Source organism: Pinus tabuliformis, chromosome 5_2 (assembly GCF_031772625.1).
Source record: "Pinus tabuliformis cultivar Carrire ecotype Pingquan chromosome 5_2, CPIR1, whole genome shotgun sequence".
Classification (NCBI taxonomy): domain Eukaryota; kingdom Viridiplantae; phylum Streptophyta; class Pinopsida; order Pinales; family Pinaceae; genus Pinus; species Pinus tabuliformis.
This window is the reverse complement of record NC_142306.1, coordinates 165,367,908-165,512,086: the sequence shown is the minus strand read 5'-3', so window position 1 is coordinate 165,512,086 and position 144,179 is coordinate 165,367,908.

Below are 144,179 nucleotides of genomic sequence, written 5' to 3'. Positions count from 1 at the left end.
TTAGGCAAGTCTTATGCCTCTGCTCTCCATGTCAAACTCCAAAAAGAGAGAAAGTCTTTATAAATGTATTTATCTCTGGGTACGCATGTTCTCTCAACCTTACCTGCGGGTACGCACCCAATGTTCACAAAAGCTGCGTACTTGTACGCTCTGTATGTAAAGGGGCAGGTGCGTCCCCCTGTAAAGGTCAAAATGCGCAAGTTTCATCTTTAAAAAGTTACTTGTGGTCATTTCTAGAGCATTCTAGAAGGTTGTTCGACGTGTATTGAGCGCCTCCAGATGGTTCATGTACCCCTACCAAAGAGGAACTTATCCCATCAATGAGGGAGCTATCCCATCCAAAGAGGGGATTATCCCATTGATGGTGGACCTGAATAACTTCCTCTTGAGCACTATAAATACAGGCATTGGGCCAGAAGGAGGAGAGGTTAAAAGCTAAACATTTCTAAGGGTAGATGCTGCTGGAATTAGGACTCCCATTTAGAAGCTTGTGAGGAGAGATTGCCATCTTTGCTTGTTCTATTTGGAAGTGGGTGAGCTTTGTCAAAGTAAAGGAGAACTCTTGATGGACCCTAGGAGGGACTTGCACAACACCAAGGCTCAGGTTGTAATTGTTCCTTTTGTTTCCTATTAATGCAAATGAGTCCATTCTTCTCAATAACTTGTTATTTATGAGTTGTTTCATGTACTCCTTGGTCTATGTGTTAAATATGTTTTATTCTATGAGATTATCAAGTGCTATTTAATCGTTTGATTGTTAGTGGATGCAGGTTTCAAAGTGAAGGAGGAGCTCATCTGGATCAGCGGAGCTGGACTGCTACAACAACGTTGGACTACAGGTAGGATCTAAACACTTGATTTCTTATATAATAAATGCATGTTTAGAGAAGGATTGCTCTTGTTTGTCTTGTTTGTCACTAGAGAGTCTTAGGCTCCTAGGGAGGTTGGTTGTGTCCGCACTATCGACTCTTTCCGCCTGACACATGGCCCGTGGATTTGATAGGAAAATCTTTATCTAAGACAAGACCCGAGTCATTGTCGACAAGTGAATGAAATCCAAGAACAGACCTAGGCATATGTTTAACAGGCTTGAGTTGGGTTTCATAATCAGGGACAGAAGTTGCATCAACATAATTTTCAGATTCAAATTCAAAAGGGTGTATGAGAGCTTCAGAGGCAAGACAATTTTATTCATTTCCTTGAAATAAATTTTCATCATCTGAACCATTTACGACCAAAATTTCATTATGTAACAAATCAGGAGGAGGATGAGAACTCTCACAAGCAGTAATTTCCTCCTTAGAGGCTTTAGGTTGTTCTTGAATCAGAGAAGTAAGCAAGACGATATTAGGGATAAGATCTGGGTACCTTGTAACTAGTTGATTATCATGATACTCATAAGAATCGGGTTTTGTTTCAGATTGAAGGTGTTGCAGAGAAATGAGAACCAACCATTGAAAAATTTCACTCATATACACCCAATCGACATCTCTTTCAAGAAATTCAAAACAAAGATGAACAAATATAGCAATGAAATCCTCTAAAGATTCTCCATGTTTCATTCCTAAGCTTATTTATCCTTCTAAACACATCTTAAAAATCGTAAATGTCAAATGCTTGTCGGACCTTACCAATGAGTTGCTCAAACGAATGGATGGAAGCTACTGGCAATGTGTGGCACCATCGCTTGACGCGACCTTCAAGGGTGAGGGAGAAGAGCACACAAGAAAACTCTTCATCGTTGATCTCGTAAGATTCGCAAAACTTAAGGAAATAAAAAATGTGTTTGGTTATGGATGTTCCATCCTCACCATCAAAATTTAACTAAGACAAGTGATAGAGATGCTCATTGGGGATTGAACATTGACAAATGGATAAGTTAGAGAAGCACCCCAGGAGCGAGATTCAGGACAAAGCCATTTACAGATATGAGACTAAACTGCAGGCTCCAAGAGCTCAACTTGTCATTTGGCCCTCCTTCTAGTGCCAATTTGTTGACAGGTTAAAATTTACCACCAAGAATAAGGGGGTTTCCCCATTGTGAAGTCCCAATTATACCTCACACCATTTGGGATAGGAGCCCCATTTGGTATGTGGGCTCGACTTCCACCATGAATGTTTCCACTCTTGGTTATCAAATGGAAAGGTGTCAGAGTGGGGACAAGAATGAAATGCCCAGACAATGAAACAAAATCAGCCCAAGATTGAAAAAGTTGTAGAAAGAGGTACAAGCAAGTCTCAACAACAATAAGAAGAGGTATGCCATGAGAGGGATCAGTAAGCCAAAACCCAATCAGACATACATAAACAATAACATGCCAGAATTTAATTGGTAAGTAGTTCACAATAGATCACCCACATGGAAAGAAATAAGTAAACATAGATTCAAAAGCAAAACATACATGCAACAATTATGAACGAGTCCATTAACATATTGCGTATATGAAAGCGCACATACAAATATAGTGAAAATACCAGACAACTAATAAATGAGTAAGCATAGGAATCAGTGCGAAACATGAAGAACATCTTATTAATGCCACTACAACTTCAAGTACATATATTGCAATTGGTCAAAACCCAACAATGGAACATGCGCTGCTCATACCATTTGCTAATGCAAAACTCTAGCCTCACTGCAACTCCACTCTACTAGCTGCCAAGAGCTGAGTGCCTCTAGCTCTTAAGCATAAATCAACTATCTGATCCTAGCATCAACTCAAGTGTTAAAATTCCTCATACAACGAGGCATGAGGGCACATTTATAGAGATGATGTGACTGTTCACCTACCGTGACCCTTGACCTCCCCTCACGACTCTTGAACTTCCTCACTTCTCTCTCATGCCTATTTTTTGGTACATGTTGAATTGTTCCCAACATAACCGTTGACATCATGATGAGAATATTTTCACACTGATAGAAGAGAGAATGGGAGGACAAAAAAGAAGTCTTGAGAAACCCTAGGTTGGTTCTTGTTGCCAACATTGTTGTGAAACCATGAAAACTTGAATGAATGGTCGAAATTCTTGCCATCATTCCTCGCTTGCATCCATTCATCTTATGTTCTTGTGTTCGTAACATTTCCACCAGGTTTTAGGAGTCTGAAGGGTTCCAGTTTCAATCTCATTGAAACATTGATTATGTAGCCTTTGCGGAAACCCTAGCTCCCTTTTCCAGATCAACATTCTTTCTTTTCTCTGTGATCTTCCATTGAGATTGACATAATGTATAAGAAGTCACACAGATACAGTGAGAAGTATTGGCTTCTTTGCATAGACCATCATTCTTGTCCCTTCTCTCTACTTGGATTTTCTTTCCATCACTTTTGGTCGAGCATCCACATGCATAAAGATCATCTTCTCCCATCTTTCAATCCTGCAAACACACACACATATATATTAGCCAGGAACTAGGATGAATACATCTTAATAAAATGCAAATCCATTACCACAAATAAACATTAAAAGAGTGAGGGTTTATAGCCCTGAGGTGTTGTCCCCATATTGTTATTAGTGTGCCCCATAGAAGCCCACTATTCTTATTGTTGTGCCCTCACATTATTATTGTTACGTCGACTCTAATTATATTGTGACCCCTTAGACTCCGATATATAGAAAGGAGGTCTTGTCATTTGTATCATCCAAGAATTTTTCATTTGTGTTATGTAAAGGAGGTTTCCCCCTTGAAGAGGCTACTTTTGAAGTCATCGATCTATCTCATTCTTCTATTTTGTGAGCTGGTTTCATAACAATTGGTATCAGAGCTTTAGATTCTAGGGTTTCGCTGCTTCAAACAGGTCATCGTGGAATTTTCGCTATAACTTTTTTTCCTACTAAGGTTCAGATGCTGAAATTAAAAACATTTTATCCTAAATCTGATGCACCTCATGACTAAATTTCAAATCTTTTCACGCTATATTTTTAGAGATATGAACTGAGGAAGTTAGGGTTTTTGGAGGCTCCCGAATTCGATCTCAAACATGTCATATTGGGAAAATCATTATAACTTTATCTCAGATCATAGGATTGAAATTTCTTAAATATTTACAGAAAGAGGATGAAATTTAGTTTTATGTGTATCAGTTGCAGGTCCGAAGGTCAAAACAATGACATGTGGCACTTCGTACAAGTTCGCTCTACTGAACGAGTTTATATTTAGGTCATTGTGGGAGATTTGAAATAAATCTTTCTTGGAGAATCCAATATGGATCAGACTTGTGGGGTTGGAAAGAGGACACGAAGGGATATGACAGGACATAATTTCAAACCTTGGAGATCTGAAATTACAGATATACAATAAATTAAATATCAAGCTCCTACAAAGAGAAAAAATGTGTGTAGTCTTTTTAATTTTTTTACATAAGTTTGGTTTGAAAAATTTGTTTGAAGTGATTCAAAGGGCACAATGAAGCATATTTATCATTAATTGATGCCCCGAAGAAAGAAAATGGAAACACCTAGTAAGCAACCTGAAAGCTCTAGCATGACTCATGAAGAAGAGGAAGAAATGCAACATGATATATCAAAATTACGAGACCAAGTGCAACAAATTTCACTCTCACAAAAAGTAACATAAGCTAAGATGGATGGTTTAAAGAAAGGCGTGGAAGCTAAGATGAATGGAATGGAAGTTAAGATGGATGGCATGGAATCTAAGATGGATGGTTTAGAAGTAAACATTGAAGATTTGAAGAAAGACATGGAAGGTTTGAAAGGAGGTTTGACAAAGTTGCTACAAGAAATGCTTCCTAATGGCGAAAAGGTAGTAGAGGAAACTCATGATGAGAAAAAAAGAAATTTTAGTCATGATTTCATAGACTTTAACATTGGATTGAAGGACCACCATATTCCAAAGATCGATATGAAGAAGTTTGATGGCGAGGATCCCGTAAGATAGATATTATAGATAGAGCAATCATAATGTGCAAAACACACAAAAGGTACACATTGCGACTTTATATTTGGAACCCAATTAGTTTGTATGGTATTGTTGGCTTTGCTCTCATAAGAAATTGTCACTTGGGAAATTTTTACGAAAGAAATGATAGAACATTATGAGGATACAAAAAGCAACAACTTTTTTAGCCAATTGATAAATCTCAAACAAAAGGGTTCACTGGTGGAGCACATTGAGGATTTTCAAAAATTGAATATAAGGGTAAAATATATTCTAGAGGAGCATATGATTGATGTGTTCATAGGGACTTTAAAGGATAACATCCAACATGAGGTTCACCTTTGGGAACCTGATTCATTGGAGAAGGCATTCAGGTTGGCAAGAAAAATTGAAAGAAAAATTATGGCAACAAAGAAGCCTACCAATCACAATTATAAAGATGGAAGTGTTGTTGCCCCTATCCTTCCACAACTTACAAGGTTGACATCACAACAATTGGAAGAGAAAGGAGAAAAAGGGCTTTGTTATAGTTGTGATAGTAAATACACTAAATGTCATAAGTGTGGTGAGAAGAAATTATTTTACATAGATTGTGAAGAGGAAGAAGAAATGGATCAAGAAACATCAAAATAAGAGGATACACACAAGAAACAAACCCTAGAGAAAGAAGAAATGAATCCGACCATATCCTGTAAAGCTTTGGCCAGAATTACCACTCTCAAACTATCAAGATAGAAGGACATATCAAGAAGAAAAAGGTAATAGTGTTGATTGATTCGGGCAGTACCCATAATTTTATTCATTGTAAGATAGCGAAGGAATTGAATTGCTTCCTATATCTAGCACCAGAGTGTCAAGTGATGGTTGCAAATGGAGGAACCAAAAATTGCTCTGGAAAGTGTCATAATATCAAGCTATCCATTGGAGAATATGTGTTGAATATTCCAATGCTTTCCATTCTAATGGGTGGTGCTGATGTTGCATTGGGAGTCCAATGGATACAATCTTTGGGTACGATAATTTTTAATTTTCAAGGATTTTTTTTTTTTTTTTTACAATCTTTGGGTACGGTAACTTTTAATTTTCAAATCTTTGGGTACGATAACTTTTAATTTTCAAGAAATTTTTTATTTTTTACTTTATTTTTATTTTTATTTTTTATTTTTTTAATTTTAATTTAATTTAATTTATTATTATTATTATTATTATTTTTATTTTTATTTTTTTTCAGAAGGAAAGGAAGTTGAATTAAGGGGTATCGAAGGTAAACTAGAAAATATAATTAGCTCTAATGGCATGACAAAGCTTCTAAAGAAAGAACAACATGGCGTAATTTCACAATTATGTTCGCTAGAGGTTCCCACATCGAAATCATCGATTTCTCCAGATCTCCAAAAAGTCTTGGAAAATCATTCCAAAGTATTTGAGACTCCCAAATGCATCCCACATATTTGTGATCATTATCATGCTATTCATTTGATTCCAGGAAGTGTTCATCCAAACATCAGCCCTTACAGATATCCCTATGCCCAAAAGAGTGAAATTGAATGTATGGTTGCAGAAATGCTAGAGGCTGGTATAATTCATTCTAGTCAAAGTTCTTTCTCTACTCCAGTAGTACTGGTGCGCAAGAAGGGTGGATCATGGTGCATGTGTTTGGATTATAAGGAGCTCAACAAGCTCACTATTAAAGATAAATTTCCCATTCTTGTCATTAATGAATTATTGGATGAATTGCATGGAGAAATTTACTTCTCCAAGTTGGACCTTCGTTCAAGATATCGCCAAATCAGAATGAAGATTGAAGACATTCTAAAAACAACACTTAGAACTCATGAGGGTCATTATGAATTTTTGGTCATGCCTTTTGGCCTTACTAATGCACCTTCTACATTTCAAGGTTTGATGAATTCAATTTTCAAACCCTTCCTTGGAAGATTTGTGTTAGTATTTTTTGATGATATACTAATCTACAACAAGTCTTGGAAGGATCATGTTCAACATGTTGATAGAGTGCTCAAACTAATGGAGGAGAAATAATTATATGCAAAAACCTCAAAATTTTTCTTTGGAGTACAAGAGGTGGAATATTTGGGTCATATTGTATCTCATGAAGGTGTTAAGGTAGACCCTAGAAAAATTAAAGCCATTAAGGAATGGAAAATTCCCACATCCATAAAGCATCTGCGAGGATTTCTTGGGTTGGCAGGGTATTATCGCAAGTTTGTTGAGAATTATGGGAGAATAGTGTTAGCCTCCTATTGCAATAGGTTTTCATATTTCATGATTGACTATTTAGATGCCAAATATGTCATTCTTTCCATGCTGCAAAGGTTCCATATTTCCTAGAAAACTCAGAAAATTTAAAAAATGTAAAGAGGGTATGCCTTAAAAGAATAATCAAAGGGCAAAAAGAATAAATTGGCCAAAGAGAAAAATAAATGAAATAAACCCCAAACAAAAGGCCAGGAAAGTGTGCTAGCTCAAATGCCACTACTATATTCCATTTTTGAAGAGTTTCATAGTTAAGGGAAGGCCAAACAGCTTAATCTTGGCTTCCCTAGGTTTAAATTGCTTGTTGTAGAGATAGAGAATAAATATCTGTCCAAACTGTTTAATCTTGGCAGATCATTAGATAGGTAGAGAAACAAGGGTGCTCAACTGTTTAATCTGAGCCCCTGGCAGAAATAAGGATAGAGTTAGATAGGAGGATAGCAAAAAGAAAAGTTGAAAAGCTGGGTTTGCTAGTTCAAGTGCACCCAAACCAAAAAGAAGAAAAAATGTTAGGTAAGTAGGCTGGGTAGGCAGTTTTGAGGTTGCAGAATCAAGGATCATGATCATTTTTGTGTTTCAAAGTGCTAATCTACTTCAGATCACAAGTGCAAGGAAATTTTCCCTTGGAGCAGCTCAAGCGAGGCATGACTAACTTCCCCTTCTTCCTTTTTCCCGAGATCTTTCACTAATTTCCCCTAAAAGATGTTAAGATCTGCTTGATATCTTTAAAAATCACCATATTCCATAAACATTTGCCTAAGTAAAGATCTGCTTTACTTAGGAGTGCTCATATTTCTTCTATAAAGTCCTATTTCCCCTTTGTAGCCTAAGATTTCTATCCTTAGCGCTTTCTGATCAAAATTCATATTAACTTCTAACTTATTATGTAAATCCCTCTTCATTTTCCCTCCCCTTATTAAAAATATAGTAAAAATCCCCTTTATATATACATATCCCCTCCTTTGGTTGAAATATAGCCATAAATATTGCCTTGGGAATTACTAAGTTTGCCTAAAACTTAGTAAGAACCCTCTTTTTTCTCATTTAACCATCTTCCAATGCATTTGGACCCCTTCCGATGCATAAAAACCATTATTACTTCATAAAAACCCTCTTTCCATGCATTGGACCCCTTCCGATGCATTAACAACCCTCTTCCGATCATATTAAAACCCTTTCGATGCTTTAAACCCCTTTTAAAGCATAAGAACCCTCCTTCGATTGCATTCCCCCCCCCTCGATGCGATATCGCTAGTGGAGGTGGCAGTCACAAGTATTGGCCCCTTTATATATTCCTTCGATCCATTTCCCCCGATGCGATTATCGCAATCGACGTATCGCAACATTATATGCCCCCATATATATGCCCCTGTTCATTCCTCATGCTCCGATGCGATATCGCTATCGCATCCGAAGCGATATCGCAATCGGGAGGCCTTTCCATCGCATATTCCATATGTTTCCATATATCTCCGCTTTACCGCATATTTCACTTTTACCGCAATTCATTGCCTTTACCGCAAATCCATGCTTTTCCACCATTTTCCCCTTTATCGCAAATCCATCGCAAAATATGCATATATCGCTTATCGCTGTCGCAATTATATAAAGGCCCGCACCCCATGCCCTTCGCCGACGCGATATTGCGATCGCGCGACCACCGTCCAATCACCCCGCCCATCCAACGGCCCATATCTTGTCGCATCGCTCCCATATCACCCATCGCTTATATATAAAGTCTCCACCCCCGATATGCGATCGCCGATGCGATATCGGCGATCGCTATATCACAAGCCATATGCATATATAAGTCCCCGCCCCCAGGTCCCCGCCGATTACGATATTGCGACTTATCCTCAGCTGTCCGATCCGCTCTCCCCAATCCGACGGTAGACGGAAACAACAAAGTGGCGAGGTGTTAGAATCCGATAGAGGGTGGTTTTTTTCGCCGTACGCAGGGACGCGTGCCCTGTTTTCAATGCATCGGGCCTCCTCTGACACTTACCACCCCCGTACAAAAGGCGGTCCGATAAAACCATTTACCACCGTCTGCCTCCACCCCCATGACCCCGCCAATTGCGATATTGCGATTTGATCGCAACCATTGGATCTGCCCCTGCTAGATCCAACGACCCTAATATTTTCTCCGCTACAGTGTCACTCCCGCCTTTGTATTCATCAATTTTCTCGTGTAATATGGTTTATTGCCTTTTATAAGGGAAAGAGGCATTTCTTTATGATTTCCATTCGGCACCTGTGCGCGCTCCTTCTTCAAGGAAAACTGGTCATTCCTCGGCCATTTTTTTATCGCTTCAGCCCAGATTTGCTCTGGACAACGAGCACGGCCTTAGTACAATCATGTTTTCACAAATCCTCCGCCATTTTTGCAGAAATTCTTCCTTTTGGACAGTATTTTAATCGGCTAGCGCCGATAGCCTTCCAAAGCTCGCAGAAAGCGTAGCAGCAGTCAAATCTCGCCATAAAGTGGCAGGCAAGAGCGATTTTACAGTTAAAGTGTATCAGCAGTGGAAAAAAGGCCTCGATTCAGCGAAAAGTGTATCAGAGTAGCGGCAAAGAGTATCAGATAAAGAATATCAGTGGAGGACTTAAAGCCAAAGCAAATGAACATGAAAGAGCCCCCATCAAAGTCAAAGAAGCAGTAAAAGCCCATTAAGGCTCACCAGATTAGAGTTAATGCGCATAAGGCCACCTATGGGCAGCGCTGCAGAAACCAAAGCACAATTATTGCAGAATGAACAACATAGAGCTCAAAGGACACCTCAAAGCCTCATTTTTGATGCAGCTGCCTCCAGCGTAGCTTAGATAGATATTTTTTGCATTTATTTCAGTAGAAGTTAGGTTAATCGCAGTTATTTCTCCAGATCTTTTATCGGATCTGCTTTGTAGATATTTTTCTTATATATACCACCCTGAGCTATGTAATAAGTGTTGGTTGGTTGGTTGGTTGGTTTGGTTGAAAAACTCTTTCTAGACTTGCGTTGTATATTTTGAGAACTTTTATGAACAAAGATTGCTGGAATGCATTGCCTATGAACTGTCTGGTGTGGATTTGATGGCTGAAGAGTAGATTACAGAATTCTAGTGCTTCTACATGGATCAATAAGTCTTTCTTACCTGTTTTCAGTTTCTATGTTTGTAATATCATCTATGTGTCATGATCTAAGTTGCAGGAAGAAAGAATAGTTCAGAGGTTACTTAGTTGTACTCTGTTCTCAATTTCTGTGATTTATCTATGTTTTCCTCTGAATTAGTCCTGAATATGAATACTTATTTGCTCATATTTGCACTAGTTCCTTCATATATGAATGTTGTTTAGGAATCCTTGATTGCTCCTATATAATGTTCACTCACCTTCCCTCTGTTAGGATAATGAGAGCTACTTAGTTGCCTTTCATTCCCTGACCACCATTTCACCCTTATTCCAGCTTGAAATTGTTCCTTGTTTAGCTATCATGCTTTGTAGTCCCTCTTTGCCAAAGAAGACACACCCAGCAGCCCTTAATCCTTGACTCCATGCCCAATGGTCTGAACTTCTCACACTTTACATGCCAACTCTATCTGAAACGTCATCCATCCATCCCACCAAACTCAAACAAAACCCATGTACACCATAACTAGCCTAAAATCATATCAAAACAAAGCTAAATTACAAAGAGAGATCCCTCTCTGATTGCAGGTAGGCTAGGACCTACAATCCAAAGATTGGTTTGTGGTTACCTCGGCCGTATCCCTTAAGGAGCCAAGGGACAACCTGAGTGATAACATCATTGGCGACTCCACTGGGGAATTATTCAGAAAATTCCAAAAAAAAAGTTAGAAGCTGGCTCCCAAGAAGAAATCCTGCTATACAAGGTCAAATCCAGACCCAACCCAGTTGCTGTTGAAAATCCTGACTTAATCTCAAGGAACCTCAGGAAGGTAGAGCGAGGAGAAGATTTTGTTGATTATAGTCCTGAAACAGTTCAGCCAAGCTGTGTTCCAACCCCTATCAAAGTTTTATTTCGTTCAGCCCCCACTTCCCCTAGTTCATCATCCACCTCTCAAAGCACCTTTTCCACTCCTCCATTCACTGCAAATACTACTCCCATTACCACTGTTATTACTGTTGTTCCAGTCGTTCCATTTATCCCTACTGTTCCACTTATACCAGTAAATATGGCTAATAGATATGCACCCTTACAGTTGCCTGCAAATCCAGGGGCTATGCCTCAGGATTATCAAACCAAAATCACATATTTTGATGGTACTGGTTCTAACACTTCCCTTCAACATACCAAGAAAATGCAGGATTATTTTGAGAATTATGAAATAGATGATGATCATGTAAGAATGAAGATTTTTGTCCAAAGTCTCACAGGTGATGTAAGGCCCTGGATTCCATAGCTGACCCAGAGGCCCTTTACCAAACATTTCTTAACAGATGGGAGAAAAAGAAAGATCCACTGCACATATTATCTGAGTATGACACTATCAAAAGAGGCCCTCAAGAAACTGTCTTAGACTATTGTGCTAGGTTCAACAATGTTTACAATGCTATTCCACAAAACCTTAGACCTCCACCTGATCTAGCTTTATACAAATTCCCTGATGGATTTGATTCCGACATGGCATATCAATTGAGGGAAAGAGCCCCTCAAAGCTTAGCAGACATGCAGAATGTAGCTGTTAGTGTGGAGGCAAATCTGATTGCCAAGCGAAATAGAGCAAGAGCCGAGAGAAGAACTACTTTTAAAGAAGAGCCTTCAGCTATTGAACAAAAATTGGATGCAATCAGCAATACCGTGCACAGTATTGGAGATAGAATGGGAACTATTGAAAGAAAAACATCATGGGAAGGACAACAAGGTAATACTATCAGAAACCCAAACTTTAGAAAAAATCAAAACCCAAATGTTGGAAGGGCTAGTCCTGACCATGATATAAGACCTCCTTTTCATGAAAACTATGCTGAAGCATCTACTTCTAGTGAACCAACCGAGGACACTCACATAAACTTGATGGGTTTGAAGAGTGAACAACAAGTTTTCCTAACCCAAGAAGACCAAGATGATCATGATATCAATCAATTTCAAACTAAATCCGGAGAGTCATTTGACTTCAGAGAAGGCTATGATGCAGTAGTATATGAGGATCACAAGCAGTACAAATTGATAACAAGAACCATAGATGTACCTGAACCTATCAAACCAAAGGATGCTAAATAGCCCAAGAATATAAAGGAAAAAGCTGTTTTCACAGAACCCTCTGAAAAAACAGTCCCAAATTCAAAAGAAGTGACCATAGAGGATATATCAGATGTGCAGACCTTTAAAAACCAGCCTTTTGTATCCTCTTCCTCAAAAGAAAATGGAAACAACACTCCTCAAAGCCTTTCCAAAATAGAAATACCTCAAAACAACAGTCAAAGTCAAGAGCAGATCATTGAAGATCCAATTGAAAAGGGAAAATCGGCCAGTCACAATACTAAAACCCAATCAGAAAAACCATTTGATTTAGAGGCAAAAATTGGTAAACTAAAGATATCTATTCCTCTCTCTGAGCTTGCTAAACATGATGTATATAGACAACAAATCAAAAGATCGCTGCAAATGCCAGAGAATAGGGATGATGTTAATGTCTTAGATGATCAGCCTGAGCTGCTTTTCGGTCCTGAAGTCGATGGAAAATCAGCAAATGGAGCTGTTCTACCCTTCTATGTCAGTTTACACATCCATGATAAAGTGTTGCACAATGCAATGTTTGATTCAGGTGCTTCACACAACCTAATGCCCAAAGCTGTAATGGAGAAGCTAAACCTAGATGTCACTAGACCATACAAAGATTTGTTTTCATTCGATTCTAGTCAAGTCAAGTGTTCAGGCTTAATCAAAGATTTATGTGTATCCTTGGTCCAATACCCGAATAAAACAATCCTAATGGACATGGTGGTGGCGGACATTCCACCCAAATATGGCATGCTATTATCAAGATCTTGGGGAGCCAAACTCCAAGGATCTTTGCAATTAGACCTCTCCTATAACACTATTTCAGTCTTTGGGCAACCAAAGAGACTGTATAGAGAAACATTGATGAAATATGTGGTAAGTAGTGAGGAAAAGCCCCAAAACTTTCCTATCTATTCAATCCATTCTAATATGGATTCATTTATCTTGTTTAATGATGATATGTCTCCTCCCACTGATGATAAGCCTTTGGCTTTAGAACAAGAGACATGCATAAGTGAGGAATCGGTTGCCCATACCCAAGAAACTGTCAAAACAATCAATGCAACCAGCACACAAGAAGAACTCGATGAAACAAAAAATTCAAATCTGCCCACTCCGACAATGATTGAAACTTTCAATACTAGTCAAGAGCAAGAAATCCTATGGTATTTGAAGTTTGATGGTTCAGTTAACAAACTAGGAGCAGGGGCAGGAGTATGGATTCACAACAAGCAAAACAACCATGTAGAGGGTCATGCTTATAGATTAAATTTCAGATGTACCAACAATATGGCAGAGTATGAAGCCCTCCTTTTAGGCCTCAAGCTAATCAAATCTCTAGGAGCAACAAAAGTTTCAATTCTAGGAGACTCTGACCTGATTATACAACAAATGAAAGGAAATTTTGTCACTAATGATAATAGGCTGAGAGCTTATAGGAAGGAAGCCACTGAAATACTCAATACCTTCACAGAATCCCAACTTACTAAAATTTCAAGAAGCCATAACTTACATGCGCACAACCTAGCAACTTTTGCTAGCACTTGCAAGTTGCCATTCGAGCCCAATCACCACTTCACTGCCGAAATAAAGCACATGCCTGAAGTCCCAAACAATGTCAAAGATTGGCAAGTCTTTGAAAATGATGCACAGATCAATAATTTCCTCACTTTACAGTAAGAATTTTCAAGCCTAAAGATTGATACAGATGCCACAGATGACCTACAACAGCAAATGAGCCAAAATGAGCAGACTATAACAACTGAAGCAACAAATCAAATGCCGCACCCAACCATTTTTGATGACAAGAAAATAGAAGAGCCGAAACAAATGAATTTGGATGAAATAGCTGAAGCAGAGGCTGAAGTTATTCAACTGAAAGACAATTTCCTGCCCACAGGCCTGACTCCCTTAGAAGACATATTTGATGCAAATGATATCCCCAAAAAGCCAAAAATGCAACCCTTAAATGCTGCTATTGAAGACTGCAATATTGGGACAGCTGAGAAGCCCAAAATGATAAAACTATCCAAGTCTTTGCCTGCTGATCAAAAGCCAAAGTATGTTGACCTGTTTAAAGAGTTCCAAGATGTATTTGCATGGAGTTATGAGGACCTCAAGTCCTATGACACTTCAGTCATTCAACATACTATCCCTTTGAAACCAAATCAAAAGCCTTTAAAACAGAAACTAAGGAGAATCAATCCTGTGCTTCTCCCCTTGATTGAGAAAGAAGTAAAGAGAATGTTTGAAGCTGGAATTATAGCACCAATCAGATTTTCAGAATGGGTATCCAACTTAGTGCCCATAAGAAAGAAAACAGGTGAGATTAGGCTATGTGTTGACTTAAGAAATCTGAACCAAGTCTCCCTTAAAGACCACTACCCATTGCCAAAAATGGACCACATTCTACATAGAGTTGTGGGGTCTTCAAGAATTTCTTTGCTTGATGGCTTCTCAGGATTCAATCAAATATTAGTTCACCCGGATGATCAGGACAAGACAGCCTTTACAACACCATGGGGAACCTTTAAATATGTGAAAATGCCTTTTGGGCTAAAGAATGCAGGTGCTACCTTTCAAAGGGTCATGGACATTGCATTTGCCAAGGAAATCCATGATTTCTTGGTGGTTTACCTTGATGAATTAACCCCTTTCTCAAAATCTGATCAAGAGCACCTTAAACACCTAAGGCAAGTGTTCCTAACTTGTAGGAAATATGGCATTTCCTTAAACCCCAAGAAGTCTCTCTTCGGCCTAGAAGAAGGCAAATTGCTGGGCCATATTATCTCAAAAGATGGAATTAGAATCGATCCGGAAAGGATTCAAGCCATTCTTCAAGTCCCTTATCCGAGAAACATCAAATAACTGCAAGCTTTTTTAGGGAAGATCAATTTCTTGAGAAGATTCATTCCCAATTTGGCCGAGCTGATAAGATTGTTAAACAACATGCTCAAGAAAGATTCCAAAGTAAAATGGTCTTTAGAAGCAAAACGAGCCTTTGAGGGCATCAAGATAGCCTTAATAGAAGCACCAGTCCTCACAAGCCCGAGATTTGATAGAGATTTTATCATTTTTTCCTTTGCTTCTCAACACACCATTGCTGCTGTCCTTTTGCAAAAAGATGACCAAGGAAATGAAAAGCCCATTGCTTTCTTCAATAGAGCCCTTAGAGATGCGCCCTTGAAATATCAAATCATGGAAAAGCAGGCCTATGCCCTCTTTGTTTGCCGATGTAAAGAAATTTGTTGTTTCATGTCATAAGTGCCAGATCTTTGAAGGCAAAAGAAAGCTGCTGCCCTTACCCCTTAAGCCCATTTCAACTGAAAAACCATTCCAACAGTGGGGTTTAGACTTCATTGGTGAAATCCACCCATCCTCTTCTGGCCAGCACAAGTGGATTTTAACTGCTACAGATTACTTTACCAAGTGGATTGAGGCCATCCCATGTAGGCAAGCCAATGACTCCACCATCATCCAATTCCTTGAAACCAACATTCTGTCCAGATTTGGCTGTCCAGAGAAGATCATTACAGACAACGTTGCTGCCTTTAAATCCAAGAAAATGATCAGTTTTTGCCACAAATACCACATTACCTTAGGTCACTCCACAGCCTATTATCCTCAAGGTAATGGCCTAGCTGAATCATCCAATAAAAGCCTCATCAATATCATCAGGAAAGTCTTGGAGGAAAACAAAAAGAATTGGCACAAAAAACTGGTAAATGCCCTATGGGCAGATAGATTGAAAACCAAGAGATCCATTGGAACAAGCCCATATGAGTTAGTCTATGGCATGGAGGCAAGATTCCCTTCATCTTTGGGAATCCCCGTGATCAAGCTGCTACAAGAGATTCAAGCTGAGCCTAATGATATCCAAAGAAGAATCAATCAAACCATCCATCTACAACAAACAATGGAGCAAGTGTATAATAGAGCTCAGATTTTACAAGAGAAGCTGAAGAAAATGTTTGATAAAAGAGCAAAGGCCAAAGATTTCTACATCGGCAACAAGGTGCTAAGATGGGACTCAAGAAGAGAGGACAAAGGAAAGCATGGCAAGTTTGATTTCCTTTGGAAAGGCCCTTTCAAAAAAAAAGGGGGGGGGGGGGGGGAAGTGAGTCATTTCATAATCACCTGATATGGTATGGTTAGGATCAATCCGAACCAGTTGATTCCGCATACAATACAGCTAGAATGCCCACTGGAATTTGGAGATGGTACAGTAGGCATTGCCCTAAATTTGGGATCGGATAATGTTGGAGTTGTATTAATGGGCGATGGCTTGATGGTCAAGAGATCGAATGCTACCTTCGTGGTTCATATTCTCATGCTGGACTGGGTAATGGGGGCTGCTGACTGAAAGCGGGAATGCTTTTTTCATGTCGTACTAGGGGATGCATATTGGGGAATTTGGGTATGTGGGCGTATTATTCATGCTGTGCAAGGCAATAATACATATTTCCTCAAAAGTTTGGATGGCAGCACAGCTGAAGAAGACCCTGTCAATGGTCGAATGCTAAAGCACTATCATGATCCCTTTTGATGTATATAACTCAGCTTTATATTTGTACATTAATATTTGTATTTTCAGCATGTCTATTTACAACAGTCCGATAAGGGAATAACGCAACAAATTTTGAAGGAAGGATCAAAGGAAATGCAGCATTCAGATCTCTGTTTTTGAATTAATTTCAAAGAAGTGCTCAGGCAGATTTGAATATGTTTACAAGCACCCAAAAGGCAAGAAGCAGAGCTGTAATTTTTCTGCAATTCAGCTGAAAAAGGATACTACATATCAGCTTATAAGAATTCAGTCAAAGGCATTAAGAAGAAGGAAGTTTTCAGATTACAGCAACAGTTGAAGACCAAGGCATTCTGACCTGCTGTTCTTGGCTTTTCATCTGGAAAAGCCATCCCCAAGTGGAGCCACTATTAGCCTCCTATTGCAATAGGTTTTCATATTTCATGATTGACTGTTTACATGCCAAATATGTCATTCTTTCCATGCTGCAAAGGTTCCATATTTCCTAGAAAACTCAGAAAATTTAAAAAATGTAAAGAGGGTATGCCCTAAAAGAATAATCAAAGGGCAAAAGGAATAAATTGGCCAAAGAGAAAAATAAATGAAATAAACCCCAAACAAAAGGCCAGGAAAGTGTGCTAGGTCAAATGCCACTAATATATTCCATTTTTGAAGAGTTTCACAGTTAAGGGAAGGCCAAACAACTTAATCTTGGCTTCCCTAGGTTTAAATTGCTTATTGTAGAGATAGAGAATAAATATCTGTCCAAACTGTTTAATCTTGGCAGATCATTAGATAGGTAGAGAAACAAGGGTGCTCAACTGTTTAATCTGAGCCCCTGGCAGAAATAAGGATAGAGTTAGATAGGAGGATAGCAAAAAGAAAAGTTGAAAAGCTGGGTTTGCTAGTTCAAGTGCACCCAAACCAAAAAGAAGAAAAAATGTTAGGTAAGTAGGCTGGGTAGGCAGTTTTGAGGTTGCAAAATCAAGGATCGTGATCAGTTTTGTGTTTCAAAATGCTAATCTACTTCAGATCACAAGTACAAGGCAATTTTCCCTTGGAGCAGCTCAAGCGAGGCATGACTAGCTTCCCCTTCTTCCTTTTTCCCGAGATCTTTCACTAATTTCCCCTAAAAGATGTTAAGATCTGCTTGATATCTTTAAAAATCACCATATTCCATAAACATTTGCCTAAGTAAAGATCTGCTTTACTTAGGAGTGCTCATATTTCTTCTATAAAGTCCTATTTCCCCTTTGTAGCCTAAGATTTCTATCCTTAGCGCTTTCTGATCAAAATTCATATTAACTTCTAACTTATTATGTAAATCACTCTTCATTTCCCCTCCCCTTATTAAAAATATAGTAAAAATCCCCTTTATATATACATATCCCCTCCTTTGGTTGAAATATAACCATAAATATTGCCTTGGGAATTACTAAGTTTGCCTGAAACTTAGTAAGAACCCTCTTTTTTCTCATTAAACCATCTTCCAATGCATTTGGACCCCTTCCGATGCATAAAACCCATTATTACCTCATAAAAACCCTCTTTTCATGCATTGGACCCCCTCCGATGCATTAACAACCCTCTTCCGATCATATTAAAACCCTTCCAATGCTTTAAACCCCTTTTAAAGCATAAGAACCCTCCTTCGATTGCATTCCCCCCCCGACGCGATATCATTAGCGGAGGTGGCAGTCACAAGTATTGGCCCCTTTATATATTCCTTCGATCCATTTCCCCCGATGCGATTATCGCAATCGGCGTATCGCAACATTATATGCCCCCATATATATGCCCCTGTTCATTCCTCATGCTCTGATGCGATATCGCTATCGCATCCGAAGCGATATCACAATCGGGAGGCCTTTCCATCGCATATTCCATATGTTTCCATATATCTCCGCTTTACCGCATATTTCACTTTTACCACAATTCATTGCCTTTACCGCAAATCAATGCTTTTCCACCATTTTCCCCTTTATCGCTAATCCATCGCAAAATATGCATATATTGCTTTTCGCTGTCGCAATTATATAAAGGCCCGCACCCCATGCCCTCTGCCGACGCGATATTGCGATCGCACGACCACCGTCCGATCATCCCGCCCATCCAATTGCTTAGATCTTATCGCATCGCTCCCATATCGCCCATCGCTTATATATAAAGTCTCCACCCCCGATATGCGTTCGCCGATGTGATATCGGCGGTCGCTATATCGCAAGCCATATGCATATATAAGTCCCCGCCCCCAGGTCCCCGCCGATTGCGATATTGCAACTTATCCTCAGCTGTCCGATCCGCTCTCCCCGATCTGACGGTGGACGGAAACAGCAAAGTGGCGAGGTGTTAGTGTCCGATAGAGGGTGGTTTTTTTCGCCGTACACAGGGACGCATGCCCTGTTTTCATTGCATCGGGCCTCCTCTGACACTTACCACCCCCGTACAAAAGGCGGTCCGATAAAACCATTTACCGCCGTCTGCCTCCGCCCCCATGACCCCACCGATTGCGATATTGCGATTTGATCGCAACCGTTGGATCTGCCCCTGCTAGATCCAACGGCCCTAATATTTTCTCTGCTACAGTGTCGCTCCCGCCTGTGTATTCATCAATTTTCCCGTGTAATATGGTTTATTGCCTTTTATAAGGGAAAGATGTATTTCTTTATGATTTCCATTCGACACCTGTGCGCGCTCCTTCTTCAAGGAAAGCTGGTCATTCCTCGGCCATTTTTTGATCGCTTCAGCCCAGATTTGCTCCGGATAATGACCACGGCCTCAGTATAGTCATGTTTTCACAAATCCTCCGCCATTTTTGCAGAAATTCTTCCTTTTGGACAATATTTTAATCGGCCAGCGCCGATAGCCTTCCAAAGCTCGCAGAAAGCGCAACAGCAGTCAAATCTCGCCATAAAGTGGCAGGCAAGAGCGATTTTACAGTTAAAGTGTATCAGCAGTGGAAAAAAGGCCCCGATTCAGCGAAAAGTGTATCAGAGTAGTGGCAAAGAGTATCAGATAAAGAATATCAGTGGAGGACTTAAAGCCAAAGCAAATGAACATTAAAGAGCCCCCAACAAAGTCAAAGAAGCAGTAAAAGCCCATTAAGGCTCACCAGATCAGAGTTAATGCGCATAAGGCCACCTAGGGGTAGCGCTGCAGAAACCAAAGCACAGTTATTGCAGAATGAACAACACAGAGCTCAAAGGACACCTCAAAGCCTCATTTTTGATGCAGCTGCCTCCAGCGCAGCTTAGATAGAATTTTTTGCATTTATTTTAGTAGAAGTTAGGTTAATCACAGTTATTTCTCCAGATCTTTTATCAGATCTGCTTTGTAGATATTTTGCTTATATATACCACCCTGAGCTATGTAATAAGTGTTGGTTGGTTTGGTTGAAAAATCACTCTAGACTTGCGCTGTATATTTTGAGAACTTTTATGAACAAAGATTGCTGAAATGCATTGCCTATGAACTGTTTGGTGTGGATTTGATGGCTGAAGAGTAGATTACAGAATTCTAGTGCTTCTACATGGATCAATAAGTCTTTCTTACCTGTTTTCAGTTTCTATGTTTGTAATATCATCTATGTGTCATGTTCTAAGTTGCAGGAAGAAAGAATAGTTCAGAGGTTACTTAGTTGTACTCTGTTCTCAATTTCTGTGATTTATCTATGTTTTCCTCTGAATTAGTCCTGAATATGAATACTTATTTGCTCATATTTGCACTAGTTCCTTCATATATGAATGTTGTTTAGGAATCCTTGATTGCTCCTATATAATGTTCACTCACCTTCCCTCTGTTAGCATAATGAGAGCTACTTAGTTGCCTTTCATTCCCTGACCACCATTTCACCCTTATTCCAGCTTGAAATTGTTCCTTGTTTAGCTATCATGCTCTGTAGTCCCTCTTTGCCAAGGAAGACACACCCAACAGCCCTTAATCCTTGACTCCATGCCTAATGGTCTGAACTTCTCACACTTTACATGCCAACTCTGTCTGAAACGTCATCCATCCATCCCACCAAACTCAAACAAAACCCATGTACACCATAACTAGCCTAAAAATCATATCAAAACAAAGCTAAATTACAAAGAGAGATCCCTCTCTGATTGCAGGTAGGCTAGGACCTGCAATCCAAAGATTGGTTTGTGGTTACCTCGACCGTATCCCTTAAGGAGCCAAGGGACAACCTGAGTGATAACAAATAGCAACACCTCTAACAACATTATTGAAGAAAGATGCATTTTCTTGGACTCCAGAAGCAACGAAATCCTTTGAACATCTTAAAGAGGCAATGTGCCAAGCACTGGTCTTAGCTATGTCAGACTTCACAAAAACCTTTATTGTGGAATGTGATGCCTCAAGAAATGGAATTGGTGTTATTTTAATGCAAGAAGAAAGACCCATTGCTTTTGAAAGTCGTTCAATCAAAGGAAAGTATTTGCACAAAGCTATTTATGAGAATGAAATGTTGGCAATACTACATGCACTGAAGAAATGGAAACCTTACCTAATGGGAAGACACTTCAAGGTAAAAACATATCATGTTAGTCTTAAATACTTTTTAGAACAAAGATTATCTTCATAAGAGCAGCAAAAATGGGTCACAAAGATGTTGGGTTATGACTTTGAAATCATCTACAAAAAAGGGAAGCAAAATGTTGTTGTAGATGCACTCTCAAGAAAGGATGAGGATGTGGAAGCATTGCTTTGTGCCATTTCTATTATCCAGCTAGATTGGATAAATGAAGCAAGGGATGAATGGAATAATGAAAAAGAAGTGTGGGAACTCATTCAAAAGTTGCAGCAAGATTCCAGTACATATAGTACATTTAGCTGGAAAAATGATTCATTATGGTACAAATATTGCTTATACATCTGTAAGAATTCCCAACTCAAACAAAATATTCTTTTGGAATTGCACACCTGTCCCTTAGGACGATATTAAGGATTTTTAAAAACTTACCACAGGGTTAAGAAGGAATTTTTTTTGGGATGGCCTTAAATATGATATTCAAAAGTTTGTGGCGGAATGTTTGGTTTGCCAACAAAGCAAAGTTGAGACAATTAAGATGCCAGGTCTATTACAACATTTATCCATTCCAAGTCAACGTTGGGAGGAGGTTTCAATGGATTTTATCACAGGTTTACCCAAGTCCGAAGGAAATAGTATCATCATGGTGGTAGTTGATAGACTTACCAAGTATACACACTTTTGTGCATTATCTCATCCATTTAAAGCCAATACAATTGCTACTACATTTTTGGAAACAATTCAAAAGCTAAATCAAAACCCAAAGATTATTGTAAGTGATAGAGATCCCATTTTCACTGGAAATTTTTGGACAAAATTATTTTCTTGTCTAGATACTCAGTTAGCTCATAGCTCATCTTATCATCCTCAATCTGATGGGCAAACTGAGATAGTGGAAAAATGTTTTGAAGGATATCTTCATTGCTTTGTATATGATAAACGGACATAATGGGTCAAATGGTTGCCTCTAGCTGAATGGTGGTATAACACTTCCTTCCATACTACAGCAAAAATGACCCCATTTATCGCACTTTATGGATATAATCCAAATTCCATCAAATAATATTTAAGAGAAAATTCTAAGGTTCAAGCAGTGGAAGATCACATCGAGCATGAACAAAAATTTCTCCAACTCTTAAAGGATAACCTTACTTTGGCGCAGAATAGAATGAAACAACAGGCAGATCAACATCGCAACGAAATAATTTTTGATGTAGGTGATTGGGTATTTCTATGTCTATAACCATGCAAAAAAATGTCCCTCAAGCAAGCTAATAAGGATAATAAATTATCACTAAAGTATTATGGTTCGTACAAGGTGTTGCAAAAGATTGGTACTATGGCATACAAATTGAAACTTCCTGCATCTTCCTGAGTGCACCCAGTTTTCCATGTTTCATGCTTAAAGAAGGTTATAAGTGACAAGCTCCTAGTTCAAACAATATTGTCATAACTTGACGAGGAAGGAAAAATAATATTGGAACTTGAAGCAATCATTGAAACAAGAACTCGATAGCTACAAAATCAATCAATTATATAGTATCTCAATCAAGTGGAAAAATTTACCCACTGAAGATTCCACATGGGAGGATGAGAATTTTATACAAAAGCATCCAAAACTACTCAAGCTTTGAGTACAACACTTTTTTGAAGTAGAGGGGCATGTTAGGTCCCTATAATACTAGTGTATTCCCTTATTGTTATTGTCATTGTAGCCCCTTATCGTTATTCTTGTGCCCATTTTGTCCCCATATTGTTATTAGTGTGCCCCGTAGAAGCCCACTATTGTTATTGTTGTGCTCTTACATTATTATTGTTATGTCGGATCTAATTATATTGTGACCCCTTAGACTCCTATATATAGAAAGGAGGTCTTGTCATGTGTATCATCCAAGAATTGTTCATTTGTGTAATGTAAAGGAGGTTGCCCCCTCGAAGAGGCTAGTTTTGAAGTTGTTGATCTATCTCACTCTTCTATTTTGTGAGCTGGTTGCATAACAATATAATTCAGATTGCTTCTTTTGATGGTGCCAAAACTTGGAGGGGGCTTATGACTTTGCTTGGAGGTCTTATTATGACTTTAATACACATTATTACATAGTGCAACAAGCCCATAAGGGTGTTTAATAAATACATTAACTCTTTGACTTTCTAGAAGCACTTAAATATGTGCTTGACCTAATACATGAGCAAGAAACTCATTGTTATAAATAAAAATAAAAATATTTCTTTTTCTTTACAAGTAAAAATATCAAAATTACATTTATGAAGATCGAACCTAGTTACACTTTCTTCAACATTTATGTATATGAAGATCTCCTTTGAAACATCACAGAGAAGTTGTGGAAAGCACTGGAACGCCTTCTAAAGCATCAAGGAGAAGCTAACTGTGGGAGGCACTGAAAGGAATTCAACAACAACTTCGTTAAACCGGTAAGTGATCCCTTGCATATTACTTGTTTCAATCAATCATAAGCTAAGGAAAGGTAGCAATTATTTTCTTTTTTGTTACTAGATTTTGTTTTATATCTAGGGATATCCACCTTGTCTGCAATAAGGATTAGCTTTCCTAACACATATGATGAAAGCCTCTTGGAAGCCATGATTAATATAACTAGAGGTTCCGGAAGCATTGTTACTTTTCTTGTATCAAGCTCCTTTAAAAATGAAACAAGGTTTCGAAGCAAAGTTCCTTTTCTTGCGTCAAGCTCCTTAAAAAATGAAACAAGATTCCTAAAGAAAAGTTCCTTTTCTTGTGTCAAGCTTATTAAAAAATGGAACAATGTCCCTTAAGCATAGTTCTTTTCCTCTGTCTAGCTCATTAAAAATGAAACATATCGCCTTACAATTCGAATGTTTGATTAGATCTCGTAAATTCACAGTTGAGTCTTTTAATTTATCTAGTAAATGAACCTTCATTCCATCCACATATTAACAACCAATAGTCTACTTAGGTGAATGAAATGAATCTTGGGGGTGTTATCACTTATAAAAAAAACCCAACTGTATAGGTAAAAAACTAAGTTAACCTCTAACCACTTTGGATTGAAAGTTGGCCCTTCAACTCAACTACCTAATGTCACCTTAGTAATTGGTTTATAATCTCATTGGCTAGATTTAATTGAGAAGAACTAAGGTTGGCTGGAATGTAGGAAATTTCACCATTTGGCATGGAGTCTGACCCAATCGGTTTTATGTTGACCACAGATTTAGTGAGTGAATATAAGCAAAATCAATATAGTAACAACTCCTTTAACAAGTTTGGAAATAAGAGAATAGTTGAAAGTACCTAGTGTAATCTTTGGGTGAAAAACAAGTAATACATACTTGAATAAATGAATCTAGAGCACACAAGTATGAATTCCAACTCAACAACCTCGTAGTCAAATATTGAAGAACATATAAACTTAGAAAACAGACAGGGAGTCATAAACAAATGAATTTTTACAAGTGTTCATATAAACTGTTGTATAATAATATCTGATCACACACACAATACACAAGAAGGTTTACTTTCAAAAGATTCCAACCCCTATTACATTATATAGCCTTTCTTATATAATAAAAATAATATCTTAAACTGCTTCTTTCTTTCTGGAAATAATAATAATAATAATAATGAAAAACAAATGATAATTTCAAATAAATCTCCAAGGCTCTCGAATTGTTGGAGTTGTTGGTCTAAATCTAGAACTGGTTCCTTGATATCTAGGGTTTGACTGCCACATATGTTCTCATTCCTTTGGTTGATGGGTATACTTAACTACTACAAGGTATCAACCTGAAGATCTATTGACAATCATGGCAACTGGTTTGCACATGTTGAACTTATTTGCTGATATTGTGCTTGAAATATGGAATGTGATCTTCTGCCTTAAAATACTGAAGGAAATCCCCACTGAATGTCGGAGTTGATCCTTCGCCACAATTGTGCATTTTAATACTAAGGTTCTTCCTAAAGATTTGGATTTATCTACCATCTATTTATTTGATGCCCAAGTCGAATTGATGAGGTGGCTGATCAACAGTTCTCCATGAGTTTTTTTGTTCTTGGCGAATTCCTGAAAAATAAGCTTCAAAGATCCATTCGAATCTCCGAAACTGTTTATGCGAAATATGAGAGAGGTTTTTGTTAATGGTTATGTTCCTAATAAAAATCTCTCTCTTTTGGTTTTCAAAAATTCATTCCCATTTGTTCAGAAACTGTGCCCGAAGTTACTATCTTTTACAGGAAAAAATAGTCTAAAGATCATAGTTTTGTCAAGTGAAAACAAAACATGCTTTGGCACCTTTTCCCTTTGAATTCTGAGTTTGTGTCATTATGTTTTGATTATCCCTGCATGGCTCTTGACCCTGCATAATATAAATTCAACCATCTAGAAATGCTTGAGATTAAACGTGACAGTAAACAAATCATACCTAAAAATGATTAATTACACCATTAGTTTACCATGACAATTACCCTCCGGCGGTGGAAATATTCCAATGTGAAATCTTGAAACGACATGTCACCATTTATTTAGCCAATTCTCGCTTGATCAAGTGCTTGCTCCTTTGTTGATGTGTGAGCTATCAACGCTTTGATTTTGACACACACACACACACACACACAGATACACACACACACACACACACACACACACACACACACACACACACACACACACACACACACACACACACACACACACACACACACACACACACACACACATATATATGTGTGTGTGTGTGTGTGTGTGTGTGTGTGTGTGTGTCAAAATCAAAGCGTTGATAGCTCACACATCAACAAAGGAGCAAGCACTTGATCAAGCGAGCAATTGGTGCTGATAATCCAACTATCAACGCTTTTATTACACAATTTTAAAAATTGGTGTTAATAATACAATTTTCAACACCTTTATTCAATATTTCCAAATCGGTTCTGACAATCTAACTGTCAATGCCATAAAAAATTTTGAATAATAAAAAATTATAATGTTGAACTTAAAACTATCTAGCAAAACTAAGATAACAATTGCCTCTAGTGGGGATGTTGTCCTCCCTGTGAGGTAGAAAAGAACTTGTAGCTTAAGTACCTGATCTATTGGGTTGATCCCAATCTCTGAAACATGCTCATTCTAAGACCTGTGACTATCTCCAACTAAAAGAAAATTGTAACCCAAACCAACTCATTGTGCAACTGAAAACAAACTGCAAACTAAAAATTAAATGTTGAAAACTATCATTCCTGAAATCTGAAAACACACACTTCTAAAAGGGATGCTCAAATAGTTGAGCTTATTGATCACTCCTACTCTAACAGTTGAAAATATTTGTTCAATCAAGTAATGCAAAATTTCTAATGTAACAAATCCTGCAGATGGCTATTTCACTGAAATTGGCTCTCATTCGCTTCAAAAAGAAAGGAAAACTTAAAAATTTACTCAAACTGTAGCTAAAACTGATAAACATAATCCATAAATAATACAAAACTGATATCCATTGATAATTCCAACATGTTTGTCTAAGGATCTTCAAAAACATGAAGGATTTGCTTTTGTTGTTTAATGTCTTCGATCCTTTCACTGGAAACCTCATGGTCATTGTCAGAAATAAAAACAACATTTTTCTTGAAAAAATATTCATTCCTATCAGCTAAAAGACAAGGCTCTGAATGCTCATGAAAAAAATCAAATGGAACAACTATTACTTGTATATTTGGTTCCTGATGTGGTTCAAGCATATCTAAAAATGACCTTTCATGTGCTTTAAGAGGAAGAATATCATTCTGATTTCCAAAAGAATCAAGGAGAATAGTTTCTTGCTCATCATTTCCTTGCAAAAGTAGATGATTATCATCATGAGTTGATTCATTTCCTAAAGTTTCCATGCATTCATTTTTTAAACCTTGATTTTCATAAGCTTCTTCTTGAAGTAAAGATTCAAGGAATGAATGATCTAAAGGAAAAATTGATTGACTTTCTTCATCATTAGGGTCTTGATCTATTTCATTTTCAGCCAAGGAAGAAACTACTATTTGTTGTTGGGATGAACATTCATAAAGAGCCTCCATGATTTCATCATTCATACACTCTTCATCACCAAAATCATTTTCGAGATATTGAATGAAACCTTCACAAAATTCACAACAATCTTCGAACACAGTGAAGGAAGGATCAGATTCTCCATAATACTCAAAAAATTTTGTGTGGAAATCTTTAAGAGAGTATAAGCTACTTGGTTTTAACCCTTCATACAATGATCTTGCTTTCCCTTCTAGGGTAGCCATAAACATCTCATCAAAAAATCCTCATGAATCTTAATCCCAAGAATATGTATATGAAAATGAAATTTTATTAAATGCAAAAAAACATCGTCCCCATTCTGATCTCTGAATTTTAGCAAATATGTCTACCACTATGTGCAAGGAATATAATTTGGAAAACTAGGATTATGGGAGTGATTCATTGGAGCATACCTTCAAGAAACTGAATCCATCTTGAGACGGTGGAGTTGCTAGGAATTTCTTCAGTTTACTAATTCTTTGAATAGTGGAGTCACCATTGAAAACTTTGAACCTCTAGATTCCTTTGAAAATGGAGTCACCATAGCAAAATCTTGTAGCCAAAATTGATGTCCGAATCTCTATTTACCCTCAAAGGTTTGATCTAAACAATAAAATTGTTCGGGGTGAATGTATCTTTCGTTCCCTAGAAACGACGCCAAAATGCTATCAATTAGAAAAAACCCCGATTGTATAGGGAAAAAACTATGGTAACCTATAACCACATTAGATTCAAAGTTGACCCTTCAATCTGGAAAGGGATCTCTCCTTAACTCAAGTACCCAATGTCACCTCAACAGTTGGTTTATAAGCTCATTGGCCATATTTAATGTAGAAGAAATAATGTTGGTTGGACTATAGGATATTTCACCATTGGGCGTGGAGTCTGACCCAATCAGTTTTATGTTAACCACATGTTCAATGAATGAATATACACAAAAGAAAGATAGTACAACTCCTTTGACAAGTTTGGAAATTAGTGAATAAATGAAAGTAACTAGTGTAATCTTTGGGTGAAAAACAAGTAATAAATACTTGAATATGCGAATCTAGAGCACACACACATGAATTCCAACTCAAAAACATCATATTCAAATATTGAAGAACATATAAAAATTAGAAAACATACAGGGATCCATAAACACATGAATTTTTACCATTGGTCACATAAACTGTTGTACAATAATATTTGATCACACATAGTACACAAGAAGTTTTCTTTCAATATATTCCAACCCCTGTTACATTACATATCCTTTCTTAAATAATAAAAATAATATCTCAAATTGTTTCCTTCTTTCTGGAAACAAAAATAATAATAATAATGAAAAACAAATGATAATTTCAAATAAATCTCCAAGGCTGTCAAATTTTTGGAGGTGTTGGTCTAAAGTTGGAACTGGGTTTGACTGCCACATATGTTCTAATTCCTTTTATTGTTGGGCATACTTAACTACTACAAGGTATCAACCTGAAGATTTGTTGAAAATCATGCCAACTAGTTTCCACATGTTGAGCTTGTATGTTGATATTGTGCTTGAAATATGAAATGTGATCTTTTGCCTTAAAATACTGAAGGAAATCCCCATCGAATGTTGGAGTTGATCCTTGACCATAATTTTACATTTGAATACTAAGTTGTTTCCTAAGGATGTGGATCAGATTTCCATATATTATTTGATTCCCAAGTTGAATTGATGAGGTGGCTCATCAACAATTGTCCATGAGCTTCTTTTTTTCCTCGCGAATTCCTGAAAAATAGGCTTCAAAGATCCATTTGATTCTCCAAAACCATGATATTTGTACACTGAGAGAGTTTTTTATTAATGAGTTTGTTCCTGAGAATTTTTTTTCTTCAAAAAAATGTTTCCATTTGTGCGGAAACTGTGCCCCAAGTTACTATCTTTTACAGGAAAAAACAGTATAAAAAACCGAGTTTTGTCAAGTGAAAACAAAACATGCTTTGGAACCTTTTCGCTTTGACTGCTGAGTTTGTGTCATTATGTTTGGATTAACCTTGCACGAATCTTAAACCTACACAATATAACTTCCACCGTCCAGAAACACTTGAGATTAAACATGACATTAAATCAATCATACATAAAAATGATTAATTACACCACTAGTTTACCATGACGATTACCCTCCGGCAATGGAAATATTGCAATGTGAAATCATGAAACGACATGTCACCATTTGTTTAGCTAGCACTCACTTGATCAAGTGCCCGGTCCTTTGCTAATGTGTGATCTGTCAGTGCTTTGATTTTGACATAAAAAAAATAAAATACAATTGGCGCTAATAATCTAGTTGTCAGCGGTTTTATTCCACAATTTTAAAAATCAGTGCTCATAATACAACTGTCATCACCTTTATTCAATATTTCCAAATTGGTGTTGACAATCCAACTGTCAATGCCCTAAAAAATTTTGAATAGTAAAAAATTAAATTTTTGAGCTTAATACTATGAAGCAAAATTGAGATAATAAGGGGCATGTGATTAGAATTGAGTCATTATGTTGAGGGCATGCAACTTATGTCAAGCATAGTTTTCCTTTGTTTCACACTTGTGTAAAAATGAAACCACTCTCAAGCATATTTTTTTCTCTATTTCAAGCTTGTGTACAAATGAAACCATCTTTATTTATTCTCAAGCATAGTTTCCCATGTGTCAAGCTTGTGTAAAAATGAAACCATTCTCATCAATTTTTTTATCAGCATGGTTTTCCTAGACTCAGCCTTGGTTTTCTCATTCCATTGTTACCATCTAATTGGTTGATCATTCGCTTTCACTTGGTTGTTTTACCCCTTCCTGAGGAGCAAATGCGATGAGTGGCCTTATTAGCCAGCCTCTTGACCTTTGCGTGTTTTGAGCATTTCCATCATGATTGGAACTAGTTGCTACCCTTTATACCACTTGTTCCTCCAGGAGGAGTCCTCTTTTAACTCTTTTCAAACTCCCAAAACATAAAATATTATCGAGGACTTTCCTTTTCGAACTCATTGAAATAAATGAAAAGATGTCTACCGAGTATAAGTTTAACACTTTTCTAGACTAGGATAGACTATTTACGAAAAAGGAATAATTTAGTTGAACATGACTAAAAGGTTCTCTAGAGTATTATTTTATGCCTTTTCAGACTAAAGAGACTAAATTTTCGAAAACAAAACTTTGGAGTTTTCTTTTTTACCTTTTTTTCAAACCCTCTAAACATGAAAAAGGAGCTGAGTTACACTTTCGTTGGACTCGTAAAAATGTAAAACAACATTGGACTCATCGAACATGATGGGACCAGGCCACTCCTTCTCAAGGATTTTTAAAAACATTTAGAAGGATTCATCTGAAGGATGAAATTATAGATCAAGCATATATTATCCTCCTCAAGCTTGTCAAAAATAAAGAGGTACTGACCAGAAATTGTTGGGGAAATCGGGAAAACAAGATACTTAACCTATTAATGGCAATGCGTTTCTCTAGATCATGACACTCTTGCACTTAATCTCCATGAATGTTGGGTTGGGTAATCTGCTTGCCTCTTTGGTTAACCATACCATGTTAAAAGCCTCCACATTTGATTTTGGGTCAAGTCGTCAATATGTTCAAGAGAAGTCCTTTAGTTGATATTTGCTACAATACTGAGACTTCATTCATGTCTATCGTTCTTGAACTAGTTCCACATCAACATCATTCTATCTCAAATATTGACACCCGTTTTGTATCATTAATGGGGGATACATCAAGCCCTCCTGTGACAAGTCACTTCCTGTCAACATCAACTCATTATCGAGGAAGTCGAATTAGAAGCTCCCTTTGGTACCTTGGCTCTTGCATGCATCAATGGAAAGTTTCGCTCTCTGCGGTAGGTCCTCATCACTGGCCTTCAACCGAAAGATTATGTGTGGTGTTTGACCACATCTGATGCATTCACATCACATAAATTGTACTATAGTACCTTGAGAGCCATTATAATCATCGATGGTTTCTCTCACGTCTGTTAATGACTTACATCATTGGTTGGTAATCAAGCAGTGTCTACCATGTTCGACTCCAACTCATTTATTGGCATGGTTAGACTTGTATTGTCAAACAATTGAGTGACCGATATAGAAGACCTTGGATCTAGTTCCATCCATTTGTTGGCATTATGATACAAGTGTTGTCCTTGATGGCAACTCACACAGATGACAGATCATAGTGTAGCAGGTTAGTAGCAAAGAATTGATGATCAGACTACAAAGAATGAAGAAAGAAGAGTATATACGCAGGTTCGCTATATACCAAGTAGTGTATACACGCAGGTTCACTATATACAAAGGAGCGTATACATGCGAGATTGCTGATCAAAAGTCGCTTATGCGTATGCACGCAATTTGATGCACGAAAAAGAGCGTACATGTGGGAAAGCTTATTTTTAGGTTCGTGGTATTTAGACCTATGGTTTTGGACCTTGGTATTGCGTCCGAAGTGTTGAACCTAGGTATTGGGTCCCTAGTATTGGTTCTAAATGGTTTTGAACCATGGTATTGAGTAAGGCCTAAGACTATAAAAGGAGAAGAAGATCATTAGGCAAATGCATTCATAAAATCTTGAATATCTGATGATGTATGAGATCTAGTATGCAGGTTATGGGTTCATGATGCTTTGCTTGATCTGAGCTAAGGAGGAATCTTAGCAGTTGATGGAGAACAAGATCTAAGGATAGATCGGGATCAAATGGTTTGCAATGAATCATCTCTGTATGGTTTGATCATGCATGTTCTAGATTTGTATACTGATGCATGCAATGTTCTGATCTGGGTATAACTTAAGATTGAAATAGTTGCAAAACATGAATACACAGGTTGACTTTGATAAAAGCGCGTACATACGCTGGTTAGATACATCTAAGTAGCATATGCAATATGAACTATGATGTTTGAAGTTATAGGTGGTTCTGGTTGTTGATGCAAAGTCTGAGTTCTGGTGACTGTTTACTGGTGTCAGTATTCTGCATATTCAGATTGGTTGATTATGTTTAGCTTCAGTTTTGATGGATGAGATCTATAATGGATCAGGATCATAATGACTTATCTTTATGTGATCTGATGGACTAGATCTGGTTGCTAACATATGTATTATCCTTGTATATGTAATGATCTGGGTATGTCTGAAGTCAGGAAGTGTAGCGAAGTTATCAGTAAGTAATTGTTGACATATACACTGGTTCACTTTGGTGAAGTTGCGTATACACGCTAGTTCGGCTCTTCCAAGTAGCGTATGCATGATTTCTGATGATATAGTTGGTTCTGAATATTGTTGCAGAGTTCTGTGTTCTGCTCTATGTTCTGGTGATTGCAGTTTGTTGACAGGGTTTCAGTGATTCAGTATTGAGTGATTCAGAGATTGATGATGCTAGTGTTGATTGATTTTGTGCTTCAATGATATTGATGGGTCCAGTATGAAAATTGGATGAAACGTGGCCTTTCAGATTATGGTGTTGTGCTTCAGGAGTATCTAGTCTGAAAATTTATGAAACGTGGTACTTGGAGGATGAAAGAGAAGGTTGTAGCCTTCTGTAGGTTGGCACCTACGTACTAGTACATCAGCTAGTACAAGAGCTAAGGGGGTGGTAGCTCCCTTCCAGTAGCAGCTGGAAAACGAGTGAAGGTTGGAGCATTCAGTAGGCTGGCACCTACGTACTAGTACATCGGCTAGTATAAGAGCTAAGGGGGTTGCAGCCCCCTTCCAGGAGAAGCTGGAGAACGAGAGAAGGTTGCAGGTAGAAGCCTGTGTACTGGTATAAGACTGCACCAGTACAGAAATATTGTAAAAAGAAGTTTCTTATTCAAAGAATATAGAGACGACTTGCAACAGGTGGTTTTCACCCACATTGGGTTTCCACCTTACATCATGGTGTTCATGTGTGCTTCTTGTGTGTGATGATTTATTCTATTTTATTGCACCTGTTTACTGTTCATATGGTTAATAAAAGTTCTGATGCACTAACTAAAGATCAACATTTAATGGATTAACTGAATCATAAGTTTACTGGATATACACTAATTTCATTAGACATAGTTGCGTGTACACGCAGGTTCCCTTCACTGAAGTAGCGTATATGAATCTGAGTACTAAAATGACAAAGTGTTTGATTTGATAATACTGATTCACCCCGCCCCCCTCTCAGTATTATTTCCAACAATTGGAATCAGAGAAGGTCATTTGGTTGAAGCTTGATCGCTTGAAGGAAATCCGTAGAACAATGGGAAAGAATCTTAAGAAGAAAGCGCCCAAGAAGAAGAAGACATATCAGAAGAAATATGACAGTGGGAGAATCGATTGGGGAATATGTGGAAGAAGCACTTCAGATTCAGAATCACTTTAGAATGAAGATGAACAAGCAAAAGAACTCTCAGGTATGAATTTGTTATCCTCTGGTGACACATTTATCCATCCATTTGAAGATGATGAAAGTGATAGTGAAACAACTAAATTTTCTCTTATGGGTGAAAATGAAAGATATCTAATAGAGGCAGAATTTAAAAGGCTTATAGACAAAATTAGAGATCAACAAGATCTCTTGCACAAAAGGGAATGTATCTCCAACGAAGAAGTTTCCAAACTAAAAGCTCAATTAGAGGAAGGAAACAAGGTAAGGAATTTATTCAAGGAAAAATGTCAAAAGTTGCAGGATGAAGTGACATCATTAAGAAATGAAGTAAATGAAAGGAGCACAACAATTAAGAAACTCAGAGAAAGATCCAGTTACTATGAAAGTCTTGAAACCACAATCCTCTCGCTAAAAGAAGATCTTGAAGAATCAAATAAGCAGAATAAAGAACTACTCCAAGCTCTTGAAAAACAAGAAAATGAAGTCCTTGAATTAAGACACCAATTGGAAGAAGGAAGAAAAGCTGAAGAAAACATGAAGAAGCAGTATCGTGAAAAGGAAGAGAAACTTCAGGTTGAGGTAAATATTCTAAAAAATAACTTAGAAGAGAAGGATAAGATCTTACGATTTCAATATAGTACTAAGATCTTGGATGATATTCTTAGTAGTCAAAGGTCTCCTGCTATCAAAACTGGTCTTGGTTTTCATGAATCTGTTGAAGGTGAATCTAGTTCACAAAATGCACAATCTGAAATACTCAACAAGGAGATAAGAGGTCAATCCCATCAACAACCAAGGAAAGAAATTCTTCAAAGAAATTGTTTTACTCCTCCGATGAATAATGTTGAATTTTATGTATGTCATAATCTTGGACATGTTGCAACCAGATGCAGAAGTAGAATGGTTCAAGACCATCACACAGAAATATCATCTCGTTCCAAGTACTTTAAGGGATATTGTTTTTCTTGCAATATGTTTGGTCACAAAGCTGTTGATTGCTACAGAAGGAATATGAAAATTATAAGATGTTATGCATGTAACAAGCTGGGACATATAGCAAAGGAATGCAGGAACAAAGTATGGGCACCATACCAAAAGGAGAAAACATCATCACACTTGAAGATATGGAAGAAGAAGGAAGTACAATCAGGAAAATGTGGCACATCATAATGTACAGACATAACAGACTCAGAGGGAACTGAAAGTGTGAAACTTCAGTGTTCTAAATCTCATACGCAAGTTTCATGAAGAAAAGTCGCGTATATACATGAGTTAGACAGAGAACAGTCGCATATATGTCTATTTGAGAAAAGTAGTGGGAAAGGATCAGGAAGAGGGTCTGATATGATTCAGTCCATTATTTGCTATGTTTGATAATGGTTATAATCTGCTGATGATATGTGGAAATTTCTTGATACTTGTAAGATGTTTAGAAGTGTTTTGATCCTAAATTAATGATGATGATGCCTTGATACTTCTTGCTGATATATGCATGATCAGATCTAACAATGAACAGATGGCACAAGTTCAGGGGGAGCATACGCTTTTAATAATGCATTGTTGGCATTATGGTTAGTAGTCCTTGGTAATGATGCTTATATGGCTAAATGATATATCTTGCTATGATATGGTTATGAGCTATCCATGACAAAATCTCATATGATTCTTGGGGTTACATAGTTGATGTTCAGATCAGATTTGTGGTTGATTCTCTGATGATGCATATATGGTGCTTAGATGGTGATCTTCATAAGGATAAGGAGAAGTACAAAGCTTGAATACACATCTTCATTAATTGATGATGAGTCACTCATATGCTGCTGTCGTCATATGCATAAAGATCATACAGTTATGATGCAGGATTCCTATAGTTCTTGGCGCTCATGTGGATGAGGATTGTTGCTGTTGATGATATCAAGAAGTCTTGACAAATGATCTTGAGCTCAAGATACATATTGCTAGATACAAGAATGATTACTCAAAGTTGCATTGTTGGAGACATGATGATGATGAGTTCTTACCTATATGATTATAGGTTGATACTTACATATGTTGATTGATGCAGATGTTCCCAAAGTGATGATACTTGAATCATGCAGATCTTGATGAGACAGATATGGTGTTTTTTCACATATGATATAATGTGAATGATTTTGTATGTCATATGTAGAATTCTATTCAAAAGGATGAGTTGATATCTATATGCAGACATACCTTGTTATAGGTTGATGACTTATACACTAATGGACATATACAGGTTGTTGGTCTAGATGCTGTTGACAGATGCTTATGGAACATATCATACATTGTGTATGATAGTTGCTGATGACTATCATGGTCTTGTTTAGATGTTTGGTCTCTATTATAAATGTCATGTAAAGGTCATATCAGGACTCATGATGTAATAGTTTGTCTCTATCTATTGCAGTCATTTGATGAATCCCTTTTGGTCATATGATGTAATTTGTATCCCCACTATGCATGGGAAAGATGATGTAATATTTCAGTCATGTATAAACAATTGGTATCTGGTATATACCCACTTGGTTGGGTGGATGAGTCAATATTGGTATATCCCCACTTGGTTGGGAGATGGATGTATGTATGAGCCTTTGGTGATAGGAAGGTCATTTATGATAGAGTCATGTTCTTCTTGTAGAACATCTTTTTGCAGACCTTGCTTACAGTCAGGGGGAGCATGAACAACACTCTTTAGCAGAGCAGAGATTTCAGCATGTACTTAGAGGGAGAATGGATAGATTGGTACAAATTGGCATATACAAAGGAGGAGCTCAATCAGAGTTTTCAGCAGGTACTCAGGGGGAGTATGGATAGCAGAATGTATATCAAGGAAGAGAATATCTTGGTCCGCCCTTTGCCCTTGATGTCAAAGGGGGAGAGTGACTTGGTATGGTTGTTTCCATCAAGTCCAAAGGGGGATATTGTTGGCATTATGATGCATGTGTTGTACTTGATGGAAACCCACTTGTAGCAGAACATCTCACTTATACATAACTAGATGAATCTACAGAAGAGAGAACACATGGGATGCAGGGCAACTCAAAGGAATCAGTTCAGATGTAATGTACAATGACAATTCATTAAGTTGACAAGTTAGCTTTGCCATCAAGTCCAAAGGGGGGGATTGTTGGCATTATGATACAAGTGTTGTCCTTGATGGCAACTCACACAGATGACAGATGATAGTGCAGCAGGTTAGTAGCAAAGAATTGATGATCAGACTACAAAGAATGAAGAAAGAAGAGTATATACGCAGGTTCACTATATACCAAGTAGTGTATACACACAGGTTCAATATATACAAAGGAGCGTATACATGCGGGATTGCTGATCAAAAGTTGCGTATGCACGCACTTTCATGCACGGAAAAGCACGTACATGTGGGAAAGCTTATTTTTGGGTCCATGGTATTTAGACCTATGGTTTTGGACCTTGGTATTGCGTTCGAAGTGTTGAACCCAGGTATTGGGTCCCTAGTATTGGTTCTAAATGGTTTTGGACCATGGTATTGAGTAAGGCCTAAGACTATAAAGGGAGAAGAAGATCATTAGGCAAATGCATTCAGAAAATCTTGAATATCTGATGATGTATGAGATCTAGTATGCAGGTTATGGGTTCATGATACTTTGCTTGATCTGAGCTAAGGAGGAATCTTAGCAGTTGATGGAGAACAAGATCTAAGGATAGATCGGGATCAAATGGTTTGCAATGAATCATCTCTATATGGTTTGATCATGCATGTTCTAGATCTGTATATTGATGCATGCAATGTTCTGATCTGGGTATAACTTAAGATTGAAATAGTTGCAAAACATGAATGAATATTTATAGATGTATACACAGGTTGACTTTGATAAAAGCGCGTACATACGCTGGTTAGATACATCTAAGTAGCATATGCAATATGAACTATGATGTTTGAAGTTACAGGTGGTTCTGGTTGTTGATGCAAAGTCTGAGTTCTGGTGACTGTTTACTGGTGTCAGTATTCTGCATATTCAGATTGGTTGATTATGTTTAGCTTCAGTTTTGATGGATGAGATCTATAATGGATCAGGATCATAATGACTTATCTTTATGTGATCTGATGGACTAGATCTGGTTGCTAAAATATGTGTAATCCTTGTATATGTAATGATCTGGGTATGTTTGAAGTCAGGAAGTGCAGCGAAGTTATCAGTAAGTAATTGTTGACATATACGCTAGTTCACTTTGGTGAAGTTGCATATACACGCTAGTTCGGTTCTTCCAAGTAGCGTATGCATGATTTCTGATGATATAGTTGGTTCTGAATATTGCTGCAGAGTACTGTGTTCTGCTTTATGTTCTGGTGATTGCAGTTTGTTGACAGGGTTTCAGTGATTCAGTATTGAGTGTTTCAGAGATTGATGATGCTAGTGTTGATTGATTTTGTGCTTCAATGATATTGATGGGTCCAGTATGAAAATTGGATGAAACGTGGCCTTTCAGATTATGGTGTTGTGCTTCAGGAGTATCCAGTCTGAAAATTTATGAAACGTGGTACCTGGAGGATGAAAGAGAAGGTTGTAGCCTTCTGTAGGTTGGCACCTACGTACTAGTACATCAGCTAGTACAAGAGCTAAGGGGGTGGTAGCTCCCTTCCAGTAGCAACTGGAAAACGAGTGAAGGTTGGAGCATTCAGTAGGCTGGCACCTACGTACTAGTACATCGGCTAGTACAAGAGCTAAGGGGGTTGCAGCTCCCTTCCAGGAGAAGCTGGAGAACGAGAGAAGGTTGCAGGTAGAAGCCTGTGTACTGGTATAAGACTGCACCAGTACAGAAATATTGTAAAAAGAAGTTTCTTATTAAAAGAAGATAGAGACGACTTGCAACAGGTGGTTTTCACCCACATTGGGTTTCCACCTTACATCATGGTGTTCATGTGTGCTTCTTGTGTGTGATGATTTATTCTATTTTATTGCACCTGTTTACTGTTCATATGGTTAATAAAAGTTCTGATGCACTAACTAAAGATCAACATTTAATGGATTAACTGAATCATAAGTTTACTGGATATACGCTAGTTGCATTAGACACAGTTGCGTGTACACGCAAGTTCCCTTCAATGAAGTAGCGTATATGAATCTGAGTACGAAAATGACAAAGTGTTTGATTGATAATATTGATTCACACCCCCCCCCCCCCTCTCCTTATTATTTCCAACACCATTTGGGCTGTGATTTTAGGATTCATACAATATTACAATGTATGATGCCTATGATCATTCATACATTCATCCAAGCATGGGTCCACACTTTTTCATCAGTGGAAAATACTTCTTGATCATTGTACATGTAATATTGGCTTATATGCTGAGCATGGGTATGCCTCCTGTAGCAATGATATCATGACGATAATGTATATTGTAACAAATGATGATCTCGGCCTAATTTGTTCTTGATCCGGACTTGTCACAAGGTAAAGCACTTCAGTATTAGCCATCACTTCTGAATTTTTACTTTAGGGGGCAATCCATTACAGTCCATTTTGTCATGTCAAATGAAAAGGCCTGAAAACTAGATCAATCAACATCCATGAACACTTTTTTATAATCCCTTTGCGAATCCATAAGCATCAATTCTCCAAAGAATATGAGTTTCTGGGACAATCAACTTAAAAAAAATATTTTTAGCCCCAATGCACCTTGGCCTTTATACCATATGTGTTGGTTGCACCTTGCATAATTGAGCATCTACGCCGACCACCACATATTTCTCTACTCTGCAAGTTCGATGATTCTAGAAATTTAGGAAAAATAAAAAATATTTCTGAAACTTCTTCCAAAAGATTGTTTTAACTATTTACCATGGATAGGGATCTCGAATTCCTATCTGATCCTATCTTGGGGACCTTATCTCTTATCCCTTGATATCATCCTTATCTCATATGTGGATCTCAAGCCTAGATTAGTAAATCCTAAACTACCATGTTTACTCTATATATTTATTGCCTCCCATAGAGTCTGGGTTGGATTTTGGAGATTGTTAGTGCCCTCATGTTGCTGCTTTGAGGTTAAAGAATCATCAACCATTTGCATTAGGTTGAGTGTGAAGGTTTTCTTTGTGACAAGGAAGGACAAGTCAAGTGGGGAGACACATCTACAAAGTTGGCTTCTATATGTGGTTGTAAATATCTCCTTTATTTATTAATACAAAAAGTATATTATTTTCCTATACTTGTGTTATTCTTATGCTCTTGTATTTCAATGCCATGTTGACTCATTGAATAGAGATATTGGATTATGCTACGTGGATATTGTAATTCCTTTGCTTGTTTCATTGATTTGTTGCAGGTTCCATTTATGGCGCGCAAAGCTAGGATTGGAGCTTATAAGCAAAGAAGAGAGAAGGACTTGCTACATATTTGAGGTAGGCTCCTTTTCCACATTTCAATCTCTCTAAGGAAAAATTGATTCTTTTTGTCCTCTATTTTTCTAGATCAAACCACTAGATTTATGGAAATCATTTTTATATGCAGAAGTGAAATTCCATATAACTATTTTAGTGGATATAATCAAATTCAACTGGAACCAGAAGATCAATACAAAACAACATTTACATGTCGATGGGGTACATATTCTTACATGGTAATTCCTTTTTGGGTAGTTTTAGGTATCTTTTCTGACTTGATTCATGATTGTGTAGAAGTTTACATGGATGATTTCACTATTTATGGAAACACTTTTGAAGCTGCTCCTGAAAAAATAGAAAAAGTTCTCACTAGATGCAAAGAAGTAAATCTTTTATTGAGTCACAAAAAATGTTTTATGATGTTTAATGATGGAATTGTTTTGGGTCACCATATTTCAAGTGATGGACTCAAGGTGGATGCATCTAAGGTAGAGGTAATCACTAAAATTTCAATTCCTACTTGTCAAAGAAATGTTAGAAATTTTCTTTTTTTTTTATAGGATATTACAGAGGATTCATAGAATACTTCACAAAAATAGCTTCATCACTCTTAAAAATTCTTACAAAATATTGTGATTTTGTTTGGAATTCTGACTACCAGTAGACATTTGAATCATTGAAACATAAAATTATTGAAGCATTAATATTAAGAGGGCTTAACCGGTCTCTCCCTTTTCATACTTTAGTTGATGCTGTAGATATAGCCTTAGGAGTTGTATTGGGACAGAACTACTTGACTCCTTATGCTATTTATTATACAAGAAAAAATTTGACTCTGACAGAGTTAAATTACATAGAAATAGAAAAGGAGTTTTTAACTGTTGTTCATGCTATCAATAAGTTTTGACATTATATTATTGGCTATGAAACTTTCATTCATGTAGATCATTCGCCTATTATATATTTAATGAACAAACAAATTATTAATGGTGATATTACTAGATGGTTGTTATTATTATAGGAATCCAATATTACCATTCTGGATAGGCCAGGAAAGGAAAACTCATTGTAGATTTTTTTCTAGGATGAAAAATGATAATGTTGATACTCGTGAAGGATAATTTTCTTGATGAATATCTCTTTGTAGTGTCTACTAAAACTCTTTAGTTTTCAAATATTACTAACTATTTGGCTACAAGAAAGTTTCCCCCACAATTATCAACAAAAGAAAGATAGAAAGTTATCAAAATCAGTGCACCTTACTCATGGATAGAGAGAGAATCGTATGAACTTGACTTGATCTAATAATTTGGAGATGTTTTTGAGAGGACGAAGTACCAAATATATTAAAATATTTCCATGATGAACCATGTGGAGGACACTTCGCTGATAAAATAACTGCATACAAAGTCCTTCTTTTGGGATATTACTAGCCTTCTCTTTTAAGAGATTCCAAGGAATATGTCAAAAGATGTGATAACTTCCAAAGAATAGGAAATCCCATTCCATCAAATGAGATGCCTTTACAACCTCAGGTACTAATAGAGCCTTTTGAAAAATGGGCTCTAGATTTTTTGGTCCAATCAACCCTCCATCTAAACAAAATAGGTACATTCTTATTTGTACAGATTATGTTACAAAATGGGTAGAAGCTAAGCCACTTCCTTTTGCTACTGAAAATGTTGTAGTTACATTTTTTAAGGATATTTTCACTTGTTTTGGTGTTCCAAGGGAAATTGTGACAAATAAAGGTACTTAATTCATATCCAAGTATGGCAATATTACTAGATGGTTATTATTATTATAGGAATCCAATATTACCATTCTGGATATGCCAAGAAAGGAAAACTCATTGTATATTTCCTTTCTAGGATGCAGAATGATAATGTTGATACTCATGTGAAGGATAATTTTCTTGATGAATATCTCTTTGTTGTGTCTACTAAAACTCCTTAGTTTTCAAATATTACTAACTATTTGGCTACAAGAAAGTTCCCCCACAATTATCAACAAAAAAGATAGAAAGTTATAAAAACTAATGCACCTTACTCATGGATAGAGGGAGAATTGTATTGAACTTGACTTGATCTAATAATTTGGAGATGTGTTTGAGAGGATGAAGTACCAAATATATTAAAATATTTCCACGACGAACCATGTGGAGGACACTTCGCTGATAAAATAATTGCATACAAAGTCCTTCTTTTGGGATATTACTAGCATTCTCTTTTAAGAGATTCCAAGGAATATGTCAAAAGATGTGACAACTTCTAAAGAATAGGAAATCCCATTCCATCCAATGAGATGCCTCTACAACCTCAGGTACTGATAGAGCCTTTTGAAAAATGGGCTCTAGATTTTTTTGGTCCAATCAACCCTCCATCAAAACAAAATAGGTATATTCCTATTTTTACATATTATGTTACAAAATGGGTAGAAGCTAAGCCCCTTCCTTTTGCTACAGAAAATGGTGTAGTTACATTTTTTTAAGGATATTTTCACTTGTTTTGGTGTTCCAAGGGAAATTGTGACAGATCAAGGTACTTAATTCATATCCAAGTTGGTGTAGAATATCATGTAGAAATATCATATCAAACATCAGAATTCTAATCCATATAATCCACAAGCTAATGGGCTAGTGGAATCTACTAACAAGGTACTTGAAGCAATTCTAACCAAAATTGTATAGTTGCATATAAGAGATTGGGAAGAAAGACTTCTGGAGGCACTTTGGGCACACCACATGGAGAAACACTACTGGACATACTCCTTATTAGCTTGTCTATGGGAAGCAAGTCTTGCTTCCCATTGAATTTTGGAGACTTTTAAAACTACAAAAAAGTTGGGGTTTGATCTATCGAAAGCTCAAAAACAAAGATTGGCACAACTAAATGAGCTAGACGAGATCTAGCAAGGTGCCATACAAAGAATAAATATAATCCATAAACAAAGAATCAGGTGGCATGACAAATTCATCAAATTCAAGAAGCTCTAGCCAGGTGACTGGGCTCTTCTTTTTTATTCAAAGTTTAAGGTTTTTCAAGGAAAATTTCAGACACATTGGCTTGGTCCTTATGAAATAGCTACTATTTTTAATAATGGAGAAATTAGAATCAAGACTATTGATGAATAAAATATTACGTTCCTTTTTAATGGGCGTAGGTTAAAATTATGTCATAAACCCTTAACAAGAGAAGAATTTATCAAATATTTGCAAGAGGATTATGATCTGAAGATAGTGAGAAGGGAAGATTCTTATTCCTTATCACTAAAAGAGTTATAATTTATTTCTCTTCTAAAAAAAAGGAGAAAAAAATAATAATAAAATAAATGCATAGGTATGAAAACCAACATTATTGGAATTTCTATGCAGAAAATCTTAGCTGAAAACCAAGTGGTGCTTGGCAGATTATATTTTCATATTTCCCTTTTCTTTCTCTCGTTTTCTTTTATCCTACTTTTTCTTAGAAATATTTTTTTAGGTCTAATAATGTTTTTGAATACCTTGCTTCTCTTTTTAAAGAAAAATCTCCAATAATTCATAACACTCTCAGAAGTCTTCAACATCAATAAAGATCAGCCACATCAGCATCAACAAGGTTTTAAGCAACCAAATAAATAGAGGAAGTAGTTACATAATTTTCAATATTCAGTAGCTCAGTTCAAATTCCATAGCTAGTGATAAACCTACAACATTATTCGACCAGTAAGCATCCAAAAGACATCATGGACCTACAAAAGGAATCAAGTGGTTACATCAAAAGGTATGCACATAGAGTATTAAGTTAATTTTCATTAAAGAGATGATAGATTTATGAGCTTATATAATGGTTTTGATACACCTTTTGAAATGATTACCGCACTTATAACTCTGACCTATTATCCTTGCCATAACTCACTTCATCATTACAAAATCCTTCAATCACATATAAATGATTTAAAAATCTCCTAAATACTAACAGTCCTACAAAAACGGATCAGATTAACTCATGGGAGATTATCAAAAGAATAAAAATTTTATTCAAATTCAATTGCCTATCTATTTCATTCATACCCTACCACCATCAACCCATCTAACCTCTCACCTATTCATCCATTTTCATCCATCTCTTTCTAAAGAGGAAATTCAAGGGCATGAATTCTCTACCACAATGGGTGTTATTGTCAGGTTTGAACCACATGGAATCAATTTCCTCAATGCTTATCTAAGAGTCAGAGACTAGTTGCAGAAGGTAAAATGGCTTCAATTCTTTGAAAAATTTGATGGGTATGAAGTATAGGTCATGAGGGAGTTTTATAGAGCATTTTATGGTGTAGAGGCCAAAATAGGAGATGTAAGGCTTAAAATTTATGTATCATTCATAGCAGAAGTGACGGGACTACCCTGAATTGGTGAAAGTTGGTTTAAGAGTTAGAGACTTAAGGATGAATATTGGAAGGATTTCTTACATAATCCAAGAATAGACACTTCAAATTTTAAGAAAGGGATTCCAGTCACGGTGCTCAAATCCAAATGGAGGAATCTGTTGTTGGTACTCCAAAAGTTTCTCACTTGTGAAGGTAGGTTTGGGACCTTACTCTTTTACCATGCAAGGTTATTAATGCACTTTGTTGAAGGAAAATAATTAAATTTGCCTTATTACTTGATGTGGAGCTTAAAGAAAATGGCCTTTAATATATAGAGGGATTCTAGAAATATTGATAGGGCTTTGTATCACCATGGTTTGGTGAAAATTCTTGTTGAAGCCCACTTGAAGTCTACTAGTGATAATTGGCAAGACTTTCTAGTTAGAAATCACTTCATAGAAATCTCAGAAGAAGAAGAACCACCGAAAACCAAAAAGAGTCGAATAACATCTCATAACCCTAACCCTAAAGCTTCCATAGAATAAAATGAGATTTTGACAGTCAATTAACCAAAACAAATGAAAATTTCACCAGAGGAAACAAAGGATGATACTCCACTTAGTCAATTTTTCGAAAAAGTTAAATAGAAAAATAAGAAGTAAGATGTTAGAAGGAAAAAATTCAGCAAGAAGACACAACAACCAAAGGTAATGGAGAAGACAAAAGAAGAAAATAGGAACTAAGAAGAAATGCAAAGACAAAGTAGAAAAAGGAAGACTACACAGGAGGTAGTAGAGCTAGAGAAAAAGTTAAGGAGAAGCAAGCAAATTTTCAAGCGTTCAAATGAGCCAACACAACAAAACCCTCCAGAGACTATTAATCTTGAGGAAGAAGATGATGTTGACATAGGAGCAATGAAATAGTCCTCATTCTATCAGAGTCCAACAAGAAAAACTCCTGAAATTGATCCAACCCAACAAGAAGTCTATGAATACTTGGAGACTTTGGAACAAAGAGCGCAGAAGAAGGTAAAATCTCCTGAGGAAACTCAATTTCATGAAGAAGTTTCATATGATGATGTTCCTATAGTTAATTATGAGGCCCATACTACTACTTCTCAAGGAGAACAAGATATTTTTCATACTCTCAAATAGTACATTTATCAGTTAGAGGTATTGAACAAACACATGAGAGAAGAAAATGAAATGGTCAAGGCACAAAATGACACTATGTTGTTGAGTATGTGTTACTGGTACATGAAGAAGAAAAAAAGGTTCAAAGCAAACAACAAAGTTATTAGAAATAATATCAAAGGGCTATAAGGAAAACTTCTTATGAGAAAACCCATATGGTCATTTAATGTGTAAAGTAAGGGAGCATAAAACCTGGATGTCTTAATCCAAACTTCAAAATTAGTCCAGTGAAAGTAGATTTATTTAATTTTTAGTTTTTGTGCATGAGGGCATGCAACATCCTCAGTGTTAGCGCTTGAAATTTCACCTCAGGCTGAGAAAGGTAAACTTCAAGGTAACATCAAACCACTTAGCCTCGTAGCTAGCCCTACGGGGCTGGAGAGGGCTCTCTCCGGTCTATCTCGGTGAAATCTTCAATGGATGAGATGAACAATAGGGTAACACTGATTTTAGGCTAGTAAACTGATCAAAAAGGTTGATTTTGGGTTTTTAGGGTTTTTTGGTGGCAAATTGAGGGGATGGCAATTTTGGGTGCAGGGATTGGACACAGTTTCTGCAGGGGGTTCTTTGGGGCGAGGTAGGAGACAATATTGATGCCTTTGATTGAGGTGGATGGTCAGGAATGACAGGTGAGGAGCTAAGGAGAGCAAACAATAACTTTTAATTCTCCTTAAACAGTAGAAAACATTGAAATTAAACAAACTTAAAAGCAGAGCATGATAGTCATGAATTCTCACTTTAACACTTCGTTTGCTTAATGTGCAGAAGGAAAAGAAAGGAAATGATTCACATAACACACTTACAGGTACATAGAGAAACACACCATCAATACATGTAACCACAAGAATCCCAAAAAAGACTGCAAAACCCTGGTCTTCCTTAGCCAAAAATTGCAGAGATACAGTGAATAATACAATGATAGCTTCTCCCTCAAGAGTCCAACCATGAAAATGAGCAAGAAAGTACATAATATAGATCATCTAATCTCTTTCCCTGCCTCCATGGGTCGAGCTCACTATCCTAGGAGCTGTTTCAACCACTTCTAAACTAAGCACTACAAACTAGGCAGTCAAAACAACTTGCCTCTATAAGCTAGGAAACCAATTCATTCATTTAATTTTCACCTTTTTCATGAATGAATCTTCTAGAAGAGGTACATAAGAGTAAAAGTGTCATAAAGTTACATTAATTACATCAAAGAGGATAATAATCCACCCCAAAAAGTCAAACAGGGTCAAACTACGTTTTTCTGAGCTGTACACTGAAATTTGGAGAAATTTGCCTGACGGGTCGCGCGCCTCTGCCTGACGGGTCGCGCACCTTTGGGACCACTTTTGGGGCACTTCCAAGTGTCCAAATTGAGCAAGAGTAGGCTTGTTGGAAAGTTCTGTGCGTCTAATTTACAACCCAACTGGAATTTCTGAATTTGGTGGTCATTTGCCCCCCCAAAATTGCAATCTCCCAAGACTGCTTTCTGTGTCTCAAAATTGTGGCAGAAAGTCATTTTTTGCTCCTTTTTTGACTTTCTGGAGGCCCAAAACTTCATAAAATCTCAAGTCCATTGATGAGCATATGTAACTTCTCATGAAAAAACTGGAAATGCTGAGTTTTTGCAAAAAGGAGTTGCCAGGATGAAGGGTCGTGCGGGGGGTGAGACCCGTTAATGGACAAAACCTGTAAATTGCCTGAAAAAACCAAAATTTACCAAAAATGCTCAAAATTTCTTGGGATTTGTGCTGTGGCTAGGCTATTTAGTGCCTTGATCCTTCAAGGAAACCTCAGCCAAGATATGGAGGGGATCAGACCTTTTCCTTCGTTTTTGTGCTTTGGCCAGCCGTCTTTGGAGCACCTTCATTTTTGCCTTGCATACGTGCATTCGGGCCCAATAGTGGTTTTTCATGTTCTGGAGCAGGCTCAACTTCTGGTGTTAACTCATGGTCATCACTTTGCTCATAGTCGGTTTCGGTTTCTGACATGGTTTCAGGGGCAAAATGGCTGAAATGTACTGCTGTTTTTGCTTTATAAACTGCTGATTAAAATGCTGTTTCAAGAGGACAAGGAGCACAAGGGAAATGTTAGGGAAGGGATGTTTTAAAGGGAAATTGGGAATAATAATGAAATAGGGATTTAGGGGAAAATCATTTCAAAATCATTGCATATACATCATTATACAAATTTATTTACATGGATATTATGAGAGGTAGGGTTAGGGTTTGATTTTTATTTCTTAGGGAAAAGGGGTAGAGTTTAGGTTTCTTTCACAAATTTGGAAAGGAAATTTACATGGAATGACAAGGAATAAGAAATGGGAAATGGGGAGAAAATGATAACAAGGGGATACCTTAAAACAACATATAAACCCAAGCCATTTTTACAACTTTAAACCAAAGCAAAGTGGAGCTTTTCATTTGCAAATGAAGGCCTTTGAGAATGTAATCATGATTTCCTTTAACCATGGCAAGCAAGAATTGTTTAAGATTGAGGGCCTACCTTATGAAGTTTGGCGATTTGTGGCTCCTTGGTGAATTTGCAGGCAGTTTTACAAAGAGGGCGCTGACGGGTTGCGCGCCTCCCCGACGAGTCGCGCCCGTTATAATTTTGCACTGGCGGAGGGCGCTCAACGGGTCGCGCGCCTGTCCAGCTCACAAATTTCGCCCAATCTCTCTTGCAATCACTTGCTCTATGATTTAGATGCATAATGAGGCTCGATGGAGGGAGATTGGGACTTTTATAACCTTATTTGAATTAATTTCATGCCCAAACCCACTTTACAATGTTTTTCCTTGACACTTTATAAACTTGACTTTTTGGTTTCCTTTTGTCCTGAAATTGACTGATTTGATGCTTTTCTTTGATAAATTTGGCAGGGATAGCATCTGAGGGATCTTGACAAGGGAGCCAGGGTTACATGCTGTCCTTTGAATCATTTTGAATTTTTACAATTTTTACAAAATTTTGAGAAATGACCTTGGCTTTAAAAACAGGGTTTTTAAATCCAAGGTGAAAATTAGCTGCACAAGATAGAATCTTTCGAAGAAACACTTTGAAAATCATCCCTCTGGCTTGCTGGGCACTTATTGACCTTCAGAGACATGACCTTGAAGACAAATTTGACCTAAACCCTAGACCTAGAAATTTTGACCTCAAGACAAGACAAGTAACCTTGAAAAAGATTAAGGACTGAAATGACTTTGATCCAGCAATGCCAAGAGGGGGACAAAGACACCAGCTCCTCCATCAGGGTTATGGCATGCCTAACGGGATGCAGAGAATGACACTGATGAAACACCTACTTATGCAAATGCAAAGAGCTTTGATCGCTGATGGAGGGCTACTAGACCGACTCTAACACTCAGCATGGGGGAATGTTGAAGCCTTGAATTGTCCTCAATTTTGATATCTTTTCCCTTATTTTCATCTATTCCATACTTGTTTTTGACGTATTTTACTTGTTATAAGATCATTTGGGTCATCCTCAACTATAACATAAGGTATCAAACATTTGTAGCTCATAATCTAGATTTTCCTTATGAAAATGACTGAAATATTGCTATGGCTACCAAATTGTGCAATTTTTGTAGCTAATGATAATTTTTGCAGCTTAGTCCATGGTTAGATAGGTTCTAGAGAATTTGAAGAAGAAAAAAAGACATGGATAGATGCCAAATGTCAAAGACAAGGACATCCACCTATTAGGCTTACTCAAAATATCATAAAGCTCGAGGATTTGATTGGTCAAAGTACAAGTCAACTCTGGTTTGTTCATGTGCAGGGTTTTGAGGAAAATAGTTTCAACAGTAGGTGAGCATGGATAAGTGTGGTGTCAATTGAATGAGCACCTTATTTCAAATTATTTATGTGTAGAAAAAGATCCTTCTCATGATTTGCTACGTAAAGAGAAAATCATGAGAAATCAATTTCTATTTCAATTCAAACACCTAGTTGTCACTTAGTGAACTCACCTTTCAATGTTTATTTCTTTGGTTGTTAAATATTAGGAACATTATAAATATTGCCTCAATATGGAAGATGAGGACAATCAAGAATTCTAAGTTTGCACTCGTTGAGATTTGAGACTCTGTTTTTAGTTAATGCAATACTTTGTTTCATACTTGAGTTACAAATGCATTGATGACTAGTTTAATTTGAGTTCATACTTATCTTGCGCTCAATAGTAGGCCCCCCTAAAGAACCTTAAGATAACTTAGTTATTTAGTTTCATTCCTTTTCAGATTTTTTTCCATTTGATTTGAAATGTCTCGTGATTTGTTAATGTTTTACTTTTAATTTTAGTTTACTTACTATTGGTTAGTTTGCACAGGTTGAGCACTCACAATCAAAATTAGGTGAACATTAGTAATGTACAAGATTTATAGTCTAGATTTGAATCATTGTTTTCAAGTTCATTTCAATTATGCTTTCTAGTTAGTTTTCTCCATTACATTCCTAGAATAGTTTCATTTCCAGTCAAGAGTAGAATATATTTATCTCAATTCAAGTAGCATATAATTTTGATTTGGTTTACTAGAATTAGTTTTCAATTATGTCAATTAAAATAGTCTTTCAATTCAATTCAGTAGCATAATATTTTCATTCTACAAGATAGAATAGATTTACAATTCTTGTTCTTAGATTAAGTTTTTAGTTCATTGCCTTTTGATTTAAACAAGTCTTATAGAAAGAACATGTGCATATACTTGATGAGGGAAAGTCTTGAGTAGATTAGATTTACAATTTGCATTTGAATTTGATAGATTAGAATTTAATTTCTTGATAAAAAATAAACCTCCTAGCATATATTGTGCACATACAATTCACAAGAACACAAACCCCAAATTTAAAAATTTAATGACAAGTAATTTAACTAACAATTAAATTACCCAACATCGATACTTCATTATTAGCACAAATCTATAGAGACTTCTCATGGTTGTTTGTTTTTGTCATGGGGCATGAACATTATCTTTAACTGGGTAGAAATTATCTCTAATGCAATTTCCTTGCAATTGGCTAATTTCCATAGGACCCAAAGATTTTTCATGATGATGTACTTAGCGATGGCCACTTTTTTCTATAATTCATTCAACAACTTACCCCTTGAGAGCAATATGAACCCAAAAATAAAATTGCTACAATTTTGGTACTCTGTTCTATGGAGACACAAGGCTTCATTTCACTTTTACCTTATCCAGGACAAATTTTTTAGAGTATTCAAACACATGTTAATAGGAAATGAGCCCTAGAGGATATGTTTAGGAGCTCAAGTGTTTCTTAGAGGAGGAGGAATGCATGTGGAAGAGGAAAATCATACGTACATTAGGATTTATGGTTATGAGGAGAGACCATTGTTGCTTCCCATGTTTGTTTTAAACAAGTATTTTGTTGTAGAATTTTGTATTTAGTACAATTCCTAGTCAATTCTAATTAACAGGAAAACGAGGAAGCAATTTATTCATTACCATTTATTGTCGAAGGCATTACAAGAAATAATTCTACACTTCTCACATAATTATCTGAAATGTTAAAGCCTTTCAGTTTAACTGAAATTGAACCCATCCAAGGATTCAATCTTGAGAGCATATTTTAAAAGAAATTTTCAATTGTACGATATGGAACTTTATTCACAAATATTATAGAAGGAGGTGGAGAAAATGAATAAGGACCATCAAAGGAAAAGGAAACCATAGTACTTGATAATGGTGTAATAATTGAATTGAGCACCAACTCTGAAGAAAAGACCAAGAAAAGATGGAGAAACCACCACCTTGTGTCAGCTTGGGAAGGTCCCATAGTGGTAATTCTTCCAAAAGTAAATGTTTGAGTAATAGAGGGTCACAACAAGTAGAAGAAACCACATATATGTATGTGGATAGTGCTACCATCCTAGACAAGGTGGCATCATGTTTTACTAAAACTTAGAAGCTAGTCGAAGAGTCATTTGTTGAAAAGGTAGTGATTTTTGAAGAAAAGGCATTGACCATGCATAACACCCGTTATGTCAAGGCCAGTTGAAAATTACAGTTTGAAAAGGTGCATGCTAAAAACAAGGAAATTACCAAAAAGTGAAATTCAAAAGTTCACGTCTCAAGAGTAGGACTTACTAGGCACCTAAAGCTACACATGACTATAGGGGATGCACTTGCTTACTCTATTACACAACAAGAGGTTGGAAATATGACGTTAAAAAGAAATATAAGTGATATCGAGGAAGCTCTTATTTCCACACCTTTATTTATGTCCCTTTGGTTATTTAAACACTTAAAACTATAGGAGCAATGACACATGGCACACACCAGAAAGTTAAGAAAGAAGAAAAATTGTTAAACAATATCATATCCTATTTCATGGCAACAACTAGTAATAATTGAGGAAGTGCGAGAAATTTATTTACACTTAAGAAAGTTGTCTTAGAGAATTGCTTCATTTTCTAAATATTTGAAGAAATTTTTGGAGCATGATCAACAATTCATTGAAAATTATTTAATGAAATTTATTAAGAAAATCAATACTCTTAGTGATTTCTAGAAGAACCAACAAGGCCTTCGATCAAGGGAGGGAATTAAGCAGCTCAAGGTAGGTTGGAATGCAAGGATTAAAATTCTAGAAGATGTCATTTCTGAATGTTCAAGTATTGACGGCTATAGAAGCAACAATTTCTTCCAGACTATAAAAGTTGTTGATGAATTACAAGGGTGTAAAATGATTTAAGATTCTATGTTAATCCTAAAATACGCTACAAGAAGAGATGAATGTTATCAAAACATTGGGGGTCAATGAATTGGACAACTTGAATAATTTTTTGAAGGATGAAATCAATACATGATTGGTTACATTTGCTAATGGAAATGAAGACAAACTAGCAACTACTATCAGATGCAATGACATAGAGGATAAAATATTTATACTAAGAGTAAAGGAAGACATTACTGTATCACCTATAAAGAAGTATAAGGAATAATGACTTAGAAAATATTTGAACAAAATTGTTAATCCTGAATAACTACCTTGATGATTAAATCAACAGACATTCGAAAGGAAATATATACCTCGACAATAACTACTGCCAAAAAGGGAGAGTATCCATTCCACTTATTTCCCTTCTACAATTTTTTGAGTGTACTTTATCTTTTTTTGAAGAAATTCCTTTTCTTTCTTCCTAGTCTTTGATCATCTTACTTTATGAATTATCTTATATATTTGTAAATATGATCCCTAATTGTAGTTTCTATTTTTCTTCTAGGTAACATCATATTATTTGGTCCATGAGGGACCAATCCCAGTCCCTTAAGGATGCATTCCTTTACTTCTATGTTTAAGTATCAATATTTTGTAAAATACTTTAAGAACTTACTTTATTCAAAACTTAAATTTTGCAAAATTATTCTTTGACCCTCACCTAGTCTACTCACATGTGAACGCGTTGAATGACCATATTTCTATGCTTTGAGTTATTTTAAATATTTGAGTTAATGAAAAGAGGAGTACCTCCCCCATAAAATTGTAGAGGGAACTTGAACAAGGCCCTAAGATGTTGACTCTTTTTCTTGACTGGGAAAGGCATTAACATTTTTAGTGACCTTACTGAGATGTGAATGATTTTGTATCTCATTCTTAGTAAATGACTTGCCTTGATCTAGTTGAGCCTCATCTTCTCAATGGATTGGAAGGTAAAATAAGTGCCTTGAATCAATTATACAACTTGGTCTTGAAGACAACAAAAACTAGAGAAGAATTTGAAAGATCCCAGGAAGATCTTACATAGTAAGAACTTCCATTTCCATGAAAAAAATAAAGGTGAATCCAGTAAAGAAAATACTTGAATTTAGGGGAATCTAAGTTTGAAAAGGGCCCTTTGAGTATAAGAAGTAAAAATATTGTCGAGGAAGTAGGTTGTTTTGCGAGTGAAGGAATATCATTCTTCTTCCCACTTGAAAAGGATAAAACGGAAGACATTGAAGAAATATGAGAAAAAAATTGAGAATAAGGGAATAATGAAAGATAAAGGTAGTGATAATGAAGACATCAGATAAGTCCTTTAGCCCTAGAAGGTGAGCAACATCAACTACCAAATTTACCTCAGGGACTCTCCCCTTTGTTTAATGAGGATGGATTTATGAATCCATAAAAACACATGGACCAATTTATAGCAATATGTGATATGCACAAAATAATACACGAAGATGTCATGGGAAGGGTGTTTCGTTAAACCTTAATTGGACCCACCTATAATTGGTACCATTTCTTACATACAAGATTAATTACTTATTTCGATGATATAGAAACCACTTTCATAGGAATGTATTCCCATCTCATTGCATATTATACTCTTCTGACCTAATTTACCAAGGTTCATTTAGAAAAGAATGAAAAAAATCAAGATTTCAATACCATATTTTTCAAATTCCTACAAAAAATACCTCAAGAATCCCATCCTAATGATTTGATTTTTTGGTGTTTCAATAATTTAATGTCTTCCAATGTCAAATATGCATTAAAATTTGTCCACATTGACACTCTATAGGAAGTTATGAGGAAAATACAAGAGATTAAAGAAGACATGTTTGAAAGCAATGTTGATCCTGAAATTATTTTAGGAAAAGTTCAAAGAGAAATGTCTTCTTTATAAATTTCAAAGCTAAGATGACCATCACTGATTTAGAATGTACAATACACTATATTTGGGAAAGGAGTTTTCAAGGCATACATCCAATTGTACGAAATGTTCCTACATTAGAGAAACCTTCCACCTTAAAAATAGGTTTAGAAGTTACACAACTGAACAGGACCATGAGACAAATGTGTAATGAGATAGTCTGATAAAGAATAGGAGAATAAAAATAACCTCAGAAACAACAAAATGTTCGAGGACCAATATATGGCTTTTTATAAAGACCACAATGAGATCTTAATGTTGACAATACCTTCAAGGGGACCAAGGCCCCCATGATTTCAAAATTTGAGTGTTGTAGCGATAGATGATGGAGTGGATGAAGAAGAACAATTTGTCAAGGTACCAAAAGTAAATAATGAATAAAATATCACCATTATTAAATTATGCAAATGGGAGATGACACAATGTTAGTATATGAAGAAGAATACTAGGGTACAATTGAACAAGATGAAGGGGAAAATATTAATTTCTCAAACAATGACAAGAGCTTAACAGGAAAATTTTATTCAAAAAAATTGCAACAAGAAGGACTGGGTAAACTTTGAATAACGAAAAAAAAAGAGATGACATAGACAAAATGACATATAATGTCATGGATGGTCTAAATAAGTTGCAAATTACATTTCCATTTTCAGAAGTGGTGAATTTTTCTCAACAAAGAAAAAATATCTTCAAAGTGTTAGAAACAATGGAAACCAAAACACTATTGGGGGGTTGGGGGGGGTGAATTAGTAGTGTGACCAAATTTATATACAACTCTTGACAATTTATACTTTTCAATTACTTTAGCAACCACACATGTAATCAACATCATAACTCAATCATGTACAACATAACATCATAACCATTATCATACAAATGTACAACATAACATCATAACCATTATCATACAAATGTACAACATATATATAACACATCATTCTTCTTTTTATTTCTTTGGCAAATACAAGCTTCAACTTGCTATTACAACATTGCCCCCCAAGCTTCCACTTGTATGTTTATCAGTTGCTACTAAAAGAAACTTATATCCCTTCTCGTTTATCAGTTGCCACTGAAAGGGACTATTGCCCCTACTCGTTTATCAGTTTTCAATGAAAGGGACTTCTATTGCTACTCATTTATTAGTTTTCATTGAAATGGGCTGTTGCCCCTAGAATGCAAGCTACCACTTGCTATCCCTGTTGATCCATATTTCATCCATTTTCAAACTTAGATCAATAGGCCACATTCTTTCATAAACAAATAACTTTATTACCTCAACCACTTACCAAAAACACCATAAAACAACTTCAACAATCTCTAATTACCATAAAATATTCTTCAACTATCTCTAATCGCTGATAAAAACCACCAACACACTAGCAACATCAATCCTTAGAAATTTCTGATTTCACCATAAAACATCTTTACTGAGTAGCCAAAACACCATTAAAATAATACCACCAACAACATTCTTCAAATATTAGATATCAAATCAGATCTTTGATTCACCCCTGATACATGTTGGCATTATGCATCTTGTTGCACCAACAACTCTCACACCAACACAACCAACACAATTTCATTATTGCACTTCTTCACCTTGAAAATTCAATTATACTTGTATAGATTTTGGACTGATATTTTTAGAATTCAAACTTTAGTTATCTTATGCTTTGATGCTTTCATGAATCTTTTATTTTTTCCTTTTTCTTGCTTCTGTCAAGTCATTTGAATCTGCTCTCCAAGTCTTCAAATACTCCTCACCTATTTCTGCTTGAAAAACTGAGCTTAACTGCCCAATTTTGCTATTCTAGAATTTTATAAGATTTAACTAGGACTTTATATTTTGGTGAATCCCAAACTTCCACCAAATTTACCTTCAAACATGTCCATGCCACCATTAGAGTTGCCAAATCGTTCATGCATGTTATTTTACATTATTGTAGTGCTCCACTAAATGAAAAAATCAAGTTGTCGACTCATTCATCCATGTGCTCAAATCACTCTAACATAGGCCCAAAACATTTTATTATAACTTTAGAACATTCCTGTCCCAAGCACTTTATTCATAAAAACACTACATAACATTGTCGCTTGGCCCTTTGTGCTTTAGGCTCCTAGGGCTAATGTAACATTGCAAAATGCCTCTACACCCTCTGTCTTCTCACCACAACAAAATTTGGTGTTGGTTCTTTAACCTTTAGCTCTCGGTTTATGTCCTTCTAGGATTACATGCCAATGTGGGTATGCCTCATGAATTTCTCATTGGCCCCTACACTCCTTCATGTATGTTGTCGTGTCCCAATACTCTTTCTTCCTGAAGCCTCTCAACTACACTCATTTAAAGAATTTCGGGGTTCGAGAACCGAGATGAGTTGTCCTAGTGGGTATCACCACTGTGCATTGTGAGCCAATCATTGACCAACCAGGATGAACTATCATTGACAACTACCATGTGTTCCCAATGGTTATTTAGCACACATTATTTTATTTTTTCACTCACTTGAATACTGGGATGATGTCATGCAGATCCCACATGGTGCCATATGAGTGGTGATACATGTCACTCATATTTGGCCCCTTTGACCACCTCAAACCACCAAATTTGCATGCCATGTGTCCAATATATTGATTTCATGTTGACATCATCCTTATCTAGTAAAATACTACCACACAACTCTCAGAGAGGAGAGAGAAAAGGGTTCCCGAGCCTTTATTTTTCAACCAATTTCTTTAATAAAATTTTAAACACAAAACCACCAGATTCAAGATTTTACACTTTTGTGATTGCCATGGTTGCCCAATTTCCTATCTATTGGTCTATGTTGTTGCTTCACTTCGCTACACTAGCCTAACTGCCTTTCCATTGGGCCAATGTTTCCGTTCTGCCATGCTAGTCTGACGCTTAGCCATCTTGGGCCATCACTTTGTTGGAGAATCTAGGAGGGAAGCTATTTAAACAATTATCATTAACCTTGATAAAATCTTGTGAACTTATATTAGCCTCGTATTATTCTTTATTAGATTCTTTTCATCAAACAATTATCAAGAGCATGAATAATAAAACAATAGACACAAAAAGTAGGATTCAAGCTAGGGAAAAACCCCTCCAAGGGGAAAACCCATAAAGAATCTATTCTCTTCTTATAAAATCAATTCAAATGAGAATTCCAAGACCCCAAGACCAAATTCAAGATCTCCTCCACGCACCAATTCAACACTCCAAGAATCACTTCCAAATAGGTCAAATATCAATCAAGTCAATAAGGGCCAATCCTCCTTCAATTTGCTTTGAATATCAGTTTTGGCCCTTAGCTCAGATCTGCAACCATGACTTGCAACTCCCACCCCTACAATAGCTGCAAAAATCATAATTACTTCACACATGTGAGAGAATAAGGCTTAAAAACAAATCTTCTTTCCTTTTCTTGATTTCTTCTTGCTTTCTTCGCTCTTCCTTCCTTCTTGTTCCTTGCTTCAAATCAAACTTGTTTCTTGTGAAGATTGAATGTCTGTTAAATGAGGTCAAAGTTGCTTGTATATATATGTATTTCATGAGGTCGAATAGCCTCTTCTAGGCTGACTTCTCACAGTTAAGGCCAACTTGTGCTTGAAGGCTTATTTTGACTTTCTAGACTCAAAATAATATATTTTACATGTTACAAATTGCCCAATAGGGTCTTATATACATGACAAACACTGTTTTGACTTTTTTTACTCATGACAAATCCTAGAAGCATAAAGAACATGCTTAACCTAGCTAACCAATTAGGGGAAGCATGAAAACCATGCTTGAAAATAATATTTTTCTTTCTTCTTTTGCTTGATACATAAGATATACATAATGGCATGAGTACAATGACAACTATGAAGACCGAAACTAGTTACATTTTCCAACACCCCTTCTTAACTAGGGAGGTATTCATAATTGTATGATTGATACAAGGATTTCCTCAATCTGAATAGTTCACGTAAGAAGAGTCGGATTGGTAAGCCATATTTAAGCATTAACATTGTCAACATAGTAAGGCCTGAACTTGAAAAGCTATATTTATATCAAAGCATAATGTTGGGAGGTTTTATGTTAGACACGACACTACCTCTTAAAGGTACATACCCCATCCGAATGTTCACTAGGTATGTCCGTTTAGGACCATTCTTATCTTGGATTCTGACTCCTCAAATAATATCAGTCCTATTCAACCACTCTTGTCTTGGATACATGTCCAATCCTCAAAGAGTGTTAGACAACAAGAATACTTCCTATCTTGGATTCTATATCCTCAAGGAGTAATAGTCTTAGATGTTTATCCAATCCTCCATTCTCCTTACTAGTGCCTTGATTGGTTATTATGTCCTTGCTTATTCTCAAACATTTAAGGATACTTCTTACTCCCTCTAAATCATAGAGGGGATTCTTTTACTTATTTTCAACTAGGAAGCTTTCTAATGTGTCTTCATCAATACATTAGCTACTAGTCCTTCATGGAGATATTTAAGTAGCTACATGGCTCCTCATTTTCTTGGTATCTTTGAGCTTTCATCTTCATGAATACACTGGAGCCAAATTGTGACAAGATTTGGGCCATCAATCTTTCATTTCACTTTCCTCTATTCATCATCAACAAAATTATTATATTTAGCCAATAAAAGTAGATCTTGATCATAGCTCCCCTTAAACATGAAAGTGATCTCCATCGTTCATATGAACATGGGGTTATCTCTTTGTACTACTACCTGTTAATCCCAAGATGATGTAAACATCTTGACCATACAATCCTTCAAGGATTACCGAAACCATCTTCTCAATCCATGTATTCATTGATTTCAAACCAACAATTGTAGATATACTTGCCTCAACTACCATTTCTCTTTTCTGCAATTTCCTTCCAGGTAGAAAAACATGTATTGTATAGATAATCAAAACCAAGACATCAATATCAAAATTACCTCAATATGTTGGCCTCTTTGGATTATGCTTAATTATGAGATCAACATCCTTTCGCATGGTCTATATTTTACCAAAGACCCTTTTCCATGCTAATCACTTGTAATCAAAGTGCCTAGAAAGCTGGAATTTGTTCTTCCTTAGAGTTGTCATTATTCTCTTTCTTTCTTCTAGAAACCATATTCGATCTTGATCAATATCATCATGTCAAGTCTTAATTTTGTAGAAGAATCTTGATCCAAACTTCAAGAATCAAGTGATCATATGAAATACTTCCAAGCATATTCTTACAACCAACATTTCTTACAAGATTCTTGTAGACATAAATTATACCTTCTAGAGAAGAGTTACTAAGAACATGCATACCTTTTCTTTCATATAACTATCTAGACATCCTTCCTTGAACGAGCTTACTTCTTATATCTATCAAAGATATGTTTATTTTCTTAAGAGGAGAAAGACTTTAATTCTTTCTTTCATGCTACAACTTGACCATTTGCATTCCGTCATCCTTCAAGGGTTTTGTTTGCACACTAGGTGGAGTATACTAGTCATAATGCTTGTTCCAAGAACCTTCCTTGGATGATGGTTCTTGTAGGAGGAATATGGTGATCCTTTTTGCAAGATGACTCCTTCTAATATTATGTTGGAAATTGCTTGGATGATCTATGACATGAAAGATGATCTACATCTACTCATTCTTTGACAATTAGATGACCTTTTCCAAAGCAATTTAATTATGTAGACTCTAGTTCTTCTACCATCATATGCTTCCTTCTATGATGCTATGCTTCACAAAAATCAAGACTTCTTATAAAGAATTCAACTATGCATGCTTACTATAACTTCTACTTTCTAATAAAGGAAAGAAAAATTGCAAATGAACCTTTAATAATAAATATTCTTCCTTCAATAATAAATATCCTTGGGATCTTCTCCTTTTGGCTTCTTCTCAAGTTCTCCCTTTTTTTCCACCTATGAGAGCTTCTCTCCTTTCCTTCCTTTTTTTGTTTTTCTTGTTTGGAAAATTCCTCTTAAAATGTCCATACTCATTGCATCCAAAGCATTGTATCTTGGACATATCTTGTTTTCCTTTGGAACTTCAAAACTTCCCTTTCTTCTTCTTCTTGGACTTTACAACAAAATATTGAGACTCCTCATTTGATTCAGTGTCATCTTTTGCCTTTATCCTAGTTTCTTCCAAGATACATTGAGCCCATATTTCATCAAAAGGAGTAGTATCCTTTCTTTAATAGACACTAGTTGGAAAACTTCTCCAGTCTGGTGGCAAAGCATTTAGTACACAAGCAGTCATCTCTCAATTGGAAATGGCTTATCCAAGCCCTAGCAACTAGTATCTCAACTGTAATATCTTCATCAAGTATGTGTACATATTTTCTTTCTTTGAAATAGTCCTCAAAGATCTGCACTTAGGGCTCCTAAGATCACCTACTTGTTTACTTTCAACAACCTCAAGGTGACCTTCAATTCTATCCAGAATTAAGACCTCTAACCTGCACTCTTCTCCTCTTAAGGACATCCAACTAGGCCTCTTAAATCTTCACATATTAACACACTTATTTGAGATTTTTCAACCCTGACAAGGGAATCTTGCAACACCTTAAGTCTACATCTAAGAATCTGCAAAGTCCCTATTTTCTTGCGCTCTTTCCACTAAAGGATGAAGCCTAGTATAGGAAACCTCCTAAACTATTCGGTTTCCCCAAAATGATGCTTCCTCCCACCTGCAATCACGATATAAGTTCAACATGCATAATAGAGAGAAACTCTTCAAAAAGTACCCACAATTTTTGTTCTAGAACTTGGTCACATGTCCTCCTTAAACTTGTGGAAAACTAAACCATAAATAAAGACCAAATATCGTCCCTTTATTCTACTACTTTTCAACTCGGCTATCTGAGAGTGATTTCAACTATCTTGATGCTTTCAAGGCTTTTCAGGAGTTTTCAAAGATGCCCTAGAATAATGACTTCTAAGATGTCTTCAAACAACTTCAAAGAGTGGATGATGATTCCAAGATTCTTTGATGTTTAATTTTCTTCAAGATGATGGAATGTACTAGACAACCTTCAACAAGATCTTATTCTTCCTTCCTTCAATGAGAGCTTGATCCTTCTTAAGATGAAGAGATATTTAATGAAAGCTTGATGCAGTAATCTTCTTTCTATATAAATAGGTCTTCTTCTTCTTTCCTTGTGTATTTTTTCAAATGATTCTCCTTGCCAATAAATTATTCTTATGTCAACAAGATGATATTCAATATGCCTTCTCTTCTTCACCTTAGCTCTTATACCATGTTGGAGAATCTAGTAGGGTAGTTATTTAAACAATTTTCGTGAACTTTCATAAAATCTTGTGAACTTATATTAGCTTCTTGTTATTCTTTGTTAGATTATTTTCATCAAACAATTATTAAGAGAGTGAACAAGAAAAAAATAGACACAAGAAGCAGGTTCCAAGCCAGGGAAAAACCCTTCCAAGGGGAAAGCCCAAAAAGAATATATTCTCTTCTTATAGAATCAATTCAAATGAGAATTCCAAGACCCCAATACCAAATTCAAGACCTCCTCCAAGCACCAAAGTCATTCCTCCAAGAAGCTCTTCCAAATAGGTCAAAGATCAACCAAGTTAGCAAGAGTCAATCCTACTTCAATTTGCCTCAAATAATAGTTTTGACCCTTAGCTCAGATCTGCAACTCTCAGCCCTGCAATAGCTGTAGAAACCTAATTTCTTCACACGTGTGAGAGAATAAGGCTAAAAAATAGATCTTCCTTCTTTTTCTTTATTTCTTCTTACTTTCTTAACCTTAGCTCTTGCTTCCTTCTTATTCCCTGCTTCAAATCGAACTTACTACTTGTGCAGATCGAATGTGTCTCAAATGAGGTCGAATTTGCTTGTATATATATGTCTTCCATGAGATTGAATAGCCTATTCTAGGATGACTTCTCATGGTTAGGGTTGAATTCTGCTTGGAGGCTTATTTGACTTTCTAGACTCAAAATAATATCTTTTACATGTTACAAATTGCCCAATAGGGTATTATATGCATGACGAAGACTCTCTTGAATTTATTGACTCATGAAAAACCCTATAAGCATGAAGAACATGCTTAACCTAGTTTACCAATCAAGAGAAGCATGAAACCCATGCTTGAAAATAACATTTTTCTTTCTTCTTTTACTTGATACGTAAGATATACATAATGACATGAGTATAATGACAATTATGAAGATCGAAACTAGTTACATTTTCCAAAACACTTTTGCACTTGCCTTTATTCTTCCGATGAAGACCTCCTGGGCTTAATTGTCTCGTAGGGACCTCCTGCAGTTAAACTCTACAAATAAATCCTTTTTCATCATTGTGTGGATTGTCCACCTTCACCTAGGCTTACATCATCTTGGGCATTCCCCCTAGTTCTCACCTTCTGTTCGGGGAATCCCTGTTAGAATGATGTGTTATGGGGGCTCCACTACGGCCAAGAAACATGCTATCCACTAATTTTTTTTCTACCATCCTGTCTCAGGCTTATGTCATCCTAGTTTCTCTTCCTTTGCATGCTTTATGATTCTTCCACAGAAGCCTTCTGTAGCAATGATGTGTTATAAGGGGCTGCACCTCTGTCCAATAAAAACTACTTCCAGTGCTCCTCTATCAAGACATATTTTCCTGGTTCTCGTTTAGAGGTTCTACCAACATCTCCGATATAATGTGCCCAACCACCTATTATGTCAACAACTATGGCCCTTTTTCCAACTTTAACTCTGCACCTTGAATTTTGGGGGTACCTGTCTTTGACTAGCAATAACTTATTATCCAAGAGGCTATTTTGGAACTTCTATCTACTACTAGAAATCTATTCCATAGCTCTATCCAACTGAATGGGTTCCAATTTCATTTGACAAGATCTATTATTATGGAAATGGCTCCAAATTATATGCACCTTAAACAATTATCCCCACCACTATTGTTCACCAATCTGCTTGGAAACATCTGAGCTTTAACTTTGTCATACATGTGTTGATCTTCCTTCTTCTTGCTATCTTCTTTTCTTTTTCCATTTCATTGCCTTTGATTTGGATACAACACCATTGACACCTATGACATCCTCCTTGTGCAAACATCCACCTTATTCCAACAACACCTTTGACAGTGACAACATATTGATACTTGGCATCAATTTCTTGACATCAATGACCACCTCCTTTGACAAAATATGCAACAATATCCCATCATATTATTTCCCTTTGTCATCAATGAAAACATATCCTAACAATCTACCCCTTTGGCATTGATGCCAACACCATGATCAAACAAAACAACATCACCAATAATCAAGCAAATATAACTGTACTTCTCTTCTTTTTCTTATCCTCCTTTGGATGTTTCCCCCCTATGATGCACTTCTCCATTGTGTGCTACTGCTCTGGTTTACTTTTGTTGGTGGAATTCTCCTTTTAATTGATCTCCAATATTTCTCCCTTTTTTGTGTTTGTTTTTGTTTGAGATACATCTCCTCCTTTGACATCAATGGAAAAGATACCAACATGCCTCCTATTAATAATGTCCTCATGTTTTGTTGATCCTGTGGACCTGTCAACTACTTCTTCTTATGCTAAAAACTTCAAGTATCTCTAATTTGATCTAGACAACTTTCTTTCTATCCTGTGGAGAATATTGAGTTGAAAGGATAGGAGTAATTACTCCCAATCTCTACCTCAATTAGTCAAGAGGGATCTCTTTCTAAATCAATACATACTTGTACAAATGAGCCATAATAGAAGTCATGCATGTTGGTCTAAGTCTCAACTAGGCTTACATTCAATCATATTTCCTTTTCCTAGGCACATACACCTGCCCTCTAGTAACAACAACAATCTACCCTATGCATTATTGACACCATCAACTTGTCAACTGATGACCAATAAAGTAAAACACTTAGAAGTTCTTATATGTCAAACATAGACGGACTCTCACCAATGCATGCTTAAACCAACAACTCATACTCTACTTGACATACTTATCATGGAAACAAACTTACTATGTTACATTTTACTCATCATGGACATTAGCATATAAATCAAGATTATTTCACCAAAACTTGGACTGACAATCTCATACTAACAATATGAATACCACACTTTGACAAAAATCTAATGACAATTAATACCAATTGGTAGTACCTTTGAGATCAATGATACCAATTGTTGAGCACTTGAAAATTGAGTGTTCTTCCCCTATGATCATGCTCTTTTCACCAATATTCTTTCTCTCCACAAATCCGATGCTTGATACCAATTACTAATTGGAATTGTCTTAAGTCATCACAATATAGATACAATTAAGCATATTTGCAACTTAAACTTTGATCATTCAGACAACATTACAATACAGAAAACACCATCAACATGTGCCTTTTGTGCTTGTCCTTAAGAAAAAAACAATTGATACCAATTTATGATACCAATTATTAACAGAATAATATGGTACCTAGATATTAACTTGAGTATTCTCCCACATGGCTATTCTCCCTCTTTGGCATTAGGAATCTATAAACATACTTGCATGAGACAAGGACCTTCAGCAGTAAACAGTTCATCATATTTGTTTTGTCATCATTATATATACTCAATCCATCAAGTTGATTTGGCAACAACATCAAATCAACCACAATACTCAGCAACGACAGTCTTATCAACTTTACAAGCTAAAGAAAAAAAATTTCATACTTCCCTTATCCTTCACATGCATTATTTGGCATGTTCCTTTCTGCTCCTTGCATATGTCCTTTCTAGCTTCTCTTGAAGCCAACCTATTCTTTTTAATGAAGACGAACAAGGGATATACTCCCCATGAGTAGACTATCTCCCTTTTTCTTCCACACCTGGGTATACTAAGTTTTTCCTTGATCAACACCATGAGCTGATTGTATGCGTTGATTTCGTATTCTTGCCTAACTAAGTGACTTTCTACCATAGTTTGAGCATACAAACCACTGATCATTCCTCTTGTTAGAACCCACTAAATCCAATCTAAAAATTACTTGTTTCTCTTCTTACTCACTATTTGCGCTTGCTTTCTGCATGTCTTTCATTGGAGAAATTCTTGGGCTATTGTTGCTTCTTTTATTTGATTGAAGTCTTTGTTTGTTGCATCTTATGTAAGAGAGATCAACCATAGGACTTTCAGACTTTTATCTGCTAATACTTTATTGATAATATTTAAAACCAAACATTGGTCCCTATTTCCTCCATGTACCATTCAACTTACCTATATTATTATTATTATAATAACTCTTGCAGAGTTTTTCTTGCTCACTCCCAACATGATCCATACCTCTCTTTGACTTGTTCTAGAAAGTAGGTTTCTTACCAAGTTTGCATGCAACTGCATAGTGCCCAAAATTATTACACCTGTAAGATTGAACATTATTTTGAAAAGGGAATAGGAGTTTCCATCTCACAAAAGCTTCTTCCCATCTAATTTCTTGGATGGATACTCGCTCTCCTGGTGTTTTTGGGCCACTAATAATTTTGAAGTTGAAGGGAAAATGATCTCTATGTATGGCTATTCAAATTGCTATGAGAAACTCATGGTTTTTGTTGAAATAGAATGTTCCACCTATGTTTTTGCACCTTATTCTTCCTCTCTGGACACTTGGTAGAAAGGTGCCTTGCATCACCACAATAAAAGCATATGAGGGGATGCATACCTTTTTCTTTATTTCTTGAAGTTTATTTGTCTCCTTGGTGCTATGTTAACTTCTCTACTACTACATTGTTGTCAGATCTTTATTTAACAAAGGTGGCAGGTCCCTTTAATGCTACTATTGAGTCACTTTCATAAATCGAGCTTGTCTAGTTAAGGGGGGGCTTTGACTACCTCGAATCTTGTCCAAAACATCAAAAATATAAAACCTGGTCAATTGTTCCATTATGTTCTATTATCCACTTCCACCTCTAGATTGATGGATCTAAGATTCTTGATCTCCTCAAGGGCTGATATGATTTTCCTTCTTAAATAAATATTTTCTTGAAGATCTTACAACTCAATAGAGGAGCTACTAGATTCACCACTAGCATCTATTTCACTTACACATTGTTGAAGAATTTGTTTCCTTTCAGAATCTAAGGTTTCTTCTATAGACACATAAGGTGCACCTATTGACTTCTTGAACAATGTCAAGACATGTTATTTCTATCAAGGTAGTTCCTTCTTCACAAATACTAGATGAGCAACTCTCACTTTCACCAATACTTTCAATTGACCAACTTGAAGATAAATGGCTTATTATTATACAATAACAACAAAACAACAACTTACTTGTATATTGCATCTCCTTTGAATCCTTTGATTCTTGATTAATCGGATGGCAATTTTCTGCTCCATTTTCTAGGGAAAGGCTCTTGACATCACATGTATCTTTTATTTCTATCTCATAGGTGGACTTCAACTCATTCTATATCTCTTTGGCAGTCTCACACCATATTAATTATTCAATATATGACTTGGACAACCCTCTCAAGATTTACTCCTTGGCTTATTCATCAAACTCATTATATGTTAATCCGTTCTCCACATATATCCATACATTCAAATCAACAACTTGCAAGTAGATTCTCATTCTTACCTTCCAAGTCATGTAATTTGACCATTTCAAAAATGGAACTCCATCTAAGGTAATCCAATCATGGTTCTCCATGTTCCCTGATCTTCCTTCCATCTGTTAAACTAATCTTAAAGGAACTCAGTTTATTTGATACCAATTGTTAGAAAAATAGAAACCAAGACACTCCTAAGATGGGGGTTGAATCAGTAGCGTGACCAAATTATACAACTCTTGACAATTTATACTTTTCAATCACTTTAGAAACCACTCATGTAATCAACATCATAAATCAATCATGTAAAACATAACATCATAATCATTATCATACACATGTGCAACATATATATAAGACATCAATCTTCTTTTTATTTCTTTGGCAAATATAAGCTTCAACTTGTTATTACAACATTTCCCCACAAGATTCCACTTATAGGTTTATCAGTTTCTTCTGAAAGGAACTTCCATCCTTGCGTGTTTATCAACTACCACTGAAAGGGACTATTACCCCTGATCAGTTATCATTTTTCACTGAAAGGGACTACTACCCCTGCTCATTTATTAGTTTTTACTAAAAGGGACTGGTGCCCCTAGAATGCAAGCTACCACTTGCTAGTCCCGTTGATGCATCTTTCATCCATTTTCAAACTCAGATCAATAAGCCACTTTCATTCATAAAAAAACAACTTTCTCACATCAACCACTTACCACAAACCCCATAAAACATCTTCGACAATCTATGATTACCATAAAATATTCATCAACAAACTCTGATCACTGATAAAAACCACCAACAGACCAGCAACATCAGTCCTTAGAAAATTCCAATTTCATCATAAAACATATTTGTTGAGTAGCCAAAACACCATTCAAATAATGTCACCAAATACATTCTTCACCTCTTAGATATAAAATATATTCTCTTATTCTCTCCTGATACATACTGACATTATGCATCGTGTTGCACGAACAACCTCTCACACCAACACAACCAACATAGTTGCACTGTTTCACTTCTTCACCTTGCAAATTTTATTATGCTTATATACATTTTGCACTGATACTTTTAGGATTCAAACTTTAGTTATCTTGAATTTTGGTGCTTGCATGAATCTTTTATTTTTTCCTTTGTCTTGCTTATGTCAAGTCATATGAATATTCTCTCAAGTCTTAAAATAATCCTCACTTGTTTTTTCTTGAAAAATTGAGCTTAACTGCTCAATTTTGCTATTCTGGAATTTTACAGGATTTAGATAAGACTTTCAATTTTTGAAAATATCAAAACTTAGTGTTTCCACCAAATTTACCTTCAAACATGTCCATGCCACCATCAGAGCTTCCAAACCAATCATGCCTATTGTTTTACATTATTTTAGCTCTCCGCTAAACGACAAAATCAAGATGTCGACTCATTCATCCATGTGCCAAAAGCACTTAAACATAGGCCCAAAACATTTTATTACAACTTCAAAACATTCTCGGCCCAAGTGCTTTATTCATAAAAACATTGCATAACACCTTCGCTTGGCCCTTTGCAGCCCCTAGGGCTAATATAACACTACAAAATGACTTTGTGCCCTCGATTTTCATGTTTCAACAAAACTCGATGTTGGTGCTTTAACCTTTGACTCATGGCTTATTTCCTGTAGATATTTGGTGCTAATGTGGGTCCAATCTACACCTTTCTCATTGGCTCCTTCACTACTTCATGTACATTGACGTGTCTCGATGCATTGTCAACCCAAATTCTCTCAATTTCACTTGTTTAATTACTTCTTGGGTCAAAGAACCGGGATGGGATGCCCCGATGGGTACCAGTGTCATGCACTATAATCCAATCATTGAACAACTAGGGTGAACTATCATTGACAACTTGCATGTGTGTATAATGCTTAGTCAGCTTGGATTATTTTCTTGTTGCGCTTACTTGAAAATATTCTAGGGACTGGGATGATGTCATGCTTACGTCATAGACCCCATGTGGTGCCATCTGAGTGGTGACATGTGTCACTCAGATTTTTCCCCTTCAACCACCTGAAAACACTGAATATGCATGCCACATGCCCCCCTTGCCACGTGTCCAAGGAAGAACTCTTGTGTTTAATTATCCCGTAGGGACCTCCTATAATTAAACTATGCCAATAAAATCCTTTATCGTCATTTTGTGGATTTTCCACCTCTTCCTGGGCTTATGTCATCTTGAGTGCTCCTCTTAGTGTGCACCTTTGAATCCCTCTGAGGAATCCAAATTAGGATGATGTGTTATGGGGGCTCTACAACGACCAATAAAAATGATTTCCACATCTTTTTTGTCTATCATCTTGTCCTAGGCTTACGTCATCCTATATGCTCTTCCTTTGCATGCTTTATGATTCTTCAGGGTAAGCCTTCTGCCAGGATGATGTGTTATAAGGGGCTTCACCTCTAGCCAATAAGAACTACTTTTGTTGCTCCTATATCAGGCCACGTTTTCCCAACACTCCTTTAGAAGTTCCGCCAGTAGCTCTACTATAATGTACTTGACTTCCTATTTTATCAACAACTATGGCCCTTGTTCCAAGTTTAACTCTGCATCTTTGAATTTTGGGGGTACCTGGATTTGACTGGCAATAAATTATGATCCAAAAGACTATTTTGGAACTTATATATACCTATGGAAAGCTATTTTAGAGCTATTTCCAACTGATTAGGCTCCAACTGCATTTGAGGTGATATGTTATTCTAGAAATGGATCCAAAGTCTTTGCAACTTAACCAAATGACTCCACCACTTTTGTTCACCAATATTCTTGGAAACATCTGCGCTTTACCTTTTCCATACATGTGTTGATCGTCCTTATTCTTATAATATTCTCTACTTTTGCCATTTCGTTACCTTTTATCTGGATACAACACCATTGACACCTGTGACATCCTCCTTGTGCCAACATCCTCCTTATTTCAACAACACCTTTGACAGTGACAACATGTTGATACTTAACATCAATGGCTACCTCCTTTGACAACATATGCAAAAATCTACATTCATCTTCTTTTCCTTTTCCATCAATGACTACATATTCTAACACAAATGTCTATATAATAAAGAAAAAATTGACACAAGGGTAGAAGAAACAATCATCAGTAATCAACAACATAACCTACCCCTCCTTTGGAGTCCCGAGGGAAAGTTCCTCCCTTTTACTTATCTTTGGAAACATCAGAGTTTGTATTACATAATTGTTTAGTGAATAGTGGTGCTACAAATAATATTATGCCACTTTACATTATGCGGGCAATTAGCCTCAATTGCACCAACTACTATTAGATAAGAGAAATTATATGTGAAATCGACTCAAGAAAAGTTACAACATACGGTGAGATTAAATATTTTTGTGCATCGATAAGTTCAACACCTCATATCACTATTGTGTTTACGATAATTGTGGTGTACTTTTCCATTGCATAGGGTATTTTTTTGGAAAGAGAATGGATTTTTCCCCTATAGGTCTATGTGATGAATTATGGTAGTTGTATGATGCTCCCAAACAAGGATGGTAGATTAACATGAGTTCCTCGCAAAATGAAGAATCCATTATTCTTCAAGAAGAAGGAGACCGAGACAATAGTCAACTATATTCATGCTGATCATGGGAACTACATTGTACTAATTGATGTAAATACCATAAATATTAGTGATCATTATTCATTTCAAGGCTTTTCGAAAATGTTCTTTGATGATGCTTCTTCAAGTGTTGGATCAGGAGCTAGTGTGTATTTAAAAGTCCTTAAGGAGAATGATTTCCAAATGCCTTTTGTTTACAATTTTATTGTACAAATATTGAAGGTGAATATGAATCATTATTAATGGGTCTATTGGCCGATCAAGGATAATATTGTTGTGGGAGACTTTGAATCAAATTCGTAAAAAGCATAACATTAAGAATAATAAGCTAAGGGCTTATGTTGAACGAGTTTTGGAATCAATTGAAAAATTTAATTCCTTAAACATATTGTTTGTACCAAGTGAGAAAAACCAAAAATTTGATTCCTTGGTAGTGAAGGTCCCTTATTTAGTCTAGGGACAACACACGAATCATTTAATGTCAAAGTCATAATTCATCCATCTATTCTATAAAATGAAGAGTATTAGAAAATATTTGATAATAAGGAACATATTGTTGATTTTATGGTTGAATAAGATAGTGAATATGAATAAACATCAAAAATTTGCAACAAAATATGAGTATGTCTTGAATCCATCTTAAATCAAGATGATCGAATTTAGACTACTTTGTAACAGAAAGGCCATCAGTTTTAAAAAAATGAAGATGCACAGAAACTAAATATTGGAACTTCACAAAAACCAAAGTGGTTAGACATTGGAAGAAATTGTACTTAGCATGGAATTGACCAACATATAAGGTCATTCAAAGATTTCAATGGAGATTTTTGCATGGATGTATCAAGATCTAAAGTAATTTGACATGAGAATCATACAACATGTTATTCCTCTAAAGAAAGGGATCAAGCCAATGAAACAAAAGCCAAGACTAACCAATCCAAAGCCAAAGATACTAGTGAAATTGGAAATTGATAAAATGGACAAACGAGGAACCATTTTTCCAGTAAGACATTATGACTGGGTATTTAATACAATTGTGGTTAGGAAAAAGAACAAAGAGATAAGAATATGTATTGGTTTTTGTGATTGGATGAAATGCAAAATACTTTTTTGGATATAAAGAGACAATTGCCTCAACCCCAATATTGGTTAGTCTGGATTTTGCAATAGATTCAATATTGTACACATTTATGTATGAAGATACTATAACCGCAGTTCTCAGTCAGAGTAAATATTCAAAAGAAGAACATGTGATATCTTTTATGACCATATCATTGCAAGAACATGAACATAAATATTTTTTGATGGAAAAACAAGCCTATGCTTTAATAAAGGCTATTTTATATTTCAATAGTTATATCTTGACATCTCATGTGATAGCTTGTGTACCACACCCATTGGTCAAAATTATGTTATCACAACAACTCTAACAAGGAATATGGGCCAACTGGTTGGTAAAATTACAAGAGTGTGATTTTGAAATAAAATACTCAAAGGTTGTAAAAGGGAAAGGACTATGTGTTAATTTTCCATTGTTTTATGTTGTTACAATCACTTTAGCTCGATTCTTATCTTCAATTAGAAATATTTAAAAAATTATTTAATCTTTCAATGATCAATATAAATTGTATATAGAACAGTGAATGCAATATACAATAGAAGACAATCAAGAGAAATAACAAGAGACACCAAATTTTGTCAAAGACCAGGGAAAAACCCCTTTTCAAATTATTTTTCTTATTAGATTGTCATAAAATGTTCAACAAAGAGAGTACAATGAACCAATTCACCAATCACGAGTCAAGGTCAATCCTTTAACTATCCAACAAAACCAACCAGATAATATCCAAGAGATGAGCACAATAAACAAATATGATCAAAGTCAAAATCTTCAAAATGGATCTAGGTATGTGGTCAACGGTCAATAATATTCTAGGTCACAGTCGCAGGGACCTAGTGTCAATCAGTGTGATTATATCCCTCCAATCGTATGGATCACCCTATCAACCTAGCAGTTGTAGCTGATTTCCTCGATCCAACCTTGCGGCTCCAACTTAATTTCTTCTCCTCGCATGTGTGAGCTTGGACTTTGCAATTTCACACCTGTACAAACCAATCCGAAGAAGAGAGAGATAAAACCTCCAAAAGAAGAAGAAAGAATGTGTGAGTGATGTGTCCAGATGAGGGTGACTTTTCTTATATTTATATGCTTCAAAGGGGTGCCCAATTTCTCTTTAAAGTTGACCTGTAATTTTGTGCACATGTGGGTTTTCACCTTAAAAATACATTTTTCCTTAATCAAATTGAATTCTCCCAAGGGCTAGGAGGGGTCTTTCTTAATGAGGAATTTTTTCCACAGGGAATTTGTCGTTGAGATGCCAAATTAACAATCCCTCTCATTTAGGGAGAAATTACTGACTACAACTTATGTCCCATCTCAAATATCTCGTTATCGATAATTCAAATGTCATCTATGCTCATCTATGTTCATCTTTTCTAAACACTCTCGAATATAAAAGAAGAATAATTTGACATCATAATGGATCTAAAGCTACCACCCTCTATCAATAGGAAATATCTACTTATCACAATGGCAAGGACCACACTCTGTCCTATTAACCTGGGACAATATGAGAGATCTACTCAAGGATCACACTTTATCCTATCGTATAATGACAATAGGAAATATTGACTTGAGGATCACACTCTATCCTATTTTCCACTAATCCTCCATCCATACCATTAAGATTCAATTGGAAGAACACCTACATCTAATAGTTGAGCGAGATCGACTTACCACATAGGTAAGGATACATACCCTTTCTCAAGTCACCTCAACCCATTGACCAGATGGGGAGGTCCAATACCAAAAAGTCAACCTTGTGGGTAGGATTCCAACTAGGTTATACTCTATCAAAGAGACAATAAGCGAGATCAACTTACCACAAGGGTAAGGATATACACCTTATCATATTTTACAGAGGTCCGTCAACCCTAGGATCCCTTACTGATACATTCCTGCCCTAGGATCTCAACAGGGGGGAATAACACACTTAGTGTTCTCGATCAACCAAGACCCTTACTTAGGAGGGTCATATCCATCAGTCCAAGCTTCTCTTTGATGTCTAAGAACTTCCCTTTTAGCAAAGCCTTCATGAGCATATCCACTATTTGCTCATTAGTCAAAATATGTTAGAGCCTCACTGCGCCTCTCTGCACCATGTCTCGTATATAATGATACTTGGTATCAATATTCTTGGAACTATCATGAAATATGGGATTCTCTACCAATCGGATCCCACTCTTGTTGTTGCAGTATATCATGATGGTACCAAGGACCAGCTCAAATAGATCTCCAAAGAGCTTCCTCAACCAAACTGCCTCATAAATAGCCATTCTAGCAGCAATGTACTATGCCTCGTTCATGCTTAAAGCTACATACTTTTGTTTCCTTCTCATCCAAGATATCATGGTGAAACCTAAACTAAAGTAGCACCCTGATGTTATTTTCCTGTCTATATCATTTTTGGCCCAGTCAACATCAGTGTATATGTGAATTTGTATATCTCTGGGAGTGTATATCACAACAAAGTTAATCATACCATGTAAATATCTTAGTACATGTTTGGTAGCAATGCATTGTGCATGAAGGGGCTTAGTGATGAATTGAATCAAAGTTTTCACTGCAAAGCATATATCCGGATGGGCGCTCACAAGGAACATCAACGCTCCAATAAATTTTCGGTACTAAGAATGGTTTTCCAAGTCAGGTCCAACAACATCTTCACATAAATTCTTGAAGTTTATCTCCATCGATGTGTTCAGGGACTTGAATTCTACCATTCCAAATATTTCCAACAACTTCACAACATATTTTCCTTGGGAAAGGAAAATCTCACTAGGTCTTTTCCACACCTCTAATTACATAAAGTAATACAACATACTAAGATCCATCATTTCGAACTTAGATTTTATATCCCTCTTACATTTGAGCATTATATGCTCACTACTTGTCAAGAACAGATTGTCAACATATAAAACCAAAGGCAGAGGAATACCTTGGACCACTTTGAAGTATAGGTTCAGATCAAAACTACTTCTCGTGAATCCAATCTTCACTAGGTAACTATCAATGTGGGCATACTAGGATTTGGGGGCTTGCTTCAAGCCATATAAAGCTTTCTTTAACTTGAAAACATGAGCCTTCATGTCCTTCACTTCAAATCCCTAAGGATGATCATTACATACTTCTTCATGTAGTATGCCACGAAGAAATGAAATCTTCACATCCATCTAGTGAAGGTTCCATCCTTGACTAGAAACAAGGGAAACAATCGATCAAATAGTAGTGTAGTGGGCATTGAGAGAAAATATATCATCATAATATTCTCCCTTTCTGGGAGAAACCTCGAGCTACGAACCTTTCTTTAATATACTTCTCAATGCTTCCATCAACTCCATGCTTGATCTTGAATATCCATTTCAAAGTCACAACATATTTTCCTTTAGGTCTCGAAATGACATCCCACACATCATTCTTTATAATTGATTCATACTCTTTAGGGATGGCATCCTTCCAAACTTGCTCTTTCACAACTTCTTCAAAGGTGGCAGGCTCAACCTAGATGATAGTGATGATAGTGCTCATAGCTACAACAGATCCCTGGTAACGACATGGATTCTTGCTTTCTCTAAATGTCCTTTTAACATAAACATATCTCTCAGCATCTTGAAAAATTCCGGGAGCTCTGAATTGGTTATGGGAGCGAGGGTTTACAGAAAATGGCCGCCGCTACCACAGGTTGCCCTATCATCACTGGAGCTGACAGGTCAAAGATCTTTGTGCAGCGGTTGCAGAACATTCGAATCGGCAAAGAAGGTTATCTGCGATGGGGATTTGGTACCCTCTTCTGGAAAATGAGAGATCTTTCATAGATCTGGAACATGGTGCGATGGATCGAGATTTTGGTGCGCACAGGAGAACTGACGCCGTTCTTCAGATCACATCCCCTTCCCAATCTGCCGCAAACCCAACAGTTCTGGCTCCCTGGGGTTGCAGCGTTGACGAATTCTTGGATAGACGCCCGGATCTCTTTGTATTGGCGTCTCCAAAGGCATACAGTTTCACGCTGGCTCAGATCCAAGGACAAGAAGCTCACAGGGACCATAATCCAGAGGTAAGGATGCGCAAACTTAACCTTAATACATATCGAACCTCGGAGCAGATCAATCGCGGGGGAAATCGACACCGTGGTCTAGATCGAAAGCCGCCTGAAAATGCATGGGTACTGAAAGGGTTTTGCTCCCCCCAACGAGGAATACCTGTCATTCATGGGCCCGGATCGACCCCCCACACCTCGGGAGGGTATATTAATCACCGATCTGCTACTGAACAAATAGATCTGGCGCAAAACAGAGAGAACAACCCTCATCAAGCTCAGATCTGGAGGCATATATGCACAGATGCTCCCTCCCGCATAGGATCTCAGTCCCAGATCGCAGATCTGACATGGGGACACGCTCTTGACACGCCAGATCTGGAAGCATATGCTCCTGAAGTGCCCAAGGAGAATCAAAGCAACCTCTTTATCAGATCCATGGAAGGGAACACAATATGTATCAGGATAGGGAGCTGGGAGGCGATAAAAACACTCAAACAAAGGATACAGGAAAGGACAGGCATACCACCATGCAAACAAATCCTGAACTACACAGGAAAAATACTGCAGGAGGAGCACAAACTAAGCAAATATGGCTTAGGAAAAGACTCAACCATTTACCTCAGCACAAGACTCCGCGGAGGAAGTCCAGGCACGAGCTCAAAAGGACTTGTTTCCTTCAAAGATGCAGTGAAAGGGAAGAAGGAAACACAAGCACATACAGATCAGCAAGTTACAATCCCCGGACCCTACATCATCGAGCAGACAGCACAAAACCTTGAAATAACAACTTCTACACTTGAGGTAAATGAAATACATGAGGATTATTTAACCAAAGCTGTGATAGGCAGGTTCAATGGGTTTTGGCCCAAGCCGGAAGCCCTTCGTCAATGGATATACTCCATATGGACAGTAAACTGTGACATCCATCTATGTTCTAAAGGTTTCTTTATTGTCAAATTTGATACAGTAAATGACAAAGAATATGCATTAAACGAGGGACCATGGTTCTGGGGCAATGCTGGACTGTTTTTGACACCTTGGTTCCCGGAATTCGACCCTAACACTATGGTGGTCTCCAAAATGCCCGTGTGGGTAAAATTATACAACCTACCCCTTCACTTTTGGCATTTCAAAGTATTAGCAGACATTGGCAATGCATTGGGGAAATTTTTAAAAGCAGATAATGAACGCCTCTCCAAGGACATCTACACATTTGCCAGGATCTGTGTGGAGGTGGATCTCAGCCAAGGATTGCCAGACCACATCCTCTTACTACACAATGGAAAGCAATGGGCACAGCCGCTTGATTATGAAAACACAGCCTTTAGATGTCGCATATGCCGTCAAACTGGCCATCTACAAAGTATGTGCCCTCAAAACAAAAAAGACAAGAAAAGAAGACAGCCACCAAGGCCGAAAGGATGGCAGTTTTCAGCCACAGATGGCATAGCAGAAGAAGAAAACACAGAAGATATCAGCATAGCCCAAGAAGCAGAATATACAGGAAATAATACAGAACACAGCCCACAAAATGATGAAAAATAGATGGGGTCTACATTAGTGCAAATCAATCCACAGCAGCAAAGCGAGAAATACAACCCAGAACAAGAAATCGGAGGCAACAAGCGAGCACACTCTTCAGAAAGCTCAGATTCTGAAAAAGAAATTACAAACGAAGCACAGATGGCAATTGTAATAGCCACACCCAACAATGAGGGTTGGCGGAAAGTGGAAAAAAAGAAAGGTAGAAAAGCATAGTTTTAGACTGAAAATCATTTTAGATCCTGAAGCACAGGACAAGTTTTGATAAAGCATATGCTGATTCAACATCTACAACATGTAATTTTACTGAATATGAATAAAATTACGATTTTTCCATGGGAAAAAAATATCTCTTAGCATCTTGTAATGTGTCACAAAGCCACAATGATCTCTTCCTAGCAAGGGGATCACTTGAAGGAGTATCCAAGGGGTATATAGGCACCATGGGATCATCAACAATATCCTTCTGAGATTCTAGCACAGAAGGACCTTCCAGTAGGTCCATGTCATCATCTCTCTTTTCAATAGGAGGAGGTGGAGGAAGGTCCCTGCTTTTCCAAGGGCAACATCTTCATCAAAAATTACATCCCTGCTAAACTTGATCTTCCTTTGGTCAGATATATATTCTAAATAATTTAGAATTTTCACAATAGCCAACAAAAATACTTTTCTTTCTGATGGATTCCATATTCTTCCTCTTGTCCTTCGACACATGGAAATATACAGGGCAACCAAATATCTTGAGATGTCCAATGTTGAGCTTCACACTTGTGAATACTTCTTTGGGAGTCTTGTTGTCCAAAGCTTGATGAGGAATCGTGTTTTGAACATAGACCGATCTATTTGTAGCTTCTCCTCATAGGAACTTCGACAAATTTTGATCATGTATCATAGATCAAGCAGCTTCCACGATGGACATGTTATTTCTTTCAGCCACACCATTCTACTTTGGATTATAAGGTACAATAGTTTCCTTCTTGATGTTGGATCCTTGAATTGTCCTTAATTTTGACATATTTTCCCCCTCTTTTCATCCATTACATACTTATTTTTGATATATTTATAGGTCATAAGGTCATTTGGGTCATCCTTAGCCATAACAAAAGGTATCAAACCATTCTAGCTCATATTCTAGGTTTTCTTAATGAAATTGGCTGAAATATCACTATGGCTACCGAATTGTGTAATGTCCATAGCTCAACACATGGTTAGATATATTCTAGAGATTTTAAGACAAACAAAAGGCATGGATTGATGCCAAATGTTGAATACATGGAGACCCACCTAGTGTGCTTACTCATAAGATCATAAGGTTCGAGGATCTAATTGGTCAAAGTAATGGTCAACTCTATTATGTTCGCGTGCAAGGGTTTCAGGAATTCAGTTTTGACATCAAGAAAGCATGGAAAAGGGTGGCATCAAGCGAGAAAGTATATGCATTTGAATAGCTAATGTGTAGATAAAGATCATTCACATGATTTTCTATGAAAGAGAAAATCATGCGAGATCAATTTCCTAATCAAATTTAGATGCTCTATTGCCAATCCTAGGACTTTAATTTAGAACTTCCTTTAAGTGGTTAATTTATAAATAGTATAAATATAGCCTCGATCATGAAGACAAACATGATTATTAAGAGCTTTAAGTTTGTAATTATTACCATCAAAACTTTGTTCCTCTTATGTTCCTATGCATTAGTAACTAGTTCGCTGAGTTGAGTTAATTGAGCCTTGTGCTCAATAGGAGCAGCCCCTGAAGAGTCGTAAGATAACTTATTTATTTAGTTTTGTTCCTTTTTAATTATTTCCATTTGATTTAACAACTTTTTCTACAACTTGTTAGTGTTTTCTTTTGATTTACATCACTTATTGTTGGTTTGTCTGCACAGGACGAGTGCTCATTTTAAAAAGAAAAAAACAAAAAAATATTTGCTTGATTAGTTTAATGCTTTTCAATTGTTGCTTAATATAATATTTAATACCATGTTTAGATTCACTCTAATCATAGCCAATGCACATTCGTAATCTACAAGAATTGTAGTTTATAATTGAATCATTGCTTTCAAATTCATTTTAATTATGCTTTCTAGGCATATTTATTCATTATGTTCCTAGAGTAGAATTGATTTCAAAAGCATTTTTCCATTCATCAATTCAAGTAACATAGACTTTTGATTTTGTTTACTATAATTAGTTTTTCCATTCTGCCAATTAAATTAGCCTTTCAATTCAGTTCAGTAGTATAATATTTTCATTTTGCAAGATAAAATCGATTAACAATTATTGTTCTTAGATTAAGTTTTAATTCATTGCCTTTTGATTTAAACAATTTTTATGGAAATAACATGTGCGATTACTTGATAAGGGAAGGTCTTGAATAGATAACTTACATTTGAATGTGGTAGGCTAGAATTTAATTTCTTGATTGAAAATAAACCTTCTAGCATATATTGTGCACATACACGTTGCAAGTACATGAACCCTAAGTTTGAAAATTGAATGACACAATTTAAATATGAAGTAAATTACCCAACACTTGATTCCAGCCTGCTTGCAAAAGTCAATGAACTCATTTGACGTATATTATCCAAAATGTTTAGACCTAAAGGCCCCGATCTTCTTTTCTGTTTGATTTTCTATCAACACCTTGAATTCCTTGAACATATCGAAAGCCTCAACCTTGTTCTTCAAGTGTTATATCCATGTCAACTTGGAGCTCCTTAACCTCTTTTGAGGATGATGGCCTTTTTCTTGATCATCCAGAATATCTCTTCTTATTCTATCATCCCTTCTTCTTCTACCATCTCTTCTTATTCAATAATTGAACATGTTGTTGTTGAAGCCTTGATTGTTGTTATAATTGGATCTTGAAATTTTTCTCTTTTCCGGGCTTTCTCGAGTATAATGTTCATGTTTGTGAGAATTGAAGCATTCAGCTCTACTTCCTGTTCTCTTGAATTCCTTTGATTTAAGGGGATGCCTTCTTGAAATTGATGGTCTTCCTCTTCCTTTCCTATTCTTTCCTTGAGAAATGAATGCAGAGGGATCTCCTTATTCATGCTTTTGAATCCTTCCTCTGGAAATCTTCCTAGTCACCTCTTGAGTGCATTTACCAACAAGCTCATCAAATATCATAAGAAAATTATTGTTAGATTAGTAATGAAGGTTTCCCAAATAGGAGGAATACCTTGAAAAGTCACTACTAGTAAGTATTTTTCATATATTTTTTCACTAGAAAATTGCAATTGATCCCTTAGGTAGGATACTCTCATGATATAGGATTGCAAAGATTCCCCCTTGTTGATCTTATTCTCTTTGAGTTGGCTTTTCAAGGAGAGGATTGATTCAAGTTGTTTACCTAATACATCCCAACCAACTTGTCATAAATATCCTTAGACTTATTCAAGCTACCAACATAAACAAGTAAATGATCTTGCAAACCATCAATGAGAATTTGTGTGGCTTTGAGATAAACTTTCTTTTGCTTGGATTTGGTAGCAACGGTAGCATTTTCCGAAGGTACAAGAATCTTTCCTTCCACATATTCCAAGACATCATTTTCATCCAATATCACTGCGAACATGATCTTCCAGGTGGAAAAGTTTGATGAGTCACCCACCTTCTCAAAATCCTTGAAGTAAGAGGTAGACATATTAACAAAATCAAATGGGCTCCTTTAGCTTCTTTCAAGAATGATTGCTCTTGTTTCTTCTCTCCTTGGGCTTGTATTCACCTTAGCTATTATACCATGTTAAATTTCCATTGTTCTATGTTGTTACAATAATTTTAGCTGAATTCTTATCTTCAATTTGCAATATTTCAAAAATGATTTAATCTTCCAATGATCAATAGTAATTGTAGATAGAACAACAAATGCAATGTACAGTAGAAGACAATCAAGAACAATAACAAGAGAGACACCAAATTGTGGGGGAAAACCCTTTCAAATTATTTTTCTTATTATATTTTCATAAAATGTTCAACAAAGAGAGTACAATGATCCAATTCACCAATCAAGAGTCAATTTCAATCCTTTGACTATCCAAAAAAACCAACTAGACAATATCCAAGACATGAACCCAATAGACAAATCTGATCAAAGTTAAAGTCTCCAAAATTGATCCAGGTTTTTAATCAAAGGCCTATAATATTCTACGTCACAACCGCAAGGACCTAGTGCCAATCAGTTTGGTTGTAGCCCTCCAGCCGCAGGGAGCACCCTATCAACCTAGCGGCTATAGCCAAATTTTCCTTGATCGAACCCTACGACTCCAACTTAATTTATTCTCCTCGCACGTGAGAGATCATTCCTTGCAATTTTAGACCTACACAAATCAATCTGAAGAAGAGTGAGGTTTGTTGGGTGATTTAATTATGAGTTAAATCCATGTCATTAATTGTCAACTCGGGGTTCGAAGACTGATGAGGTATACATGTACTATATGTACTAGGTGGTTATTTATCAGAATAGATTACTCTAATGTAATTGAAACTAATTACAAAGTTAATTAAATCAATCCAATCTAATTCCAAACATAAAGAAATTGAAATCACACTTGCATAAAGGAAATCACACTTGCTTGAAAATGAAAATCGCACTTGCATAAATGAAATCACACTTGTAGAATTGAAATCCTACCACACTTGCATAAATGAAATCACACTTGCATAATTGAAATCAAACCACACTTGCATAAATGAAATCACACATGCTGGAAATAAATGAAATAACATAATTACACAATGTTACCAATATGTACAAAGATACGCAAACTATGGTTGATGGTGGCCCTCCATTCCTTAGCAAGCACACCGAAAACCTATTACATCTTGGAGATTAAAGTGGCGGTATGTATTTCATAAAATGAGATACAAAATATTATGAGAATTCTCTATCCTCACTTTACAAATCACATCTTGGATGGAACTTGGAACCTCCAACTAGAAACTAGCAACTAACACTAACAGTAACACCTAACAACTTTGTAACTAATAACTCACAACAACTAACAACCCTTTGTATGAAGGGTGCACTCTTATTTATACAAAAATTGAAGATAACTATTCAATAAATATAGATCCTTAGATCTCTCCTAAATCAACATTTATCTCTTGTGGTTACAACCAATCTCCTAAAAATATAAGATACAAATCCTCTCAAAATTCTCTCATCCATGATTCTTCTCCTTTGAATGTGCATAGTTAATGATCCACATCTTCTACAATTATTCCACAAATCTTCACGAGTTAGAATTTGCAATTCGAATTTGTGGTTGGGTGGCCAAATAGGACCCTTGTAGAATATCCAAGTAGGCCTACAATATCAGAAAAATTATAACACTTTTAGATACATATGAAAACATGTTAATTTCCTAATATTTAATCATAAATTATCTTAAAATACTTAAAATCAATTACTTGGAAAATAATAATGATAAACCCATACAATCATGAAAATGGTTACTTAATGTAAGGTTATGGGGTTATAGAGTTACAAAATGAGGGTAAAATGATGGAAATGTGGGTAAAAGTGGATGACATTTTGGAGGCCCAACATACCCCCCAACTGAAGATGTTTCATGTCCTCATGCAACTATTGCATTGATTCCCTTAATCATAAGTTGATCTTCTTGAAATGTTTTGCTTCTATATGAGCTTTGGCTTTGTATTGATTCTCTTTTAACTTTGCATAATCATATCATTTGATAACTTTATTCTTTTTGCAAAGTGTACTTTGAAAGATATTTGATTGCAACATATATTTTTTTATGGTTGGTTCTTGTGTGACAACCAAAATTTTATGAGTATTGGTTCTTGTGTAACAATACTTTTGTTATTTTTGTTGCATAAAAATACTTGAAAACATTGAGAATTCCTTTTTAAGTCCCATAGTGACTGTCAGCCATTTAATGTGCTCATCAATTGATCATTGCAAAACATATAAACTTTTGGAATCAAAATGCAATAATAGTTGATTGGAAAAATATGCTCGTTAGGATGAAATGAAATGTGACATGTCACATGAAATGTGAATATCCCTTCCCCCCAACTCAAGGTTTTTCAGTTTTTGGAAAATGAGAAAGGGAATATAAATTAGGTGAAGGATTTTCCAAAATCAAAATTTTAGCATTTAAGGAATTATATGATTAAATATTAGAAAATTACATACCTTCACCTACCTAAAAAGTGGACAAGCTATGTATATAGAAGAGTGTGGTTGTTGCTGCTGGATCATGGATTATGAAGTAAAAGAATCTGATATGCTTTTTCTTTCTCTTAGTTGTATGAATAGAGGATGAGATTGGAATCTCTATTGTTATGGCTGTTGGATTCTGAATTAAGTCATGTTGCAAGCTGCTAAAATCATATAGTCTTCATTTGTTCCCACCCAGTGGCATAATTCGTATATATGTGAATAGATTTGTCGATGTTGAACATAGAAAAGAAATTATTGGATGATTAGCCATTAATGAATGCCACTAACCAACACGAGACTACTTACCATTGATGCCAATGAGATTCAAGATGCCTAAGTACATCTTACTAGGTACAAATAGATGTGTCGAAGTCGAGTCACCTAGAAGATCTGACAAACATGGGACATTGATGTTGTTATCACTCAGATTTTCGTAGAAGTTGTTGGGAAGAGGAAATGGGTCCAAGGTAACAACAAACCAAATTTTTGGTACAGAAATCTAGCCAATCTGTACCCAGAGAGGGCTCTCTCTTTAAGTTTTAGCTTTGTTTTAAAAGATATTAGGATAGTTATGAAATTTTGGGGGTTTTGATTGTGTTTGGTGGTGAAATTCAATAGCAGAGGGGTAGGACTGAATAGTTTAGGCCATTGGGATAATGGAGTCAAAGAAGATGGCTCAACTGGATTTGGTTTCTCAACAAGGGATGGTTTCACAGGGCAAGATAGCTAAACAGGGAGCAAATAGAGACTTAAAAAGATGGAATGGACTCAAAAGGGATGAAGGGCAATTAAGAATCCTTCAACATATTTTAAGGGAGGGAACTTGGATGATTACCAATAAAGAGAAATTAAGAATTCTTTACTAAATAATCAAAATGAGTAAAGTAGGAAACAAGAGCAATTAAGAATTCACTGCTTATGCTAGTTTAGAGGAAAACATTAAGAATAATAACTATTGAAAACAGATTACACTTAAGCACTTTCTGAATTATTCTTTTTTGTTTTACTATTGAGATATGGAACACAGTTGATATAATAAACCAGAAAACATTAACACATGAGATATAGAATACTTATTGATTCGGTGTTTGACACATGAATCCTGTGAAAAGTCCTTTGCATTAATTCTTCATCCAGCCAGCCATGCAAGATTTGTCCAACAACACTTTATTCCAAAGTAATCAGTTTTACAACAATGTCTAAAAATCCACACTCAATACTCCAAATGAGAGAGTATTTATACAAAAACATACAAAAAAATATCTCATAACAAAGTGAAATATATTCTAGGATGACTATCAATAAGTTACAAGAAAAATAGAGACAGATGGTCTCGTAGATAGAAGAAAAGGCAAAAATGATGTCTTGTTGTTCCTATTATTGTGAATGTGTTGGAGGCAGGCCCTATGATTGGGCATGCTACTGTCTTCTTTGTATTTCTGTGCTGGCTACCCTGTTTTTAGTGATACTCTTTACCTGCTCTGATACTCTTTGACCTGTTTAATCCTTGTTTATCTTTAGTTACCATCATTGACTCTGGTAAAAATGGAAATTTACCTTTTTACCAAAGGTAAATTACAAAAATTTCTATCATTTCTGCCCACCAGTTTTCATAAGGTATTATGGTTCTTTGAAGTTTTCTAAGGATTTCATCAACCTCGGTATATCTGAAAAAATTAGGCTGAACTTGGAACAAGTGTTTTATCTCGTGCTCCACATAGAATAGGTTCTCAAGATTATCAAAAAGAACTCTGCCTGTAGGTATTGCTTTAGCTGTACTGGAAGATGAGCTGGCCTAGTTATCTGCATATTTATCCAACTTATTAACATAATCTAACTGTGTCATCAACTTTTCATTGATAACTAAAGGATTGGGAAGTCCTTTACTCTGCAATACACCAAATTTCTTCATAAAGTCATCAATTTCTTCCTGCATGTTTAGGCATCTCCTTTCCAAATTCTGCATCAAGGACTTTTTAGTCAAAACTTTCTTAATTTCCAAAATAGTCCCTGTTCTGTCTCTAATGCCTAATTCTTCAAGCTCATATTTATTCTTAGTATTCAAAAAATAAATCAGTCTGGTAGCCTCTTCAGGCATCCTTCCTAAGTCTTCCTTTTTTCTCTTGACTTATTCTAGGGCTAGTTTTATCGATTCCATCTGCTAAAAAATTATTTGGATAGATGGCCAAACATCATTTATTGACTGAGTGATGTTGGCCCAAAGGGTTTTTATAATTTCTGCCAAGGGTTTATCAAATGTGAGATCATTTTCTAATGATTTCACTTTTTGTTCTAATCCTTTGTTTTCCCTCACTTTCTCTGCAAAATTGATTTTTGAAAGATCATACTTTTGCTCCAAGGTAGTAAATTGATCTTTTACCTTTTGCAACTCTGTAACTTGGAGCTTCAATTCCTCCATTGATTTTATTAATTCATCTGGGCTAAGACCCGAAATTCCTGCTTGTGCTGTACCTGTTGTTGTTGTTGTTGTTACTGCCTCTACTGTGACCACTGGAACATTAGGTGCCAGAGCTGTTCCAAGGGTTGAAGGGAATACAGTGGAAACTACTGGAATCACATTGGGAGGCTGAGAGGTCGACTCTCCCTGCTTGTCCTCCAATGATTTCTCTAATTCTTGTTCAGTCTCCTTTAGCTGCTCATTAAGTTTCAGAACTAAATCCATTGTATAACCTCAGCTGTCTATGGGTGCCTTGAAGGTCGTAATTTCAGTTGCTTTCTCAAAGTAGTGATGTCTTCATCCTTATTTTTAATTAAGGCTTCTTCAGCCTTCACATCTTTAGGATCGTGGCCCAACCCAATGATCAATTCTTCTAATGATTTAATCCTGTTGTCTTTAGCCTGTGAAGAGGCTTTCTCCAGTTGTGATTGGGTAGTTGTGTTGTTTAGAGAGTTTTCCAGCCTTTGGGTCATCATGGCCTTGCTTGTTAGTGTAGAATAGACCATCTCCCCCATCTGTTTGTGTTCTCAATCTGGTCCAGGGGATGGATGTATTTTGCTATGACCTCAAAGTTAGTCTTGAGGTATTCAACAGCTGATTGAGGTTGTTGCACCTTGGGCTTGAAAAAACTCATTATCATTTTTCCTTCTTTAATGTCATAGGCTGACATTAACCTGTTCTGGTTTGTGGGAGCCATTTTCAAATATTGATTGTAAACTTGGATCCTTAATGGCTCATTTCTGGCTTTAATTTCTTTGAACTTTTTCTTAATATCTGGATTTGTTTTTTTCTCGAGGCCTAAAGGAAGATACTTCTGCACTCTGTTGTCTTTCCAATTCATGTCTTTGTGAGCCAAAAGGTGTCCCTCCTACAGGGAAAGTCTGATGACTATCAACACCTTCTTTTCTTTGGCTATCAGTATTTTCTTCATAGAATTCTTCTTCTGAAAGAGGATTCAGCCTGTGCCTTTTAGCACTGGGCTGTTCAGAGGGTCCACTGGCAGGGGTAGCTAATTCCCTGTCTCTCTTTTTAGTCCTCTCCTCATTCAGAGGAGTCTGCAAGATGGGTGGTTCTACCACATTGACTTGAGTTGGAGGAATTTGGATGTTGGCCTGCTCTTTGGATGTTTCAGGCTGTTTTGACATTATGGACTGTTCAGTAGCTTGTGTGCTTGTCTCTGTTTCTTTACCCTTGGAGGTCCCTGTGGCTGGTGTATTGGTCTGCTGTGAGTGCCTTTCAGAGGTCCCAGCTACTGAGGCACTTATTCCTGATGCTGATCTCTGAGAACTATCATAATGTACTTGCCCAAAAGAATCTAAGTCAAGAGTCTTTTCAAGATCTCTCATTACATTTTCTATGTTCACCTGTTCACTATCAGTAGTTACTAAGATCCCTTCTCTCCATTCATCCATGTTGGAAAACTGTTCAATTTCTGGTGATGCATATAGGGAGACAACCTATTCTTCATTCTTATATCACAGATAAAGCCATGAGGGTCATATGGGGCCCAACCAATTTTTTTTGTAATCTAAGGTAGTTTTCTAGAATTCCCTCTGGTGCATCCCCTGCTTCTCTACTGTTGCACACGAAAGAGTCTATTTGATGTTTGATCCTGTGTTGTGCTTTCTTTTTGGCTTTGGTGAAATGGATCAAATCCGAATTGCACATCTGCCTATAGTATTCCAATGCAAACAGTGGCATTGGAACATACTTTGGTAACTTGTAGGGGGCAAGCTCACAACCATATATCCTAAATTCTGTGAAGTTCTGGTATAGATACCAGTCTCCCACTTTGTATTGCTTGGAAAGTTGAAGGGTCTTTTTAATGTCACCACTGATCCTGGGAGGGGAAACCCATATCAATAAGGTGGTTTTTGGATGAACAAATAGATCAACGAAATCATTATAGGAGTAAGGGGTTTCAAAGGAATCATGGAAGACTGCAAACTAGAAGATTACAGACCTTGGATTTCCTCTGGTGTCAAGTTTCAGGATAGGGAATGGGAAATTGTCTGATTGATAATAGAGCATAAGATGGTATATAAAGGTGGTTTACTTGAAAACTCTTTCATTTTCCAGTATCATGAATTGGTCATGAATCTTATCATCAATGTAGGATGCATAGTCATATTTGACAGCAGGGGGTTGTCCATGAGTAAAAATTGACAATAGTACTAGGGTTAACTCATCAACGAACTCACTAGTATTGAAGCCCATTATCAAAGATATCATATCGACTATGAGTTTTCCCATATATGTAAAGAAAGTGTGCAGGTAAGGAGGTGGGCCATCAGGCTGATGTTTCGGTGACATGAAAGTTTGACAGAGGAAACTGAGTTCGTCTTGGGACAATTTGGTTGATTTCTCAAGTAAATCTCCCATGGAGAGGGGAATCAGGGCTTGACTGGAATGAAATTGTAACATTTTGTTAATTGACTCGGCAATTATTGGAAAAAGGACTGTTTGGCTCGGGGACATGACTGCTCGGCAATTAGGGTCATAATTGGCATGGCAGTGATGAATTATTTATGGGAAAACATGAACTGTAGGTAGAAAGTACATAGGAAGTTTGGATTCCCACAGTCCTAGGATATCAGAGCCATTCAGGTAGTCATCTCTGCTTTGGCAAAATACTTTCAGGAGATTTCTATCAGTGGTAAGGTCTTTTATCTGGAAGTCCTTATCAGCCAAAGGGAGATAGTCTAAATCTTGGTGGGGAGCATTTAGGGGTGCAACATTCAAAGCCAAAGGGGTTTCCATGTCTGGTTCTTGTGGATTCAGATGGAAACTATGATTTTCTATGTGAAAATAGGCAACACAGAAGCTGTAGGAGACTTTAAGTGACGAAAATATTGACTGAATTACTATGAATTTTGGGATTTTTCATCAATGAACAGTGGAAAAGAAGTATTTATAGGGTTTAGCTGGGATTTTGATAAATACCTCTTTTGGGAAATGAGTAATGAAATGCAGGTACTGGGCGTGGTTGGAGGGTTCTAGTTGGCATTGGTTGTAAGATTTTGGAGCAGGTTGGCAACTGGAAGCTTGAACTGGTTGACCTCGATGTTCTTTTGCATGGGCGCACAGGTTTACAGTATAAAGCAGTGAAAATGACTTGTTTGTTTTATTTACAAAGTCAAAGGTTGGCGGGGTTTTGGATTTTGGGTGGGCGACGTCAGCGACAAAAGATGTGATGTTTTTGTTGTATGCGGAAGGGCGGTAAGTGGTTTCATATCGCACTGCTTTTGGGGAAAGGTAGTAATGGACCTTGAGCTAGCGATTCCATAGAACATTTGATGCGTGGTGGAGGTGTTGGGAGAAAACCGCTTTGTGATCACGCGCTAACGCACGGTCACAAAGGGTTGCGCGATATTGATAATAGCTGTCAGATCTTGAGGGCATGATGAGACGGTTGACTCAAGAAGCGATATGTGGAGTTTTAACAAAGGTGGACCTGATACATTAAGAATTAATTTAATCATATCAAGAGCGCCGGGATTGGCTAGTAAGTTTATTAATTAACCGTGAGGGCTAATTAAACTTGTTTTGTGCGGCAGGGGATTAAGGTTCTTCATGAATTACGGATTAACTCATTAATCCTCTTTTAAATGCGGATTATGGTTGTATTCAATCGGGGGCGAAATATATAATATTTCGGGATTATTTGATATATTAAATAATACAGGAAAGGGAAAATATTGTAAGGGATTTATACAAGATAAGTTAAAAATTAATATGACAACGAAAACGAAAAGCGCTAAGTATAAAACATTTGACATGTGTAGTTAAACTTAGGCTTAGGGTGAAAAAGGGTTTATATGAGAAATATTTGCAATTTTCCTTAGTAAAATAGGATTTTACCTAAGAAAATAATTATGAAGGTGAATGAGTGATCTTATGAATAGTTTTAAGTACTTCAAGCTTTATAAACTATCGGGCCGAGGGTCCGGTCCCTCAAGAAGTCAAAGAAATGCTCTGAGCCCCTCTAATTTAGCAAATGCCTTAGTACTTAGGGGAAATTAGTGAGAATTTAGGGAAAAATGAGGGGGGAAATTAAGTATTTGACCTTGCTTTGCTTGAAATGCTTTCAGTGTAATGTCTGCCTTGTATTTGTGATGAAAGTACAAATTAACACATTTAGAGTCATTATTCATCACAGTAATTCTGCAACATCATCTACCTACCCTACCTACTTTAACCTAACATTTTTTCTTCTTTATTTGGGTGCACTTAGACTGGCAAACTCTTATCACAATTTCTTTTCTTTTACATGTAGATAGCTATCTAAGTCTAACCTTATTACATCCGAGGTCTCAGATTAAATGGTTGAGCTCCTTTTATTCACTCTACCTATCTACTTATCTGCCAAGATTAAACAGTTTGGTCAGATTTTTATTTTCTACTTCTAAAACATGAAATTTAAAATATGAACTAGTCAAGCTTAAACTGTTTGATTGTTCATCAATTGTGGCATAGGTGACAAGTTGCGCACAATTGTTTATTGCACAAGAGTAAAAGTAGTGGCATTTAGACTTGCACACTTTCCTTGGTTTTTCTTTTGGTGGGGTTCATTTTCTTTCTCTTTTTTGACCATCTTATTCTTTTTACCCTTCGATTTTTGTTTTAGGGTATACCCTCTTTACATTTTTTAATTTTTTTTGATTTTTTTCAAATATGGAAAACCTTTGCAACAAGTAAAGGTATGAACATATTACATAGCTCATCAAGTCAATCATGATATATGACACCTATTGGTATAGGAGCATAACACTGGCTCTACTTGGGGATGGATTTTCCTGGTGGAAAGTCAAGAGCAACAGGTCAGATGGCCTCCAAATGATTTTGACTGAACTATGGAACCTTCTTCTACTTGTTGCTTTATTGTATATATGACAGTGGCACTTCTGAAGCTTAGGGCCTTCTCTTCGGGCTTCAACTCCAACAAGTTATTATCCAATCAAATTGTGACAGTACAAAGGATATAGTATGTACATGTTAACAATCAGGATACATTAATAAGTAGGATCAAAGTAATGTTTCAACATCCGACCATTAACTAGTCCTTCTTCTGTTTCTGTGCCATCCAAGTTTTTCAGATAATATGTATTGATTCCTTGTAAGGCATAGATAATATAAGGTCCTTTCCATAGGAAGTCAAACTTCCCATGTTTCCCCTTATCCTCTCTCCTGGAATCCCATCTTAACACTTTGTCTCCAAGGTAGAAGTCATCTGCCTTGGTCCTTTTATCAAATAACTTCTTAAGCTTCTCCAGCAACACTTGGGATCTTTGATACAATTCCTCTTTGGTCTATTGTAGATTGATGATCTGGTTTATCCTTCTTTGAATATCATTAGGTTCCACCTGAGCTTCTTGAAGTAATTTCATTACAGGAACTCCTAATGATGAAGGGAGTACAGCTTCCATGCCATAGAATAACTCATAAGGACTAGTACCAATGGATTTTTTGGTGGCAAGTTTGTCTGCCCATAATGCATTTGTCAGTTTCTTGTGCCAATTTTTCTTGTTCTCCTCCAATAATTTTTTAATGATATTAATGAGGCTCTTGTTGGAAGACTAGCTAGTCCATTCCCTTGAGGGTAATAGGCTGTAGAATGGCTTAAGGTAATGTGGTACTTGTTGCAGAAACTTATCATTTTCTTTGATTTGAAGGCAACAACATTATCAGTTATGATTTTATTAGAACAACCAAATCTAGGCAATATGTTGGTTTCTAAGAATCCTATGATCACTGTGTCATTGGCTTGTCTGGAGGGGATGGCCTCTATCCATTTGGTGAAATAGTCTGTGGCAGTGAGAATCCATTTGTGTTGGCCAGAGGAGGGACGATGGATTTCTCCAATGAAGTCGAGGCCCCATTGTTGGAAGGGTTTTTCAGTGGAAATTGGTTTAAGGGGTAAAGGTAACAATTTTCTCTTGCCTTCAAAAATTTGACATTTATGGCAAGTAGTGACGAATTTCTTTACATCAGCGAACAAGGTTGGCCAATAGAATCCAGCTCTTAGGATCTTGTCTGCAGTTGATTTCCAGTAAATATGTCCACCACAATCTCCTGCATGAAATTCTTGGAGAGCCTTGTCAGCTTCTTCTTTTAATAAACAATTCAATAAAATTCCTTCATGATTTTTCCAAAAAAGAGCATTATCTAAAATACAAAACTTTGAAGCTTTCATTTTTAAAAACCTTTTCTTTGTTCTGGATAACCTTGGAGGAGCCTGTAGGTTTAGTAACACATAAATTACATCAGCATACCAAGGTGAATCTAAGAAGGCCTGGCTGATTTGTGGAGTCGCCATCTCCTGTTTGTTATCCAGTTCATTTATGTCTTGGGCTTGATAATTTTTTTATGTCATGAGTTTGGCCAATCCCTATCCTTTTATTAGCTTTGTAGGTTTTATTTCAATATCATATTCTAATATGGTAGCAATCCATTTACCTCTTTTGCCCTCAATTCCATCCTGGGTTAAGATGTCTTTGACAACAGCATTTGATACATAGGCTATCACATGAGAGTATAATATATAGACTCTGAAGTCCTTAATGGCTTTTACAAGTGAAAAAGCTTGTTTCTCCATGATTTTGTATTTTAATGATGCATCTCTGAGTGCTTTACTAAAAAAGGCTGTGGGTTTCTCACATCCTTGATCATCCTTTTGTAATAAAACAACTGCGATAGTGTGTTCTGATGTGAATGAAAATATTATGAAGTCTCTATCAAATTGTGGACTGGTTAGGACCGGTGTTCTAGTTAAAGCCATTTTGATTGCTTCAAATGCTTGTTTGGCTTCTACTATCCATTTGATACTTGAATCCTTTTTTAACATATCATTAAGAAATCTAATTAGTTCAACTAAATTAGATATGAATCTTCTCAAAAAATTTATTTTTCCTAAGAAAGCTTGAAGTTCTTTGATATTTCTTGGATGAGGTATCTGCAGAATAGTTTCTATTCTGGCAGGATCACTTCGAATGCCATCTTTGGAAATGATATGGCCCAAGAGTTTACCTTCCTCTAGACCAAACAATGACTTCTTTGGATTTAAAGAGATACCATATTTTCTACATATCCTCTTAATACCTACCCCGTGCACACAAACTTTTAGGAATACTTGTCTGAGATGGTCCAAATGTTGCTGATCTCATTTAGAAAAAACAGTTAAATCATCCAGATATATAACAAGAAAATCATGAATTTCTTTTGCAAATGTTATGTCCATTGCTCTTTGGAAGGTTGCTCCTGCATTTTTAAGTCCAAATATCATTTTAATGTACATGAATGTGCCCCATGGTGTTGTAAAAGTAGTTTTTTCCTGGTCGTCAGGATGAACCAGAATCTGATTATATCCTGAGAACCCATCTAAGAGTGAAATTCTAGAAGAACCTACTACCCTTTGTACAATATGATCCATCTTAGGTAAAGGGTAATTATCCTTGAGTGAAACATTATTCACATTTCTTAAATCAACACATAGTCTAATTTCCCCAGTTTTCTTCCTAGTGGGTACTAAATTAGACACCCATTCTGAAAACCTAATAGGGGCAATTATCCCTGCTTCATACATACATTTAATTTCTTTTTCAATCAATGGTAGCAGTACAGGGTTAATTCGTCTGAGTTTTTGTTTGAATGGTTTCTGGTTTTCTTTCAAAGGTATTGTATGCCGAATTATGGAGGTGTCATATGATTTCAAGTCCTCATAGCTCCAGGCAAAGACATCCTGGAATTCTCTCATTAGTTCAACATATTTTAATTTTTGGGTAGGAGACAAAGATTTGGATAGCTTTATCATTTTTGGGTTTTCTTCCGTCCCTAAGTTATATTCTTCAATATCTACTTTCAGTGGTTCCATCTTTGGTTTCTTTGGAATATCATTAGAATCAAAGAGGTCTTCTAGAGGAGTTAATCCTTTAGGTAGATGATTGTCCTTTAAATCAATGACTTCTGATTCTCCTTCAATAATCTCATCAATATCCATTTGTTTAAGGTCCTGCACTTATTTTTTGGTGAACTTGGTGGGATGAAGCATTTGAATTGTTATTTCTTCTGGAATGCCTGTTCTACCTCATTTGTTTGATCAAATTCAATAATTGTATCTACATCTATGTGACTGTTAGAAAATTCTTCGTCTAAAGTCAAGAGATTATTTAACTGGTCATCACTATCAAACACTTGCCAGTTCTTTACATTGTTAGGTATAGCTAGTCTGTGTCTAATCTCAGCTGTAAATTGATGATTAGGTTCGAAAGCTAATTTGCAGGTGCTAGCAAGCATTTCCAGACTGTGGGCTTGCAAGTTGTGTTTTCTTGGGATTTTAGCAAATTGAGTTTCTAGAAAAGTATTAAGAATCTCTATAACTGTTCCTCTGTAGTATCTTAATCTAGGATCGTTAGTTAGATACTTCCCTTTGATATGTTGAATGATTAAATCAGAATCTCCTATGACCGATACTCTAATTGCTCCTAATCTTTTAACAAGTTTAAGACCCAGCAAGAGAGCTTCATACTCTGCCATATTGTTGGTGCACTTAAAGTCTAACCTGTAGGCATCGCCTTCAACATGGTCATTTTCAAGATTGTACACCCAAACTCCTACTCCTGCTCCTAATTTATTAACTGAGCCATCAAATTCTAAATGCCAAAGAATTTCATGTTCATAATTAGTATCAGGAGTGTTAGGAATTGGTTTAACTATGAGATCTGGTTTTTTACTTTCTTCTGGTTTCTTTTGTAAGTCTGATATTTCATTGTTCTAAGAGATTTCTTGGATTTGAACACTAGATTTTTCTTTTTTAAGTTCTTTGGGTTCTACTGCTAAAACTTCTAATTCATTGGAAGGATCAATTTCAACATTGTAAAGAATGAATGAATCCATATCAGAGTGTATTGAGTAGATGGGGAAATTTTGGGGTTTTTCCTAACTACTTACTACATATTTCATTAAAGTTTCTCTGTATAGCTTCTTGGGTTGGCCAAAAACTGAGATAGTAGCATATGACATGTCCAGTTGAAGAGATCCCTGAAGCTTTGCACCCCAGGATCTGGACAATGGCATGCCATATTTTGGTGGAATATCTGCTACCACTATATCCATTAAGATTGTCTTTGCAGGGTATTGAATCAGTGAAACACACAAGTCTTTTATTAATCCTAAACATATCACCTGACTTGAATCAAAAGAAAAGAGGTCTTTGTATGGCTTGGTGATATCTAAGTCTAATTTTTCCATTACAGACTTGGGCATTAGGTTGTGAGATGCCCTAGAATCAAACATGGAATTATGAAGTATTTTTTCATGTATGTTCAAACTTACATAGAAAGGAGGAATTCCTCCATCTAAGGGTTTTCCATTTACTTCAGGGCCAAAAATCAATTCTGGTTGGTCATTAATTTTTTTTATTGAGTCTTCATTTCTAGTGATTTTGAGTGATCTATTGATTTGACTTCAGTAGACATCATGTTTAGCTAATTTAGACAATGGAACAACTATTTTTAGTTTTCCTACTTCAGTCTCCAGATTAAAAGGTTTTTGAGTCTGAGCTCTTATATTTCGAACAATGGGATTCTCTTTGTCTTTTGTATTTTCTGTACTTTTCTCCTTCTCAGGAGTGGGGTTATGAGTTGAAGTTGCTTCCAAATCAACTTTTGGAGGTTCTTCCACATTTCCTTTGGGAGGAGGAGGAGTGGAGGGTTGTCTGTTATTAGGTTGATTGTCGGATACATCTTCAATTATTGGATTAGCAGGATTAGGATCTGATCTAGAAAGAATATGTACAGGTGTAGTATTCGTCTTACCTTTGATGGGCTGTTTTGTAGCTTTCTGTTTGTTGGTTTTAGGGACATCAATTCTTCTGCTCCTCAGATTATATTGCTTGTGGACTTCATAAATGGCTGTATCATATCCCTCCCTAAAGTCAAATGGTTCACTTGACTGAGTTTGGAATTGTTTGAGAATATGAGCCTCTTGATCCTCTTGGGTCAAGAAAATTTGTTGTTCATTATTGAGTCCCATTAAATTTATTTGAGTATCTTCTACTGGTTCATCAGAATTTGAGGCTTCAGCATAATTTTCCTGGAATGGGGGCCTAATGTTTTGGTTAGGACCAGTCTTTCCAGTGTTCTGATTTTGATTTTTCCTGAAATTTGGATTTCTCCCAGTATTGGTTGGTTGACCATCCCAAGGGGCTTTCCTTTCTATTGTTTCTACTCTATCTCCTAGCCTATCCATCCCTTTAATTATAGCATCCAATTTCTGTTCAAAAGCTGAGGGTTCTTCTTTCAATGGTATTCTCCTTTCACTTCTAGCCTTGGCTCGTTTAGATATCAGGTTGGCTTCAACACTGACAGCTATACTTTGCATATCTTCTAAAGTGCGAGAAGCTCTTTCCCTAAGTTGGTAGGCCATGTCAAAATCAAATCCATCAGGGAATTTGATTAATGCTAAATCAGGAGGAGGTCTGAGGTTTTGAGGAATAGCATTGTAAACATTATTGAACCTAGTGCAGTAGTCTTGCACAGTTTCTTGTGTTCCTCTCTTCAGGTTTTCATATTCTGATAAGATTTGGAGAGGATCTTTCTTCTTTTCCCATCTGTTTAAGAATTGCCTATAAAGATTTTCTAGGTTGTTTATACTGTTTGCAGGTAGGGCCCTAAACCAGTTAGACTTTGAACAAATATTCTCATTCTTACATCATCGACATCTATTTCATATATTTCAAAGTAATCAGTCATTCTTTTGGTATGTTGTTGAGCAATATAGGTACCAGAACCATCAAATGGAGTGATTTTACTTTGGTAGTCTTGGGGCATAGCCCCTAAATTGGCTGGTAATACCAAAGGAGTATATCTGTTTGCCATTGTAGCGGGTAGTGATGGAACAACAACTGGAGTTGGGATAACGATAGGTGTTGAAGTGGTAGATGGAGAGGTAGAAGGGGTGGTTTGAGGTTGAGATGTCTGAGGAAATGGTGATGAACTTGGAGAGGCAATAGTGATCACAGAAAGATTGGGTGTTCCTTCAAAGGAAAGATTAGATTGTATGGAGTTCTGCAAATGTCTATCAAGATGTGAATTAACAATTTCAAGCTGTAAGTCTTCAATGAACAATGGATCTGGGAGTAGGTCGATTAATTCTGAATCAGAAGATATCCTAAACAGAGAGTTTTAAAAATGTTCATCAAAGGGTTCGTCTTCAAGATAGATCCACCTAACAAGACACGATCTTGATCTAAAAGGGGGTCTGGAACTTACAGAACTTTCTTGGCTTTCCTGTCTCCTAAGAATTCTGGGGATCAGATTAGGATTTTCAAACACTTGTGGTGGATTGGGATCAGGATTAGCTCTAGTGTAACGAGTCCTTTCTGAAGCCAGATTTTTAGGTGTATTTTTGGTTTTTCTTTAAATGGAATTAACAACACAACTTCAATAGTTTCCTTAAGAGGTTTTAGATATGGAATTTGAACTTTCTTAAAGATTTATTTGACAAGAAGAACTGGTCGAATGTTTGGAAACCAGATGTTCAGTCCATAAACTAGACAGGAGATAGACTGAAGTAGCATTGATTTAATATGCAATTTCAAAGAAAAAGTAGTTCAAAGGCTACTTGGCTAACTTCAGGCTCCATCTGTAGTTTATAAAATAGACAATAGTAACAAACAAACTATTCGTTCCCTCGGGGAGTCGCCACTATGTTATCACTAATATTTTCGTAGAAGTTGTTGGGAAGAGGAAAGGGGTCCGAGGTAGCCACAAACTAACTTTAGGTACATAAATCTAGCCAATCTATACCCAGAGAGGGCTCTCTCTTTAAGTTTTAGCTTTGTCTTGAAAGATATTAGGCTAGTTATGAAAGTTTGGGGGTTTTGATTGTGTTTGGTGGTGAAATTCAGTAGCAGAGGGGTAGGACTGAATAGTTTAGGCCATTGGGCTAATGGAGTCAAAGAAGATGGCTCAACTAGATTTGATTTCTCAACAAGGGATTGTTTCACAGGGCAAGATAGCTAAATAGGGAGCAAATAAAGACTTAAAAAGATGGAATGGACTCAAAAGGGATGAAGGGCAATTAAGAATCCTTCAACATATTTTAAGGGAGGGAACTTGGATGATTACCAATAAAGAGCAATTAAGAATTCTTTACTAAATAATCAAAATGAGTAAACTAGGAAACAGGAGCAATTAAGAATTCACTGCTTATGTTAGTTTAGAGGAAAACATTAAGAATAATAACGATTGAAAACAGATTGCACTTAAGCACTTTCTAAATTATTCTTTTTCGTTTTACCATTCAGATATGTAACACAGTTGATATAATAAACCAGAAAAAATTAACACATGAGATATAGAATACTTATTGATCCAGTGTTTGACACATGAATCCTGTGAAAATTCCCTTGCATTAATTCTTCATCGAGCTAGCCATGAAAGATTTGTCCAACAACACTTTATTCCAAAGTAATCAGTTTTACAACAATGTCTAAGAATCCACACTCAATACTCCGAATGAGGGAGTATTTATACAAAAACTTACAAAAAAATACCTCATAACAAAGTGAGATATATTATAGGATGAATATCAATAAGTTACAAGAAAAATAGAGACAGATGGTCTCGTAGATAGAAGAAAAAGAAAAAATGATGTCTTGCTGTTCCTATTATTGTGAATGTGCTGGAGGCAGGCCCTATGATTGGGCATACTACTGTATTTTTTGTATTTCTGAGCTGGCTACCCTGTTTTTACTCATACTCTTTACCTGCTCTAATACTCTTTGACCTATTTAATACTTGTTTATCTTCAGTTACCATCATTGACTATGGTAAAAATTGAAATTTACCTTTTTACCAAAGGTAAATTACAAAATTTCTATCGTTTCTGCCCACTAGTTTTCCTGAGGTATTATGGTTCTTTGAAGTTTTCTAAGGATTTCATCAGCCTCGGTATATCTGAAAGAATTAGGCTGAACTTGGAACAGGTGTTTTATCTCGTGCTCCACATAGAATAGGTTCTCAAGATTATCAAAAAGAACTCTGCCTATAGGTATTGCTTTGACTGTACTGGAAGATGAGTTGGCCTGGTTATCTGCATATTTATCCAACGTATTATCATAATATAACTATGTCATTAGCTTATCATTGATAACTAAAGTTCTGGGAAGTCCTTTACTCTGCAATACACCAAATTTCTTCATAAATTCATCAATTTCGTCCTGCATGTTTAGGCATCTCCTTTCCAAATTCTGCATCAAGGAATTTTTAGTCAAAACTTTCTTAATTTCCAAAATAGTCCATGTTCTGTCTCTAATGCCTAATTCTTCAAGCTCATATTTATTCTTAGTATTCAAAAAATTAATCAGTCTGGTAGCCTCTTCAGGCATCCTTCCTAATTCTTCCTTTGTGCTCTTGACTTCTTCTAGGGCTAGTTTTATCAACTCCATCTGCTAAAAAATTATTTGGATAGATGGCCAAACATCATTTATTGACTGAGTGATGTTGGCCCAAAGGATTTTTCTGATTTATGCCAAGGGTTTATCAAATGTGAGATCCTTTTCTAATGATTTCACTTTTTTTTTCTAATCCTTTGTTTTCACTCACTTTCTCTGCAAAAAATGTTTTTTGAAAGATCACACTTTTGCTCCAAGGTAGTAAATTGCTCTTTTACCTTTTGCAGCTCTGTAACTTGGAGCTTCAATTCCTCCATTGGTTTTATTAATTCGTCTGGGCTAAGACCCGAAATTCCTGCTTGTGTTGTACCTGCTATTTGTGTTGCTGTTACTGCCTCTGCTATGACCACTGGAACATTAGGTGCCAGAGCTGTTCCAAGGGTTGAAGGGACTACAGCGGAAACTACTGGAATCACATTGGGAGGCTGAGAGGTCGACTCTCCCTGCTTGTCCTTCAATGATTTCTCTAATTCTTGTTCAATCTCGTTTAGCTGCTCATTAAGTTTCAGAACTAAATCCATCAACTCTTCTTCAGTTCTTTGTTGTATAACCTCAGCTGTTCGTGGGTGCCGTGAAGGTGGTAATTTCAGTTGCTTTCTCAAAGTAGTGATGTCTTCATCCTTCTTTTTAATTAAGGATTTTGCAGCCTTCACATCTTTAGGATTGTGGCCCAACCCAATGATCAATTCTTCTAATGATTTAAACCTGTTGTCTTTAGCCTGTGAAGAGGCTTTCTCCAGTTGTGATTGGGTAGTTGTATTGTTTAGAGAGTTTTCCAGCCTTTGGGCCATCATGGCCTTGCTTGTTAGTGTAGAATAGACCATCTCCCCGGTCTGTTTGTGTAATTCAATCTGGTCCAGGGAATGGATGTCTTTTGCCATGATCTCGAAGTTAGTCTTGAGGTAATATGCAACTGATTGAGGCTGTTGCACCTTGGGCTTGAAAAAACTCATTATCATTTTTCCTTCTTTGATGTTATAGGCTGACATCAACCTGTTCTGGTTTGTGGGAGCCATTTTCAAATATTGATTGTAAACTTGGATCCTTAATGGCTCATTTCTCACTTTAATTTCTTTAAACTTTTTCTTGATATCTAGATTTTCTTTTCCTGGAGGCCTAAAGGATGATACTTCTGCACTCCGTTGTCTTTCCAATTCATGTCTTTGTGAGCCAGAAGGTGTCCCTCCTACCGGGAAAGTCTGATGACTATCAACACCTTCTTTTCTTTGGCTATCCATATTTTCTTCATAGAATTCTTCTTCTGAAAGAGGATTCAGCCTGTGCCTTTTAGCACCAGGCTGTTCAGAGGGTCCACTGGCAGGGGTAGCTAATTCCCTGTCTCTCTTTTTAGTCCTCTCCTCATTCAGAGGAGTCTGCAAGATGGGTGGTTCTACCACATTGACTTGAGTTGGAGGAATTTGGATGTTAGCCTGCTCTTTGGATGTTTTAGGCTGTTTTGACATTATGGACTGTTCAGTAGCCTGTGTACTTGTCTCTATTTCTTTACCCTTGGAGGTTCTTGTGGTTGGTGTATTAGTCTGCTGTGAGTGCCTTTCAGAGGTCCCAGCTACTGAGGCACTTATTCTTGATGTTGATCTCTGAGAACTATCATAATGTACCTACCCAAAAGAATCTAAGTCAATAGTATTTTCAAGATCTCTCATTACATTTTATATGTTCACCTTTTCACTATCAGTAGCTACTAAGGTCCCTTCTCTCCATTCATCCATGTTGGAAAACTGTTCAATTTCTAGGATTCTATGATGCATATAGGAAGACAACCTGTTATTCATTCTTCTATCATAGATAAAGCCATGAGGGTCATATGGGGCCCAACCAAAACTTTTTTGTAATCTAAGGTAGTTTTCTAGAATTCTCTCTGTTGCATCCCCTGCTTCTCTACTGTTGCAGACGAAAGGGCCTATTTGATGTTTGATCCTGAGCTGTGCTTTCTTTTTGGCTTTGGTAAAATGGATCAAATCTGAATTACACATCTGCCTATAGTATTCCAATGCAAACAATCGCATTGGAACATACTTTGGTAACTTGAAGGGGGCAAGCTCACAACCATATATCCTGAATTCTATGAAGTTCTGGTATAGATACCAGTCTCCCACTTTGTACTGCTTGGAAAGTTGAAGGGTCTTTTTAATGTCACCACTGATCCTGGGAGGGGAAACCCCTGTCAATAAGGTGGTTGCTGGATGAACAAATAGATCAATGAATTCATTATAGGAGTAAGGGGTTTCAAAGGAATCATGGAAGACTGCAGACCAAAAGATTATAGACCTTGGATTTCCTCTGGTGTCAAGTTTCAGGACAGGGAATGGGAAATTGTCTGACTAATAATAGAGCATGAGATGGTATATAAAGGTGGTATACTTGAAAACTCTTTCATTTTCCAGTCTCATGAACTGGTCATGAATCTTATCAGCAATGTAGGAGGCATAGTCATATTTGATAGCAGGGGGTTGTCCATGAGTAAAAATTGACAACAGTACTAGGGTTAACTCTTCAACGTACTCACTAGTATTGAAGCCCATTATCAAAGATATCATATCGATTATGAGTTTTCCCATATCTGTAAAGAAAGTTTGCAGGTAAGGAGGTGGGCCATCAGGCTGATGTTTCAGTGACATGAAAGTTTGACAGAGGCGATTGAGTTCGTCTTGGGACAATTTGGTTGATTTCTCTAGTAAATCTCCCATGGAGAGGGGAGTCAGGGCTTGACTGGAATGAAATTGTAACATTTCGTTAATTGACTTGGCAATTATTGGAAAAAGGGTTGTTTGGCTTGGGGACATGACTGCTCGGCGATTAGGGTCATAATTGACATGGCAATGATGAATTATTTCTGGGAAAACTTGAATTGTAGGTAGAAAGTACATAGGAAGCTTGGATTCCCACAGTCCTAGGATATCAGAGCAATTCAGGTAGTCATCTCTGCTTTGGAAAAATACTTTTAGGCGATTTCTGTCAGTGGTAAGGACTTTTAGCTGGAAGTACTTATCAACCAAAGGGAGATAGTCTAAATCTCGGTGGGGAGCATTTAGGGGTGCAACATTCAGAGCCAAAGGGGTTCCCATGTCTGGTTCTTGTGGATTTAGATGGAAACTGTGATTTTCTATGTGAAAATAGGCAACACAGAAGCTGTAGGAAATTTTAAGTGACGAAAATATTGACTGAATTACTATGAATTTTAGGTTTTTTCATCAAAGAATAGTGGAAAAGAAGTATTTGTAGGGTTTAGCTGGGATTTTGATAAATACCTCTTTTGGGAAATGAGTAATAAAATGTAGGTGCTGGGCGCGGCTGGAGGGTTCTGGTTGGCGTCGGCTGCAAGATTTTGGAGCAGGTTGGCGACTGGAAGCTTGAACTAGTTGACCTCGATGTTCTTTTGCATGGGCACATAGGTTTACAGTATAAAGCAATGAAAATGACTTGTTTGTTTTATTTACAAAGTCAAAGGTTGGAAGGGTTTTGGATTTTCGCCAGGCGGTGTCAGCGACAAAAGATGTGACGTTTTTGTTGTATGCCGAAGGGCGGTAAGTGGTTTCATATCGCACCGCTTTTGGGGAAAGAGGGTAATGGACCTTGAGCCAGCGATTCCATAGAACATTTGACACGTGGCGGAGGTGCTGGGAGAAAACCGCTTTGTGATCGCGTGCTAATGCACAGTCACAAAGGGTCGCGTGATATTGATAATAGTCGTTAGATCTTGAGGACCTGATCAGACGGTTGACACAAGAAGCGATATGCGGAGTTTTAACAAAGGCGGGCCCGATACATTAAGAATTAATTTAATCATATCGGGAGCGGCGGGATTGGCTAGTAAGTTTATTAATTAATCGCGAGGGCTAATTAATCCTGTTTTGTGTGGCGGGGGATTAAGGTTCTTAATGAATTACGGATTAACTCATTAATCCTCTTTTAAATGCGGATTATGGTTGTATTCAACCGAGGGAAGGATATATAATATTTCGGGATTATTTAATATATTAAATAATACGGAAAAGGGAAAATATTGTAAGGGATTTATACAAGATAAGTTAAAAATTAATATGACAACGAAAACGAGAAGTGCTAAGTATAAAACATTTGACATGTGTAGTTAAACTTAGGCTTAGGTTGAAAAAGGGTTTATATGATAAATATTTGCAATTTTCCTATTTTCCTAAGTAAAATAGGATTTTACTTAGGAAAAGAATTATGAAGGTGAATGAGTGATCTTATGAATAGTTTTAAGTACTTCAGGCTTTATAAACTATTGGGCCGAGGGTCCAGTCCCTCTAGAAGTCAGAGAAATGCTCTGAGCCCCTCTAATTTAGCAAATGCCTTAGTAATTAGGGGAATTAGTGAGAATTTAGCGAAAAATGAGGGGGGTAATTAAGTATTTGACCTTGCTTTGTTCGAAATGCTTTCAGTGTAATGTCTGCCTTGTATTTGTGATGAAAGTACAGATTAACACATTTAGAGTCATTATTCATCACATGTAATTCTGCAACATCATCTACCTATCCTACCCACTTTAACCTAACATTTTTTCTTCTTTATTTGTGTGCACTTAGACTGGCAAACCCTTATCACACTTTCTTTTCTTTTACATGTAGATAGCTATCTAAGTCTAACCTTATTACATCCAAGGGCTCAGATTAAACTGTTGAGCTCCTTTTATTCACTCTACCTATCTACTTATCTGCCAAGATTAAACAGTTTGGTCAGATTTTTATTTTCTACTTCTAAAACATGAAATTGAAAATATGAACTAGTCAGGCTTAAACTATTTGACTGTTCATCAATTGTGGCATAGGTGACAAGTTGCACACAATTGTTTATTGCACAAGAGTAAAAGTAGTGGCATTTAGACGTGCACACTTTCCTTGGTCTTTCTTTTGGTGGGGTTCATTTTCTTTCTCTTTTTTGACCATCTTATTCTTTTTACCCTTTGATTTTTCTTTTAGGGTATACCCTCTTTACATTTGTTTTTAATTTTTTTCAAACATGGAAAACCTTTGCAACAAGTAAAGGTATGAACATATTACATAGCTCATCAAGTCAAACATGATAGATGACACCTATTGGTATAGGAGCATAAAAAATGTATTCCCATTGTTTATTGGAAAGAGAAATTGTCATTAAGGCATGCAAGCCTTGAGGTACTTGAAAGATCTCTAGTCTTTATCCCAGATGATGTGTCAGAGTCGATGGGTAAAGACTTGTTAGAAGGGAGGGCTTAATGAATCCTCCATCATCTAACATGAGTATGAAACAATAATTTGAAGGACCATAGATGAAAAATTTGCAGTGAAGCAAGGTTTATTTGACAGGAAGGAAAAAGGAAAATGGGGTGACTCAACTTTGTAATGGAGTTGAATGACTTTATATTTGGGTTAAGGGTGAGCGAAAATAAGGTAAGAAAGTATGAAGATTGCAAAGGGAAAATGAGTTTTTGGTAGTAGGGAGATGGAAATTTGTGGATCGACTATAGGCTTAGAATGAGTAGCAATGGTGTAATGGATTTGATTTGTCATGGAATGATCATGCTCTTATGAAAGAAACATGGTCTTTAAAAAGGTACTCGTGCATGTAGTGATCTTCTTTCATCATCTTGGAACCTACAAAAACTTAGCAATTTCTACAATAAAATGTAAGACTATCGAGAGAGAGATGATTAGTCTCTCTTCATATGATATACACACACAAAAAAAAACTCAAAAATAGTACTAATAAAACAAATTCAAGAAAAATTAAATGCACTTTTACCTATTTAGAAAGTAGTACCTTAGATCACCTGTTATTGTTTTGTTGGTGACTTCTTCATTATGTTTCTAGCTAATTTTGACCTTGAGACCTATTCTCCATACACTTAATGCTTCACCAATAGACCATAAACCAAATTTTCATAAGCTACTAAATTGTGTCAATTCTACAGCTAAAAAAACACTAGATCGTTGCATTGCCTTATCGCTTTACAACTTGCAATTAGACTTAGATGGTGGTTTTTCAATTATCACAGTTAGATTTTTAATATTTTTAGGTTTTTATGAAAGTCTGAGTTCGTAACTTCATTTCTTATTTTTCTCTAGCACTCCATCCTTGTCCATGATCTCATGGATCAAGAAAATTCTCAAAATTCAAAATGCTTAGATCAACTTGAAACCAACGCCAAAGCATAGATCTCATCGCCTTAAATCCAACACAATTCGTTTCACTGAAATCCGACTTCAGATGCTCCTAGAATCATGTTCTGTTCATTTTGGGAAACAACTAAAAAAATGAATTTTGAGTTGCAGGAATGCCTAGTCAGCAGTCCGTACACTGACTGGGTCATGACTAGGCAAGTTTAATTGTTCATTCATTGGCCAATGGATGGCTAACACTTGGTATTGTTTAATTGGTTGACACACGGCTATTTTTTATTAGCTATGATTTTGTGTGGTGGTCCAACGAGGGAGTGCCACGTGGACCAACCATTGGTTTCCACGTGGCCTCCTCGTGGTGGAAAAAAATTTGTTTAGGGTCGAACCACCCTCCATGGGAATCAAAATCACAACCTCCCACCTACCAACAGAGAACCTTTACCAAGCTTCCCACACATTTTTATTGTTAATAAATCATTCCAAATATGTATTTAACTTTTAACGGGCATGCATTTGGGGAAAAGGGTCGGGCTAAGGCCTAGCTCATGGCCCTCCAACACTACGGAACCAAGGGGGGGTGGGGCAATGGCTAGACCTTAGCTCGGCCCACATTCACGGCCCGTGCCAAAAAAAATTAAGGTGCTAACGCGTGAATGAAAGGAGGCTAGCGCCAAGGCACATGGTTGCATAGGGCCATGGATGCAGCGAAGGAATGGGGCCAAATATCCATTGTCCCTCGACCTAGGATCTTAGGCACCCAAGGTGGTCGTATGGTGCCACGTGACCATAATATTCGGAACTGGGGCTTAATGGTGATTTTATCTGTCCTACAAATTTGACTGTGGATCGGGAATGTAGGCCAGGTCTGCGTGTAGTTTTCGCAAGTGGGGCGCACAGGCCGGGTTTAGTTCGAATTGTAGGATTATTAACGGCAAAATTAGGCAAAAACTTGAAACAATGATATTTTACTCAATTTTTGGCCAAATGAGGTGCAAAAAGAGTCAAAACATGGGTTTTTGACAGCGTTGGATTCATTGGAGACATTAGTTTTTTTATTTGATATTTGTAAAAGCTTATTATTATATTTTTGAGTATGAATTTAGATCTCTTATCCATGTTTATTCAATTTTCTTTTCTGATCTTCCAGATCGCAGAAAGCGTAAGAAAAGAGAATACTCATCAATATTGAAATCATTTATTCATTTGGAACCTGAAATTAAAAAGACAAAGTGAAAGTGTTTGATCTCTACCTTCAAATTGTGGCTCTCAAAACTCTATTTGTTCTCCTCCTTCATAAATATTCCTTCTCTTTCTACATCTTCCTGCAAATGAGTAGTGAGTTGGGTGGCTCTTACTACACCACCAATAAATAAAATTTCAAATAAAATGAAATCTAACTTAAAAAAGAAGAAGAAGACATCACCAAACTTGGCTTTTATTCATTAATTATATCCTACTCTACTCTACTGGAAATAGAAAAATTGTTTCAAGTGTATGCATATTTCCAGTATAACCATGTGTGTAACATAAGTAAAAATATATTCATGTTTAGTTTTGAAAAATATACATTAAAACACATCAAATCATGAAAGACTAGTTGTTTTGATAATGCAATCAAGAAGTAAGGAAGAATGGAAGAGCGATGTGACTTGATCCTTGATTGGAACCATCTTTCAATAAGGCCATGATATTCCTGATTCCTTTCTTGGTTTAGATCAAATTGAATATCCTCCTTTTTTATGCATTCCTCAATCTTAGATTCCAGTGGTTTCTCCCCATCAAAAGTATTGCATTATTCTTTAGTATCTTCAACAGATTGACAAGAGGAATCAAAAGAGACTTGAAGATCTTCTTGTGGAGGTGGAGAGATAGACAAGTTTCTGAATGCAGTTAAAATATACTCTTCTTGAGAAGCAGATATCCCAGTTGTTGCTAGGATTCGAGAAAGTTCTTGGAAGGACATTCTTCAAACTCTTAATTGTCTGTGAATTACTCCAACTGGTTGATAATTCCAGTTGTGCACACATATTAGTACCAAGTTTTCAAAAATTATTGGAACTTAATATGTATCCTAAATGATTTTAATATGCTTTTAACCATGCATATAAGAATGAATGCAACTATAATGAGTCGTCTAAACTTTCAAAATAACACCTATGTATACCTCCACGACAACACTGCCAACGTGTTGGGTGATTTAATTATGAGTTAAAACCCTATCACTAATTGTCAACCTGAGGTTCGTACACTGATGAGGTATACATGTACTATATGTACTAGGTGGTTATTTATCAGAATAGATTAATCTAATGTAATTGAAACTAATTACAAGGTTAATTAAATCAATCCAATCTAATTTCGAATGTAAAGAAATTGAAATCACACTTGCATAAAGGAAATCACACTTGCTTGAAAACGAAAATCACACTTGCATAATTGAAATCACACAACACTTGCATAAATGAAATCGCACTTGCAGAATTGAAATCACGCTTGCTGGAAATAAATGAAATAACATAATTACAAAATGCTACTAATATGTACAAAGGTAGGCAAACTGTGGTTGATGGGGGGCCTCCATTCCTCAACAAGCACACTGAACAACTATCACATCTTGGAGATCAAAGTGGCAATACGTATTTCATAAAATGAGTTACAAAATATTACAATAATTCTATTTCCTCACTTTACAAATCACATCTTGGATGGAACTTGGAACCTCCAACTAGCAACTAGCAATTAACACTAACACTAACACCTCACAACTTTACAACTAATAACTCACAACAAATAACAACCCTTCGTATGAAGGGTGCACTCCTATTTATACAAAAATTGAAGATAACTATTCAATAAATATAGATCCTTAGATCTCTCCTAAATCCACATTTATCTCTTGTGGTTACAACCAATCTCCTAAAAATATAAGATACAAATCCTCTCAAAATTCTCTCATCCATGATTCTTCTCCTTTGAATGTGCATAGTTAATGATCCACATATTCTACAATTATTCCACAAATCTTCATGAGTTGGAATTTGAAATTCGAATTTTTGGTTGGGTGGCCAAATAGAACACTTCTAAAATCTCCAAGTAGGCCTACAATATCACAAAACTCATAACACTTTTAGATATATATGAAAACATGTTAATTTCCTAATATTTAATCACAAATTCTCTTAAAATACTTAAAATCAATGACTTGGAAAATAATAATGATAAACCCATACAATCATGAAAATGGTTACTTAATGTAAGTTTATGAGGTTATAAAGTTACAGAATGCGGGTAAAATGATGGAAATGTGGGTAAAAGTTGATGAAATTTTGGAGGCCCAACAAGATCAAACCTCAAAAATAAGAATAATGAATGTGTGAGTGATGTGTCCAAATCAGGATGACTTGTCTTGTATTCATATGCTTCCAAGGGGTGGCCAATTTCTCTTTGAAATTGACCTATGTTTTTGTGCACATGTCGGTTTTCACCTTAAAAATACATTTGTCCTTAACCAAATTAAATTCTTCCAAGGGCTAGGAGGGGTATTTCTTAATGAGGAATGTTGTCCAAAGGAAGGAATTTGTCCCTGAGTTGCCAACTTAACAATCCCTCTCAGCTTGGGAGAAATTATTGACTACAACATATGTACCATATCAAATATATCATTATTGACAAGGCAAATGTCATCATTTCTCATCTCTGCTCATCTTTTCTCGTCTTTGTTGAACACTCTCAAAAGTAAAAGAAGAAGAATTTGACATCATAAGGGAGCTAAAGCTACCACCCTCTATCAATAAGCAAGATCTACTTATTGCAAGGGCAAGGAGCTAGAACTTGGCTTTTCTCCCAACTCCAACATAAGAATGGATTCAAAATTAGAGGAGAGCTTGAGGAAAGGATAACGTAGGAGACCCTAGGAGATCAGACTTTTTGGAGGGCTATCTTTTCAGGAAATTGATGCCCCAGGTACCCCAACTTGGATATACTTGGAAGGAGGTGAAAGAATATGATTTTTAGTGACCACTTGTTGTAGTGGCTACAAAATCCCTCCAAAATTTTTCCTAAGCTTTATTTTGGAGCCTCCCTCCTAAAAATACCAGCGGTTTATCTTACACTAACCCAAGTACTTGTGATTTCATTGAGTTTTATATTTTTCTTTACAACTTGTGTTTTCTTAATTGATTTTCTAACTAACTACAATCTGACCTCTTCACTTGGTTGCAATCTAGTTCTAGGCCTACCTTGGTGATATGCACAATCCTAGAAGGCAACCATCTTTCTCTCAAGAAATGCGTTGTTCAAGCCAATAGTGAGCTTCGGCTTCAAAATTGCATAGACCCAGCTGGAAGCCTCCCTTCAGTTGGGAAACTGCATAGAGCATGAGAAGCAGCCAAAGCCACTCATCCTAGGAATTGGGTAGATGCATTCCCTCAGCAACTACCCAATGCATGTGTCAGTGAGTTGCCCAATTCTCCCTGGAACTGTGCAATTTCTTCATGCATGCGTGGTAGCCTTTCCCGAAAAAGAAAAAAGAAAAAAGTGAAAAAGCATCCCTAAAAAATAGGGATTTATTTTTAGCAGTCGGAGTTACACTTGAGTTATTTTTGAAAATTGTCGCCATGTGTCGCTTTTTCCTAGATTTTTGGCCTTCGCGTCATAAACCCCAAATTGATCAAATATATTTAATGGACGCCACCATAGCTCATTTGCACATTAGATCTTGGAGCTTTGGCATTCCTGAGGACATCTAGGAACCTTAGGCACAATCAATGAAACTTTTACGGGTAAGTCCTATTATTCTTGTCTTTTGCTGCTTTTTTTGTTGCTTTTGTTTCCTTGGCTTGTGAGAGTGTTGTTTTACCTGTTTTATTGAAAGACCATTAGCATTTTGTTTTGTTTTAGCTTGTAGAAGTGTTGTTTTAAGTTTTCCATTTCCTTTCCCAAGTGTCACATGCATAATTGTTACAGGTCTATTTGGGCACATCACTCCTAACGATTAGATCAGTACAAATAGGGCTCATCAAACCCTAATTCAGTTGCTACAAGCCCTAGACAAGTCATCATATTGAATGTTTTCATCCATAAAAATTTCCTAGCTTGAAACCCTATTGAAATGCCTCCTTAAGACACCAGGACACCCTTGGTCAGGGGCAACTGCTCTGCATAGAAGGTAGGCCCATTTAGATCTGCGTTGTAGTGCACTTAGCCCACTTTAACTTGCACTCAGTGAGGATGAGAGAAATTGACATAGGATTCTGGGAATATTCCTTGATTCTAGAGAATTCTAGAAGGATGCCCAGCTCTCATCTCATCATATGAGCTCGATTTTGGATAGGCTATGGATCATTCAACCCTCTATCCTCTCATCCCTTTCTCCATGGAAACTAACTATCCAATTATGGAAACCATTCAATGCCACATTTATGACAAAACCACTCGCATTTCCCTATACATTGACCACTCATCATAGTGATCAGGGTGTTGGAATTTGGATATTGTAGTGAAATACTATTAGTTTGAGACTTGAAATCATTGTCAAGTAATGTTATGCTGCTGGATTGATGTGCTATTGGTGTGATGAGGGTTTGGACTAAGCTAGATGAGTGACATGAGATTGAACCACATTGGGTGTAATTTCTCCTTCTATCAATCAATAAAGTTGTTTGTTCCTTTTCCCATACTTTTTTCCATATCTATGATGAATGCATGTTCAAATGTTGTCAATTCCATTTGTTTACAGTAGATAGATCATATGCTTTGATTGTTGTCGTCTTCTGTTTATGTTTGCATGTACCCATTGAGTGAATTTAGTTTGAGTGGGAGCGACAGGAGAAATTCAAAGGAGATCAAAGGAAGCGAAGGATCACAAGTAGGTTCCTTTATCTTGTCTGTCTATTGTAGGAAAATCTTAAACATCTTTACTTTTGTTGTTCAAAGTGTAACTACCCACTTAGGGAAGATGTAATTATCCATAGGTATAAATACCGTATAACAAATTGGTGACCATACTGGGGAACGACCATTGTTCCTGGTAGTTTACCTTATCATATTACATCCTATAGACTTGACTTGACTTCATTGATCTCTTTTCAGTCATTTTGAAGCTTTTTTGGGCAAAAAATTGCAATGGAATGCCTATTCTAGGAATGTTCTGTTACCAGTGCACCCTTGGTTAGGGGACAATGCACTGCAGAGCACCCTTGTCTTAGAGACAGTGCTTTGTAACGCACTATCTCCAACTCAGGGCTGCGTTGATCGATGTCAAGCCAAAAAAGCCATCCTTTGCTTGATTTTTTCCAAATTTGCTTATGATCTTGTTTGTTGAATGGTCAATGTTTCTCTGTCCCTGAAGTCCAAATTAGTATTTCTTTTCCATGCCCACTCTGGCTTTGTTTGTTCAATGTTTCTTTATGTTTTCTTTATCATCGTCGAATCAATCCCAAAGTTAGTTTACATTGATTAGTCTTTACTTTTTTGAAAAATAATTGTCGTAAAGTCTTCGTTTCATGTGAAAAGCATTGACTGATTTTTGTGCATTTAGTTTCTTTATGTTCATATAAAAATTAAAGGAATGAAAATAAAAACATGCATAATGAATTTATAAGTTTGTGTGTGCTTATAGGAATGGTATAGGGAAATTTGCATTAGATGTGCTCTATTCTCTTTGTTTAGAGATTCTGATTGCTCTATCCCTTTTAGTCACGGTTTTCATTGTTTGAATCATATGTAAAAAATGTTTCTCATCTTAGTTGCATTCTAGGAATCTCAGGAACATCACGCGATGAACTTGAAAGGAAAAATTTTAAACAATATCAACTAAAATTTATCTCAATTAACCTAATGGATCATTGTAACTTAACGCATAACATTTAGAGGTCTAGGCTAGAGATGTGTTCCGGCATCGTTAAACATAGCAACTGTTGCTAATGGTCTGTGGTACATTCTGAGTGTGATACCTCATTCCACGTACGTAAGTATATCGTAGCTTGTCCACGTACTATCTGGTATATCGGGTGATGTTATAGTACAAAAAGTATAAAGGAATGCTCTCACTGTGCGGTTTCGCACTAGACATTGCTAACATGGATTGGGCCTCCATGTACTTTCGGGTATATTTGGGAGGACTACATTAGGTTTCTATCCATCCATAGATAACCGAGTCAGCTGCCTTGTACACTGTGATACACCGAAAACAACATTCGGGGAGATTGCCTGCATGTATGTTAAGTCCTTGGTTTACTAAGGGAGTATATTGCAGTTCACAGTTACTTGGTAATCCTTTTGTCTAGATTATCCCTCTTTTGTTTTGTTATGTTATTTTGATTAAAATAAAATTAATTGGCTACGGATGACATCCTCCTCGTCACTTCCCAGTTGATCTTAACTTGAGACATATGGCAACAACTCCAGAGTCCACCGATCAAGGAATTCCTTTTGATGGGAATCCTGGTCCTTTTCCTCCTTTTGGAAATATTAGTGCTCCTTATATGACTACATTGTCCCTTCCGGGACTTACCATCAGCTTGCTCGTATGCCTGTTCTCGACCTCCTTGGCCCCACAACTAAATATTCCTACAACTGGACAAAATCAACCTCCAATTGTTCCTAAAGTTGACCCTTTACCTTCTTCATTGGTTGTTTCTTCCTCCCCTTCTTCCTCTTCGCTTGGTGAAAGTATTGACACTAGTAACCAGGTGGGTAAGAAGAAGAAGAAAGGGAAGAAGAAGAAGAAGAAGAAAATTCAACAAGGGGGCAACCAAGCAACCATTGCTTCAAATCTAACTTCTGATGAGAAACCATCCGATAAGCCTCACAAACTTCGATATCCTTTCAAACTTTGTATGGGAGACCATCTTCTTCGAAATTGTTTTGGTATTCCTCAGATATTAGAAGAATGGTCTTCTTGTTCACATCATCCTGTGTCATCAACTTCTGGAGATCATGCTGGTGATACACCATCAACTAGTGGTAGTAAAGCTCATGGAAAGAAGGGTAAAGTTAAGTTTCCCTATAGGTTATGCGGAGGAAATCACCCCATTCACCTTTGTCCCTATCTGGATGAAACCGAAAAAGTGTTGGATAACCGTCTTGCTTCTCCGCAACGACTTCCATATAGTTACAGGAGACTCTCCCTTAATCCTTCACTAGTTGATGAAGTGATTGACCCAAATAAACTGTCGGTCAAACCCACTCTCTCTGAATGTGAATCCCATGAGTCTATACCTGACCAATCACTGGTCAAGGAAATAGTTGACCCAATTTCACCTTCAGTTAATCGTACCTTTCCGGTAGAGAGTGAGTATGATACCACTCAGGTTCTTTTCGTTTCTACAGATTCCAATGAGCTTGGAGGAAACCCTCCTGTTCCATCAAGATAGGAGGAAAATCCTCCCATCCTCGTAACTCAAGGGGGTAATTCTCCCATTCTTATGGTACCCCCTCCAAGTAGGCTGGTCACTTCCTTTGATTGGAATCGACTGGCAGGATTTCGTCTTCCTTCTTATGTGCCTTTTCAGATCATAGTACAGGTTTATAGTATGATTGTATCTGGCACTATTATAGATGAAGGTGCATCTGTGAGTATCCTTTCCTTGACTGCTTGGCAGGCGCTTGGTTCGCCACCACTTGTGCGTGTTACCCAAAATCTGTTTGCTTTTACAAGAGGAACTAGTCAACCATTAGGGATCCTTCCTCAATTGCCTATTTCTTTGGGAGGAAAAGTTGTTTATCTCAATGTGATGGTAGTCCCAAGCCCTTTAGATTACAATTTTATTCTTGGGCGCGACTAGTTTTATGACATGGGAGCTATTGTTCCAACACTCTTTTGAGTGATGTGTTTCTTGCGTGAAGGCAGAATTGTCATTGTTGACCAGATTTCATTTCTTGGTCCAAATATGGCTTCTAGTCAACCATCTTCCCTAAATGTTCCTTTTGTCCCAAAGGTATCTTCCCCTCCATGGGTCAATTATGTGGCAACCTGTTCCATTCCTACATCAACTGACTATCAATTCTATGATGTTGTGCATTATGTACTAGGGGCATTGGAACCAGATCTCTCTAATGGATTCCTTGCTACATATCCCTTCCAGAGCATTGTTCTCCCATATGATGAGAACCTCTTGGAAGTCATGACCTCTTATGGGTCGTGATCAAGGAATCATGAGCATAGTTCCTTGTCTTGTGTCAAGCTTGTTAAAAAATGAAACAAGGAATATGAGCATAGTTCCTTGTCTTGTGTTAAGCTCGTTAAAAAATGAAACAAGGAATATGAGGATAGTTTTTTTATTGTTTCAACCTCATTAAAAAATGAAACAATTCCCAGAGCATAGTTCCTTGTCTTGTGTCAAGTTTTTAAAAAAATGAAACAAGGAATCTGAGGAGAGTTACTTATCTTGTGTCAAGCTCATTAAAAAACGAAACAAGGTCCCGTGGAGGAAAGTTCCAACTCGAGTCTTTGATTAGATCTTGTAAAACCCCAGTGGATTCTTTCACTTGGTCTCGTAAATGAACCTTCAATCCATCCACTTGATAGCCACGAGTAGTCTACTTAGGTGAATGTAGTAAAGCTTGGGGGGCATGCACCTATTATCGAGTCATCGTGCTGGGGGCATGTAAGCCAATCTCAAGCATAGTTTTTTCATGGTTCAAGCTTGTGAAAAAATGAGCCCAGCTTGTGTAAAATGAAACAGGTATGTTTAATCCGTTTGGTGGTTCTTTGAGCAGGTTTACAGCTGACATAGTGAATTTGATGTGCATGATCGTAAATTGTACTTTTTACCATAGAACATACTTTTATCTCCTTTTGAACTCTGTTAAACATCAAAAAAGGAATCCCTCTGGAGTCCTCTTTAAGCTCTTTCTAGACTCTCGAAATATGAAAAGATTGCCTACCGCTTATCGTTTTCAGCTCATAAACGGATTGGAAATGACATCTGCTCAGTATAAGTTTAACCCTTTCCCGGACTGAGATAGATTAGTTACTAAAAAGGAATACATTGATTGAGCATGGTCAATAGGTTCTCTCTTGTATTATTTACACTTTTTCAGACTTGAGAGACAAATTTATGAAAAATAACTTGTGGAGTTTTCTCTTTTTCCCTTTTCAAACTCTATAAACATGAATATGACCGAGTTCTCATTGTTGTAAACTAGTTAAAGCATCAAATAGCGACAAAATTGAGTTTCACCTTCGCTAGACTCATTAAAAAATCACATAGAGATGGATTCATTCGAAGGGTGGAATTATACTACAAGCATATGTTATCCTCCTCAAGCTTGTTTAAAAAAATAAAGAGGTACTCGTCAACAATGACTGGGGAAAATGGGAAAAGGGATAAATCACTTTATGGTAACAAGTTGCTCTTGAACATGAAACCTTCACTTCATCTCTATGGCTATTTGGGTTGGGTTATCTACTTGATGGTTATCATACCTATGGTCTATCAGACCATCCATCACTTTGGTTTTGGGTCAATGCTGCCAATTCATTCAGTGTCGTCAACTTGTTCAAGAGAAGTCACTCAGTAAACTTCATCCTTTGCAATACTCATAAACTTTCATTTTCATGACCACCATTTCTAAACATTTTGTTGTCAGTCACATTCCGTCTTCAAAACCATTACACTCCTTTCGTGTTGTTGATGGGGGATACATCAAGGCCCTCCTACGACGAGTTTCTTCTTGTCAACATCAGCACATTATCGAGGAAGTTGACTTAGAAACACCCTTCCAGTACCTTAAGGCTTGCATACATCAATGGAAAGTTTCTCACTTCCAGTGACAGGTTGACATCATAAGCCTTCGACCGAAAGACTTTGTATGGTGTTCAACATCAAAACATCTATTCACACCATGTAGAATGTATTATAGTACCTTGAGAATCATTATCATTATCGGTGATTTCTCTCGCATCTGTTAACAACTTACATCGTTGACTGGTAATTAGATGATGTTTTCCCACGTTCGACTTCAGATCACATTTTCACATGGTTAGACTCATACTTGAGCGAACGATTGGACAAGATAGAAGACCCCGGATCTAGTTTCATCCATCTGGGCTACGAATTCAGGAGAGTACTAAATGATCTATACGATGGCTTTACACGGATGGTCATCCTATCATGGGTCTATATCTGTAGACAACTAACGATTTAGGTACATGTAATGAAAAGTCTATATGCTGAGTATGGGTATGCCTTCCCTTAACAATTCATGAAAAATTCAAAGATATCATGATATTATGTATTGTAATTAATGCAGGTCACGTCTGCTTAAAATCCTCCTCATCACATCATAAAGCATATCACTCAGAATTATCATTTCCGACTTCATGCTTCAGGGGGAAGATGTTACAGGTCTATTTTGGCACATCACTATTGACGATCAGATCAGTACAAATAGGGCTCATCAAACCCTAATTCAGTTGCTACATGCCCTAGACAAGTCATCATATTGAATGTTTTCATCCATAAAAGTTTCCTAGCTTGAAACCCTGCTGAAATGCCTCCTTGACACACCAGCGCACCCTTTGTCAGGGGAAACTGCTCTACATAGCAGGCAGGCCCATTCAGACGTACACTACAGTGCACTTAGGCCAACTTTAACCTGCGTTGGGCGAGGATGAGTGAAATTGACATAGGATTCTAGGAATATTCCTTGATTCTAGAGCATTCTAGAAGGATGCCCAGCTCTTATCTCATCCTATGAGCTCGATTTTGGATAGGTTATGGATCATTCAACCCTATATCCTCTCATCCCTTTCTCCATGGAAACTAACTATCCAATTATGGAAAATCATTCAATGCCCCATTTATGATAAAACCACTTGCATTTCCCTATAACTTGACCACTCATCATAGTGGTCAGGGGGCTGGAATTTGGATATTGTAGTGAGATACTATTGGTTTGAGACTTGAAATCATTGTCAAGTAATGTTATGCTGCTGGATTGATGTGCCATTGGTGTGATGAGGGTTTGGACTAAGCTGGATTTGTGACACGAGATCGAACCACATTGGGTGTAACTTTTCCTTCTATCAATCAATAAAGTTGTTTGTTCCTTTTCCCATACTTTTGTCCATATCTATGATGAATGTATGTTCAAATGTTGTCGATTCCATTTGTTTACAGTAGATAGATCATATGCTTTGATTGTTGTCGTCTTCTGTTTATGTTGGCAGGTACCCATTGAGTGAATTCAGTTTGAGCGGGAGCAATAGGAGCAATTCAAAGGAGATCAAAGGAAGCGAAGGATCACAATTAGGTTCCCTTATCTTGTCTTTCAATAGTAGGAAAAGGTTAAACATCTTTACTTCTTTTGTTCTAAGTGTAACTACCCACTTAGGGAAGATGTACTTATACGTAGGTATAAATTCCGTATAAAAAATTGGTGACCATACTATGGAAAAACCATCGTTCTTGCTAGTTTACCCTTATAATATTACATCCCATAGACTTTACTTGACTTCATTGATCTCTTTTCAGTCATTTTGAAGCTTTTTTGGTCAAAAAATTGCACTCGAATGCCTATTCTAGGAATGTTCTGTTACCAGTGCACCCTTGGTCTGGGGACAGTGCACTGTAGAGCACCCTTGGCTTAGAGACAGTGCTCTGCAATGCACTGTCTCCCACTCAGGGGTGTTCTGGTCCCTGTCAAGCCAAAAAACCCATCTTTTGCTTGATTTTTTTCCAAATTTTCTTTTGATCTTGTTTGTTGAATGGTCAATGTTTCTCTGTCCCTGAAGTCCAAATTAGTATTTCTTTTCCATGCCCACTTTGGCTTTGTTTGTTCAATGTTTCTTTATGTTTTCTTTATCATTTTCGAATCAATCCCAAAGTTAGTTTACATTGATTAGTCTTTACTTTTCTGAAAAAGAATTTGTCGTAAAGTCTTCATTTCTTTGAAAAAGAAATTGTCGTAAAGTCTTCGTTTCTTGTGAAAAGCATTGATTGATTGTTTGTGCATTTAGTTTCTTTACATTCATCTAAAAATTAAAGGAATGAAAAGAAAAACATGCATAATGCATTTAGAAGTTTGTGTGTGCTTGTAGGAATGGTATAGGAAAAGTTGCATTAGATGTGCCCTATGCTCTTTGTTTAGAGATTATGATTGCTCTATTCCTTTTAGTTACAGTTTTCATTGTTTGAATCAAATGAAAAGAGTGATTCTCATCCTAGTTGCATTCTAGGAGTTTCAGAAACATCACGTGGTGAACCTGAAAGGAAAACTTTCAAACAAGATCAACTAAAATTTATCTCAATTAACCTAATGGAGCATTGTAACTTAACACATAACACTTAGAGGTCTAGGCTAGAGACATGTTCCAGCGTCGTTAAACATAGCAGTTGTCGCTAATGGTCTATGATACATTCCGAGTGTGATACCTCATTCCACGTACATAAGTATATCATAGCTTGTCCACATACTTTCGGGTATATTGGGTGGTGTTATAGTACGAAAAGTATAAAGGAATGCTCTCATTGTGTGATTTCACATTAGACATCGCTAACATGGATTGGGCCTCCACGTACTTTCGAGTATATTTGGGAGGACTACATTAGGTTGCTATTCATCCATAGGTAACTAAGTTTGCCGCCTTTTATACTGTGATACACCGAAAACAACATTGGGGGAGATTGTTTGCACGTATGTTAAGTCCTTGGTTTACTGAGGCAGTATATTGCAGTTCACAGTTACTTGGTAATCCTTTTGCCTATATTATACCTATTTTGTTTTGTTATGTTATTTTGATTAAAATAAAATTAATTGACTGCGGATAACATCCTCCATGTCACTCCCCAGTTGATCTTAGGTTGATACATATGGCAACAACTCCAGAGGCCAACGATCAAGGAATTCCTTTTGATGGGAATCCTAGTCCTTTTCCTCCTTTTGGAAATATTAGTGATCCTTATATGGCTACATTTTCCCTTCCAAGACTTACCATCGACTTTCTAGTATGGTTGTTCTCAACCTCCTTGGCCCCGCAACTAAATATTCCTACAATTGGACAAAATCAACCGCCAATTGATCCTAAAGTTAACCCTTTACCTTCTTCGTCGGTTGTTTCTTCCTCCACTTCTTCCTCTTCGCTTGGTGAACATACTGACACTAGTAACCAGGTGGATAAGAAGGAGAAGAAAGGGAAGAAGAAGAAGAAGAAAATTCAGCAAGGGGGAAACCAAAAAACCATTGCTTCGAATGAAACTTCTGATGAGAAGCCGTCTTATAAGCCTCACAAACTTCGATATCCTTGTAAACTTTGTATGGGAGACCATATTCTTCGAAATTGTTCTGGGATTCCTCAGATATTACAAGAATGGTCTTCTCGTTCACATCATCCCGTGTCATCAACTTCTGGAGATTATGCTGGTGACGCACCATCAACTAGTGGTAGTAAAGTTGATGGAAAGAAGGGTAAAGTTAAGTTTCCCTGTAGGTTATGTGAAGGGAATCACCCCATTAACCTTTGTCCCTATCTGGATGAAGCCCAAAAAGTGTTGAATAACCGTCCTACTTCTCCACAACAACTTCCATCTGGTTACAGGAGACTCTCCCTTAATCCTTCACTAGTTGATTAAGTGACTGAACCAAGTCAACCGTCAGTCAAACCCACTCTCTCTGAATGTGAATCCCATGAGTCTATACCTGACCAATCATAGGTCGATGAAACAGTTGACCCGATTTCACCTTCAGTTAATCGTAACTTTCCCATAGAAAGTGAGTATGATACCACTCAGGTTCTTTTCGTTTCTTCAGATTCCAATGAGTTTGGAGGCAACCCTCCTGTTCCATAAATATAGGAGGAAAATCCTCAAGTCCTCGTAACTCAAGGGGGTAATTCTCTCGTACTTACGGTACCCCCTCAAAATAGTCTCATCAATTCCTTTGATTGGAATCGACTGGCAGGATGTCGTCTTCCTTCTTATGTACCTTTCCATATCATAGTACAGGTTTATAATATGATTGTATTTGGCACTATTATAGATGAAGGTGCATCTGTGAGTATCCTTTCCTCCACTTCTTGGCAGGCGCTCGTTTTGCCGCCACTTGTGACTGTTGCCCACAATCTGTTGGCTTTTAACAGAGGAACCAATAAACCATTAGGGATCCTTCCTCAGTTGCCTATTATTTTGGGAGGAAACATTGTTGATCTCAATCTGATGGTAGTCCTAGGCCCTTTAGATTACAATTTTCTTCTCGAGCGTGACTATGTTTATGACATGAGAGTTATTGTTTCAACACTCTTTCGAGTGACGTGTTTCCCGCATGAAGGAAGAATTCTCATCGTTGACTAGATTTCATTTCTCGGTCCAAATATGGCTTCCAGTCAACCATCTTCCTTGAATGGTCCTTTTTTCCCAATGGTATCTTCCCCACCATGGGTCAATTATGTGGCAACCCATTCCCTTCCTACATCAACTAACGATCAATTATGTGTTGTGCATTATGTACTTGGGGCATTGGAACCAGATCTCTCTAATGGATTCCTTGCTATGTATCCCTTCCAGAGCATTGTTATCCCATTTGATGAGAACCTCTTGGAAGTCATGACCACTTATGGGTCGTGATCAAGGAATCACAAGCATAGTTCGTTGTCTTTTGTCAAGCTTGTTAAAAAATGAAACAAGGAATATGATCATAGTTCCTTGTCTTGTGTCAAGCTCGTTAAAGAATGAAACAGGGAATATGAGGATAGTTCTTTTACTGTGTCAACCTCATTAAAAAATGAAATAGGTCCTAGAGCATAGTTACTTGTCTTGTGTCAAGCTTGTTAAAAAATGAAACAAGGAATTTGAGCAGAGTTCCTTGTCTTGTGTCAAGCTCATTAAAAAATGAAACAAGGTCCCCTGGAGAAAAGTTCCAACTCAAGTCTTTGATTAGATCTCGTAAAATCCCAGTCGATTCTTTCACTTGATCTCGTAAATGAACCTTCATTCCATCCACCTAATAGCCATGAGTAGTCTACTTAGGTGAATGTAATGAAGCTTGGGGGGCATGCACCTAGAATCAAGTCATCATGCTGGGGGCATGTAAGCCAATCTCAAGCATACTTTTTTCATGGTTCAAGCTTGTGTAAAAATGAGCCCAGCTTGTGTAAAAATGAAAGAGGCATGTTCAATCTGTTTGGTTGTTCTTTGAGCAGGTTTACAACTGACATAGTGAATTTGATGTGCATGATCGTAAATTGTACTTTTGACCACAGAGCATACTTTTATCTCTTTTTCGAACTCTGTTAAACATCGAAAAAGGAACCTCCCTGGAGTCCTCTTTAAGCTCTATTTAGACTTTCGAAATTTGAAAAGATTGCCAAGCGCTTGTCCTTTTCAGCTCGTGAATGGATTGGAAACAACATCTACTCATTATAAGTTTAACCCTTTTCCAGACTGAGATAGATTAGTTACGAAAAAGGAATACGTTGATCGAGCATGGTCAATAGGTTCTCTCTTGTATTATTTTACGCTTTTTCGAACTTGAGAGACAAATTTACGAAAAAGAACTTGTGGAGTTTTCATTTTGTCCCTTTTCAAATTCTCTAAACATGAAAAGGACCGAGTTCTCATTGTCGTAAACTCGTTAAAGCATCAAATAGCGACAAAACCGACTTTCACCTTCGCTAGACTCGTTAAAACATCACATAGCGATGGATTCACCTAAAGGGTGGAATTATACTACAAGAATATGTTATCCTCCTCAAGCTTGTTTAAAAAAATAAAGAGGTACTGGTTAGCAATGACTGAGGAAAATGGGAAAAGGGATAAATCACTTTATGGTAGCAAGTTGCTCTTGAACATGACACATTCACTTCATCTCTATGGCTATTTAGGTTGGGTTATCTGCTTGATGGTTATCATACCTATGGTCTATCACACCATCCATCACTTTGGTTTTGGGTCAATGCCGCCAATTCATTCAGTGTCGCCGGCATGTTCAAGAGAAGTCACTCAGTAAACTTCATCCTTTGCAATACTCATAAACCTTCATTTTCATGACTGCCATTCCTGAACGTTGTGTCGTCAGTCATATTCTGTATTCAAAATCATTACACCCATTTCATGTCGTTGATGGGGGATACATCAAGGCCCTCCTACGACAAGTCGCTTCTTGTCGACATGAGCACATTATCTAGGAAGTTGACTTAGAAACACCCTTCCAATACCTCGAGGCTTGCATACATCAATGGAAAGTTTCTCACTTCTGGTGACAGGTTGACATCACAGGCCTTTGACAGAAAGAATTTGTATGGTTTTCGACATCAAAACATCTATTCACACCATGCAGAATGTACTGTAGTACCTTAAGAATCATTATCATTATCGGTGATTTCTCTCGCATCTGTTAACAACTTACATCATTGGCTAGTAATCAGATGATGTCTTCCCATGTTCGACTTCAGATCACATTTTCACATGGTTAGACTCGTACTTGAGTGAATGATTGGATAAGATAGAAGACCCCGGATTTAGTTTCATCCGTCCGGGCTGCGAATTCAAGAGAGTACTAAATCATCTGTCGGATGGCTTTACACTGGTGGTCATCCTATCATGGGTTTATATTTGTAGATGACTATTTGATTTAGGTACATGTAATGAAAAGTCTATATGATGAGTATGGGTATGCTTTCCCTCAGCAATTCATGAAAAATTCAAAGATATCATGATATTATGTATTGTAATTAATGCAGGTCACCGTCCGCTTTAGATTCTCCTCATCACATCATAAAGAATATCACTCGACATTATCATTTTCGACTTCATGCTTTATGGGGCAGCTGTTACAGGTCTATTTCAGCACATCACTCCTAACGATTAGATCAGTACAAATAGGGCTCATCAAACCCTAATTCAGTTGCTACATGCCCTAGACAAGTCATCATATTGAATGTTTTCATCCATAAAAGTTTCCTAGCTTGAAACCCTACTGAAATGCCTCCTTGAGACACCAACACACCCTTGGTTAGCGGAAACTGCTCTACATGATAGGTATGCCCATTCAGACCTACATTGCAGTGCACTTAGGCCAACTTTAACCTGCGCTGGGCAAGGATGAGAGAAATTGACTTAGGATTCTGGGAATATTCATTGATTCTAGAGCATTCTAGAAGGATGCCCAGCTCTTATTTCATCCTATGAGCTCGATTTTGGATAAGCTTTGGATCATTCAACCCTCTATCCTCTCATCCCTTTCTCCATGGAAACTAACTATCCAATTATGGAAAACCATTCAATGCCCCATTAATGAAAAAACCACTCGCATTTCCCTATAAGTTGACCACTCAACATAGTTATCTGGGGGCTGGAATTTGGATATTGTAGTGAAATACTATTGGTTTGAGACTTGAAATCATTGTCAAGTAATTTTATGCTATTGGATTAATGTGCTATTGGTGTGATGAGGGTTTGGACTAAGCCGGTTGAGTGACACGGGATCGAACCACATTGGGTGTAACTTCTCCTTCTATCAATGAATAAAGTTGGTTTTTCCTTTTCCTATACCTTTGTCCATATCTATGATGAATGTATGTTCAAATGTTGTCGATTCCATTTGTTTACAGTAGATGGATCATATGCTTTGATTGTTGTCGTCTTCTATTTATGTTGGCAAGTACACATTAGTTTGAGTAGGAGCGACGGTAGCAATTCAAAGGAGATCAAAGGAAGTGAAGGATCACAAGTAGCTTCTTTTATCTTGTCTAGTTATAGTAGGAAAAGGTTAAACATCTTTACTTCTGTTGTTCTAAGTGTAACTACCCACTTAGGGAAGATGTACTTATCCGTAGGTATAAATTCCATATAACAAATTGGCAACCATACTAGGGAACGACCATCATTCATGGTAGTTTACCCTTATCATATTACATCCTAGTAGACTTTACTTGACTTCATTGATCTCTTTTCAGTCATTTTGAAGCTTTTTTGGTCAAAAAATTGCACTCAAATGCCTATTCTAGGAATGTTCTGTTACCAGTGCACCCTTGGTTAGGGGACAGTGCACTGTAGAGAACCCTTGGCTTAGAGACAGTGCTCTGCAATGCACTATCTCCCACTCAGGGGTGCATTGATCCCTGTCAAGCCAAAATACCCATCTTTTGCTTGATTTTTTCCAAATTTAATTTTGATCTTGTTTGTTGAATGGTAAATGTTTCTTTGTCCCTAAAGTCCAAATTAGTATTTCTTTTCCATGCCCACTTTGGCTTTGTTTGTTCAATATTTCTTTATGTTTTCTTTATCATTGTCGACTCAATCCCAAAGTTAGTTTACACTGATTAGTCTTTACTTTTCTGAAAAAGAGTTGTCTTAAAGTCTTGATTTCTTTGAAAAAGGAATTGTCGTAAAGTCTTTGTTTCTTGTGAAAATAATTGATTGATTGTTTGTGCAATTAGTTTCTTTATGTTCATCTAAAATTAAAGGAATGAAAAGAAAAACATGCATAATGCATTTAGAAGTTTGTGTGTGCTTGTAGGAATGGTATAGGGAAAGTTTCATTAGATGTGCTCTATGCTCTTTGTTTAGAGATTCTTATTTCTCTATCCCTTTTAGTTACGGTTTTCATTGTTTGAATCAAATGAAAAGAATGCTTCTAATCTTAGTTACATTCTAGGAGTTTCAGAAACATCACGTGGTGAACTTGAAAGGAAAATTTTTAAACAAAATCAACTAAAATTTATCTCAATTAACCTAATGGAGCATTGTAACTTAACGCGTAACATTTAGAGGTCTAGGCTAGAGACATGTTCCAGCGTCGTTAAGCATAGCAGTTGTCTCTAATGGTCTGTGATACATTCTGAGTGTGATACCTCATTCCACGTACGCAAGTATATCGTAGCTTTTCCACGTACTTTCGGGTATATCGGGTGGTGTTATAGTATGAAAAGTATAAAGGAATGCTCTCACTGTGCAGTTTCGCATTAGACAGTGCTAACACAGATTGGGCCTCCATGTACTTTCGAGTATATTTGGGAGGACTAAATTAGGTTCCTAACCATCCATAGGTAACCGAGTCTGTCACCTTGTATACTGTGATACACCGAAAACAACATTCGGGGAGATTGCCTGCACGTATGTTAAGTCCTTGGTTTACTGAGGCAGTGTATTGCAGTTCATAGTTACTTGGTAATCTTTTTGCCTAGATTATACCTCTTTTGTTTTTTTATGTTATTTTGATTAAAATAAAATTAATTGACTGTGGATAACATCCTCCACATCACTCCCTAGTTGATCTTATGTTGAGACATATGGCAACAACTCTAGAGTCCACCGATCAAGGAATTCCTTTTGATGGGAATCCTAGTCCTTTTCCTCCTTTCGGAAATATTAGTGATCCTTATATGGCTACATTTTCCCTTCTAGGACTTACCATCGACTTGCTAGTATGGTTGTTCTCAACCTCCTTGGACCTGAAAATAAATATTCCTACAACTGGACAAAATCAACCTCTAATTGATCCTAAAGTTGACCCTTTACCTTCTTCATCGGTTGTTTCTTCCTCCCCTTCTTCCTCTTTTCCTAGTGAAAGTATTGACACTAGTAACTAGGTGGATAAGAAGAATAAGAAAGGGAATAAGAAGAAGAAGAAGAAAATTCAGCAAGGGGGAAGCCAAGCAACCATTGCTTCAAATGTAACTTCTGATGAGAAACCATTTGATAAGTCTCACAAACTTCGATATCCTTGCAAACTTTGTACGAGATACCATCTTCTTCGAATTTTTTTTGGTATTACTCAGATCTTAGAAGAATGGTCTTCTCGTTCACATCATCCTGAGTCATCAACTTCTGGAGATCATGCTGCTGACACACCATCAACTAGTGGTAGTAAAGTTCATGGAAAGAAGGGTAAAGTTAATTTTTCCTGTAGTTTATGTGAAGGGAATAACCCCATTCACCTTTGTACCTATCTAGATGAAGCCCAAAAAGTGTTGGATAACCATCCTGCTTCTCTGCAATGATTTCCATATGGTTACAGGAGAGTCTCCCTTAATCCTTCACTAGTTGATGAAGTGACTGACCTAAATCAACTGTCATTCAAACCCACTCTCAAACCAAGAAACCATTGCTTCGAATGAAACTTCTGATGAGAAACCATCTGATAAATCTCACAAACTTTGATATTCTTGCAAACTTTGTAGGGGAGACCATATTCTTCGAAATTGTTCTGGTATTCCTTAGATCTTAGAAGAATGGTCTTCTCGTTCACATCATCCTGAGTTATCAACTTCTGGAGATCATGCTGGTGAAACACCATAAACTAGTGGTAGTAATGTTCATGGAAAGAAGGGTAAAGTTAAGTTTTCCTACAGGTTATGCGAAGGGAATAACCCCATTCACCTTTGTCCCTATCTGGATGAAGCCCAAAAAGTGTTGGATAACCGTCCTGCTTCTCTACAATGACTTCCATTTGGTTACAGGAGACTCTCCCTTAATCCTTCACTAGTTGATGAAGTGACTGAACCAAATCAACCGTCAGTCAAACCCACTCTCTCTGAAAGTGAATCCCATGAGTCTATACCTGATCAATAACAAGTCGAGGAAACAGTTGACCCGATTTCACCTTCAGTTAATCGTACCTTTCCCATAAAGAGTGAGTATGATACGACTCAGGTTCTTTTCGTTTCTTTAGATTCCAATGAGCTTGGAGGAAACCATCCTATTCCATCAAGATAGGAGGAAAATCATCCCGTCCTCGTAACTCAAGGGGGTAGTTCTCTCGTACTTACGGTACCCCCTCAAAGTAGTCTGGTCACTTCCTTTGATTGGAATCGACTGGCAGGATGTCGTCTTCCATCTTATGTACCTTTTCAAATCATAGTACATGTTTATAATATGATTGTATTTGGCACTATTATAGATAAAGGTGCATCTATGAGTATCCTTTCCTCCACTACTTGGTAGGCACTCGTTTCGCTGACACTTGTGCCTGTTACCCAAAATCTGTTGGCTTTTAACAGAGGAACTAGTCAACCATTAGGGATCCTTCCTCAGTTGCCTATTACTTTGGGAGGAAACATTGTTTATCTCAATGTAATGGTAGTCCCAGGCCCTTTAGATTACAATTTTCTTCTTGGGCGCAACTATGTTTATGACATGGGAGCTATTTTTTCAACACTCTTTCAAGTGATGTGTTTCTCGCATGAAGGCAGAATTGTCACCGTTGACCAGATTTCATTTCTCGGTCCAAATGTGGCTTCCAGCCAACCATGTTCCCTAAATTATCCTTTTGTATCAATGGTATCTTCCCCGCCACGAGTCAATTATGTGCCAACTCGTTCCATTCCTACATCAATGGACGATCAATTCTATGGTGTGCATTATGTAGTCAGGGCATTGGAACCAGATCTCTGTAATGGATTCCTTGCTACGTATCCCTTCTAGAGCATTGTTCTCCCATTTGATGAGAACATCTTGGAAGTCATGACCTCTTATGAGTCGTGATCAAGGAATCATCAACATAGTTCCTTGTCTTGCGTCAAGCTCGTTAAAAAATGAAACAAGGAATATGAGCATAGTTCCTTGTCTTGTGTCAACCTCGTTAAAAAATGAAACAAGGAATATGAGGATAGTTATTTTACTGTGTCAACCTCATTAAAAAATGAAATAGGTCCCAGAGCATAGTTCCTTGTCTTGTGTCAAGCTCGTTAAAAAATGAAACAAGGAATCTGAGCAGAGTTCCTTGTCTTGTGTCAAGCTCATTAAAAAATGAAACAAGGTCCCCTGGAGCAAAGTTCCAACTCAAGTCTTTGATTAGATCTCGTAAAATCCCAGTCGAGTCTTTCGCTTGATCTCGTAAATGAACCTTTGTTCCATCCACCTATTTACCACGAGTAGTCTACTTAGGTGAATGTAATGAAGCTTGGGGGGCATGCACCTAGAATCAAGTCATCATGCTGGGGGCATGTAAGACAATCTCAAGCATAGCTTTTTCATGGTTCAAGCTTGTGTAAAAATGAGCCCAACTTGTGTAAAAATTAAAGAGGTATGTTTAATCCGTTTGGTGGTTCTTTGAGTAGGTTTACAGCTGACATAGTGAATTTGACGTGCATGATCATAAATTGTAATTTTGACCACAGAGCATACTTTTATCTCCTTTTCGAATCTGTTAAACATCGAAAAAGGAACCCCCCTAGAGTCCTCTTTAAGCTCTTTTCAGACTCTTGAAATATGAAAATATTGTTGAGTGCTTGTCCTTTCCAGCTCGTAAACGGATTGGAAACAACATCTACTCATTATAAGTTTAACCCTTTTCTAGACTGAGATAGATTAGTTACGAAAAAGGAATACATTGATCGAACATGGTAAATAGGTTCTCTCTTGTATTATTTTACGATTTTTTCAGACTTGAGAGACAAATTTACGAAAAACAACTTGTGGATTTTTCTTTTTGTCCCTTTTCAAACTCTCTAAACATGAAAAGGATCGAGTTCACGTTGTCGTAAACTTGTTAAAGCATAAAATAGAGACAAAATTGAGTTTCACCTTCGCTAGACTCCCTAAAACATCACATAGCAATGGATTCACCTAAAGGGTGGAATTATACTACAAGCATATGTTATCCTCCTCAAGCTTGTTTAAAAAAATAAAGAGGTACTCGTCAGCAATGACTGGGGAAAATGGGAAAAGGGATAAATCACTTTATGCTAGCAAGTCACTCTTGAATGTGACACTTTCACTTCATCTCTATGGATATTTGGGTTGGGTTATCTGCTTGATGGTTATCATACCTATCGTCTATCACACCACCCATCACTTTGGTTTTGGGTCAATGCTGCCAATTCATTCAGTGTCGCCGACATGTTCAAGAGAAGTCACTCAGTAAACTTCATCCTTTGCAATACTCATAAACCTTCATTTTCATGACCGCCATTCCTGAACGTTGTGTCAGTCACATTCTGTCTTCAAAATAATTGCACTCGTTTCGTGTCGTTGATGGGGGATACATCAAGGCCCTCCTGCGACGAGTCGCTTCTTGTCGACATCAACACATTATCAAGGAAGTTGAATTAGAAACACCCTTCCAGTACCTTGAGGCTTGTATGCATCAATGGAAAGTTTCTCGCTTCCGGTGACAGGTTGACATCACATGCCTTCGACCAAAAGAATTTGTATGGTGTTTGAAATCAAAACATCTATTCACACCATGCAGAATGTACTATAGTACCTTGAGAATCATTATCATTATCGATGGTTTCTCTCGCGTCTGGTAACAGCTTACAACATTGGCTGGTAATCAGACGATGTCTTCCCATGTTCGACTTCAGATCACATTTTCACATGGTTAGACTCGTACTTGAGCGAACGATTAGACGAGATAGAAGACCATAGATCCAGTTTCATCCATCCAGGCTGCGAATTCAGGAGAGTACTAAATCATCTATATGATGGCTTTACATATATGGTCATCCTATCATGGGTTTATATCTGTAGACGACTATCTAATTTAGGTACATGTAATGAAAATTCTATATGCTGAGTATGGGTATGCCTTCGCTAAGCAATTCATGAAAAATTCAAAGATATCATGATATTATGTATTGTAATTAATGCAGGTCACCATCCGCTTCAGATCCTCCTCATCACATCATAAAGCATATCACTCGACATTATCATTTTCGACTTCATGCTTTAGGGGGAAACTGTTACAGGTTTATTTGGGCACATCACTCCCGATGATCAAATCAATACAAATAGGGCTCATCAAACCATAATTTAGTTGCTACATGCCCTAGACAAGTCATCATATTGAATGCTTTCATCCATAAAAGTTTCCTCGCTTGAAACCTTGCTAAAATGCCTCCTTGAGACACCAACGCACCCTTTGTTAGGGGAAACTGCTCTACATAGTAGGTAGGGCCATTTAGACCTACGCTGTAGTGCACATAGGCCAACTTTAGCCTATAGTGGGCGAGGATGAGCGAAATTGACATAGGATTTTGGGAATATTCCTTGATTCTAGAGAATTCTAGAAGGATGCCCAGCTCTTATCTCATCCTATGAGCTCGATTTTGGATAGGCTATGGATCATTCAACCCTCTATCCTCTCATCCCTTTCTCCATGGCAACTAACTATCCAATTATGGAAAATCATTCAATGCCCCATTTATGACAAAACCACTTGCATTTCCCTATAAATTGACCACTCATCATAGTGATCAGGGGGCTGGACTTTGGATATTGTAGTGAAATACTATTGGTTTGAGACTTGAAATCATTGTCAAGTTATGTTATGTTGCTGGATTGATGTGCTATTGGTGTGATGATGGTTTGGACTAAGCTAGATGAGTGACACGGTGTCGAACCACATTGGGTGTAACTTCTCCTTCTATCAATCAATAAAGTTGTTTGTTCCTTTTCCCATAATTTTGTCCATATATATGATGAATGTATGTTCAAATGTTGTCGATTCCATTTATTTACAGTAGATAGATCATATGCTTTGATTGTTGTCGTCTTCTGTTTACGTTGGAAGGTACCCATTGAGTGAATTTAGTTTGAGCATGAGTGACGGGAGCAATTCAAAGGAGATCAAAGGAAGCGAAGGATCACAAGTAGGTTCCTTTATCTTGTTTGTCTATAGTAGGAAAAGGTTAAACATCTTTACTTCTGTTGTTCTAAGTGTAACTACCCACTTAGGGAAGATGTACTTATCCGTAGGTATAAATTTCGTATAAGAAATTGGCGACCATACTAGGGAACGACCATCATTCCTGGTAGTTTACCCTTATCATATTACATCCTATAGACTTCACTTGACTTCATTGATCTCTTTTCAGTCATTTTGAAGCTTTTTTGGTTGAAAAATTGCCCTCGAATGCCTATTCTAGGAATGTTCTGTTACCAGTGCACTGCAAAGCATCCTTGGCTTAGAGACAGTGCTCTACAATGCACTGTCTCCCACTCAGGGGTGTGTTGATCCCTGTCAAGCCAAAAAACCCATATTTTGCTTGATTTTTTCCAAATTTGCATCTGATCTTGTTTGTTGAATGGTCAATGTTTCTCTGTCCCTGAAGTCCAAATTCTTTTCCATGCCCACTTTGGATTTGTTTTTTCAATGTTTCTTTATATTTTCTTTATCATTGTCGAATCAATCCCAAAGTTAGTTTACATTGATTAGTCTTTACTTTTCTGAAAAAGAATTGTCTTAAAGCCTTCATTTCTTTGAAAAAGAAATTGTCATAATGTCTTCGTTTCTTGTGAAAAGCATCGATTGATTGTTTGTGCATTTAGTTTCTTTATGTTCATCTAAAAATTAAAGGAATGAAAATAAAAACATGCATAATGTATTTAGAAGTTTGTGTGTGCTTGTAGGAATGGTATAGGGAAAGTTGCATTAGATGTGCTCTATGCTCTTTGTTTAGAGATTCTGTTTGCTATATCCATTTTAGTTACAGTTTTCATTGTTTGAATCAAATGAAAAGAATGTTTCTCATATTAGTTGCATTCTAGGAGTTTCAAAAACATCACTCGGTGAACCTGAAAGGCAAGCTTTTAAACAAGATCAACTAAAATTTATCTCAATTAACCTAATGGAGTATTGTAACTTAATGCATAACATTTAGAGGTCTAGGCTAGAGCCGTGTTCCGGCATCGTTAAACATAGCATCTGTTGCTAATGGTTTGTGATACATTCCGAGTGTGATACCTCATTCCACGTACGTAAGTATATCGTAGCTTGTCCACGTACTTTCCGGTATATCGGGCGATGTTATAGTATGCAAATTATAAAGGAATGCTCTCACTGTGTGGTTTCACATTAGACAGTGCTAACACGGATTGGACCTCCATGTACTTTCGAGTATATTTTGGAGGACTACATTAGGTTTCTATCCATCCATAGGTAATCGAGTCGGCCGCCTTGTATACTGTTAAACACCGAAAACAACATTCGGGAGATTGCCTGCATGTATGTTAATTCCTTGGTTTACTGAGGCATTATATTGCAGTTCACAATTACTTGGTAATCATTTTACCTAGATTATCCCTCTTTTGTTTTGTTATGTTATCTTGATTAAAATAAAATTAATTGACCGCGGATAACATCCTCCATGTCACTCTCCAGTTGATCTTAGGTTGAGACATATGGCAACAACTCCAGGCTCCATTGATCAAGTAATTCATTTTGATGGGAATCCTAGTTCTTTTCCTCCTTTCGGAAATATTAGTGCTCCTTATATGGCTACATTGTCCCTTTTGAGACTTACCATCGACATGCCAACATGGTTGTTCTCAACCTCCTTGGCCCTGCAACTAAATATTCCTACAAGTAGACAAAATCAACCTCCAATTGATCCTAAATTTGACCCTTTACCTTCTTTGTTGGTTGTTTCTTCCTCTTCGCCTGGTGAAAGTATTGACACTAATAACTAGGTGGATAAGAAGAAGAAGAAGAAGAAGAAAATTCAGCAAGGGGGCAACCAAGCAACCATTGCTTCGAATGCAACTTCTGATGAGAAACCATTTGATAAGCCTCACAAACTTTGATATCCTTGCAAACTTTGTACGGGAGACCATCTTCTTCGAAATTGTTCTAGTATTCCTCAGATCTTAGAAGAATGGTCTTCTGTTCACATCATCCTGTGTCATCAACTTCTGAAGATCATGCTGGTGACACACCATCAACTAGTGGTAGTAAAGTTCATGGAAGGAAGGGTAAAGTTAAGTTTCCCTGTAGTTTATGCGAAGGGAATCACCCCATTCACCTTTGTCCCTATCTGGATGAAGCCCAAAAGGTGTTGTATAACCATCCTGCTTCTCCAAGCGACTTCCATCTGGTTACAGGAGACTCTCCCTTAATCCTTCACTAGTTGATGAAGTGATTGACCCAAATCAACCGTCAGTCAAACCCACTCTCTCTGAATGTGAATCCCATGAGTCTATACATGACCAATCACAGGTCGAGGAAACAGTTGACCTGATTTCACCTTCAGTTAATCGTACCTTTCCCATAAAGAGTGAGTATGATACCACTCAGGTTTTTTTGTTTCAGATTCCAATGAACTTGGAGGCAAACCTCCTGTTCCATCAAGATAGGAGGAAAATCCTCCTGTCCTCGTAACTAAAGGTGGTAATTCTCTCGTTCTTACGGTACCCCCTCCAAGTAGTCTGGTCACTTATTTTGATTGGAATCGATTGGTGGGATGTTGTCTTCCTTCTTATGTACCTTTTCCAATCGAGGTACAGGTTTATAATATGATTGTGTCTGGCACTATTATGGATGAAGGTGCATCTATGAGTATCCTTTCCTCCACTGCTTGGTAGGCGCTCGATTTTCCTCCACTTGTGCTTATTACCCAAAATCTGTTGGCTTTTAACAGAGGAACCAGTCAACCATTAGAGTCCTTCCTTAGTTGCCTATTACTTTGGGAGGAAAAATTGTTTATCTCAATGTGATGGTAGTCCCAGGCCCTTTAGATTACAATTTTCTTCTTGGGCACAACTATGTTTATAACATGGGATCTATTGTTTCAACACTCTTTCGAGTGATGTGTTTCCCGCATGAAGGCAGAATTGTCACCGTTGACTAGCTTTCATTTCTTGGTCCAAATATGGCTTCCAGTCAACCATTTTCCCTAAATGGTCCTTTTGTCCCAATGGTATCTTCCCTGCCACAGGTCAATTATGTGGCAAACCATTCCATTCCTACATCAACTGATGATCAATTCTGCGATGTTGTGTATTATGTACTGGGGGCATTGGAACCATATCTCTTTAATGAATTCCTTGCTACGTATCCCTTCCAGAGCATTTTTCTCCCATCTAATGAGAACCTCTTGGAAGTGATGACCTCTTATGGGTCATGATCAAGGAATCATGAACATAGTTCCTTGTCTTGTGTCAAGCTCGTTAAAAAATGAAACAAGGAATATGAGCATAGTTCCTTGTCTTGTGTCAAGCTCATTAAAAAATGAAACAAGGAATATGAGGATAGTTCTTTTACTGTGTCAACCTCATTAAAAAATGAAATAGGTCCCATAACATAGTTCCTTTTCTTGTGTCAAGCTTGTTAAAAAATGAAACAAGGAATCTGAGCAGAGTTCCTTGTCTTGTGTCAAGCTCATTAAAAAATGAAACAAGGTCCCTTGGAGCAAATTTCCAACTCGAGTATTTGATTAGATCTCGTAAAATCCCAGTCGAGTCTTTCACTTGATCTCGTAAATGAACCTTCATTCCATCCACCTGATAGCCACGAGTAGTCTACTTAGGTGAATATAATGAAGATTGGGGGGCATGCACCTAGAATCGAGTCAACATGCTGGGGGCATGTAAGCCAATCTCAAGCATAGTTTTTTCATGGTTCAAGCTTGTATAAAAATGAAACCAGTTTGTGTAAAAATGAAACAAGTATGTTTAATCTGTTTGGTGGTTCTTTGAGCAAGTTTACAACTGATATAGTGAATTTGACATGCATGATCGTAAATTCTACTTTTGACCATAGAGCATATTTTTATCTCTTTTTCGAACTCTGTTAAACATTGAAAAAGGAACCCCCCTAGAGTCCTCTTTAAGATCTTTTCGGACTCTCGAAATATGAATAGATTGTCGAGCGCTTGTCCTTTTCAGCTCGTAAATTGATTGGAAATGACATTTAATCACTATAAGTTTAACCCTTTTTCATACTGAGAGATTAATTACGAAAAAGGAATACGTTGATCGAACATGGTCAATAGGTTCTCTCTTGTATTATTTTGCGCTTTTTCAGACTTGAGAGGTGAATTTACAAAAAAGAACTTGTGGAGTTTTCTTTTTGTCCCTTTTCAAACTCTCTAAACATGAAAAGGACCGAGTTCTCATTGTCATAAACTCGTTAAAGCATCAAATAGAAACAAAAACGAGTTTCACCTTCGCTAGACTCGTTAAAACATCACATAGCAATGGATTCACCCAAAGGGTGGAATTATACTACAAGCATATGTTATCCTCCTCATGCTTGTTTAAAAATATAAAGAGGTACTGGTCAGCAATGACTGGGGAAAATGGGAAAAGGGATAAATCACTTTATGGTAGCAAGTCGCTCTTGAACATGACACTTTCACTTCATCTATATGGTTATTTGGGTTGGGTTATCTGCTTGATGGTCATCATACCTATGGTCTATCACACCATCCATCACTTTGGTTTTGGGTCAATGCTGTCAATTCATTTAGTGTCGCCGACATGTTCAAGAGAAGTCACACAATAAACTTCATCCTTTGCAATACTCATAAACCTTCATTTTCATGACTGCCATTCTTGAACATTGTGCCGTTAGTCACATTCTGTATTCAAAATCATTACACTCGTTTCATGTCGTTGATGGGGGATACATCAAGGCCCTCCTGCGATGAGTCACTTCTTGTCGACATCAACACATTATCCAGGAAGTTGACTTAGAAACACCCTTCTAGTACCTTGAGGCTTGCATACATCAAAGGAAAGTTTCTCACTTCTGATGATAAGTTGACATCACAGGCCTTCGACCGAAAGACTTTGTATGGTGTTTGAAATTAAAACATATATTCACACCATGCAGAATGTATTGTAGTACCTTGAGAATCATTATCATTATCGGTGATTTCTCTCGCGTCTGTTAACAACTTACATCATTGGCTGGTAATCAGACGATGTCTTCCCATGTTCAATTTTAGATCACATTTTCACATGGTTAGACTCATACTTAAGGGAATGATTGGACGAGATAGAAGACCCCGAATCTCGTTTCAGCCATCCAGGCTGCGAATTCAGGAGAGTACTAAATCATTTGTACGACGGCGTCACACAAATGGTCATCCTATCATGGGTCTATATCTGTAGATGACTATCGGATTTAGGTACATGTAATGAAAAGTCTATATGCTGAGTATGGCTATTCCTTCCCTCATCAATTCATGAAAAATTCAAATATATCATGATATTATGTATTGTAATTAATGTAGGTCACCGTCCACTTCAGATCCTCCTCATCACATCATAAAGCATATCACTCGACATTATCATTTTCGACTTCATGCTTTAGGGGGCAGCTGTTACATGTCTATTTGGGTACATCACTCCCAACAATCATATCAGTACAAATAGGGCTCATCAAACCCTAATTCAGTTGCTACCTACCCTAGACAAGTTATCGTATTGAATGTTTTCATCCATAAAAGTTTCCTAGCTTGAAACCTTGCTGAAATGATTCCTTGAGACACCAGCGTACCCTTGGTCAGGGGAAACTCCTCTGCATAGCTGGTAGGCCCATTCAGACCTACGCTATAGTGCACTTAGGCCCACTTTAACCTGTGCTGGGCGAGGATGAGTGAAATTGACATAGGATTCTGGGAATATTCCTTGATTCTAGAGCATTCTACAAAGATTCCCAACTCTTATCTCATCCTATGAGCTCGATTTTAGATAGGGTATGGATCATTCAACCCTCTATCCTCTAATCCCTTTCTCCATGGAAACTAACTATCCAATTATGGAAAACCATTCAATGCCCCATTTATGACAAAACCACTTGCATTTCCCTATAAATTGACCACTCATCATAGTGATCAGGGGGTTGGAATTTGGATATTGTAGTGAAATATTGTTGGTTTGAGACTTGAAATCATTTTCAAGTAATGTTATGCTACTGGATTGATGTGATATTGGTGTGATGAGGGTTTGGACTAAGTTGGATGAGTGACACGAGATCGAAACACATTAGGTGTAGCTTCTCCTTCTATCAATCAATAAATTTGTTTGTTCCTTTTCCCATACTTTTGTCCATATCTATGATGAATGTATGTTCAAATGTTGTCAATTCCATTTGTTTAAAGTAGATAGATCATATGCTTTGATTGTTGTCATCTTCTGTTTATGTTGGCAGGTGCCCATTGAGCGAATTTAGTTTGAGCGGAGCGACAGGAGCAATTCAAAGGAGATCAAAGGAAGTGAAGGATCACAAGTAGATTCCTTTATCTTGTTTGTCTATTGTAGGAAAAGGTTAAACATATTTACTTCTGTTGTTCTAAGTGTAACTACCCACTTAGGGAAGATGTACTTATCCGTAGGTATAAATTCTGTATAACAATAACCCAATTTTTGCACTAAATTGTCGTCGTTGCGATGAATCTCTCCATAAACTTCATTATTCTTCTGTTTAACTGATTCTTGCATTTGTTATAATTGCATGCTTTATCATTCACTTAGATCTGCACCAACCATTGCTCACACATGCAGATATGCTCGTTTTCATGTTTCCCTTGGGCAGATCTGACCTTCCTTGGCCCTAATCTAGCTCTTCCTAGCATGCACTATGCATTTTTGGATCTGAAGGCTCTGCCTTGGCTCCAGGAATTGTGCAGAGGTGGCTAGTGACTGATTCCAACTGCACACTACATAGTTCTAGGAGTTAGTCCTGGAGCCTTGGCCACTAGGATTGCACAATGCACAATCCCATCCAGCACAAGCCAGACTGAACTGTGCATTGTACAGTTCCAGTCAGCATCACCTCCTTACTGGCAGCTAGGATTGCACAATGAACAGATCTAGCTGACATTCCCTCTCCTCTGAAACCCAAAATTGTGCAATATTGCCCAACAGTTGCCCAGTCTGTTGCTTGATCTGTCTTGAAGTGATTTCGATTTCAAGCTAACATTTTCATGACATGAGTGTCCTCTCTATCTCCAAGTACAACATTTGTTGAGCAACTTTTCAGCAGTATAGTTAACATGGCTTCCAAGAGAGCTGCATCAAAGGATACTTTCTAGAGAAACACCGGTGATGTAGCTGAACAAGTGTCAATGAACTTGCCAGTTTATGCAGACACACAGTTGTTCATAGAGAAGGACATGAAGATAACATGGCAGGAAATTAAGGATATATTTTCAGGTAGCTTTAAGGAAGATCTAGAATATCGACAGGTCTATGTCAACATCCACAAGTCAGGCCTTTATAAGTTTGCATACAGGTACCCTGCCTTCCCATGTGCGGACATAATTCACTGGATTATCTCACATACTGATCTCGAGATGATGACATTGAGAAGTTCCATTGGAACACAACTTGCTACCTTCATGATGGAAAACTATCATCAAATGTATCACTTACTACAGTTGGTGAACCGTATGGATGCACTTTTCTATACCCCCAACAACAATGTGAACACTAGAGACATCATGAAGCATTGGGTGAAAGAGTCATCAAAGTTCAGGTCGACACCCAATCATGTTTACAAGACTAAGTCACTTAGAAAGGCCTACCAACTCTTGATCATATTTCCATTCCGCTTGTATGGTCAAGTGAGCACAAAGACCTTTGCACAGAATTGGGTGGTTGTGTTGGATGAGTTGGCGAATGAAGGAAGGCTATTCAACTGGTCAGATTTGTTGGCTCTTCAGCTAAAATTGCATGTGACTAATGCCAAAAATCTTCCCAAGGATGAGAAAGTGATATTCTATATTTCACACTCTTTTGGCAAAGCCTATTAAGCTTTGCATGTGATATATCTATTCCTTGATGGAGTCCTTGATATATTGATCAAGTTTTGATTCCTTGAAGATTAATTAGAGCAAAGAAAACATGAGTACTCTTAATTCCCAATTCAATGCCTCTGATGGCGGACACGAGGCAAGGGAGAGGTTGTTATCGTGGTCATAACTCCAAGTTCATTGTCTCTGATGGTGGACGAGGCAAGGGAGGGGGTTGCAGTCGTGGTCATGGAGTTTTCTCTTTTACGTTATATTTAGGGAGTTCAAAGCAATTTGAGTGGAATCATTTTCGTCACTAGGTAAAATGGATTAAGTGTGATAATGGATAAAATGAAGTAATTATTTGTGATCATTTGTTCTTGAACAAATATTAGGCTCCATTTTATCATAGAGAAAAGTACATGCATTAAAAAAAACTCAATATTTGATGTGACATTCATATTGTATGCGACTTATTTTTCATTAAAAACAATTTACTTTTTCATGTGATATTCTTTTTTTGTTAAAATTTCTTCTATTTCTAATCTAAATTACAATTGTAATTTGAAATAAAGCTTCCAGTAACTCTTAATTTACCAATCGTGGATGGACATCGTAAGAAACATTCACAATATAATATGAAGAACAAATGGGTACCTACTTCATATGCATTAATAAATGCTTCTACTACTTAATGTGAATTACAAGTGTAATCTTAGTTGGATCTCCAATATATCTTAAACAATATTTTCATTTTATTTTTAGTAATATTAAATGTTACTATGTCCTACCTCATTTTATGGTTAGTATTGTAATAAAAATATGCATTGTGCTATAGAATTAGTACTAACATGTAATATTGATTTATTTTTTTCAGATCGCTACAGGTAATGACCACAAAGATGATGATACAGACTATGCTTAGATTACATGATATATCAGAGATGATGATGATGAGGATGGTGATGGCATTGGTGATGATTATGTGGATGATATTATCCGGATGGTCATGATGATAATCATGAGGATGATCTTGACTATGATTTTCATGGTGCTAGCTAGCTATGCGTTATTTTTTATATTTAGTTGGGGTGTCTTAATATGGTAATCATACATTTGAATTTTAATTGATTCAAATAATGATGATGATACTATTGGTACCATTTTGTACCTTATGAATATGTTGAAAATTGTTTACATTTTTTTATGAAGAATTATTGTGTATGATGAGATTCCTATTTTTTATGGATGTTGTGAATTTACCTTATAATAAGGATATCTATCAATAATTTTTATTTGGTAAAAATACTTGAATTTTAGTTGATTTGATTAAATATGACAATGATATTATCATTTTTATCTTGTTATTTTATGTATATATTGAAAATTATCAACATTATTTTAATGGAGAATTATTATGTATGATGATATTACAATCTTTTGATGGATGTTATAATTTACCTTAGAATAATGGTGTTCACGAAAGATTTTGATATGATAATCACACATTTGAATCTTAGTTGATTTGATTAAATATGATGAGGATATTATTATTATTATCTTGTTACTTTATATATGTGTTGAAAACTGTCAATGCTTTTTGATGGAGAATCATTATGTATGATAATATTACTATTTTTGGATGTAATGTTGTGAATTTATCTTGGAATAATGATATCTACGATAAGTGTTGATTTGGTAGTCATATATGTATATTGAAAATTGTAAATGATTTTTTGATGGAGAATTGTTATATATGAGGACACTTCTATCTTTTTGATGAATGTTGTCAATTACCCTTAAATTTGTTTACAAATATTAAGTTATCAATTTGAATTGTGATATCTTCTTAAATGTGTTATACATGAAAATACCTCCTCATCATCTTGGAGGAGAATAATATGTTGTTGGTTGAAATATCCCTTTCTCCTAGACTATATAAGACTATAATGCAAGTTATGTACCATGAGGACCATGTTATCCCAGTCTATAACAAGTTTTCCCCTTCATCTAATTTTTGTTACCAAAATTCTCATTCAGTCACGAGGAAAAAATATCAAGTTAACTAGAATGTGACACTCTTGTTCACTTTCAGAAACTCATATGGTGGAATGTGATCTCTTTATCCTCATATTTAGCTTTTTCATAAAAAATAAAAGCATACAAAAGTGGGAAAGAGCGATAAAGCATGGGGAAGCTTTTTCCTGAGCACAAAAGCATCTAAAAAGTGGAAACAACCATTTTTATATGAGGAAACATTATTCACCCAAAATATTTTTCCCAAATTGAACTAATGAGGAATTTGTGAAATCTTCGTAGCCTTTACTTTCCTATATATTGGAGGCTTGGCCATTGAGAAAATGATGGGAATTCTTGTATTGTCAGGCTGCTGAGATCTATCTTGAGAGGGGGAGTTTTGGAGCTAGGAGTTGGGGGAGGTAGTGTTGCAACTGCAGTTGATGGTTGTAACTTTCCTCCAACTCCTCTATTAACATAGATTGATTGTTCTTCCTTCCATATGTTGTTATTCATTCTTTACTTATTCTATTTACCTAGTGAATGTACATGATTTTGGTTTATATTTATTTAATCAATAATATTTATATGTTTCTGATAGTTTCCATTATCAAGATATTATGTTGTGAAGGTTTCTTTGTTCTCTCTCTTATGTGTAGGACCAAGCTTTTGAGCTAGGTAAGAGCGCTTCCCAGCTACACTAAAAACTCCAACAAGACTTGCATGCGAGCACTCACAAGATTTCCTTCTCTTTTTCTTATTCTATACTCTACATCTTGATCTACTAAGAATCCTCAACCTTAGAACAACCTTTCTCTTAATCAGTATGTCCTAGGTTTCCAAGATAAACTAAGAGGGTTTTATGTTCATCTAACCATGCATTAAATCCTACAGCAAAATGATATTTAGAAACTGTAATATATTTCACTATGTAATTGAAATGAGTGAAATGAACCCATAAAGGGGGTCATAAATAGAAATAAAATTAAAACTCTAAACAAGAAGCCAAAAGTGGGTATAACCATGTATGCAAAATTGGAAGTAGAATTGGATGTTAAATTAGCCATCAAAACAAGATGAAAACAATTACACAAAAAGGGTTTTTAAGTAGAATTAAAAGAGGGTGAAACACTAGACACAAAGAAGGGAACAAAACACGGCATACAAAAGGATACCAAATTGGGCACAAACAAGGATTCAAAAATGGACACCAAAATGAGGGTGCAAAATTGGGTGCAAAAATGATGTAAGAATAGAAATAAAACAAGATTCAAAATGGGACTAGAAAAGGGTCAAACCAAGGATGCCAAAAATGGTGCATAACTAAATGAAAATTCAAACTAAAATCTAGGTGCAAAATGAGATGCAAATGTGGACACAAAAATGTGGCAGAAAAAAAGATGCAAATTTGGATGCCAAAAAGGATGCAAAATTAGACACCAAAAATGATGCAAAATTGGACATAAAAAAATGGTGCAAAATTGGACACAAAAGTAGAAAAAATGGTGCAAAATTGGACACAAAAGTAGAAAAAGTGGTGCAAAAATGGGCATAAAAATGGCTCAAATTTGGATGCAACATTGGATGCAAAATGCGGTGAAACAAATGATTCAAAACATGGTGCTAAAACAAGTGAAAAAGTAGACAAAAAAATGGCTCAAAATTGAGCGTAACATCATACACAAAATGGGATGCAAAGGAGGACGCAACACATGGTTCAACATAGGATGCAAATTTAGATGCTCAAAAGGATGAAAAATTGGATGCAAGAAATGGTGTTAAAAATGATGCTAAATTGGATGCAAAATTAGATGAAAAATATGGTGCAAAATAAGATGAAAAAAAGGGAGACAAATAAAACGAAAAAGTGGATGCAAAAAATGGTGCAAAAATGGATGCCAAAATTTGGCACTAAATCAGCTTCAACATATGGTACAAAATTGGATGCAAAAATAAGTGTAAAAGAGGCAGAAAAAATGGCACAAAAATAGATGTAAAAATAAGTACAAAATTAGAAGCAAAAAATGGCATAAGACTAGATGCAAAAACCAGCCCAAAATGGATGCAAAAAAAGGCACTAAATCAGATGCAAAAGATGGTATAAAACTCGATGAAAATTACAACACAAAACTAGAAGGAAAGACTGGCACAAATTAGGAAGCAAAAAATGATGCATAAATAGATGCAAAAATGGCACAAAACTAGAAGCAAAACTTTCTTTAAAACCAAATGCAAATCTTGGTGCAAAATATGATGAAAAATTTGGTGTTAAAAAAAATGCAAAATTTGGTGCAAAAAAGTATGCTTTAAAAATTGTACAATAGAGCCAGATTTAGCGCCAGGCTGCTCATCCCAATTGAGAAAAAATGCACTAAAATCTGGTGCTAAATCTAGTGCAAATTGCCTATTTTATTGTAGTGAATCCTCCCACTTCCTTTGTTGATGCATGACATACATCCTCAACATATCCTTAAGAATCTTATTTGCCATCTCTATCTATCCATCTATCTACAGAAGATAAGTCGTATTGAAAGCTAACTCTATCCCCAAGCCTACAAACAACTCCTTCCTAAACCTGGAAGTGAACTTGGCATATCTGTCTGATATGATCTTCTTGGGAAATCCATGCAACCTCACTATCTCCTTGGGCTATCTCACTAGCTGAATTCGTAGACTTCACTATAATGAAGTGAGCTACCTTACTTAATCTATCAACCACAACCATGATTGAATCATGTTGCTGCAATGTCCTCAAAAAACCTGTAATGGATTCCATGGAAATGACCTCCCATTTCCATTTTGGAATTGGAATAGCTTGTGATAAACCAACTAGATTCTTACACTCATCTTTCACCTGCTAACAATCCAAACATCTAGCAACAAACTCATCCACTTCCTTCTTCAAGTTCGGCCAATGATAGAATTTCTTAACTGTTGTCAAAGTCTTCTAAAATTTTGAGTGACTTGAATACAACTTGGCATGAAACTCCCTGAAGATAATATTCTTAAGCTCACTATTATATGCCACATAAATCTTGTTCTTGACTCTTGCCAAGCCATCTGCCGCGAGGTGATACTCCTCATCTCTATCACCTTCACCTTGCTAGTGCAACCTCTGCTTCAGTTGTCGGTACCTCTCATCATGTTTCCCTACCTGCAAGATTCGCTCTTGTAAAT